The sequence below is a fragment of the Vitis vinifera genome, chromosome 9, assembly GCF_030704535.1.
Source record: "Vitis vinifera cultivar Pinot Noir 40024 chromosome 9, ASM3070453v1".
In the NCBI taxonomy this organism is placed as follows: domain Eukaryota; kingdom Viridiplantae; phylum Streptophyta; class Magnoliopsida; order Vitales; family Vitaceae; genus Vitis; species Vitis vinifera.
Window position 1 is genome coordinate 3,550,338 of NC_081813.1, and position 106,458 is coordinate 3,656,795.

Here is a 106,458-nt window from a genome sequence, read left to right on the forward strand (position 1 = left end):
AACATAAATATATAAATTAATAAAGAATGAGTTGATATTAATAATGCATCAAGTTTGTAGCCGGATTAAATGTTCTTCCTTAATCTATTTACAAACATAAAATTTAGGATAGGAGAATAGAAAATATGAGGATCACGAAAAAAGGGTTATTTTGTTTTTTTTTATTTTTCGAATGAGAAGACGAGGGAAGTTTTATGGATCCTTTCCTTCTAAACTATGATTAAATTTATTGAGATGAGTAACGTTTGAGATAAGAAAAGAATTAAAAACAAAAGGGGAAAGAAAAGAAAAGAAAAAGGAAACCATATCATATGAATTCCGAAATGAAGTAAACATTCTTATCCACTTATAGCATAAAAACATGATCATGAACAAACATGAGACATTAGAAAATTTGTCTAAATATGTAAAAAAAAAAAAAAAAAAAAAAAGGAAAAAAGTAGAATAACTGAGAGAACATGAGAGAAGAAGGTAGTGGGGGGTGGGAGAAGAAAAATGAGCAATTTCTCTACCATCCTCTCATTTCTTCCACCATATATATAATGAAGTAGGGAGTGAACATATGTTGAATGTTTTCATCACCCCACAACAACCCCTCCCACCACTCTGATTCCCCTTTAATTATCTTTAAACTATTTCTTGCACGGTTTGAATCTAGTGACAGCTTCCTTAGGAGTACCTTATTAGCTATAGAGGGTTGTTTTGCTGCAAAGGGTCGTTTGTACATACTAGTTAAGGCAATCATGAGGGACGTCTATATATATATATACACACACATTGAAAGCAACCGGTTCTGATAAGGTTAACCTAATTGCATCAAGGGCTTTGGGATCCATCAAATTCCATTTTGTTTCATCCATTGAATCTTGCTTCTCTCCTAACAACAAATACAAATCTTTTTGGTATAGATAATCCTTCATGTGCATCTTCCATAAATCAAAATTTGTATCATCAAATTTCTTGATTTTGTATGATCCCATTATTTCTACTAAAATTGTAATTGGTCAAACACATCAAGCTTAGGGTTTGTGAACCTTGCTTTGATACCCGTTGTCAACCAAACAATGCATACACACAAGCGGAAATAAAACAAAAAAATGAGATTTTTAATGTGGTTCAACAATCAATGCGATCTCTACATCCATGGGGTGCATCACATTAAAAAATCCACTAATCAAAGGAAAGAGGAGTATAATGATGAAACTCTAAAAAAACTCTTTTCATTTGCAATCATGCTCTCTAAAAAAACCTTAAAAATATAACATGGTTAAATATACAATGGGGGCAAATTCGTCATTCATCACATGCAATGGGAGCTCAACCCCCAACATCTTGAGTAAAGCACAATAAAATTGATTTAGACTTCACAATTCAATAACAATAGCTTACTTGATGATGCTATCTCATCTTGTTTTTTATATCTTTCAATATTCCAAGAGGATTTTCAAATTTTGAATGATACACTTATAGACCTTTGGATTGGAGAAGGTTTTCTGGATGAATTTGCAGCTTACATGAAGCCCATGAGCAGGGATATTGAATCATTGGAAGTCTAAAGTTTGCATGTCTATTTGAGGAAGGTCAACTTGAATATCATATCAAGATGCATGATGTGATTCATGACAAGCGTTATGGATAGCTTCTGAATATGGTGGAAAGAAGAATGAAATCTTGGTACAAGAAGGCATCATTTTGAGTGCTGCTGAAGTCACAAAATCGAAGGAGGCACATAGAATGTTGATATGGGATAACAGTTTTGAACTCACTGCACGCACCCCATTTTCCCAATCTCCTTACTCTAATCGTGAAATCCGATGTACAAGAGATAATATTTCCCACTGGATTCTTTCCGTTCATGCCAATTATGAAAGTTTTGGACTTATCCCATTCTTATCTAACTAAGCTACCTGTGGGAATAGGTAAATTAGTTAGTTTACACTACCTTAATTTGTCAAAGACATGTATAATTGAATTGCCGATGGACCTCAAAGATTTGACAAATCTAAGGTGTTTGATACTGGATTCTACTTACTCAGAATAATTCCTTCCCAGCTGATATCAAAGCTTTCGTCATTGCAATTATTTAGTATGTGCATTGACGACAGTTTTTCTTATATTGGGGGTGAACACCTAGTAGGCGAGTTGGATTGCTAGGAACACAGATGAGATTTCCATCACCACACCTAGTCTTCTATCCATTCAAAAGTTAATCAATGAGCTCTTGGAAGTTGCAGATGGGGATAAGATTATGGTAAATTGTAATGGAACCCTTTATGAGAGGGACTATAACCCAAGAAAATGCAAGGAATGCTGCGGGGAGAAAGTTTGTTAGGCATATAATCACGCAAGCAAGGATAAACACGACAACCAAAAGGATGAAAATTCTCATAATGTGGAGAGTAGCCGTATAAAAGTTCAAAGGGTGACTTACCACCAAGAAGTGGAGTGGGCAACCGGTTGATGATATAAGTTGCAGTGCTGAAAGCGTCAACCCAGAAACGAGGAGAAAGGTGGGAGTGGAAGAGGAGGGTCAAGCCAGTCTCAGTCACATGACGATGTTTTCTCTCAGCACGACCATTTTGAGCAGGTGTATATGGACAAGAGAGTTGATGATGTATGCCAGAAGTACGTAAGTGAGCTTTGAAGCAAGTATTAGTAAATTCAGCACCTCCATCACTTTGAAAAACCTTGATACGAGCGAAATGTTGGTTTTCCACAAATTTTTTAAATTGAAGAAAAATATCAAAGAAATCAGATTTAAATTTCAAAGGATAAAGCCAAGTAAATCGGGAATAATCATCAATAAAAATAACATAGTAAAGAAAACCGGAATTTGATTTGATGGGGGAAGGACCCGGAAGATCACAATGAATAAGATCTAACACATGAGACGACCTATGTTCATTTCGGGAATAAGGTAATCGATGATTTTTCGCAAGTTGACAAGTACTACATAGTGAGGGAGAAGGCAATAAAGACATAAGAGAAAGATGTCCTTTTTTATGTAAAAAAGAAATTACAAAATAATTCACATGACCTAGGCGAGCATGCCATAAATCATATGAAGCACGTAGAGATTTATTTTTAAGGACAGAAATAAAGGCAGAGTTGCCGCGCTCCAACACATATAACCCTCCATCTCTTTTACCGGTCGCCACCACCCTTCCTGTTTGACGATTCTGGACAGTAAAAAGATTATTAGTAAATGTAACGGAGAGAGGAAAATCAGACGTTAATTTACTAATGGAAAGAAGATTTTTTATGAGATGAGGGACAACCAATACATCTAATAAGTGAATATTTGGAACAGAAGAAAGAGTACCAGTGTGGGTAATGGGTAGAGAGGCACCGTTTCCTACGATCACAGAGTCCTTACCCATGTAATTTTTGGACTGATCCAAAATAGATGGATCGGTGGTCATATGAGCCGAAGCTCCGGTGTCCAAAAACCAGTCAGCAGCCTCGGGTCCAGAAAGAGAACAAGATGTGTTGAAGGCCTCGGCAAGATGAGCAGAGGAATCAGTCCGAGCATACCGTTGGTTGCAACGGTCAGCATAATGGCCCTCTATGCGAGAAATTTGGCAGCGAGGTGGTCGACGACCATGACCAGAGTAGGTTCGTCCTCGGTTGGAAGAGTTGTTGTTGTGGGAATGAGAACGACCTCGCTGGTTGTTACGGAAAGCAAATGGAGTTCCATGGGAAGTGGTGCGACTGCGATTAGTGGCTGTGAATGCCGCAGTGGTGGGTTCAGAAGACTCAAGGGATCGCTGGAACAACTCAAAACTTTCAGCTTTAGAAACTAGATCTGCAAAATAGGGGAGAGGGGTGAGAGACATTTGAGCTGTAGAAAAATTGGAAAAATCGGGGCCGAGTCCACGAAGGAACTAGTGCACTTTGTCAGTGTCCTCGACGGGTCTTCCAATGGCATGAAGCTGGTCACAAAGTGTTTTGAAGGTACGGGCATACTCAGCAACGGGTTTGGTGCCGCGTTTCATCAGCTGCAAGTCATCCTTGAGTTGTAGTTAACGGGCTTTCGAATGATGGCTGAATGTATTCTCCAATGCGAGCCAAACTTCACGGGCAATGGAGAGACCAACAACGACAGCAATGGCTTCCTCGGTGAGAGAGGAGAGCAAGAGACAGAGCAGCCGTTGATCAGCTGCTTTCCATGCCAGATATTTGGTGCTGAGTGTGGTAGAAGTTTCTGGTTCAAAACGGGGTGGTGGAACAAGAGTTCCATCAACGTAGGCCAACAGGTCTTGACTCTCAAGGAGAGGAAGAAGTTGGCTTTTCCAGAGAAGATAATTGGAGGAAGAAAGCTTGATGGTGATCATGTGGATTAGAGTGTTGAAAGGAAGAAGATGAGAGGATTCAGAAGCCATGGAGAAAAATGGATTGGGGTTGCTAAACCAGATTGGCTCTGATACCATAAGAATATTTGTCAAACCACCACACTTGAGAAGGTGGTGAGAGTTTTTTATTTATAATTATTTACAGAATATTACAAATCAAATAATATCAAACTGATTACAAAAGAAATGGAAAGTAGGAAATAATATCAAACTAATTACAAAGGAATAGCATGTAATCAAGGATCAAATATGATACATATGGTAAATTGTAATGGAAAGGCTAAGTATCCTTAACAAAGATGGCTATTAATCGGATGCTGTGAAGGTTTGACCACACTCAAACTGTCATCTTCACTACAAAGAATGGAGAATTTAAGTACGGTGTTTTGTAGTACTTTGGAAAAGATAAAAGTAGATCTGGGAAATGAAGGGAGGGAGGGGCCCGTACCAGATAATATCAGATACTCGAAGTTCCACAACCTTCTCAGGTAACCATTGAATTTTCCCAGAGTTGTTGGACTTGACATGGCTTATTTATGCCCCAAGCCTACAGGAGCTTTATGTGCAAGAGTGCTCATCAATGGAGCGAGTTATGCATGATGACCATGAAGTTTCAGATAAGAAAAGCATATTCTCTAGACTCACAGCTTTATGTTTGAGGAATCTACCAAATCTAAAGAGAATCTAAGGGTGGGCCTTGGCATTTCCTTCCCCGAAAGAGGTTCATGTGACAGGCTGCCCAAATCTGAGGAAGCTGCCATTGGATTCCAACAGCTCAACCAGTACCTTAAAGCAAATTACAGGGGAATCAAGCTGGTGGGAGGGATTGCGGTGGGAGGATGAATCCTTAAACCAAACTTTCACTCTGTCTATTGTATTTGACGTTTGATCTGGCCTAACGGCATGGTGATTGAAGAAGGAAGATGGCGGAGAAGCGGCACCTAGAGTCATATATATATCACGGAGTGATCATGGTCCCTGACGCCCAGTTACTCTCTTCGGAAATGCTCTTCCTAGATGGATGTTATTATGCATGTGTGTTTCATCATCTTTGTTTACGAATTAAGACAAATGTTATTACTGTCTTCTTTGAACAGTTCTTTCACTAGCACGGGTTAACCTTCTAACTCACTCAACCTGCACAAGTCAGTGTCCTACTCCATAACATAACATTATTTTCAACATTTGTCATAAATCGATACCAAATCTTTACATTTTTAGGGAGGCAAACAGGTTGCACCTTTCATCATAAAAAACAGGACGAGCATAAGGAGAAATTACAGAGAAAATACAAAACTCAATTAATATCCATGATACAACAAGTGTATAGAAGAACGTATTTAAGTCTTTCTTTAGCAACCTCAATCTCTAAGCTGGACAACTTCTTATGTATTTGTAATTTTGTAACACTACTCGTCTTCCATGGAAGCATAGTTTCGGATCACACCATCCAAAGAAGCCACATGAAAAGCTAGTCTTCCATTTAGGACAACCACATGATCTTCTTCGATTATTAGCAAACGTCCAAGATGTCTTAAATTGAGCTGTCAAACCACAGTTGCAGATTATGTTCCAATATCAATCACACAAATTTCCAGTTATTTTAAACGTGATATCTATTAATTGCAAAATACGATAACCTTTGAAATCAACATATGGCAAACATCCTAAAACCCACCGCACTAAAATCCATGAAACCTACAAAATCCATAAAAAAATTGAAACGTAAGAACTTACCTTCACAGTTTGAGGTCACAGCATGAGAAAGAGGGGACGAAATTCCATAGTGAGGTCCCATTATCACAAGAGGAATTATTTAGTGCCATAAGCATATAAAAGAATCTCGTCTTTCATTGCTTAAGAATATTGATAGACTAAAAATAAGAATGAAGATGTATATAATGCTGGAGAAAGCAACCTTTTAGTATAGTAGTATTCTATATATAAGTGAAATATCAGAGTGATTATTCTCCTTTAAAAAGAATCTTATCCCAATCAAACCACCTTTTTTTTACCTTATCGGATACTCATTAAGAAGGAGAGTACTTCCGGTTCAAGGCTTTGACTTCATACTCGCTTACACCCACGCCCTTAGACCCCTAAAAAGGCACTTAAGACTGCTTAGAAGGAATTAGCATTCGGTATAAAGGAAAGGGATAAAAATATACTTCTTACCTTTCAACTCCTGGCACTAGGGGGAACTACAGGTAGTGGTATGAAGATTAAGACTAGTTAGTATACTGGTACACTCTGATAATTGATCCCTGGATTCCTGCAATGAGAATGATTATAATGATTATGTGACCAAGTTTTTAGGCTGATATCAATCTAAGACTCTTCTTTGTCATATGTATTCTACTGGTTGTAATTTTTTTACTTTCATATATGAGTTTTTTTTTTCCTTTTGATCCAAAATCATAACTTCTTTCTTTCTCCATAACTCAGAAGCAAAGAAAGAAACTATCCATGTGAGGCTTTATAGAGGTGAGTGGCACGCGACTTTGTTCCATTAGCATTTGACAAAAAGAATTATAAAATTCTTATCCACTTCGTTGAGAAAAGCATCAACGATGACCAAATTTCAGAAATTTGAAATTGGTCGCTCCCACACAAAAAAGAGAAGGAGAGAGAGAGAGAGAGAGGAAAGGAAAGGAAAGTACCTATAAGATCATGGAAGAGAAAGGTTAATCTTGGAAGTAGTGATTGAAAGTGTTCTTAATGGTTTCATTCTCCCACTGCAGCCTATCCCACCACCATCTTCTTCCTTTAATTGTCTTCAAGCTGTAGGTGTCACTGTTGGAATCCAACGGCAGCTTCCTTAGGAATGGGCAATGTTCCACCGAGAGGTCTGTCAGGGAAGTGAATGGCAAGGCCCGTCCACAGATGCTCTTTAGATTAGGTAGATAATCCAATTTGAGTACCCTGAGTCTTGAGAATATGCTCAGATTTTGTGAAACTCCAGTCTCATCTCGGATCACTTCTTTCATGGAATAACAGTCAGTTACTTCAAGAACTTCAACGCTTGGGATGTAAATAAGCCATGTCAAGTTTAACAAGTTTGGGAGTTGATAAATAATTATATTACAAAGGCTGTGGAAGTTTGAGCCTGGGATATAATCTACCACAAATCCCCGTCTCCTCTCTTGTGTTGGATCTACTTTTATCTCTTCCAAATCTCGACATATCCGTATTTCAAGCGTCTGTAGATGTTTCATTCTTGGCAAGTGGAGTAAGGCCACACACTCCAGGTTCCCAAGGGTTAACCACTTCATGGCATTCTGTAGCTTTTGGGAGCTCAATAATATTTGGAAAGATGGAGCACCTTCTATGGGAAAAGAGACCTCATTTATGTGTACCAAGGATTCCATCTCCTCTAATAATGCTCTGTTTTCATCCTCCCATAAATACCTAGGTTTATAATCATAATCCTTGGCTTCCAACTCCTCGAATAAAGCATGACAATCCTTTGATAAATAATAAGCTTTCAACTCCTCAAAGAATGCTTTATTATCAAAATCAACTTTATTATTCTCCCATGAATCATTAGCATCCTCCAGGTTGAATGAATAATGGGCTTCCTCTTCCTTCCATTCATGAACTCTTCTTAAGCTAAATAATTTCAATGATGAGAGATTTAATACTACTTCCTTGGGAATTATCTTAAGACATGCCATCCAATCCAATAGTAGACACCTTAGACTTGTCAAAGACTTGAGCTCCATGGATAATTGGCTTAGGTTTGTTTTTGACAAATTGAGATATTGTAAGGTAACTAATTTGCCAAACCCATCAGGTAACCGACTTATGGAAGTGTGTGACAAATCCAAAACTTTTATTGCCGGCAGCATGAGATGAAAGAATCCACTTGGATCTACTTTCACATTCTTAACAACGAAGGTTAAGAGATTGGGATAAGTTGTTGGCACCATGAGGTATTTCATGCTATTACTCCACAATGATATCTGTTGCGTCTCTTGCCAATTTGAAACTTGATGGGCTTCCAAGGTATCATCTTCTACTACCAAAATTTTGTTCTTGTTGCCACTATATTCTGAAGCTAACCATAAAGCCATATCACGAATAACATCATGCATCTTGACTTGATTGTCTTTAACACTCTCAAATAGACACACTACCTTTAGATGCTCAATGATGTTGCGCCCCTGGTTCTGTGCTTCATGTATGTTGTCAAATTCATCGAAAAACCCCTCTCCAATCCAAAGGTTTATAAGATCATCATTCATGATTTCATAATCCTCTTGAAATATAGCAAGATATAGAAAACAAGACTTGATGGTGTCATTTTTCAAGTTATCATAACTGAATTTTAGAATCGGAAATACATGATCTCCCAAACCTGAAAACTTTGATGGATAAGTCTTCAACATTTGTATGGCTCGCTCCCATTCTTGTGGTGTGCTCTTGCCGACCATAGCTCTCCCAATAGTGATGAGTGCAAGTGGTAAACCTTTGCACTCTTTAGCAGCAATTTCGGCAAACTGGGGTATATCTGGATGTGAATTTAGAGTGGTCTCTCCAACCTTCTCCTTGAACAAATTGATGGCCTCCTCTTCTGTCAAACACTCAACCTTAATGCTTTTTTGAGCTTCCATATCGCGACAAACATCCAGAGAACGGGTTGTTAATATTACTTTGGACTTGTTTTGGGAATTAGGATAAGGAACCCCCACTTTTTGGAGATCAAGCCGCTCCCATACATCATCTAGCAGCATCACAAACCTTTTTGCCTTCAAGACATTGAAAATTGCTATTGCTTTTTCATCCTCAGTTCTGTTTCTCCATCTATTATCCGGGATGTCTAACTTGTTGCGAATGACTTCTTGTACTTTTTCCACACTTGCTGGCCTGGATACTACGACCCAAATGGCCACTTCAAAGTCATTGCATGTTTTGAAGTACTCATTATTGATTTTGGTCATGATGGTAGTTTTCCCGGCACCCCCCATTCCGTACAACCCAATAATTCCCAGCTCCTCATCTTGGATGCATCTGCAAACCTCTGTAAACATCAGATCTAAGCCCACAGTCTTCTCCATCGGCCTCTCATCCACCGGAGCTTGAGGTAACCCATCAGCCACAACATCAAAGCGTCCCTTGCTCCTTAATTCAGTCACAGCACCCAGCTTTTTACTCGCTTTCTTCCCGAGCTTGTAGCTGGACCGGCAGTTTCGGGGGCAACAAGTTTCAGGGCATTTCTTCTGGATTTCATGATCGCCTTTCTCCAGGATCTCGTTGACTTCTAGTTCCATGGCTAGGACGCTATGGAACCAGCCGTCCACTTCATTTGTGCGCTTCATTTGCCGTTGCTCTTCAAGTTCAACTCTTCCCTTCACATCTTCATATACATTCTTCAGCTCCTGCATTGCGTTTCTTAAAGACTCCATATTTTCCTGCAGATCCCTGATGTAGACTGCATGCTTGGCTGTGCAGTTCCATACGCGAGTTACAACATCCAAGATTGGGCTCACACAATCCATTCCTTGCCTTGAGAGATGAAAGAAACAAGAGGTGAGATTCAAGAAAAGAAGAGAAAGTGGGAGAGCAGAGAAGACTTGTGGTTGTCGAAAACAGTTCAATCTCTCCGATTAAGGAATTCCAATATGGGTGATCGCATTATTGCTAGTTACACTGTTGGAGGACACCCCTGACCCCACCTCCGACATAACTTCAATAATTTTATTCAAAGGCTGCTTTTCCACGCAATATCATTTTCTTTTCAGAGTGTCGACTTTACTTTCTGAAAAGACAAGGAAGTTTCATATCAAGATCCCATAGTGTTTCCTGTTATGAGTCCCTGGTCACATTCTGGGTGTGATTAATTAGTCAGAGTTTTAGCTCTTCACTTGTGGTTGTCAAAAACAGATCAATCTCCCTGATGAAGGAATTCCAATTCGCAGTGTGGACTTTACTTTCCAAAACGAAAAAAAAGTTTGATGTCAAGATTCCAGAGTGTTTCTTATTTTGAGTCCCTGATCACATTATGGATCTGATTCGTCTGGGCTTTAGCATTTCAATATATCAGACTGCTCCTCATCCCTTTGAAGTGATTGATCAAGGGAGGCTATTGGTTATTAATGGAGCTGAATATGCAATCCTTTGGAAGGCGTTGTGCTGTGCAATGACATCTGATAATGGTGATTAGTGGCCCACAATCTTGATTAATGGTGGCGAAAGAGATAAGGCCACTACCATTCTCCTGTCCCACATTACTTCAATAATGCAAAGTAACGAGTACTCCACTACTCACCAGTTTCATTAAGCTTCTATTCCAAATCTATTATTTCCCCTTACCTACTCTGCTTCAACTATCATATTTAATCAAGTATTTAATAATTTAAAATCAAATTATTAATTATTTGTTTCATTTATGATCTCCATATCATATTATGATGGATCAGGTCACCCACAAAAACGAAGAAATATGATTGAAAACTGAAATTACTAAGAGATTTCTACAATGAAATGTGAACAAATTAAGTGAAATTTGAATTGATCTTCAAAAATAGGTTCCCATGAACAAAAACTAACCCAAATTTATTGGAGCAAATGTCCGAGCTAAAAGAATGTAAACAAAGTTGAAAATGGATTCACCATTACCATCTTCAAGGCTTCAAGAATAAAAATTAAAATTTTCATAATAATGCTTTAAAGCAAGCATTTTTTCATAGTTATGTGAAATAATTTTTAAAATAAACATGCATGGGACCATATAGTTGTAATTCAGTTTAATTGGAAAAAAAAATCAGGAGACATAAATATTAAGTCTTTTTGCTTAAGATGTTTTCTATTTTATTTTCAAAGAAAAAAGAAAATAAATTGGAGAATATTGTTAGGGATCCATCTACATTATTAAAGTGTATTTTTTTCTATAGGTATCGAAAGACATCATTGATAAGGTGGTGACACATATACATCTTCAAATCGGTTTTTTTATTTAATTATTCTAATCATATTTATTTATATTTTTATACATTAATCTCATTTATTTGTACTCTTATTTGATGACCTTGATTTTACCATACACATTCAATAGTTTAGATTTAGAGTTCAATAGGTATATATATTATATGTTTGGATACTTAGTTTCTGTTTCTATTTTTTAGGAAATTGAGTTATAAGTGAAAATAATATTTTGATGTTTTTGAAAATTTTTAAATAAAATGAAAACAGTCTTCTCATAAGTAAAAGGATAAAAATAAATAAAATAATTTAAAGTTTGAGATACTTCCCAACATTGATTGTTGGGTGCTTCAAATTCCTTTTGCGTTTGAATTGCTTTATTTTATGTTTTTTTTTCATTAATACGTTTACTTTGATACCTTTGTTGACACAACAATTGGTCCCCAAGCCCAGGTTAAAATTTGTGAAAAGCTCAAAAGGAACACAAAAACACAATACAGAAGAAATTTTAGTTGAATGTGTAGTCAATTGTCCTCTTGTAAAGAAGTGATAGAAAGATTCAATTATGTTTTTCATCTTCGCATTTTTTAAAGATTTAAGGATATTTTGTAGATTAAAGATAGAAACTGCTTGTTTGAGTTTTATTCTGATTCACCTATATTTATTTAATAAAATAAAAAAGTAAATAAAATTTCTATCGTCTATGTATGAAGTCAATTTTTTTATAAAAAAAAATCATATCATGACCGGTTTTAACAAGATCATTAATCTATATCTAAAATCATCAAATTTTCTAAATTATATATCATTATATAACCTTAATTTCTATTAAAAAGATAATAAATTAGTATGAGTGAAATAAAATTCTAACATTCCATCAACGATAAATACAGCTAAAAATAGTTAAAAGAAGCTAAAAATTTAAATTGTTCCATCATTTTATCTTTAATAATATAATAGTGAACAAATGATAAAATACAAATGTATCAATATTTTGTATTTTATAAAGTAAAAAGTGATTAATATTTTATTATTAAAAAAGATCAATCATATATTAAAGAGAGAAATATAATTTTATTATTTATTTATTTATTCTTTCTTTATTAACTTTATATTTTACAATTTTTATTCACATTTTATTAAATTTACAGCTTTATGATTTTGTTGTTTGGTGATGATATAAATATGTGTATATATAAGCATAATCAAAGTCAACATGGCATAAATGGTTATGGTCTTAATCCTCTGCTTGTTTGAATTATTTAATAGCAAATTGAACTAATGAGGCCCAATTTCAAATTTCCATTTTCTATGGCACATAATATATTTGGATTACTTATTAGAAATGAAAATAAAAATAAAATATTCATTTTCATTGAAATCAAAACACATTCATATACGATTCTCTTTTTCACAAGGTATCTAGCTTCACCTCTATTTTCATTTCAATCCTCACACATCAAACATTCCCAAACAGTTTCAAGGGCAAGGGTATTGAGGCATGCTCATTTCCTATGGTGTTATAATATGAACTAAAATTCTCTAAATATGTCATGAGATGGAAGGACATACGCTCGAACCCCTTTAATGTATGTGCTTTCAAAAACTAGATTGGTGAAGTATTAACTAAAATTTATTTCAAATCCCAAGTTGAGAAATTGTCATTCTAAATACAAACACTCCAATCCATTAAAGCGAATAAAAATTATAGTAGCTTCATGGTATACAATCCAAATATACAAGAGTTCTTTTCACTCATCTTTACACACAATATAAGCACAAAGGAATTTTTATTTTATTTTTTGTCTCTTTGGATGATTATTTCTGCAATCCACCATGTGCACACTTAGCATCCAGAAATTCAAACATTTGCAAGAAGTTTCAGTTGAGTCCGACCATTCTTCAAAATCTTATCCTACAAAAACAAAAACATAAATCAGTTGGATCATTGGCCTATAATCTAAATAAAAAAAAATTAAGTGAATCTAAATATTTAACTTACATGCAAACAACAATTCATGAACGTTATCAATCATAACAAATTCTAATAAGTAGTTGTAAAGGATACGTGTAAACTAGAGTTATTTACAATTTATATAATGGAAATGTAAACAAATGAATTCAAATTTAAAGTAATATTCAGAAATATGTACCCATAAACAAACAACTAATCCAAATTCTTTAGAATTGTATGCCCAAATTAAGATGATGTAGACAAAGTGTAAAATAAGTTCATTTTTAACATTTTCATAATAATTCACCAAAGTAGGTATTTTCATAGTCTAAATTCCTCAAGAGTAAAATAATTTTGAAAATAAACATGCATGTAAGAGATGGTTTTAATTAAGTTTCAGTGTAAAAAAAATAAAAATAAATAAATTCAAGAGACATAAATATTAAGTCCTTGTCTCTAGAAAAAATAATAAATAAAAAGATCGAGATTATATTAATGATGCATCAAGTATGTTATTGGATCCAAAAGTTATGTCTTAATCTGTTTTACAAACATGTATTTTAGGATATGAAAGAGAAAATAGGATCAACATTAAGAAAAGTTATTTTGTTTGGAGTTTTATTAATAGTTTCTTTTTTAAACTATAACTAAATTCATTGGGGTGAGTTATGCGTGAGGTAAGGAAAAAAACTAAAACAAAAGTGGAAATAAAAATAAATTTTATCCACTTATAACAGAAAAACATGAACATGAAGACACATGAGACATTTGAAACTTTGTCCCAAAAAAGAAGGCAGTACCTGCGAGAGGATGGGAGAAGAAGGTCATCTTCTCATTTCTCCTCCGGATCGCATTTAAGTAGGGAGTGAAAGTGAGTTGAATGGTTTCATCCTCCCACTGCAACCCTCGCCACCACTCTGATGTCCCTTCAATTATCTTTAAACTGTTTCTTGCACTGTTTGAATCCAATGGCAGCTTCCTTAGGTTTGGGCATTTCGTCACACGGAGGGTTTTCAAGGAAGGAAATGGCAAAGCTCGTCTGCTGATGCTCCTTAGATTTGGTAGGTAATGCAAGGTCAAACCTTCAAGTCTTGAGAATATGCCAAGATTTTCAGGGACCTCACTCGCATCACCTATCACTTCTTTCATGGATTCACATCTATGTACAGAAAGTAGTTCAAGACTTGGGATGTAAATAAGCCATGTCAAGTCCAACAACTTTGGAAGTTGATCAACAAATACACTTCGGAGGTTGTAGAAAATTGAGTTTGGGATATAATTTGCTACAAATCCCCATCTACCGCTCTCATTTTCTAGATTGACTTTTATGTCTTGTAGCTCCCCACATCTACATATTGCAAGGGTACATAAATGTTTGATTCTTGGCAATTGGAGCATCCTCATACCTTCCAAGTTCCAAAGGTGTAAATACCTCATAGCATTCAGTAATTTTTGGGAGTTCAATAACTTTTGGAAAGACAGAGCACCTACAATGGGCAAAGAGACCCAATTTATGTGCTCCAACCCTTCTAACTCCTCTAATAATGCTTTATTATCCTCATGTAAATAAATAGCCTTATCATCCTTCCTTGAATAATCGGCTTCCTCCTCGTCTGTGGGTGACGAAATATCTGACATGATATATTTAATTCTTATGCTAAAAACTCTCAACATTGAGAGATGTGATATTACTTCCTTAAAAATTATTTCAAGACTACCATCTAACAGCAGACATCTTAGTCTTTTCAAAGTTGCAAGCTCCGCAGACAATTCTTTTAGATTTGTCTTTGACAAATTGAGATATTGCAGTGTAACTAATTTACCAATTCCAGTAGGTAATTTAGTTATTCCAGCATTTGACAAGTCCAGAACTTTTATAACCGGCATGAAATGGAAGAATCTACTCTCTAATGTTTTCAAGCCTCTACTCTCAAATTTTTTCAAGCCTCTACTCCGAGCAATTAAAGTCAAGAGATTGGGAAAAGATGGTGGTATAGTGAGTTCTTCCAAACTACTTGTCGACAGGTATAGCCGATGTGCCTCTTTCCACTTTGAAACTTGGTAAATTTCCATAGCATCAACTTCTTCAACCAAGATTATGTTCTTATTGCCCCTATATTCTGAATCTAACCATAAAGCCATATCACGAATGACATCATGCATTTTAACCCTATTAAATCCACCATTCTCGAATAGACATACTGTCTTTAGATGCTCAATGATGTGGTGCCCTTGGTTAAATGCTTCATCTATGCTAGCAAATCCATCCAAAAACCCTTCTCCAATCCAAAGGAATATAAGATCCTTATCCTTAATTTGATGGTCCTCTGGGAATATAGCAAGATATAAAAAACAAGTCTTGATGGTGTCATCTGACAAGTTATCGTAACTGAATTTGAGGACCGAAAATACATGATCGGGAATACCTGAAAACTTCGATGGATAAGCCTTCAACATTTGGATTGCTCGCTCCCATTCTTGTGGAGTGTTCTTGCCAGCCATAGCTCGCCCAATAGTGATGAGTGCAAGTGGTAAGCCTTGGCATTCTTTAGCAGCAATTTCAGCAAGTTGGGGTATATCCGAATGTGAATTTAGAGTAGTCTCTCCAACCTTCTTCTTGAACAAATTAATAGCCTCATCTTCTCTCAAACACTTCACCTTAAGGCTTTTTTGAGCTTCCATATCCCGACAAACATCCAGAGAACGGGTTGTTAATATTACTTTGGACTTGTTTTGGGAATTAGGAGAAGGAACCCCCACTTTTTGGAGATCAAGCCGCTCCCATACATCATCTAGCAGCATCACAAACCTTTTTGCCTTCAAGACATTAAAAATTTCTACTGCCTTTTCATCCTCGGTTCTGTTTCTCCATCTGTCTTCAGGAATGTTTAATTTGTTGCGAATGACTTCTTGTACTTTTTCCACGCTTGCAGGCCTGGATACTACAACCCAGATGGCGATTTCAAAGATCTTGCTCGCTCTGATGAACTCATTATTCACTTTGGTCATGAGGGTAGTTTTCCCGGCACCCCCCATGCCGTACAACCCAATAATTCCGAGTTTCTCATGTTGGATGCATCTGCAAACCTCTGTAAACATCAGATCTAAGCCCACAGTCTTCTCCATCGGTCTCTCATCCACCGGAGCTTGAGATAACCTATCAGCCACAACATCAAAGCGTCCCTTGCTCCTTAATTCAGTCACATCACCCAGCTTTTTACTCGCTTTCTTCCCGAGCTTGTAGCTGGACCGGCAGTTTCTGGGGCAACAAGTTCCAGGGCATTTCTTCTGGATTTCCTGATCGCCTTTCTCCAGGATCTCGTTGACTTTTATTTCCATGTCTAGTACACTATGGAGCCAGCCGTCCACTTCATTCATGCGCTTCATTTGCCGTTGCTCTTCAAGATCAACTCTTGCCTTCACATCTTCATATACAGTCTTCAGCTCCTGCATTGCGTTTCTTAAAGAGTCCATATTTTCCTGCAGATCCCTGATGTAGACTGCATGCTTGGCTGTGCAGTCCCATACGCGAGTTACAACATCCAAGATTGGGCTCACACAATCCATTCCTTGCCTTGAGAGATGAAAGAAACAAGAAGTGAGATTCAAGAAAAGAAGAGAAAGTGGGAGAGCAGAAAAGACTTGTGGTTGTCGAAAACAGATCAATCTCTCTGATTAATGAGTTCCAATATGGAAGACAGCCCATCAAAGGCTGCTATCCCCTTTTTCTTTTGTTTTCTCTTTCCCACGCATTACTTTATTGTATAATTTGTTTGCACACATCCCTTTCTTCTCGAAGTGTGGACCTTACTTTCTAAAAAGAAGAGAAAGTTTCATGTCAAGATTCCAGAGTGTTTCTTATTTTGAGTCCCTGATCACATTATGGATCTGATTAGTCTGGGCTTTAGCATTTCAATATATCAGACTGCTCCTCATCCCTTTAAAGTGATGGATCAAGGGAGGCTATTGGTTATTAATGGAGCTGAATATGCAATCCTTTGGAAGGCGTTGTGCTGTGCAATAACATCTGATTAATGGTGGCGAAAGAGATAAGGCCACTACCATTCTCCTGTCCCACATTACTTCAATAATGAAAAGTAACGAGTACTCCATTATTCACCAGTTTCATTAAGCTTCTATTCCAAATCTATTATTTCCCCCTACCAACTCTGCTTCAACTATCTATTTAATAAAGTATTTAATAACTTAAAATCAAATTATTATATATTTGTTTCATTTATTGTCTCAATATCATATCATGATGGATCAGGTTACCCACAAAAAAGAAGAAATATGATTGAAAACTGAAATTACTAAGAGATTTCTACAATGAAATGTGAACAAATTAAGTGAAATTTGAATTGATCTTCAAAATAGGTACCCATGAACAAAAACTAATCCAAATTTATTGGAGCAAATGTCCGAGCTAAAAGAATGTAAACAAAGTTGAAAATGGATTCACCATTACCATGTTCAAGGCTTCAAGAACAAAAATTAAAATTTTCATAATGATACTTTAAAGCAAGCAATTTTTCATAGTTATATGAAATAATTTTGAAAATAAACATGCATGGGCCATATAGTTGTAATTCAGTTTAATTGGAAAAAAAAAATCATGAGACATAAATATTAAGTCTTTTTGTTTAAGATGTTTTCTATTTTTATTTTCAAAGAAAAAAGAAAATAAGTTGGAGAATATTTTTAGGGATCCATCAACCACATTAAATTGTTTTTTTTTTTTTTTTTTTTGAGGTATTGAAAGACTTCATTAATTAGGTGGTGACATATATACATCTTCAAATTGTTTTTTTTTTTTTAATTCTAATCACATTTATTTTTATTTTTATACTTTGATATCATTTGTGTACTTTGATTTGATGACCTTGATTTTACCATATACATTCAATAGTCTAGATTTAGAGTTCAGGAGGGATATATATATATATATATATATATACTTATTTTTTTTTCCTACTTTTTAAGGAAAGTGAGTTAAAATTGAAAATAATAATTTGATGTTTCGAAATTTTTAAAAATAAAATGAAAACAATCTTCTCAAAAGTAAAAGGATAAAAATGAATAAAATAATTTAAAATTTGAGATACTTCCGGACATTGATTATTGGGGAGTGCTTCAAATTCCTTTTGCATTTAGATTGCTTTATTTTATGTTTTTTTCATTAATATGTTTACTTTGATACCTTTGTTGACACAACAATTGGTCCTGAGCCCAAGTTAAAATTTGTGAAAAGGTTGAAAGGAACTCAAAAACACAATACGATAATAAATGAAATTTTAGTTGAATGTGTAGTTAATTGTCCTCTTATAAAGAAGTAATAGAAAGATTCAATTATGTTTTTCATCTTCTCCATGATTTTTTATAGATTAAAGATATAAATTGCTGGGCTTTATTCTGATTCACCTATATTTATTTAATAAAATTAAAAGGTAAATAAGATTTTTATGGTCTATGTATAAAGTCAATTTAAAAAAAAAAATCATATTATGATCGGTATTAACAAGATCAATAATCTATATCTAAAATCATCAAATTTTCTAAATTATATATCATCATATAACCTTAATTTCTATTAAAAGGATAATAAATTAGTATGAGTGAAATAAAATGCTAACATTCCATCATCAATAAATACAACTAAAAACAGTTAAAATAAGTTAAAAATGATATATAAATAATTAAAAAACTTAAAATGTTTCATCGTTTTATCTTTAATAATATCATAGTGAAAAAATGATAAAATACAAATGTATCAATATTTTGTATTTTATCAAGTAAAAAGTTATTAATAATTGATTTTAATTTCTATTTCTTATAATGAAACTAAATATATATGATTAAACTTTTCTCTTTTTTTTTTTGCCAATTTTTTTTCCTTGGTGCTTTATAGAACCAAACATAATCTAAGTAAATTTGTTCAAATATTTTTATACAATTCACTTTGCATATAAATGTTTCAAAAAATAAAAAGTTTTAACATTTCAATCGGAGATTCTTCATATTATTCTCCTTTTGGTGGAAGTAGTTAACCTTTTTATGACTTTAAATTAAAATTTGCAAATATATAGAACATATTGAGATTTTTAACAGAATCTAAGTAGAAAGAAAACTTCAACTTTGGAAGAGAAAATCTATGAAAACTCTTATCCGAAATTACCCCTTGCTTTTGCTATCTAATAGAAGAATCTTGCCTGTAACCCAAATGAAGAGGAGATAATGTTGCAAATCACTTTGGAATCTTTTACGAGTGTACCAAGACTGGTTATATTTTGTATGAATGCTCAAAAACAGCACCCACTATTAGGACAGTCTAGGTATCTGGGGCCACAATCTGTCATGGGCTCTAAAAAATATCATTAGTTTTATGCATGTTTCCATTTCTTTTTCTTTGATCCTTATTTTTTAGTCCACTAAGAAAATAACAAGAAATCATTGTAAAAATAAGGCCTCAAAATTCAACACAGAAAGATGATCAGAGAATAGAATAGAATAGAATAGTAGGTGATGAGTTGTAAAGGGGGGTTTGCTCAAATCTCTATCTCCTAAAGGTTATTTTATATGGCCATTTGCACTTTCATTAAGCCTTGATTTCAATATATTATTTCCCATTACCGCTTCAACTATCATATTTAATTAATTATTTAATCATTTAATGTGATATCCCACATTGGATAGGAGAGAAAGTTACTGACACTATATATGTAGAGACTCATCTTAACCAAGTAGGCGCATTTTAAAGCCGTGAGGACCCCCTATAGAATAAGTAAGCAATATCTACACAGTGGAGAATAGGTCATTACAAATGGTATCAAAGCCGATCCCGAGGGTTTGTTTAACCCTATAAGGGATGTTTGTTTGTTTGACTCTGTTATCCCATGGGACACAACGAGGACGTTGTGTCTGTATGGGAGGGTGTTTGTGATGTCTCACATTGGATAGGAGAGAAAGTTCCTGGTGCTATATATGTAGAGATTCCTCTTAATCAAGTAGACACGTTTTAAAACCATGAAGGCCCCTTTGGGTTCAAAACAAACAATATCTACATGGTGGAAAATGGGTCGTTACATTTAAAATTTAATTATTAATTATTTGTTGGACTTTTTGTTTCATTAACATGATGGATAAGGATGCTAACCTAAAAGAAATATAATATACAACCGAAATTACTTAGAAAACATTGTACCAAGACTACAACATGTAGCATCCCGTAATTCAATATTTGTGACAAGCTTCATTTGAGGCTACTATTCATCAAAATATTGTCTCGCAAAAACGAGAGAGCAAATCAATTGGATCGTCATTTGCCTACAATATCAATCAAAGAAAAAATTTACTTCTATGAATATGAGAAAGAACTTCATTTCTTTCTTAAATTTATACAATAATGAAGTGAATCTAATTATTTAGCGATTCTATAATGGAAATGTAAACAATTTCAATTGAATTTGAATCTTATTTAGAATTAGGTCATAAACGAAGAACTAATCCAAATTTATTGACATTGAATGTTGGAACTAAGATAATGTAAACAAAATTTAAAATAAAGAGTTAAATTCATTCACCTATCTCGTAATTGTTTTAAAAATTAATTATAAAAATATATAGAATGATTGAAAATAAAGTATCATATATAAAAATTATTTTTAAAACATATTCAAACTCCTAAAACATGTTAAAAATATTTCAGATTTTAAAACAAATTTTTGTTTTATAAAACATTATAAAATAATTTTGAAAAATTATTTTGTTTTAAAAAACAGTTACAAACAAACTATAATTTTTTCTTATTAGTTAATGTGTTTGAACTAATTAGAAATGAGAATAAGAACATAATATTTATTTTCATGGAAACCAAAATGCATTTTTGTTAGGATTTTGACTTCTTCTTCCATAAGGTATTGTACTTCACCTATATTTCCATTTCAAATTATTACACATTTCAAGGGCATAGGTTTTGAGGTATGCTCATGTCCTAAATCTTTTGACCTACTATGCTATATGTCACACCCTCGAAAATCACCCTAAATTTTTCGCCTGGTGCGCGGTGCTAAGGACCCTTCCTTAGCCAACCTTCCTTCCCAGCCTTCTCAACACACACACAACAACAACAAATCAAAGGAAACAGGGACACAACGAGGTAACAGGAAATCCTTCCCAATTTGTATTAATCTCAACTACAAGATACAAAATTGCTTCCCTAAGTCAGAGAACAATGCTTACATCCCAAGTATTTAGAGATTACTTTCTCTCTTCTCTCTCTCTGTCATCTCAAGGTTGCAGGAGTCCTATTTAAAAGACTTGCCCTGTAGTTTTCCCCTAGTGGTTATGCAACCGCCCAGAACCGCTTGCACAACCACCCACCACCCAGATGGTGGTCTACTTAGAAACCACCCACTTGCATCAGCATCAACAATGCCTTAGCCCACTACCAGTCCAGGTAGCTGACTGACCTGATCACTAGCTGTCCCAGCTAGTGTTCTGACTAGCTGCCATCTCCTCGAACCTGCCTTATCAAGTTGCCGGAGAGCCCTCCCCTAACAAGATGCCTCCTTCCTCGCAAGGTGCCTTTTGTGACCGGGTGCCCACCAACGTGTCTTTGATCAAGGCTCTTAGAACCAAGCAGCATGCACCACTAGCTAACCAGGTCTAGTGCATCAGTGTGCCTTCCTCCACACTGATGTGTGAGCCTAAACCATGTCAAGGTGCCCATGGCCTAGGCCTGTTGCTCCCACTCGTCAGGTTCAGCTTCATAGCGACGAGCCATGGCATTGCGCCCATGGCTGTTCCCTCTTGGTGCACAAGGCATTGTGCCCCTGTGCTGAGCGTAGGTGTCATAGTGTGAGCCAGCTACTTGTCTGATGCCTCATCAGGCCATGGCATTGCGCCCATGGTCTTCTTGGCTGCTCGCTTGCACAAGGTTTAGGCGCCCCCGTGCCTGCACGAGGAGGGGGTAGGCCGCACCAGGTCTCATGCTGTTGCAGCCACGGGGTGCATGCCGCACATGTTGTGGAGCCCATGTGTGCATGCTCAAGTGCCATCTGTGTCCTAGGCACGCCCAAGGCCATGCCAGGGTACCCTCTTAGTGCAGTCAAGGCTTGCCCTTGGTGCTCACCCCCTTTGAGTCACCTACCCTCTCCTCCTTAAAGAACAATACAGGTTGTTTTCAAAGTTTTTGGAGGAGACATCAATATGTCTGAGGAGACATAATGGAATATTTAAATAAATACAAAATAAATTAAATTCCCAAAATATCCCTCTGCACCAACTCCATAGCTCAAGTGCTTTCACGGTGCACACACGGTGCCTGTCTAGCTCGCCCGTGGTGCGCACACGGTGCGTGCCTAGCTTGCCCGCGGTGCGCGTCTGACTCATCCGTGGTGCGCGTCTGGCTCGCACGCGGTGCACGCCTGGCTCGCTCGCGGTGCGCGCGCGGTGCACGCCTGGCTCGCCCGCGGTGCGCGCCTAGCTCGCTCGCGATCCCCTCACTTAGCTCCTGGGGTTTGAACCACCAAACCTCCAGGCTTTCCTTGTTTTCAGCCTAGGCTCTCATGGGTGCAAGGCCTACCCATGAGGCCTATTTCTCCGGGTCTAAGTCAATTGGCTAAGGGGCTGACAAACCCACCCCCGCCTACTGAAGTCGACGCTCTCGTCGACTTAGACTGCTAGTATGCATGGACCTTCTTCTCAAATTGCCATAAAGTAACATCTCTTTCCCATGAAGCTTCAGTTTCTGAAATCCCCTTCCATTGAACCAAGAAATCAGTTCGCCGGTTCTTTCTGCTGTGTCCCATGGTCCTATGATCCAAGATCTTCTCTATCTCTCGATCAAATTGTTTCATGACCAAGGGAGAGGCTCGCTTTGTCTGCACCCTCTCTGCATCCAGATCCTCATGGTAAGGTTTTAGAAAGCTTACAGGGAAGGTCGGGTGAAGCTTGAGCCTCTCAGGCAGCTTCAACATGTAAGCCACCTGCCCAACCCGCTTTATCACCTTAAAGGGTCCATCATACTTGGGAATAAGTCATCTTTGCCTTGTCTTGCTGCTGATCTTCTTCCATATTTGAGGAGTCAATTTCAAGAGGACCCTATCCCCAACCTGAAATTCTAAGGGTCTTCTATCTCGGTCTGCATACTTCTTCATGCGTTTAGCTGCCTTCTCCAGACTGTCCTGGGCTTCATCAAGCATGTCTTGTCGAGACTGTGTCATCTTATAAGCTGCAGGATTGTTACCTCATGCCTTTTGCTTTGCCACCTCCAGAGGCATTCGAGGTTGTACCCCAATGGCTAACTCAAAGGGACTCATCCCTATTGCTGAGCTTCTCTGCAAGTTGTAGCACAACTGTGCAGTGTCCATCAAGTCAACCCAATTCTTCTGTGTTGCTGTCACATAGTGCCTGAGGTATTCCTCCAGCAAGGCATTGATCCTCTTTGTCTGCCCATCAGTCTAAGGGTGGTTGGTTGTGGAGAATTTCAACTCTGAACCTAAGAGTTTGAACAGCTCAACCTAAAACTTACCTATGAATCTTGCATCCCGATCACTGACTATGTCCCGCGGCAACCCAAAGTGCTTGACAACATTGCTAAAGAACAACTTAGCCGCTTTCTCCGCAGGGCAAGCATCAGGGGCAGGTATAAAAACAGCATATTTTGAAAATCTATCCACAACAACAAAGACAAATTTAATGTCACGAACCTTTGGAAATCCAGTGATGAAGTCCATGGAAATGCTTTCCCAAGGTTTCTCTAGAATGGGGAGGGGTTGCAGCAACCCTGCAGCCTTTTTCCTTTCAGTCTTGTCCATTTGACAAACCAAGTAGGACTTCACGTAGGCCTGCACATTCTCACCCATCTTAGGCCAATAATAGGATCTGGCTAAGGGTCAGAGTCCTTTCTTCTTCAGAATGGCCAACCTACTTTGCATCGTGAGTTTCCTGCAATAGTTCCTTTCTTAGGCCGCCTGCAGGAACATACCATCTTCCTCCTTTTGCCACAAGGAGGTCACCCTCTAGCCAATACCTCCTGATCACACCCTCTTTCACTTGCTGCTTCGGCCTGCCATATGCAGCATCGTGCTCCGCAGTTTGCTTGATTTTCTCATTGAAGTCAGAGATGACTTCTGAGAGGGCTGTGATGTAAGCAATCACTTCTCTCCTACTCAAGGCATCAGCCACAGTGTTATGTCTCCCTGGTCGATGCAGCCATTCAAATCTGAAGTCAGCCAGGAACTCCTGCCACCGTGCTTGTCTAGGGCTCAGCTTCTTCTGGGATTTGAAGAAGGTGTTGGCCACATTGTCAATGACCACGGTAAAGATACTCCCCAGCAAGTAGTGCCTCCACTGCTACAGGTAGTGAACCACAACAGTCATCTCCTTCTCGTGAGTGGAGTACCTCTGATCAGCATTGTTCAACTTCCTACTCTCAAACGCCACAGGGTGCCCTTCCTGCACCAAGACTCCACCCACAGCTCTATCAGAAGCATCAATTTGGACTTCAAAGGGTAAGTCCAAATCTGGCAACCGCAGCACAGGCTTAATGGAGATGGCTTCCTTCAAGCTTTCAAAAGCCATCTGACACTGCATGCTCCAATCCCACTGATTGTCCTTCTTCAATAGGTTAGTAAAGGGAGACACCATCTTTGAATACTCCTTAATGAACCTTCTGTAGTAGTTGGCCAAGCCAAGGAAGGACCGCAACTCAGTCACTTTGGTAGGGACTGACCACTCCATAATAGCTTACACCTTGCCCTTGTCCATCCTGATCAGGCCTGCACTGATCTTATGTCCTAGAAATGTGATCTCCTCCTGAGCAAACTCACATTTCTCTGGCTTCACATAAAGCCTATTCTCCCTCAATCTCTAGAACACCAATCTCAAGTATTTCTCATGTTATGTTAGTGTCTTGCTATAAACAACAATGTCATCTAGATACACTACCACAAATGCATCCATATAGTTAAATAAAACATCATTCATTAAATTGCAGAAAGTAGCAGGGGCATTGGTCAATCCAAAAGGCATTACCAGAAACTCGTATGAGCCATACCGAGTTACACAAGTTGTTTTCCCTTCATCTCCTGCTGCAATCCGCACTTGCCAATAACCCAATCTCAAGTCCAACTTGGTGAAGTAAGAAGCTTTTGACAGTCTATCAAACAGCTCAGCAGCCAATGGGATCAGATACTTGTTTTTTATGGTCACCTTGTTGAGTGCTCTGTAGTCCACACACATGCGGAGAGAGCCATCATACTTCTTTTGGAAGAGCACTGGTGCACCATATAGGGTCCTTGAGGGCTGGATCAAGCCTGCATCCAACAACTCCTTCAATTGCTTACGTAGCTCCAACAACTCTATAGGGGACATTCTGTAAGGGGCCTGAGCCCCACTCCAAACCCCTTACCTTATTATCAACACAATTAACCTCAACCAAATCCCAGCAGCCATCACCATCCTCAACAGACCCATCTACAGTTAATATACGTAGCGAATTTTCTTCCTAGATTTCCTCCCTTAGAACCCCAGAATGGTCGGAAAACTCCCCCTTCGGAGTCCAACCAAAAGAAAGAGAAAGAAGAGAAGATGACCTTGAGACCCTTAAACCCCATGAATTCAGAATAGACCCATACCTCGAAGCTTCTTCAACTAACGCACGGTCTATCGCTGATTGATGAATTTCTATTTGTTGCTTCCTCAAGTCTTCCATCTCCCGGAGTTTAAAAAACTCAGCCTCTAAATTGCAGGAGACAGGGCAAGCCAAGGAATATGCATTCACCGAAAGGCTACTGTCAAGTAACTGAGTCTGGGACGGGCTTGGACTGTCCCCTACCAAACTAGTAACCCCAACAAGCGATGGGCTCACCTCAACGGCAGCCCACCATTTAGCCTTAGAAGACGACGACCCAGCCACAAGCCCAACACCATCAGCCACAACACCTTTTAATTTTAAACCCACTAATGGGCCTTGCGAAGAACGCCCACCAGCCCGCTTTGAACCTAATAAGCCCACAGTAGGGCCTGACAAGGAAGGCCCAATCTCTGATGGGTCAAGAGAAAGTCGAGCAACCGACCCAACTTGAACCCGATTAACTATCACTTCACCACCCGACCCACTCGCCTGCCCATCGGTCCCATCTGCAGACAGAAATAGCGCCTCGAGCCTCACGTTTTCCAGCTCTTCCATACGCGAGCCAGCGCGTGCAGCGTTTTCACCCCTAACCTCTCCTCTTGTTCGACCAATTGATTCTCGACTGTCCATTGAGACCTTTCTCATCGCCGCCCTGATCTCCCACTAGAGAGAGAGAGAATAACACGCTTCCTCAACCCCGATCTCTAACATGCTCAGCAAATCTTCGCCGTTCGTCTTAACTAAAATACGTGCCCATTGAAGCTCCTCTATTTTCTCTGTTTGTAGGTCAATGGCTAGAAAACCGCTACACTTTTCTCCCACTCTTCTCAAAATGTTCAAGTCCCACAGCGAAATTGGAAATCCTAGAATTTTTACCTAAGCTTCGCTTCTTATCTCACCTTCTTCCAAACAACCGGTCCTAGGGCTCCAACGCTCTAAACCCAACTGAATCCCTCTTATCGACCTTTTCCCAGAGGTAAGGACACGTTTGGCTTCACCCACAAATTCAAACTCCAAAAAACCCTGCCATTTTCCAACCTTGCCAACCCTAGCTTTCTTTTTCAGCCCCCAAGAATTTGCCATTAACCACCCCAATCTCTCTAGATCATCTCCTCTTACTAAATTAGGGTTCCAACTTCCGACAAGACAATGCTCCAATTTGCACAAGTTTCTACTGATTTCCTTCCTTCTTACCTCCACTCTGACTTTTTTACTATCCCTACTCCTTAACTTCTTCACCATTTCCGCATAGGACCTTTCCATACTAGGTTTCACCATGGCCCTCTCTTCTTGCTTGTTCTCCTTTCTGCCGAAATTTGCTCCCAATTTACGTAACATCTCTGCCATAGAGATCCATCCTCCCCTTTCGCCTCTGCCTTTTGGGATGAAGATATTGAACCTCTTCATCTCCAGGTCGACAACCCCTAACAGGAGAAAACACCCCGCTCTATTCACATCCCGCACTAGGGAATAAGTTCTCCTATTTTTCTTCCATCCCATTTCCCATTTTCCTTCTTCCTTGTCCTTGATGCACTGATTCAAACTTTCCAGAAAAAACCCTACACTCACCGGCCTCAGTCGAACCCAAGACGAAACCTCTCTCTTGCTCTCTATGATAATAACTTGGGGTTTGCCCTTTCTCTCCTCGGCTCCGATCTTGAACACCTTCGACTCCACCCTGAAACTACTCCCTTTCCATCTTCTCCGCTCTATTTTCTCTCTCATCAGCTTTGCTCTCCCGCTCTATCATTCAGTACACTTTATAGTCTAGGTTCCTACTTTAATCATATCATAACTCTTTTATTAGTTGACATTTTATAAGACTAGTAATTTCATGGAGGATATTAGCATAAAGGACCTCATTTTTAATTTATTTTAGCACAATGTTTTTTTTTCCTTTTTTAAAATCTTTTTAAGAAGGATTTTTTCATAATAAGTAAAAATAAAAGCTGACATAAAAATGATACAAAAACAAGTTCAATATCATGTTGCTAAAAAAAGCATATCTTGGAATTTGATTATTTATTTTTTAAAATTTAAAATATTATTTTTCACATTTTAAAAAACTCAAACACCTGGTTGAAAATAAAAGCATTTGACTTCATTGCTTCTATTTATAAAAAAAAAGAAGCATATTTTTATTATTATTATTTTTTTAAACTATGTTTGATTGTTGATAGATTGGAGGGAAAATAAAAAAAATCTAAAAATTAAATTCAAAATCAATAAATTATTTTATATATTTTTTAAATTCAATTTTTTTCTTTTTCTGATTTAAATAATTTAAAGATATTTTAAAATTTTAATTATATTTAATTTTCTTATATTTTTTTGGGTGAAATAAAAAAAAAGTTTTTTTTTTTTTTCTCAATACTTTCTTCCGTATTTTTTCCAAGTCCTTCTTCCATAATCCTACGGAGGGCGCCTGCAACTTGTTAATTTACAGTGTAAAATCCAGATGAAAGGAAAAAGAAAACGGTGTCGTTTTGATTGAATGACTTCCGGCTCTGATCCTTTCTCACTGATTTCTCAGCCCTCTCCACTCCATCTGTGATAAAACCCTTTGGAATTTCAAAGCCCTAATTCTCAAATCCACATCCCACCGAAGCTTTCTGCTACTCCAATGGCGCTTCCACCAATTCTTCATCACTCTCACTTTCATTAAACTTCTCCACAGCGGTCCCATGGCCAGTCACTGTATTCTCAATTCTCCGCATTTTCCCTGTCTCCCATTTCTCTCCCGCCCCAAAATCAGAACCAAAACAAAAAATTTAGCTATTCGTCCACCAATTATCTCATACCACTTCTCCACTTCTCAACCCCAAGAATATGAAGATAACGACAAGGAAAGCAAAAAGGCGAAGCAAAACCCTTGCAATTTCCTCAACCTCTCCATAACTCTCACCATCATTTCCGCCTCTCTCCCCCAACCCTCCCTCGCAGCCGCTGCCGCCGGAAAATCAGCAGGGAAAAAGCGTTCCTCGAGAAAACCAGAAGCGCTGACACCCCAAGAACTGAAATCGTGGACAGAAGGACTTCCCGTTGTGACGGACCGTGTTCCGTATACGGACATTTTGGATTTGAAACGAGAGGGAAAGCTTAAGCATGTAATTAAGCCGCCCGGTGGACCTGGGGTCGGGCTGAGGCAGAGGGCGGAGGCCGTTTTGGTGGTTTTAGAAGATTCTAGGGTTTTGAGGACGGTGGTGCCCTCTGTAGAGAAGGATAGGAGGTTTTGGGAAATGTGGGATGAGTTGAAGATTGATAGCGTTTGTGTGAATGCGTATAGTCCGCCAGTGAAGGGGCCGGAGCTCCCAGTCCCTTATTTAGGGTTCTTGTCCAGGATACCGGCATATATGTTTTCATTTGTGAAACCGAAGCCTGTGTCTAAGAGGGCAATGGAGATAAAGAGGGAGAGAGAGGAGTTGAAGAGGAACAGGAAAAAGGAGTTGGTGGGGATGAGGGAGGAGAGGGAGATGATGGAGAAGGCCATTAGAGTGCAAAAGAGGATGGAAGAGAAGAGAATAAGGAGGGAGTTGAAGAAGAAAAAGTACGAGGAATCAACGCGTGATGCAAGGAGGAAATATGAACGTATGGCAAATTTTTGGGCCAATTTGGCGGCGGACTCAAATGTGGCAACTGCACTTGGGTTTGTGTTCTTTTACATATTTTATAGGACGGTTGTCTTAAGCTATAGGAAGCAGAAGAAAGATTATGAGGATAGATTGAAAATTGAGAAAGCAGAGGCAGAGGAGAAGAAGAAAATGAGGGAACTAGAGAGACAGTTGGAGGGAATTGAGGGTGGGGAAGATGAGAGTGAGATTGTGGGAGGTGAGCAGAATCCTTACATGAAGATGGCTATGCAGTTCATGAAGTCCGGAGCTCGTGTTCGCAGGGCACATAATAAGAGACTCCCTCAATATTTAGAGAGAGGTGTGGATGTGAAGTTTACTGATGTTGCTGGACTTGGGAAGATAAGGCTTGAGCTTGAGGAGATTGTGAAATTTTTTACACATGGTGAAATGTATCGTAGGCGAGGAGTGAAAATACCAGGTTAGATTGTCCAATAAATTAATTTCATATTCTTAGTGTATTTTGGAGTAGAATGTGAAAATTTCAGCTCATATACTTTAGATAGTCATCAAATGTGTTTTGGTGTTAAAATTCTGACTATGAGAGATTTGAATTAAATCACATAATTTGTTTGGCATTTTACTTGAATGAATCATTGCATTCATATTATCCTTGGTAGGATCATTTACTCAAATGAATTCTTTCCTAATCAGATTTGAGAAGAGGTTCATGGGAAAACTGCTAGTTCGGTAGTTCTATTTCAAATGTTTTAGACTTTAACAAGATAGATCCTGTTTGCCTGTTGATGCCTAAAGATGGAGGGTAGCTAAGGTACACTCAAGAATTTCTCATAGAAGTGGATGATGGATGTAAAGCAAATATCACACTGTATAATCCCTCACACCTTTGAGTAATTACAGATATATATTCTTATGTCCTGCTTGAAATAGATGTTGGATAATCTACTTTGGTATTTTGTGATTTAGATTTATTTTACAAAACTCAATAAAGCTTTCTGTAAACTACTTGTTCAGCTACTTGTATACTTTTCTTCCCTTAACACCATTTAGGGTCATACCTTAAGTTAAATCATCATACCATCATGTCTTATCAGTCATGGCTGCTTTTCTTTTACCTTCCTACTGTGCTTGTAGCATCTTCAATCGCTTGGAGTAAACAAATTTCTTTGGTAGACATGACCAAACTATCCATTATGACTTCCTTTATATTGCCCTCAATTGATGCTACAGCTTCCTTTGATCTTGTCCTTCAAAGGTGGTGCATCACCTTCAAAGGAATGCATCCATATCTTAGTATGTTTCTTTCTTACTTATCAAAAAAAAAAAAAATCTTAGTATGCTTCTTTCTTGTCTTACCTGGTAACCTCACTCGTTCATCTCCAAATCTTAATGTTGGCTATCATCATTTTATCGCAATTACAACTTGACATTCTGTTTCAGAAAGTATGGTGTCCTATACACTTCATAGAATCTTTTTCCTTTTGTTTTTTATTTTATTTTTTTAACCACACAACACCTAAATAGTGTTGCCCCTCTTCATTCATCTTCCTGTAATCTTGTGGTTGATGCCAAGCTTACCATTGTAATGGATGCCTGATATATAGAGAACCAACAAAAAGTTTGCTTTATCTTTTTGCCCACTAGTTTTCACCTGTATTCCTACTTCTTACTTTATTGAAGTTATAATCCCTATATCCTGTTCCCATTCATGCTTAATTTTACAACTTTTTTATTTGAAGTATCTTGATATAATTAAAACTTGGAACTTATCCTTTTTCTAGTTATAATCTGTATATTTTTAATTGTTATTTTCTAAACCTCAACAACAACCAGCCTCTTTAAAACTTTCGTCTTTAAAGTTCCTATTTGCCTCAGTTGTACTTTGTATCTCCGATCTTCTGAGTTTTTTCTTTTGTCCTTTTATTTTCTTGTGGGTCTATATTTCCTTTCGCTAATAGGCATTAGTTTTAAATAGGCATTATGTACTGTTGTCTTTCTAATCATCATGGGATGTTGGCATGTGAGAGCGTTTATGTGAGAAAATTAAATTTGTTGGGCTGATTTTGGACAAATAATGAGTGTAAACAAAAACAGGGTGAGATTAATATATTTGTATGTGCATGTACTTATATCACTTTTTTTTATAATTTTAATTTAATTTTTAATTAATTTTTTATTTTTTTTGGGTTTGCAGTGAACCTTTATTTGTCACCACTGGAATTTGAACTTAGAATGCCCACATCTTCACCCCAACCCCTTACCTGTTAAGCCAGGCCTCAAGTTCCTTTAATTCTCAGTTTATTTGTGTTACATGGCCATTCATTCTGGCAACGCTCCATACATGGCTTATTTTTGGTTGAAATTTGTGTCTTATTTTATTTTGCTTTATCAGGGGGCATACTTCTTTGTGGCCCTCCAGGGGTGGGGAAGACTTTGCTCGCAAAAGCTGTGGCAGGTGAAGCAGGTGTGAACTTCTTCTCCATCTCTGCTTCTCAGTTTGTGGAAATATATGTTGGGGTTGGTGCTTCTCGTGTACGGGCACTTTACCAAGAAGCAAAGGAAAATGTAATTGTTCTTTTCAGCTGCTTCTTTGATTTCTCCTTTCTATTCTCAATTTCTCACGCATTCTGAAATAAACATCCATAACATAAGATTAGTTCTATTTGGTTGATGTTCAATTCCACTTAGTGATATGATTTCCAATGTCACCATCCTATGTTACCTTATTGCAGCACTCAGTACAGACTGTTGAATAAGCTTTTTCTTCTTGTAGGTTTCCTGCTTTTCAATCGAGAATAGTTTTTTGTTTTGCAAAATTAATGTTCTACCTCTTTTCCTATTTTTCCCATTTCTCATTTAACTTGGCTGCTTTCTTCAAGTTCTCAGATGTTTTTTCTGGAGGACAAATTTTGACATAAAAATTATCATGTTGATTTGCTAGGCTCCATCTGTTGTCTTCATTGATGAGCTGGATGCTGTTGGCAGGGAGCGTGGTTTGATCAAGGGATCTGGCGGACAAGAACGTGATGCTACTCTTAATCAGGTTGGCTTGGTCAAATTCAACTTCTATGATTTTTGTACTACCAGTATTTCTTTCATTTAAAGAAGTTTCAAGTTGAGCATTTATGTTCAATGTTGTGATGTTCTTCAGCTTCTTGTTTGTTTGGATGGATTTGAAGGGAGAGGAAACGTGATTACTATTGCCTCCACAAATAGACCGGATATTTTGGATCCAGCACTTGTGAGACCAGGACGGTTTGATCGAAAAATTTATATTCCTAAGCCTGGCATAATAGGACGCATTGAAATTCTGAAGGTCATCTTTTGTCATTAATAAGTCTGTGTAATGCATCTTGCCATGGTTTATATGGGTATTGCAAGACTTCCATTTTGTAATTTCTCCTTATGTAGTTTCAAGCCCTTGTATGATATATTTTGTTATGTTGCTTCTTTTTCCTGGTTATAGGTTCATGCTAGAAAGAAGCCAATGGCTGAGGATGTGGACTATATGGCAGTTGGTAGTATGACTGATGGAATGGTCGGTGCAGAGCTAGCCAACATTATTGAGATTGCTGCCATTAACATGATGCGTGATGGAAGGAGTGAGGTAATACTTTTATTTTATTTTATCAATAAGTAATATATGTATTGTAAAAGAGGTGCTAAAGAAGCGACTCAAAGAGTTACAGCAAAGAAACACTCACCCCCTTTACAAAAGGACCCAAGATACTAGGAAAGCACAAAAAACCCTCTCCCTTAACGCATACACACCCATTCTATAAAATCTATTAAGATCGAAGGACCATCTTTTATCCACAATTTGGTTTTCGACCATAGTAAATATACAAAAGAAATTTTCAGCTTTTGAATGGATAGCACACCGTCCTCAAAAGCAATAGAATTCCTAGCCTACCAAATAACCCAAAATAAGCATAATGGTCCCATGAGCCACGCCACCTTCCTCTTCTTGCCCACAAAAGAGCCTCTCCAACCTGTTAGAGTTTCCTTAACCAACTGTTGAAAAACCCAAGAAACTCCAAAAAAAGAGAGGAACAACGTCCACACCTCCCTTGTTCTTTCACAATGAAGGAGGAGGTGGTCAATCGACTTCCCGCACTTTTGGCATAGAGAACACCTATTTGCCAAAGCCCAACCCCTCTTTTCCAAATGGTCCAAGGTTAAAACTCTACCCCACGAAGCCTCCCACGCAAAGAAGCTTATCTTGGGCTGAGCACAAGACATCCAAATAAACTTTGAAGGGAAAAAAGCAGAAGACATCGGCTGCAACGCCCTATACAAGGATTTTACCGAAAAAATCCCATCCTTTGATTCCACTCATCTCACCCTATCCTCCTCGTCCACCCTCACCATCTTCCCTTCCAAGTAACAAAGTAACCTTCCCACTTCTTCCATCTCCCAATCATTAAATAGCCTATTGAAAGTAGGAGTCCAACTTCCCCTCCTTTCCCCCTCGGTTGTCTGAACTTCATTTACCCAAGCCTCTTTTGACATTGCTAAGGCAAATAATGAAGGGAAAGTCTCGCTTAAAGGGATGGTTCCACACCACTTATCTTTCCAAAAACTCACATTCTTACCATCCCCCACCTCAAAGCCAAAAAAAGGGGTTACAAGCTTTCCCACCTTATTTATAGCTTTCCACAAACCAACACCATAGGCCTCCCTAGTCTCACAAGATCTCCATCCTCCTCTTTCCTCCCCGTACTTCCTTCTAATCACCTGATTCCAAAGGGCCTTTTTTTTGTTTGCAAAGCATCATGCCCACTTGCCAAGGAGAGCCTTATTGAACGAACCAAGGCTTTTAACCCCCAAGCCACCTTTACTTTTGTCTTCGCACACAATCGGCCACCTTACTAAGTGAGGTTTTTGCTCAAGAGCACCACCTCCCCACAGAAAATCCCTTTGAATCTTTTCCAATCTCATCCTAACTGCCCTAGGTAATTAGAAGATGGACATGAAGTATATCGGTAGGTTGGATAGAGTACTCCGAATTAAGGTAATCCTCCCCCCTTTTGATATGTACTACCACTTCCACATAGCCAATTTCTTTCAAAATCTTTCCTCTATTCCATCCCATACACCAATAGATTTAAAAGGAGCACCCAAATTTATTCCTAGATAGATGGAGGGCAAAATTCCCACTTTATATCCAAATTCATCAGCTAACTCTCCTATATTTTCAGCAGTTTGGGGTAAAATTTCCACTATAGATATGCTAATGAGGAGGGGTTGGTCTATGGCTAATAGATGCAACCTGTGCAAAGAAAATGAGGAAACGGCGAACCACATCCTAATTCATTGTGGTAAGACAAGGGATCTTTGGAACTTGTTGTTTTCTTCTTTTGGGGTGGTGTGGGTGCTCCCGGATTCCGTGAGAAATTTGCTTCTTGAGTGGAAAATGAAAGGCATGGGGAAGAAAAGGAGTGTAGTTTATAAAATGGCGCCTATTTGTCTGTTTTGGTGTATTTGGGGAGAGCGAAATCGAAGAACCTTCCTAGAGGAAGAGATGTCAAATACGAGCTTGAGGAAACTTTTTCTTCGGTCCCTGCTTGAATGGTCTCAACAATTTGTGGACTTGGACTTGGACTATCTCTCTTTTCGGAATTTGTTGGGTGATAGGGTTATTGTTTAGCTAATCCTTATTAGACTTTATCTTGCTCTTGTTGCCTTGTTTTGGGCCTTCTTTGTATACAGCCTGTGTACATAGGGAGCGTCCCCTGTTTTCTAGCGTTTTTTAATCTATTGGTTCTCTTTGTCTATCAAAAAAAAAAAAAATATTTTCAACTCTACCAACTGGGATCAACTCACTTTTTTCCAGATTCGCTTTTAACCCTGACAAAGCCTCAAACCACACTAACAACCAACACAAGTGTGTCAACTGATCCTCTTTAGCTTCACAAAAAATCAACGTGTCATCAACAAACAATAAATGTGAGATCTGGACCCCTTCACCTCTTTTTCTCCGAACCATATAAGGCGTCAAAAAACCTCCACCAATTGCCCTTTTCATCAAACAGCTAAAAGCCTTCATCACTATTACAAATAAATAAGGCGAGAGTGGGTCTCCTTGCCTTAAGCCCCTTGAGCTTTGGGAAAAACCTGTTGGGCTACCATTCACCAAGACTAAAAATTTGACAGTGGATAAACACCACTTTATCCAACTACACCACCTTCCTCCAAATCCCATTTTCCCCAAAACCGCTAACAGAAACGACCAATCCACATGGTCATAAGCTTTCTCAAAGTCTAATTTGCACAAAATTGCCCCTTTATTACTTTTCAAAATGGAATCTATTGCCTCATTAGCGATCAACATTGCGTCCATAATCTGCCGCCCTTCCATAAAAGTATTTTCAGACAATGATATCACTTTGGCTAACACTTCTTTTAATCTGTTAGCCAATACCTTAGCTAACCATTTGTAAAGCCCTCCCACCAAGCTTATTGGCCTAAAGTCCTTCAAGTCCTCAGCCCCCCCTTTCTTAGGAATCAAAACTAAGAAGGTTGCATTTAGGCTTCTAACAAATCTCCCCGTCTCATGAAACTGTCTGAACAAATTCATAACCTTTTCCTTTACAAACTCCCAAGCAAACTGCCAAAAGGCCATTGAGATACCATTTAGGCCTGGCGCTTTCTCTCCGCAACAGCCTTCCAACGCTTCAAAAACCTCCTCCTCTGAGAAGGGCTTCTCCAGCCTCTCCACATCCAACTTTTCCAGCCTCTCAAATTTAACCCATCTATACTAAGCTTCCATTCACTAGGATCTGTCAACAGTCCTTGGAAAGTTCTGCTCACCTCCTCTTTGATTTCACTTTCCTTAGTTAAACACCTCCCATGCACCTTTATTCTATTAAGCTGATTCCTCCTTCTGTGAGCATTTGCCATTTGATGAAAAAATTTGGTGTTTCTATCCCCCTCTTTCAGCCAGATTTCCCTAGACTTTTGCCTCCAAGATGCTTCTTCTAATAAGGCCCACTTCTTATATAACTCCCTTGCCTCCTTCCTAGCCTCTTTTTCTTCCATTGACAAGGAACAAACCGTCTCTTCCTTATCCCAATAATCTATTAAATTCCACGCATTCTGCTTCTTGGAATCAATCTACCCAAAAACCTCTTTATTCCAACTTCTCAATAACGGTTTTAAAGCCTTCAATTTTTCAGTCAAAATAAAGCTAGTTGATCTGCTCACTTGAATCCCCTCCCACCACTGTCTTAGCACCTCTTTAAAGCCATCCTCCTTTAGCCACATATTCTCAAATCTAAAGGGTGTTGGCCTTCTTCTCATTCCTCCCCCATCCAGAAGAATCGGAGAGTGATCAGAAACCGACTTAGCCAATACGACTTGGATGGCCTCCTGAAAATGAACTTTCCAATCCTCAGAAATAAGGAATCTATCAATTCTTGACTTAGATCGATTATTGAGACCTACACACCACGTGAACATCCCCCACCCCCCTGAAGAGGCAAGTCCCTTAGATCTAACTCCTCAACCACCTTTGAGAATCTCTTCATCGCCTGGGACATACGGCCTCCTTTGCTCCTCAGAAGGGAATCTAATCATGTTGAAATCTCCTACTACACATCATGGTTCATTCCATAACCCTCTAATTGCCCCCATCTCACTCCAAAAACCTTCTCTCTCCACTTTCATTGTAGGCCCATAAACTCCTGAAAAACACCAACAGAACCCATCCTCGCAGTTCTTAAATCGACAAGAAATTGTAAATTTGCCCACCTCCATCTCCATTAATTGCATCACCCTATTATCCCAAAACACCAAATCCCCCGCTGCCCCCCTGGAGTTTAAAGCCCCCCACTCCAAGCATCTTCCAACCCCGAGGCTTTTTACAAATCCATTAGACATCTCCTGGATTTTTGTTTCTTGGAGACACACTAAGTCCACTTTCTGTGATTTAATCACATCCTTTATCAATTTTCTCTTGCCTCTGTCATTTGATCCCCTTACATTCCACGATAGAATTCTAAGCTTCATCTAATAGACTCTTGATGGCCCCGATCCCCTTCTATTCCTCCATAATTCACCGACCACTCAAGCTTCTTCAACTCATGGTCAAATCTCGAAAGTCTCTGACCTTTCCTCTTTTTTCCGATGACCCTCTCATAACAATCCCTTCTTTCCCTCATTCTGTTGAGGAGTTTCAAGATCTCACTTTCAAAGGCCTCCGAAGGAGTGAGGTAATACTTAAATCTTGCAGATGAATGAACTTTATTTATTTCTCATAATGTTCCTAGTGTCTTCATAAAGACAAGAAGGCAAATCTTACTATGGAAAAAAAAAAAAAAACTGAAAAGAAAAGAAAAAAGACAACAGTCCTATAAATAGGAACTTAAATGATGAATATTCTACAATATGCTGGAAGGAGTTAAACTTGCAATAAATCTTAATGTGGAGGCAATTTGTAAGAGTTCCTGAACAAAAACCTTAGTTGAGCTATTGGTTTCACCATCTTATGTCTCTTGTAGAAAAAAATTTAATCTTCAAAACATGCTTCTTTGTCTAGTGTATTTCTAAGACATCTGTGTACAAGGTATTAATTAATCAATTTATTCATTTTTATTTATTTATTTACGTTGAAAATATATTTCTTAGCAAGTATAATTTGTATCAACCTTTTTTTTCAACATTATTCTTGTTGTGTCTTTTGGCACGGTTAGAACAGGCCTCTGCTTTGCTGTGTCTTGTTTTAGAGCCAGGAGCTAATATCTACCTTAAAGATTTTTAACTATGATTCTCATGTAAGTTAAACAGATTATTGAAATTTGCATACCATTCATTTATGATCATCTAATTTTGGGAAACATTTTCTATCTTAGCCCTAGTTTTGAAATACAAGACCTTAAGACTATGATTAGATGCATACCAGTCACTGATTGGCTGCAACTCAGAGGATTGCCTATGTCAAAATCAGAATGATCAGATGGCTTTTAACCATCTGGTTTCCAGTCTTCACTTTCTTTCTCATCTATCACAAATGAACATGATTTAATCAGATGACTGATAGTTGCTTTATACCCTAATTTCTAACTGGAATCTTTTAGGTAAAAACTCTTAATTGTTGGGTTCCATGTTCCATGTCTAGTTATGAGATGCTATGGGGTTCTGGTTGTTAGGTTCAGAACTTTTCTTCTTGTTATTAATTGCATTGTTAATTAACTGTCTCTGGCTTGCCCCTTTTTTTTCCTTTTTGTGCGCTTGTGCAGATTACAACCGATGACTTATTACAAGCGGCACAAATAGAAGAAAGAGGAATGCTGGATAGAAAGGAGAGAAGCCCTGAGATGTGGAAGCGAGTAGCTATTAATGAAGCAGCAATGGCTGTAGTAGCTGTGAACTTTCCTGATCTAAAAAATATTGAGTTTGTATGGTTCTCACATTAACTATATGCTTTAATTCATTTACTTGCATATTTTGTCTCAATTTTGGCCACAGGCACACTATCATTTTATTTTGTTGAAGTGGTTTTTGGTATTTAAAAATTGTTGTATATTTGAAGAATATTTAACACTTAGACTGAATTATACCCATGTTAAAGTCTTATCTTAGTATTAGACCTGCAAAGGAATATAGTTGACTCATTCTTTTCTCTTAATGCTTCTTATTCTCTTAAATGCCTTTCTACATCACATTGCTCAGTGAAGATGTCTAGACTCTTTGGCCAGTTAGTTTAGAACTTCTGCATGCTGGAATGGATATTGCTGTTATATATTCCTTGATTATTTAGGCATATTTTCCATGGTTATAATCATTATAATACTGTTTAGTTGGATATTTGGACTGCGAGATTAGGTAGACAACTATCAATGAACTCCATGAAGATCTGAGAGATGATTAGGAAAATCTTTTAAACATATGGAACCTTGTCATTTCTGCCAGTCTCTGCCTTTACTTCTTAAAATAGTTTTATTGATGCATTTCTCTTGGTACAAAGCCTTGCACTTTTCTTTTTGTATTCCATGCTTGTCACAAGGGTCTTATATATTGATATTATTGGATGTGCTGCCCCCAGCAATGAAATAAATTGCACATAAATGTTGACAAAACATTCAAATTTCAGGGATGCTAACAAAAAGGAAGTATATATGTAGAAGTCTGACAAATTACTTAAGGAGGCTATGTGCTATATTTGAGAGGGAACTTTAAGTTGTGAAGTTTTCACCATTCTAGTTCCTTTTTATAACTTGATGAATTATTAAAGAATAAAGGTGAGTTACAAGTACATAAGATCTATGAAAGGTGGGAGAATTAGAAGCCAAAGGAAACATACTTATCTAGCAAAACCTTAGGGCCTTGGTTGGCATAAATGGTTCACAACATGCAGCAGAAAGCATTCCTTGTGTCTTGTACTTTATACCATGAAGTTTTAACCCTAACCCTCAACATAAGCCTTGTCACCTTAACCATGATTGAAAGACTGCAATCAATATTGTACAACCCCAAGTGATATGATCTGGCTCTCTACCCTACACCACTTAAATATGACCTTTTTGTTCATATATACTGATAGGCATATATTAAATATAACTTCATTACCCATGACCAGTTGCTGCAAAAGTAGTGAGGGATATGTTTCTAGTTGACAGCTTTGCAAAGACATGGTTCAAGTTGACAGCTTTGCTAAAGAACAATAGTGAGGTAGTGAAAAGACATTTTGACCTAGTTTTAAATTGAAAATATGGTCCTAGATGTAGAAGATTTGTAAAGCAGGTTTCATGTACTCACCTCTAAATCGTTAGTATAAGACTATAAAAGGTGAATCAAGTTCAATTGTGTCTCCTTGATTCAAAGTCTCAAAGTAGAAGTAGAAACAGCAAATAAAATGATTTAACATAAAGAAAATTATTTGGATCTGGTTTGAAAAACTACATTATTTTTTATCTGTATTTTTTAAATAAAATCTCAATTTAGTGTATGAAGGGCATACTGAAGATGAGTATCATGGTGTCTTTGGCACCTTGTCTGTATCTTATGTATTAAGGTATCTTAAAAGATTAACACTTTCTGATTGTCCTTTTGGTCCATTTCCCTCGACCTTGGTCCTCCAGGTATAAACTTCCTAATGCATTTAATTACACTAACAGGGATCAATTATTCTTGAGAAACTGCATTGCAAGTAACACTTTGTTTGAAATATTGGCTTTTATTTGGTTAGGTGCTCCAAAATTTACCTCATTAGCTTTGGCTTTATGGTTCCTAGAAATCATTTTTACCTGACATTACATTGTGCATCCTAAATCATTTTATGGTAACAACACATCTTACTAGAATTACTTTCATTAGGTCACAATTTCTCCCAGAGCTGGCAGGGAATTGGGTTACGTTCGGATGAAAATGGATCACATCAAGTTTAAGGAAGGAATGCTTAGGTATGGCCTTTTCACATCCATAATTCTTTGTTCATTCTTTTGGACATGTTATAAGATTATGCTTACCAAGAAAGTCAAGATTGTCAAAAGTAATTATTAATAATAACCGGTTATGGTCATACAATACTGTACTGACCTTAGAAGGAAATGTTTCTAAAATTAGTGCTTTTGCATTTAGTACTTCAATTATTTGTGATGCATTAGTGGCTATTTTGAAATTTCAACCTCTGTTTTTTTCCTTCATTTTCCTGGTCTTATGCAGTCGGCAATCCCTCCTGGATCATATCACTGTTCAACTAGCACCGCGTGCTGCTGATGAGATTTGGTATGGTGAAGATCAGGTGAGGAGACAATTTTTATACAAATGTATAATGTCTTTCATATTCCTCAAAGGGAGATTATTGTGCAGAAAATAGTAATTGTTTGGCAAGAATCAGGCTTTCCATTTTTTTGGACCCCTCCTATGTTGAATAATTGGACCATTTTCTCAAGTAAAGCTAGAAACTTGGTAGCAAATATTTTGAAGAAATTAAAAAATCTGTCGATTGTTGGGAGGGATTATTTCAAATACTCTTGTTTTGATTTTGACATGTGATCATTCTTGCTCTGAAGAACTAGTGCTTTATTATTCTCTTTGTTCATTCTAACATCATTAGTTGGATTCTGCTTGTTTTTGAGATATGATCAATATGTGGTTTGTCATGGGTGTTGAACATTGTTGTTTCTCAGAAGACATAACATAGGTGTTTGGAGTTGTAGCATCTTGTTCTGTTCTGGTTATGTTAGTCTAAGCTGGTGCACTTGAAATGTCCCTAATATGTGTTGAAATATTCCAGTTGAGTACCATATGGGCTGAAACAGCAGATAATGCTAGATCAGCAGCAAGGACCTTTGTTCTTGGTGGCCTTTCTGAGAAACATCAAGGGTTATCTAGCTTCTGGGTCGCAGATCGAATTAATGTATGTCACTTCCAACTTTGACCTGCAATTTTTTTAGTTCTATTGCTGAAATTTTGAAGTTGATAAATGGCAGCACTATTTCCTCTCCATTCTTTACTTAAACTCCACTCTGTATGTTTGTATAATTCTCTGTAATTCACAAACTGGAGAGCTAGAAGCAAAAGTGGGAAAAATATGGAAATTCCCTTGAACTTTTGAATTTTCTGATGCTGTTGAAAAATCCAGGAAAAAAAAAAAATTCTTGTTTCTTTTTTGATAAGCAAAAAAGAAAAAACGAGTCTTGTTTCTTCTATCAAAAAATCTTGTTTCTTTTCTGATGAGCCAAAAAGAAAAAAGAATCTTGTTTCTACTATCAATTACCAATTGTGGCCATGGTTACATATGCTGCACTTTATGATGTACATTTCTGTCATCAGGATATTGATTTGGAGGCATTGCGGATCTTAGAAGTTTGTTATGAACGTGCAAAAGAGGTATATTATATTACGCAGAAGAAACATGTAATTGCAACTTTTTGTATTCTTCCTCCATACAAATCAATATTTCCCTTTTCAGATCCTGAAGCAGAATCGAAAACTCATGGATGCTGTGGTTGATGAACTTGTCCAGAAGAAAAGTCTGACCAAGCAAGAATTTTTTCGCCTAGTTGAGGTGCATGGCTCTCTTAAACCTATGCCACCTAATATTCTTGATATCAGGGCTGCCAAGCGTATACAATTCCAAGAAAGGATGATGAGCCAGAGAGAGGCAGCAGTAGGGAAGAACATTTGAGCACAGTACCAAGAGAACTATCTGACAGGTGCTTAAACTTTTGGTCTTTGTATTTTCTTATCTTCTGTTTAAGGTTTACCAAGTTTTGATATTGTTTAGCTAATTCAATCTGTAGGGATACTGACCTAGAATCTTGTGCATGGGTCAAAACATTTGTTTTCGTGCTTGGTAATGTGCAAACCTCATTTCAGGTCTTTCATTGTCTATTTTATTCAGGGTTCATATCCATCTTGGCAAAACTTTATCATGTGGACTTCAAGTCATGTTTCCCTGCCCCATTCATTGGGCATTGCAGATAGTATTCATAATTTCACCTTTGTGGGATCAGCTCATCACTGGGAGAGGAAACACTATTTTCTTCCTCTCCTGGCATGTATTGTAAAAGATAGAAAACAGAACCAGGTGTAAGGGAAATCTGAAATACAGATTTCCAGTTTATTCTTGCCAACCCTTGCAAGTTTTACCTGTTAACCTAATCATTGCGACTTACCTCTCTGTCGCTTCTTTTTTATTTGATCATGGCAGCCTAAAATCTCTCTATGTTAGTATGTATTTTGTCACGTTGAAGGTGTAATGGATGTTTTCGTTTCTCACAAGGATTTATGTATGCTTTTGGCTGATATGTTTGCAGCATGGTTAGCACCATAAACTGAGACCTGGTGTTTTTCGCACAAAGCAGAGTCAACATGTTAAACAAGACCTGGCAAATTAATTTAGTTCTGAAGGAAGAATACAGCTTGATACTGAGGAAGCCGGGCCATCGCTGCCAAATAAAACTCATTCACAGTGTGGGCATAAGTTGGTGGTCATCTAAATGCGATTTGATTCAGAATTCAATTCTGCTCTGCCCTAATCATAACAATTGGGCACTGAGGTTTTGTTGTTATATTACACAGTTTCAATTGATTTCATATGAGGAACACGGGTTATATGTGGTATGTTGTTTCAATCTTCACATGATATGCCAATTTTGAACTGATTGGGTTTCCTTAGCTTCTTGAATGGAATGGTGAAAACAAATTAGGTCATTATGATATGTTTATGCTTCAATTAAACCCTCGGAGATGAGAGGAGCTGTATCTTTGTGATGTTTGGGTGATAAAAAAGGGTTAGGTGGTAGATGTATTATGGAAATTAATTATGTTTCTACAAGGGAAAGAGCCAAAAATTATATGCCATGGTACAAGTTTCACTGATGCAATTTCAAAGACTTTTTCCCGTTATCTTTTGAGTAATCTTGAGTCGTGGGAAGATTAGTCATCTTTTGAGTCACTTGTTATTTCCCTAATTGCATGAGCCTGGCGCCATATCAGAAGTTCACCTCCTAAAATCAAATCCAAAACTGCATGTCCTTGGACGACATCCACACTTTAACGGTCCATTTAACTACCAAAATAACTGCCACGTCGATCCACATCCACTTCTGTAACCACCCACGTTCCAAATTTTCAAAAACCCATATTCCTATATACTCCCATTTGCTTGGATCACACATCACTTGTGGCACACTTCCACTGCACAGACTTGCTTCAACCTTTCTTCCAAGAGAAAAAAAGAAAATGAAGAACACCAACATGGTTTCTTCCTTAGGTGTTCTGTTCACCGCTTTGATCGTCCTCGTTGCCATGAACTCTTCGGCCGGAGCTGCGACGGAGTTCCGGGTCGGAGACGCTGATGGCTGGCGAAAGCCCGGTGTGAACGAGACTGCAATGTATGAGCAGTGGGCTAAAAGGAACAGATTTCAAGTCGGAGATTCTCTCTGTGAGTTTGTGAAAATATGGGTTGCCTTCTCTTTCTTTTTGTTATAGCTAGGGTAACCAGTGGTAGTTCTCTGATGCTTGGTGATCCTTTCCTGATTCTTTGTACAGCTTTTGAATACAAGAATGATTCAGTTCTTGTAGTGGATAAATGGGACTTCTACCACTGCAACAGCTCCAGCCCCATCTCTTCATTCAAGAACGGGAAGAGTGTTATCAAACTAGAAAGGCCAGGTTCCTTCTACTTCATAAGCGGAGATCCTGAGCATTGCAAGAGCGGCCAGCGATTGGTCATAAGCGTCATGGCTCTGCACCCAATCTCACAGTCTCCTCCGGCCATTGCCTTACCGCCCGGAAATTATTTTCCAATTTCTCCTTCACCATCTCCGCTCTCAAGCTCTGGAGTGCTAGTTTCTGCAACACTGGTCCCTTTGTTAATGGCTTTTATTGCCAACCTTGTGGGTTTGGTATAAGCGTACTTAGTTTTTCTGTGCTAATTGTATTGCATTTCGAGTTCTGGGATGATCTTCTGCATTTGAGTTGCTGATTATATTTGAAAACATTGTTTGTTTAATAGATCATTTATATATATTATAGTTATGATTTGGAGTTGTTAATTAAGTTTGATGATCATGTAGGCCTTGGCCTGTTAATTTTTATGGTTAACAAGCACTCAGTTTGTTCTACAATAGCTGTATATGATTTTGGTTGTTTCCCGAGAAAATAATTGAAAGATTTCTCTCTCCTATTAAAGGTCTCTGGACAACTTTGTTTCTTTTTCTTTTTTTTTTCCCAGACTTTTTTCTGTGAGTTAATCGACTCTTATTTATTTCTTCAACCTCATACCAATCAATGTAACACTCAAGGAAACAATTTGTACCTAGGAATTCTTACTTTCATTGGGACCCCATTTGTATCCATGAAGGATCGACCCAATTCCTCAACAATTTCTGTGACTTTTCTCAAAATGTTTACATCATATAGAGCATTAAAAAAAGGAAAAAAAAAATATATACAGTACCTGTATTTGGATATTGAAAAAACTAGAGAGAAAATAGAGGGAAAGAAAAAAAAAATAAAAATGTAAAATAAATTTAGAATTAATAAATTATATTTTCATGTTTTTTTTCAATAATTTTTTTAATGATTCTAATTCTATTTGATTTTCTTACTTATTTTTCACTCGAAGAAAACCTAATATATTGCTAAAAAGAAATTTAAAATCTCTTTTTTCATTGTCTAATTTAATGTGAAAAATATATATCTAAAACAAATATAATGAAAGATAAACATACATTTTATTCAAAAACAAAGTTTTCAACGCATCTCATATATATATATATATATATATAGGAACTCCTTGAATTCGTTGAGCATTTCCTATGAAAGCCATGAGCACCATCACCAACATTAGCTTCATCTCTGATGCATTCACACAAACAGAAGATAAAGAAATTAAGAATGAAAGGAAATTTGTTAAAATTTTGAAGGGTTAGCTTCTCTCAACACAACTCTCAAGTTGGTAACAAAAGGGCTTAAATAAGTAAGGAGATAAATTCCGTATTGGTATTTTCTTTATCGACCTAAATAACTTGAAATCAATTCTTATCAACCTAAACAACTTGAAAGCAATTCTTATCATCCTCCACGGAATAGTTAGAAACTAGCAAGGAGATGGAGTCCTTATTGGTCTCTTCCTCATCAACCTAAATAATTTGGAAGGAATTCCTATAAACCTAAACAACTTGAAAGCAATTCTTATCAACCTCCACAACTTGAAACTAATCATTATCAACCTAAACAATTCCAAGAAAAATGGAAATTGAAGTAAAGCAAATAAAAGACCGAACCATGCATGCAATATTTCCCTCCCCCTTAAAGTAGTCACCTTTTCCCTAAGGTGAAATTTTGGGAACCTTTCTCTAAGAGTATCTTGTGCTACCCATGTCACCTTGTCCCTAAGGTGAAATTTTGGGAACTTTTCTCCTAAGAATATCTTGTGCTTCCCACATAGCTTCTATTGGTGATAACCCTTGCTAATGAAGTACTAGAATTGCTTGTCTTCCTTTGTGACAACATTGACCCAAAATAGCTTGAGGGGGTAGGTGCTAGAGAATCATTTGAGTTGATCTTTGGAAGATTTGGCAACATAGAGTGGCACTCTCCAATCTTTTTCTTTAATTGTGAGACATGAAAAATAGGATGGGGGCCTAAAATAGAAGTTAGTTTTAAACGATAAGTGACCTTACAAATATTTTCATGTACCTCAAATGGGCCATAGTAACGAGCTAAGAGGATAACATTTTTTCTCATGGAAATTGATGTTTGATGATATAGTTGCAGCCTAAGATAAGCATAATCCCCTACCTAAAACTCTCTTTGTGTGCTTGGACTCATACAATCTTTTCATCCAAGCTTGAGCTTATGCAATGCATTCATAGAGTTCTTTAAGGACTCAATCTCGAGAAATCAACTTATGTTCAATAGCTTCCAACTTTGCATTCCCTAGAATATAATTAATTAGTCATGGAATTTATGCATTAAAGCAAGCATCCCATCCATGGAACAAACATTTCTATTAGGTAAAGACTTTTGACTTTGATCAAAATAAGAATGAACCTTGTGTGCATAAGGTGTAGGGAAACATGGTGCTCTTCATGATCTTATAAGTTGATGACATTTTACTCATTGGTAATCATCTATGGTTATTGCCATTAATCAAAATCTGGTTGTCTACTTAGTTCTAGATGAAATATCTAAGAGAAACATATTCCTAGGAATAAGGTCCTAAGAGACCACAAGAATAGGAAATCGACGTTGTCTCAAGCCACCTATATTAGCAAACTTTTATTTAAATATGTGATGCAAGATTCCAAGAAGGGCTTGCCGTCTTTCAAACATGGAATTCCTCTTTCCTAGGATCAGTGTCCTAAAACACTTGAGGAGAAAGAGTGCATGCAAACGGTACCTTATGCATCTATCGTGGGTGGCCTTTTGTATGCGATGTTATGTATTAGATCGGATATTTGCTTTATAGTAGGCATGGTGAGTAAATATTAATCAAATCATTAGAAAGTTGTTAAGCATAAACTTAAGTATCTTATGAGAATGAGGGATTATATACTTGTGTTCCAAAGTGACGAGCTAGTACCCAAAGGGTACATATATATAGACTTTTAGTCTGATAAGGATTCTCATAAGTCTATTTTTGGTTTTGTATTTACTTTTGGTGGTACGACTCTTAATTGGAAAAGTGTGAAGCAATCTTGCATTATTGACTCCACTATGGAGATGAATATGTTGCAGCTTTTGAAGCAGTAAAAGAAGTCATTTGGCTTAGAAAGTTCCTCATGGGACTTAAGAGGGAAATACCTTTAGCTCTACAATGTATGATATTGTTTTGTGAAAACATAAGAGTTGTGACATAGTCTAAAGAACCAAGAAACCATCAGAAGGGTAAGTATATTGTGAGAAAGTACCACTTCATTTATGAGATAGTTCAAATGGGTGATATAATGGTTGAGAAGATACCTTCTGCAAAAAAACTCGACGGATCCCTTCTATAGTAAACTTAACGAATCCCTACACCAAGACATTCATAGGGTGAGTCTTTGATGGTCATAAGGATAACATAGGTGTCAAATGTGTAGCTAGTTTACTTTAGTGGTATGATGCTTTGATGGCTAGTAGGAGATTATTAGGATGGAGCCCTTAAAATCATGTCACGAGGTAACAAATTTAAATTTTATTAATTATTCATTAAATAAAATTCTAGTACACTTTAATCTATCCTTATTTCATGCATTGTACTATATGAGCATTTGGGCTTGTATCTCTTGCATTGTTTATGAATTAGGTGCATTAGAAATTGCATGAAAGATCTAAATTATAGGTTCCTTGCAAGAAGGTGACTCATTCATAGCCACTTCGTGGGCTTAGGCAACCTATTTGAAGCTATGGTGCACTACCTCCTAATTGGAGAGATGACTAATCTTGGCCATTGGGAAGGGTTTCCCATAGTAAGTACACAGTGTGTTTTTTCTTATGTTTCTAGTATCTAGATGCCCTAGGAAGTGGTCCATGCACCTAACCTGATCTTAGGATAGAGAACAAAGTGATCCAGAATTCCCTACAACTATTTTAATGTTTTTGTTAAGAAATAGCTATGTTCATAATATGGGTAGATACAAGTTTGATTTGGATATCTTTATTATGTCTTCTATTCTCAAAATCATGTGCTATGCTCATGAATTATTCTAAATAGATAAACATTTATTTATGATTAAATAGTTCTTTTAACTAGAAAATTGTGATATGCAATCTATGAAAGATAGTTATTTATTGTTCTTTTTTAGTATTGTCAAACCTCATTTGGGAAGAGAATATTGTTGCCCAAACCATCACCTCTCATATCCAAATATCCTTACTCCCATGGAATCTTTAAGTCTAGAGGAATTATTTTTGTGCACTTGTTTGTTATATGTGATTGAGTTGTTTGGTTAGTTTGTATATACAATGCATTGATACCTTTACATCGTTTAAATGAGTTTTGTATGTTTAAGGACTTTCTTTTTTCATCGTAGGTGCAATTTGAAGAAGCTAACCTATGAGAAAAGGAAAGTTAAATTGATAGAAAGATAAATTAAATGCTCTTAACTTAGTAGCCATTGAAAGATATTCTTTTATTAGTCTCTTTGTATTTGTTCTCTTTCACTCTAAAATAGCTATGTGATGCAATGTGCACAATTAATTGGTCTAGTGACCAAGGAAAATGATTGTACACATCCTAATGTTGTACTTTATCAACAAATTCAGTACTATAAAATTTGTAGAAATATCTTTGGCTTTTGATGTATCCTTATATTTTTTAAACTAAATTAAGCATTTCTTATCATTTATAATAGCATTGATCCATAAATATTTACTATTTGTCTACAATGATTGGCTCACGGGCATCACATTTTAGACATGTACTAGTAGATTTAAAAACACAAACATTTTTCTTTGTTTTGGAAGAATAACATAATTGAGTGATTTGACCAAATATGTTTAGGCACCTAGTAAGACCAACTTTCCTACGTTTGACAGTCCTTACAGAGAATGGTTTTCTTGACCATTTGTATCCTTGGATTGAGAAGAAGCCAATTCCTTGACAATTTTCTTATGACTTTCTCAACATGCTTAGATAATTTTAAGTATTTAAAGAAAAAACAACAATAATTGGTTTTTGAAAGAACATGAGAGAAAATTGAGGGAAAGGAAAATAAAATAAAAAATAAATTTAGAATTAATAAATTATTATTATTTTTTATATTTTATCAATCAATTTTTTTTAATGATTTTAATTATATTTGATATTTTTCACATTAAATAACTTAACATATATAAGTAAAGAAATTTAAAATCTCTTTTTCAAATTTGCTAATTTAATGTTAAATGTGTTTAGAAAATTTAATTTCAAATATATATTTAAAAGATATAATGAAAAATATACATATATTTCATTTAAAATCAAAGCTTTCAACATATCTCATTCGATGTTGATTTTAATTATACGAGTTTCTCACATATTTCCTATGCTATAGAAATCTTCTTTTTAATTTACTAATTTAATGTGAAAAATATATTTAAATAATATAACAAAAAATATACATATATTTTATTCAAAAATAAAACTTTCAACAATCTCATTAAATGGTTTGTATGTGCTGCCTATGATGCTACCAATTCACTATTTGGCATCAAGTCCATTATAATCATTCTTATATTAACTTGATCCAACATTTATCAACCATAATATATATATATATATATATATAAGAGAATAAAATCATAATATATTTTAATCTTTAGATGGGTAAATCATACATATCATATTAGCCAAAAGCAACAAATCTCCTCCACTTATTTATAATTCATTAATTAAAACAAATTGTGGTGGATGAAAAAAAAAACAGCCCTAATGAACTCAGGGTTTTGTAGCGAGTCCTTTAAGGGGCTTTGGGCAACATTCACGATCTAAACGACAACAAGGGGAAATATAAACTCCTTGAACTAGTTGATCATTTCCCATGAATCCCATGATGAGCACCATCATCACCATTATCAGCAACATTAGCTTCATCACCATTCTCCTTAAATCTTCCATTGCTTTCCACTCAAAATTTTGAGTTAGAAGTTGTATTAGTTGAAGGATTTTATAGTAGAAAATGGAAAACCTAAATAGGAAAAGAAATTAGTGTGAGGTGTTATGATAAAAATGAACAGTTGAATTAATTTCTAACAAATTAAGAAAAAAAAAAACAAATAAAGAAATGCCCCAGTGTTGAAACCTTGGGATGGGGTTAATTTTCATAAATAAACATAAATTTTATCTTCATACTCTAGTGGTAGAAGTCATTGTAAGAAAGTATTCAATGTCTTTAGTCGGTATAGTGATAAGATGTGGCTCCACTGGTACAATTAAGTTGAATGTGATAAATAAAAGATGAGGATGATTATTTATGTGGCTCCTCCGGAACAATTAAGTTGAATGTTATAGATAAAAGGTAAGGATGACTATTTATTGAATGAAATTTTAAGGGAAAATCATTTAAAAAGGTGGGTCAGGAATGATAAAGAGTCACAAATTTTTGAATTCTTACAAAGGACTCATAAATCAATTTATGAGAAAACACTTTTTTGGAATAACTTTTTTTCACTATAAAAAATTGTATTTTTTCCAATTGATATGCATTGTCAAAATGAGCATTTACCGAAAAATCATTTTAACGCATGGCAGTCGGGAAAAGATGTGTTCGAAAAAGTCTATCAATAGGAAGTTTCTTAGAATCCATGACCTCAAGTATAAAAGGAAACAACTATCCTGTTAAGACAACTTTGTTATTTGCAATATAAAGGATATATATTATATTATATTAATTAAAATAAAATTATTACTAATTAATTAATTTTAATTCTCATGTATTTTGTGTAATAAATATAAATTTATAAATAAAATTATCAATATTTTAAAATAAAAAAATATTTATACATGTATCATAATTTCTTTTATATTATTGAATACATTCAAATTAGATAAATCTCTATAAAATATAAATATTATTATTAGATGTCACAAATTATATTATATATATATATATATATTTTTTTTTTTTAAATAAAACAACCACAAAATTTCTATTGTTACTTTTTATATCATTTATTTAGAATTTTTCTCAACATTTTCATGAGTTTTTATTCATTTTTGTCTCATCGATATTTTGTATCATAACATCTGTTGATATTTCCCAATATTCTCACAAATATCCACCAATATATATTATAATTTCTTTCTAGAATGGACAATTAAAAAAATAATCATAAAATTATTTTTTTCACTACCTAGATCATGTTTATCATACAATTATGGTGAAAAGATTTCAAATTCATAAGACAACAATTATTTTTTGAACAAATTATGTGTGGTATTATTATCCACAAAATTATTTATGAAATATGACTTATTTTTTGTAGGTAAATTGATTTTGTGATAAAGTTTATTACATGAGCATTTGTAATGGTTTAAATCCATCACAATAATATTTTTGTCGATACGTATTTATTGTTATAATTATCATCAACAAATGGTTACATATAAGCGATGAACAATTCAATTTGCAACAGAGTGTGTTAGATATTTGTGGCAGTTTAAATCTATTGCAAAAGTAAACATAAGTAGACCAACAATACTTTATTTTATTTTTAATTTTTTTGTAGTGTTCCTATTACTCCTTACAAATATGATAAAAATAAAACAAAATAAAAAATAATTAAATTGTTTTCTTACATGGACTATGAGAAAAGATCAGAGAAAGAAACTAAAACCAAGACACCACAAAAAAACCTTAAGTTCTTACTTTTTGGTCTCCTCTATTGTAGAGATCTAATTATTCATTTTGTTTGTAAGAGAAACTTCAAGAAACTCTTTTTAAAAAGTTACATTAATTTCTTTATATTTTTTTTGGTAAAGGACCTTTTCATTCTTGTTTGAGAAATCTCCTTTCCGGTTATTTCAATTTCTAAGATTTCATTTTAGATATTTGAGAAATCTCATTTTCTTTTAAGGTTTTTGTTATTATATGATTATTATTGTTATTATCATTTGTATCTTTTACATTCGCTTCTTACTTGAGAAAAAAAAAATTCCTATATTCTTGAAGATTTCTTTGCATTTTTTGTGATTTATTACCCTTACCTTATTTCGGAATTTGTAGTATATGTATTTGGAATTGGCACACTTGTAATTTAAGTATATTGAGCTCGCAACTAAAAGGGAAAATTTTTGTCAACTAGGGTTGTTTCTTAAACTTCTCAAGGCTCTTTTAGTTATATTGACATAAAATAGTTCCTTGAAAATTTTGAGGATTTTTTTCTTCAATGCTCCATTTATGAAAATGTCTTACTGCTATGGAAACTAGGGAAAATAAAATTTTCATGCTACATCCTAAGAGTAAAATTACTGTCAATTGCATTGAGTTGACCTTTGTTTGGAACTAGTTGGGTGAAAACCCACTTGTTATTGGTTGCAATTGCCTTGAAAATGGAGGATTCCATTTTGTTAGCTTTTGCTTCTTATCCTCGATGAATTTTCAGAGGAGTTTTAGCAAGGATGAGAGCTAATGCTCCACATATATTCTAGAAACTAGGAATAAATAGACAAATTGAGTGTTAGAATTTTCAACTAATTCATCCATCAACTATTCAACATCTTTTCATGAAATGTTAGAGCAACACTATGTTTAGAGCTAGAGTGCCAAAATTGGAAATGTCCTTAGGTATTAAAAGGATTAAAATTTTGGCCATGGAAAAGAGGCGCATTAGTCCACGGGGATATGAAGTGCAAAAATTCAGTCTTGGATATATTTTTAGAAAAAATAGGTAGAAAATCATTAATTAGTCAATAAAATATCAATAAAAGAGAAGCATTGACAACTTGCTTGGTGCAAACCAAAACATCGACAGTTTGCATATAATTGATCATTTAAATAAAATCAAACTGACCTTAACCAAGCTTGGTTTTGGTTAGGGTTTTTTGTCACTAAAAAATGGGCTCATCATTAATTCAAGCATCATCTGACCATGTTGGCTCAACTAATTTTTTGAGAAAAAAATTGACCGAATAACACATTTTTACTCCATTAACAATTATAAACAGTTCCTAACAACTATTTTGATGATACAATGGTCATATTTCAATCCAAATATGATCCAACGGTCATTAATGATTTCTAATGATTATTCGGCATTCCAATGACTAATTTGGCCCAAAACCTTCCAATAAATACCTCATTTTCATTTCATTCTTCCATAATTCACTAGAAATCCTCCTTGCTTTCATATTGTTCCATTTTATTTTGTTTTGTGATTTCTTTCAAAATTTTACAATTTTGGGATTTTTGTTGAAGTTATGAATTAACTACAAATTAAGTGATTACTACTAAAAAAGAAGAGCATATTTTAGATAATAATTCTCATGAGTTTCACATCTTTTGAGTAGTAATTATACCTAAAATACTCAATTAACATGTTGCCCTTACAAGAGTTACTAATAAGTTTTATGAAGTTTTTGAGTCATTTCAAGGTATGATTTTGATAAACTGTTGACAAAAGAGATGAATCAAATTGAAGAAAACAAATAATGTTGATAATGATTCAAATGCATAATGAAAGAAGTAATGCAATTGATTTGGACCGGGATTTGGAGGTAGTTGAAGTGGAATCAAGAGAAGGAAATGAAATAAATGACAAAAGAAGCTTAAAATCAAATATTTCCATTTTGCATGATCATGCGAAAATTTTGCATGACTATGCGAAATGGACCAGAAGGTGGAATTATGTTGCAAGCTAAAGGAGAATTGTCAAGCTAATTTTGCATGATCATGCGAAATGTTTTAGAAAGTTGTAACTATTGTTATTGAATTTTTTTTTTTTTTTCGCACAACCATGCGAAATTGGCTGAGTTCGTGCAAACTGGTCATTTTGTTGTTAAACTACAAGTTGCTTAATGAAGAAGTTTCCGGAAGACCTTTTAGATGATGCCAAGTGTCCACTTGACCTTGGCCTATAAATAGAAACTTGATTTTCTTATAAAAAAAAGCTTTTTGGACATTTTTAATTGTAGAATTTTTCAGATTTTTTATCTCAATAGAATTCTCTATTTTCCTTTATTTTCTCTCATTTTCTCAGTAGCCAAACATGCCTTGTGAGACCAAATCTCCAAGCATGAGTGGCTAAATCTCATTTTTCTCGAAGAAATGAGGATTTAGAGGCAAGATAAATGGTGAATTAGAGAAATGAGCTTTAATTGCAAAGGTAATTTGATCCAATTGATTGATTAATTAAATTTGTGGGATTTTTCTCTTCAAATTGTCTTGGATGACTACTACAATGCAAATTAGGTAGATTCATTAAATTCTTAAAAGCTATATTTGATGAGATTGAATGTTGCATTATGTGAATCATTGGAAGATAATTTAAGATGAATTGAATATATGATTTGAATTGATCTCTTGGATTAAATAACCTAATTTGAAGATAAATTAGATCTATACCTAAAGCTAAATCAAAAATTGGTTTAGATGAAAATTTAAGTTTTCAATTTAACTTGATGAAAATTAGATCTCAATATCTATTCACCAAGAAATTTGTTTTCTAGAAAATTCTAGCTCTGAGAATTTCATTTCCTATTAGTTTTCTTCTATTTCACATTTCATTGTTCTTCTCAATTAGAAACCATTGTTAAATTAATTTTTTACCATAAATTTTCAAGTCAATTTCACTTGATCACAATCATCTCTTTTCCTCCCATTTAAGTCTTAATTACCAAGAATAATCCATCCTAGTAGATGACACCTAAGACCACTATATTACCGTAGCTTTGGCTAAAAAACCTTTTTGATTGGGCAAGAGTTACCTTATGCTTGAATTATATTATAAATTTTGTTTTGATCCGATAAATCAATAATTACTCAAGGTATGCTACTAAATTACTAATATTGTAAATTGCAATTGCAGTTACTAAATTACTAATTATCTAAACATCTCAAAAATTTTAGATTATATTAAATATTTAAAAAGGAAAAAAAAACAAAAATTGGTACATGAAATAACAAAAGAAAGATAAAATAAATAAATTTAGAATTAATAAATTATTTTTTCCAAATAAAACTTTTTAATGATTTTAATTATATTCGATTTTATTATATATTTTGCATATTAAATAACCTAATATATATATATATATATATATATATATATATATATATATATATATATATATATATAACTAAAGAAATTTAAAATATCTATTTAATTTACTAATTTAATGTTTAATATATATAATGAAAAATATACATATATTTTATTTAAAAACAAAGCTCTCAACAAATCTCATTTGATAATTATATTGAGTTTCTTACATATTTCCAATGCTACTGATTTCTCTTTTTTTAATTTACTAATTTTAATGTGAAAAATATATTTTATAAATATAATAAAAAAAATATACATGTACTTTATTCAAAAACAAAACTTTCAACAAATCCCCTTAGATGGTTTGTATATGCTGCCTATGAGAAAGAAAGAAAAGGGTAGAGAGGGGAAGAGGGGAGCAACAAATCTCCTCCACACATTTTCTAATTCATAATTAAAGCAAATTGTGATGGATGAAGAGAAAGAGTTGATGAACTCAAGGTTTTACAACGAGATCTTTAAGGAAGCTTGGTTAACATTTAGAAACTCCTTGAACTCATTGAGCACTTTCCATGAAATCCATGATGAGCACCATCTTCATCATTATCACCAACATTAGCTTCATTGCCATTCTCCTTAACTCTTCCATTGCTTTCAAACAAAAATTTTGAGTAAAAAGTTGGATCAGTTTGAGCATTTTATAGGATAAAATAGAAAAAACTTAAATAGCAAAAGAAATTAGGATGATGTGTTGTGATAAAAATGGAAGGTTAAATTCATTTCTAACAACTTAAGAAAAAAGAAAACAAATAAAGAAGTGCGTCAATGTTGAAATTAGCCATGCGATGGAGTTGATTTTCATAAATAAACAAAATTTTATTTTCATACTCCAGTGTGAGAAAGTATTCATAATCTTTTGTAAGTCTAGTGACAAGCTGTGGCTCCACAGAAACAATTAAATTGAATGTGATATATAAAAGACGGACGATTATTTATAGTAGGAAATTTTAAGGGAAAATTATTTTAAAATGTGGGTTAGGATTGATAAGGAGTCACCTATTGTTTGAATTCCTTCTAGGGACTAGACTTATGAGAAGACACTTTCTTTGAATAACATTTTTCCTATATATTACTCCCTATAGATATGAGAAGAATAAAATGAAAAGTGATCAAATCGTTTGCTTATGTGGACTTTGAGAAAAGGTTGGGAGAGGGAAATTAAGATAAGAAAACCACAACAAAACTTTTGGTTCTAACTTTTTTTTCTCCTTATTATCATGATCTTTTTTTCTCTCATAAATGAACGTTTTATTTTTGTTTGAGAAATTTCCTTTGCAGTGATTTCAATTTGTAGAATTTCATTTTAGGTATCTAAGGAATTTCATTTTCTTAAAATCAATTGCAAAACCAAAGTAATGTGGTATATATGAAAATTTTGAACTTTCATTCTCATATTTATAGAGATGACAGTTATATATATATAATTCAAACCTTAAATTTTTACATAAACATTTGTATTCTCTTTTGTTTTGTGGTTTATGTTATATTATATTATTATTGTTATCATCATTTTCATCTTTTGTTTTCACTTCTTGCTTCAACATGCAATTCAATGTTAGTTTGATTTGATCTAAATCATGATCAATTATATGCAAATTGTCAATGTTTTGATTTGCACCTTGCAAGTTGTCGATGTTTCTCCTTCGTTGATATGTTATTGATTAATTAATGATTTTCTACCTATTTTTTCTAAAAATATCCAAGACCAAATTTTTGCACTTTGTATCCATGTGGACCTATGCACCTTTTTTCCAAGGCTAAAATTTTAATCCCTTTAATATCTAAGGACATCTCCAACATAATATCTAGTAGGTACATTTTGAATCAACTATTTTATGCTTGTTTTAGGAAATGATCATTGCATTAAAAAAGAAAAGAAATAGAAAAAGGAAAAGGAAATAAAGCCTTGAAGAAAATGTTACTCCTAGGGGTAGCATGACAAATTTCCTATTCCCCCAGTTCTATAGTAGTAAAACATTCTTGGAACCTTGAAGAAAAAAAAAAATCTGAAAATCCAAAATTAGTTTTGGTTAGGTTTTTTATAACTAAAACGTGGGTTTGGTTTTAATTCAAGCTTGAATTGACCATGTCACTAATTTTTTTCTCAAAAAACTAACCAAATCACACATTTGTACTCCCTTAACAATTATAAATGGCCACTAACAACTATTTCCATGATATAACAGTCATATTTCAATCCAAATATGATCCAATAGTCATTAATGACTTCTAACGATTATTTAACCTTCCAATGACTAATTTGGCCCAAAACTTTTTAATAAATACCTCATTTTCATTTCATTCTTCCATAATTCACTAGAAATCCTCCTTACTTTCATATTGTTCCATTTTATTTTTTATTTTTTGTGATTTCTTTCAAAATTTTATAATTTTGGGTTTTTTGTTGAAGTTATGAATTAATTACAAATTAAGCCTCAATAATTACTTAAGGTATGTTACTAAATTACTAATTATCTAAACATCTCAAAATGTTTAGATAATGCTAAATATTTAAAAAAGGGAAAAAAAACATAAATTGATGTATGAAAGAAAGAAAGAAAAATAAATAAATTTAGAATTAATAAATTATTTTTTCAAACAAAACTTTTTAATGATTTTAATTATATTTGATTTCTTACATATTTTCATATTAAATAACCTAATATATATAACTAACGAAATTTAAAATCTCTATTTAATTTACTAATTTAATAATGTTAAATATATATATATATATATATATATATATATATATATATATATATATATATAATGAAAAATATGTTAGCTGAATACACGTTCACCACTCGTTAAATACACGTCGTCCAGCACTTCAGATGTGGTCCAACACTTTGACCACGTCTTCCACCATCTCTCTTCCACTACGGTTAAGGAGCACGTTCCAACAACTACTCTACATGGTGGCAATAGCAACGTGGTATGATGGAAGCCACTCTTATAAAGATTTGAAAAATGATCCCGAACTCATCAGCTATTATTATCTTTAGAAACACCATCTAAAAAAAGGGAGATCAGTTTGGAAATCTAGGTTTTTGAAACCGATTACAGTATCACATACAATGGCTAGAGGTAAGTAGACTATTCTTAGTATTTTCATTTTGATTCATGCTGTAAATTCATTGGCATATATATATATAGCATGTAAACAACTTACATTTGGTATCAGAGCACGTTAAATCTTACGTCTGCTTTGTATTGATTCTGAATGAAAATTCTTGATTCTTGTTTTATGATCTCTTGTTAATTATTTAAATGATTGTTGCTGGAGATCCATATATAGTTGGCGTCATTCATTCATAAAATGCCATTACAGGCGTTCAAAAGACGTCATTTTCAGGCGCTCCAGCGGCGCTATTAAGGCGCCAATCCAGGCGCCCTTCAGAGGCTATTCCAGGCACGTTCCAAGCGCCCTTCAAAGGTTGTTCCAAATGGTGTTGCATGCGCTGTTCTCAGGCGTCATTTCGACGCTGTTAAAGCGCTAATTTTCAAGCGCCATTCAAGGCGCGCTGCAAGCGTCATTTCAGGCGCCATACCAGCGCCGTTTCAGGCACCATACCAGCGTCGTTTTAGCCGTCTTTTCACGCCGGCAAGAGGCGCCCTTGGGAGCGCTGTTCGCAGCACCGTTTCAGGTGTCTTTTCGCGCTGGCAAGAGGCACCCTTGGAAGCACCGTTCAGGCGCCGTTCAGGCGTCGTTCGCAGCGGCGGGAAGTCACCAATGAGGCCTTACTTGCCGATGATGCTGGTAGCCGAAGAGCACCCGTGAGGCTCTTCCTACCCATTGATGCAGGCAGCTCCAAAGCTTGGAGTGCTGCAAGTGTTGGAAGGCTGCCACCCTGGAGTCTCGGTGTGGTGCAGCCAGTGTCAATGCAGAACATGCAAGTCGTGGAGTGCATGGCGCTGTCAGTGTTGGTGCAGTCCATGCGGATGGCATCAAAATAGGAGATTGGAGGTTTCAGTTGCAAGTGATATTTAAATATTAAAATAATAATAATAATAGGATATTGGGTTTTGGCTAATGGTGATATTAAAAATAATGAAAGAAACTAGAAAGAGATTGGGTTCTACTAAGGAATTGGGCCTTGGTATAAGAGGTTATTAGGCCGTTTGGGCTTAATGCATAAACAATGGCCCATTTTGAATACTAAGGGTTGGGTTTCTTATGAAGCCCACTAAAGTTTAGGTTTAAATATGGATTAACCGGTAATGGCTTAGAAATAAAATTTGTTGGGCCATGGGGCTCAATGTGGGCATGTGGACCAATTTAGGCATTTTTTGGCCCGATTTGACTTTTTTTTTTTAAATTTTATTGGGCATGGAATTGATTGTGTTTTATTTGGATTTAGGAACTCATTCATAATCTGAAACCTTTAAATTATTTTAAAAATTATTATGTAAATTTTATACATGCAAAATAAATAATTATATAATGTTTTATATGTTTGTAGCCTAAATTAAAGTTGTAACTCTTAATGCATGCAATTATTGCCTAAATTTGAGTTAGATATATTAAATTTATATCATATAGTTTTAATGTCTAGTGAACCATATAATTTTAAATAATTAAGGAATAGCCACAACATCCTTAATTATATAAAATTATATATTAAGTAAATAAAGGATCACATTATAGACATTAATTGTAATTAATTATATAAATATGATGATTTTACCCCAGGGTTTTCATTATGTTTATATAATTAATTAGGATAAAATATTAAAATTAATTTTTCCTGATTTACCCACAGGAGTTAGGAAGAATTAATTTAATAGGTTTGTCATAAAAATTATAGACAGAAAATATCAAACTATATTCATAATAAATTTCATAATTCAATAAAATAGTTTGATAAAGTCTATCATAAAGATAGTGAATTTGATTGAATTAAAGATTTAGCTCACAGACAATTTTTAATAAAATTAGATTCAATTTTAAGCATGTTCTACATTGGTAAAGCATGAATTTATATTATAGCCTCAAATTTTTTAATAAGCTTGTAATCTTTTTGTGCAGTTTTACCTAGCATATCTGATATTCGTTGTGAGGTTCCCGAACTTAGGGGAGATAACTTTAAGATATGGAAGGAGAGAATTCTTCTTCAATTAGGGTGCATGGACATAGACTATGTCATAAGGAAAGATGAACCACATAAGATCACTGATACCAGCACACTTGAAGAAATACTATTGTACGAACGCTGAGAGAAATCTAATTGCCTCAGCATGATGTACATTAAGACAAAAATTAGTGTTGGTATACGTGGTTCAATTGAGCAACATGAGAATGTTCCCGAATTGCTCAAGGCTATTGACGAGCAATCGTCACTTCAGATAAAGCCTTAGCAAGCACCCTGATTATGAAGTTCACATCCCTAAAGCTCATCGGTATAAGAGGTGTACGCGAACACATCATGGAGATGAGGGACATAGTGGCTCAATTGAAAAAGCTCGAGGTAGAAATGTCTGAATCCTTCTTGGTACACTTTATCCTTAACACTCTTCCGCCTTAGTATGGACCTTTCAAAATCTCTTACAACACACATAAAGATAAGTGGTCTATCAATGAATTGATGACCATGTGTGTTCAAGAGGAAGGAAGGTTATTAATGGAACAATGAGAAAGTGCCATGCTGGTGACGCAAATGAAAGGAAATAAAGGAAAATCTCAAGCCAGTCAGAAAAGGAAGCAACAAATTCCTTTCAAATCTGACATTAAGAAAGACGAAAAGTGTTTTTTCTATAAAAAGAAAGGACATGTGAAGAAGAAATGTCTGAAATTTCAGAAATGGCTTGAGAAGAAAAGTAACCCTACCTCATTTGTTTGTTATGAATCTAATATGGTTAATGTAAATACAAACACATGGTGGATTGATTCTGGATCTACAATCCACATTTCAAATTCCTTGTAGAGTATGCAAAACCTAAGGAAGCCAGTGACAAGTGAGCAATTCATCTTATCTGAAAACAAGATGGGCTCGCATGTGGAAGCAATAGGGACATGTTATTTAACTTTAAATGGTGGTTTTGTTTTAGAATTGCAAAAGACCTTTTATGTACCAAGTTTCTCACGAAACTTGATTTCAATTTCTAGACTTGTACCATTTGGATATTCCTTTCATTTTTTAGAAACATCTTTCAGTTTGATTTATAAATCCGATTGTGTTGGGGATGATATTTTGTCTGATGGTCTTTATTGCATATTCTTACAAAATGATACCACTCATCATTCATTACATGTTCAAACTGGCATTAAAAGATGTGTTGTTAATGAGGATTCCTCTACATTGTGGCACCGGAGATTAGGTCATATCTCCATAGATAGAATCAAAAGGTTGGTGAATGATGGGGTACTTAGTACTCTAGATTTTACTGACTTTGAGACTTGTGTGGACTACATTAAGGGAAAACAACCCAACAAGTCAAAGAGAGGTGCTACTAGGAGTTCTGTCATACTAGATATCATACATACTGATATATGTAGTCTTGACATGGACTCTCATGGTCAGAAATACTTCATCTCTTTCATAGATGATTTCTCACGATACATGTATCTCTACATACTTCATAACAAAAATGAAGCTTTAGAAGCCTTTAAAGTTTTCAAGGCAGAAGTAGAGAAACAATGTGGTAAACAAATTAAGATCATGAGATCAGATAGAGGTGGAGAATATTATGGTAGATACTTGGAAGATGGACAATCACCTGGGCCATTTGCGAAGTTTCTTCAAGAACATGGGATTATTGCCCAATACATCATGTTTGGTTCTCCATACCAAAATGGTGTAGCAGAAAGAAGAAACCGAACTTTATTGGACATGGTGAGGAGTATGCTTAGCAGCTTAAAACTTCCTAAATTCTTGTGGACTGAAGCACTTGAGACAGCAGTGTATATATTAAACCGAGTTCCAACCAAGGTTGTCCCAAAGACGCCATTTGAGTTATTGAAATGTTGGAAACCGAGTTTGTGACATATGCACGTTTGGAGATGCTCGTCTGAAGTGAGAATTTATAATCCACAAGAGAAGAAACTGGACCCAAGGACTATTAGTGGGTATTTCATTGGATATGCTGAAAAGCCTAAGGGGTACAGATTTTATTGCCCTTCTCACAGCACTAGGATTGTGGAATTGAGAAATGCTAAATTTCTTGAATATGACTTGGTTAGTGGGAGCGATCAATTCAGAAACATAGTTTCTGATATTGATCATACAAAGTCTCAACCTTCCACTTCAAGTGATAGATTGTTTATTGTTCATAACACCCCTCAAGTACAAACGGGTGAAGAATGAACAATCGCTAAAGTTCAACCAGTCATTGAAGTTCCACAAGCTGTTGACAACATTCTAGTAAATAAAGTTGATCAGGAGTTGCCTGACACTTCTGAACAACAAGTTGAACCTCATACTTCCTTCGAAGATATTGGTGCGACCTTAAGAAGGTCTACTCGAACTAAGAGATCAACAATTCCTAATGATTATGTAGTGTATCTACAGGAATGTGACTACAACATAGGAGCCGAAAATGATCCCGAATCTTTTTCACAAGCCATGAGTTGTAAAGAATCAGAATTGTGGTACAATGCCATGAAGGATGAGATGAGTTCCATGAAGTGCAACGATGTTTGGGACCTTGTTGAGTTGCCTAATGGTGCAAAAGCCATAGAATGTAAATGGGTTTTTAAGACAAAGAAAGACTCATTAGGCAACATTGAGAGACACAATGCCAGACTTGTTGCAAAGGGGTTCACTCAAAAAGAAGGAATCGATTACACGGGAACCTTTTCTCCTATATCTAAGAAAGATTCCTTGCGCATTATATTGGTATTAGTAGCCCATTTTGATTTGGAATTGCAACAAATGGATGTGAAAACGACATTTCTTAATGGGGAGCTAGAGGAGGAGGTTTACATGAAACAACCTAAAGGATTCCCCTCTAGTGATGGTAAGCAATTGGTTTGTAAGCTTAAGAAATCCATATACGGTTTAAAACAAGCATCCCACCAATGGTATTTAAAATTCCATAACATAATTTCTTCATTTGGTTTTGAAGAAAATGTTATGGATCAATGCATATACCTTAAGGTCAGTGGGAGTGAAGTTTGTTTTCTTGTTTTATACGTGGATGACATCTTACTTGCAACCAATGATAAGAGTTTACTTTATGAGGTGAAACAATTCCTCTCTAAAAATTTCGACATGAAGGATATGGGTGAAGCATCTTATGTCATTGGCATTAAGATCCATAGAGACAGATTTCAAGGTATCTTAGGTTTGTCTCAAGAAACCTATATCAATAAAGTTTTTGAGAGATTTCGGATGAAGAATTGTTCACCTAGTGTTTCCCCTATAGTGAAGGGTGATGGGTTCAATCTAGACCAATGCCTGAAAAACGGTCTTGAGATGGAACAAATGAAGAACATTCCATATGCTTCTACAGTCGGAAGTCTGATGTATCAGGTCTGCACAAGGCCCGACATTGCATTTGTTGTTGGAATGCTAAGACGATATCAGAGTAACCCAGGTAAGGACCATTGGAAAGCTGCAAAGAAAGTGATGAGATATCTTCAAGGAACCAAATATTACAAGCTTATGTACAAACGGACAAACAATTTAGAGGTTGTTGGCTACTCAGATTCAGACTTTGCTGGCTGTGTTGATTCACGTAAATCAACATCTGGATACATTTTTATATTGGCCGGTGGAGCTATATCTTGGAAGAGCATTAAGTAGACCATGATTGCTACTTCTACTATGGAAGCTGAGTTCATATCTTGTTTTGAGACAACTTCACATGGTGTATGGCTTAAGAGTTTCGTTTCTGGGCTTAGAGTTATGGATTCAATATCTAGGTCATTGAGTATATATTGTGACAATTCAGCTGCAGTCTTTATGGAGAAGAACAATAATAGTGGAAGTCGAAGCAAACACGTCGACATTAAGTATCTAGCCATAAGAGAACGTGTTAAAGAAAAGAAAGTGGTTATTAAGCACATTAGCACTAAATTGATGATCGTTGATCCTTTGACTAAGGGCATGCCACCATTGAAATTCAAGGATCATGTAGTGAACATGGGACTTAGTTCCCTTATGTAGTTTTTATTGTACAAACTCTTATTATGATGTTTTCTCATATTGATGTGCACTTTTATTTAATTTTGAGAAAATTCAACTTCATTGGACCAAGAATGAACATAGGGTTTATTCATTAAGTAATATTGTCACATAAAGTATAATGTTAAGAAATGAGTACATTGTAATACATGGAAGGTAACATTCGTTAAATAGAGGACTTATCTCCATGATTCATGTATTTGTTACTTAATGGGATAATTGATGGACTGAAATAGGACATTAGGTTAAAGGTGTGGACCAAGTAGGAGAATGTTAGTTGAATGCACGTTCACCACTCGCTTAATACCAAGGTATTAAGTCTTATTTCATTTTATTTTTTCTAGTGAAAACAGTGGGAAAATAATGATTTTATATATATAAAAAAAAAGAAATAATAAAGCCTTTGTACACCAATTTTTTGTCCATAAATTTTAAGTATTAATTAGATCACTATTTAAGTATTGAGTTATTTTTTAAAATTACTAGACTCATTAATGAATCCAACATATTTTTTTGCTTAATTTAAAACTTATTTACCAAGTGAAAAAACCTTTAAAAAATCATGATATATCTAAAGAAGAAAGTAACAAAGTAATTTAAAATAAATTTTGGTTTTTGACTTTCTAATGTTATTGAGTTTTATGACTATTATTCTACTAATTAAATTGGTTTTTGAGTTTCAAATTATTTTTGAAAATTAATAATTTTTATATACCAAGTATCGTTTGATTAGAAATTTATTTGCTTAATAAATTTTTTTAGAGAAATTAAAAGAAATTGAGAAAAATATGTGTAATTTAAAGAAAGATCATATTTTGAAGATTTTTGGTATTAATACTAGATTGTGGAGAGAGAAAAAGAATTATGTCATGTTCAACAAAAGGACAATGTCATGTTCAATTTTACTTGTCTTTTACGATTTTTTTTTTATTTTTCTAGGTTTTCCTTTTGTTTTTAAAAACTTATGAAAACAACTTATATATACTTATTATCTAAAAATTGTTTCTTATTTCACTTTGTTTTTAAAAACCGAAAGTATAGAATAATGGCCAAAACAGGGTTATAAACTTTTAAAAACAAGTTTTTGTTTTTAAAAAATAAAAAACTATTTTTTAATCACATGTCAAACATACTCTAAATAACTTGTTTTCTGCATTGTTGTTGTTTTCTGCATTGTTATTATTTTCTACATTGTCTTGAATTCAAGTTTGTATTTTCTTTGATGTGCATAGTTGGCATAGGGAATACGCAAAATGATTACACACATCCCACCTTAGTACCTTATCAACAAATTCAGTACTATAAAACTTGTCAAAATAATGTTATCTTCTTTATCTTTTGATGCATCTTTATATATTGTAGACTAAATTAAGCATTTTTTTTTATCATTTATAATAATATTCATTTGCAGTTATTTATTATTTATCCAAAGTGATTGGCTCAAGTCCATCGCATGTGGACGCTTACTAGTGAATCTAATCCGAGTGATCTTGCCCACTGCTAAAAACCATAAACAGATGAGAGGTGCAAATATACCATACCAAAATAAACATAGAAGAAATCGATCCTATTAATTTTGATTTTAGGTGGAGTTATGGTAAAAACTGGTTGGTTGTGGATATGTTAGAGCAATTGCGGGAGTGGAGATTTTGTCAGTATTAAAAATCAAGACATCGACCACATTGTAATATATATATATATATATGCCGTATAGATGAGGTTGTGGATATGGACGAATGAAAACCTAAAACAGTAGAAAGATGATGAATGGAGCACTTAGAAAAGTTGTCTATTACATTCTGCTTGAAATTGTTAAACAACATGATATACCTATTGAGCTTAAATTCTACAAGTTAAAGTTTTCAAGAAAATTGGTGGTTCAATATGGTATAATTTAGTTTGGCGTGCGAGAGGTAATGGGTTCAAGTCGCCTCTCCGCAATTTGCATGTTTATTTCCTCCATTTGTGTTTCCTCTCCCATTTTCCAATTCTTTAGTATCTTTCCCTCTAATTTGTAATCCTTATAGGTGTTAAGGAATATAATATACATATTGAGCTCAAATACTACAAGTTTAAACTTAAAAAAAAAAAAAAAAAAAATGGCAGTTCAACATGTTAAGGAACATAATAAGAATATTGAGCCTAAATCCTATAAACTTAAACTTTTAGAAAAATTTGTGGTTTAACATTGTATCAGAACTTGGTTTGGCGGGAGGTCATGCTTCAGAGCCACACCTCTTCATGATTTGCATGCTTGCTTCCCCATTTGTTTCTCATCTCCTTTAATTTGCACTTCTTTACCTATGTATCTCTCACCTCAATTGTAGTTCTTTGTCTGTGTTTGCTCTTCACGTGTCCATGTGTGGGTATGAAGCCGCATGTGAAGGAGGTTGTTAAAGAGCATGATATGCATATTGAGTTCAAATCCTATAAGCTTAAGCTTTTAGTAAAATTGGTAGTTAAACATAAATGACCGCTCACTTGAGCTTTTATAAGAGAGCAAGAAACTCCTACAAAAATCTGTAGACATCCACACATCTCCACACATGAACAAGAGATATTGAAAAAGCATGATATGCATATTGAACGTAAATCCTTCAAGTTTAAACTTTTAGAAAAATTAGTAGTTCAACATGTTAAGGAAATATATGCATATTGAATCCAAATCCTACAAGCTTAAACATTTAAGAAAATTGGTAGTTCAATATGATGTCAAAGTTTGGTTTGGCAGGAGGTCATGCATCATAGTCACCTCTCTGTAATTTGCATGTTTGATTCTCCATTTGTTCTCCTCTCCTCCAATTTGCACTTCTTTACCTATGTATCTCTCACCTCAATTTGTAGTTCTTTGTTTGTGTTTTCTCCACGTGTCCAAGTGCAGGTATGGGGCCGCATGTGATGGAGGTTGTTAAAGAGCACGATATGCATACTGAGTCCAAATCCTGCCAACTTAAACTTTTAGGAAATTTGGTAGTTAAACATAAATGACCCCTCACTTGAGCTTTTATAAGAGAGCAAAAATCCCTTAGACCGTAGACATCCACACATCTTCACACATGAACAAGAAATAGTGGAAAAGTACGAAAGATTTTACGATGAGAACTCCTGTTCATAACATGTACATAGCACTTATGTAGGAATTTATAGTAAATTCTAGAGATGTAATAAACCTTTGAGGGTTACAAAGAATTCTCTTAGAGCCCTATAAATAGGTGGTGACCTTATTTGGTCGAGGCACCAAGCCCTTGAGCTTCCAAAAGTATTATAAGGCTTTTGAGCAATAAAAGCTTTCATTCTTTAAGGGTGCTTCCTTTGTTCTTCTCAAGTTTTTGAATCATGTAGCTTAGTGAGATCAGAACGAGAGGAAGGCTAGCTGACTTAAAAACTTCAAGCAAGTTGAGTGTCTAAGTGCCATTCGTAAGATTGCTTATGAAACACAAGTCTGTGGCATGCCACTGCCCTTTGTAGCAGGTAGAAGTGTTAAGGACATATTTATTCACCCAGCAAAAGTAATGGAACAGTGATTTGGATGAAAAAATAGAGACCTTGAGAAGATGTTAAAATTAAAAGGTAGTCACTCGAAGTCTTGGACAATTTTTTAACTCTTACAAGAAGCAAGCATAAGGGATTTCCTTGAACTAGCAACATGTTTATGATCCCACAAATTAGGCACCAAATCAACTTCTTTTGGACCATCTGTTTTTGACGCATATTTTTTAGTACACATGATATCCTAGTCCTAGGCGCCTGGCACTATCAACATCAGAGTAACTGGATAATGTGACATCTTCAGATTTGTCATCAGCAGCCGCCCCTGCCTCTTCTATTTCTTTCATTGCTTTCCACTTGGTATGCTTTTCTCTCCAGTGACCGGATGATGTGATAACTTCAAATTTGTCAGCAGCAGCCTCTGCCTCTTCTATTTCTTTCTTCCCTTTTGACTTTGTATGTTTTTCTCTCCTCGTCTTCAACTTCATTAACCAGTGTCTTACCAACACTAGGCCTAGATAAACAAAAATAGTTCCCACTGTTCCAACAGAGAAACAGAATACAACTTCAAGTGTCCATGTGGTTCCCCTATCATGTGGTATAATCACCCATGTCGCTGCAACATAAGCTGTAGCCATGGATGATACTGCCACCCACATGATTTTGTGAGCAACCACCAGAAGCCTTACCAGTGGTTTTCTCTGGAAGGGGATGATACTGACTAGGACTATGACAATGCAGAGGGATGAGAACAATGCAATGTTGTTGCTTATCATGAAGACCTTAAAAGATGTTGTTCTGCCTACCGTGGACTTCCCTTTCATTGGTCCTTCCTGGTAGACACCGCCAGGAGGGCTTATGCCTGCTGTGAAAGTAACCGTGGCGATCAAAACTGCGACTAGTATAATTGTGTTCCTGGCATTTTGAAGCGCTTCTTTGTATATTTCATTTTGCCTATTCTGGCGAACTTTGTGAAGCTCAAGTAGATCTCTCCTGTGTCTTTGACTGAGATGCTTGTGTCTACACAAACAGCTTGAGGAATACCTTGTTCTATTCGACAAGGCTGGCCGCAGTTCAGACTGATTATCATCCTGAATTTCAGATTTCTCTTCAACTTGATGGTTGAGAAAATCAACACCAGAATTCATTTCAATGTATAATGCAGGCAAGTGCCCTGTTGTGTGATTGTCAAGTTTGTCATCTGTAGACAATTCGAACCGGCTTTGTGAGTGTGTCCCAGATTCCAAAGGAATTTTGAGTTCTTCATCACGTACATCTTCAGGTCTTTCCTCATGTGCCAGAGGCTGGGGACTTGTTCGCTCAATCACTGGCACTGGCATAAGAGACGATAATTCAATGCTCCTTTTACCATTGGCTTTCTCTATGATCATGTCTTTAAGATGTTTGTTTTTTGAACTGCTTCCAGCCTGGTCGAGGATGTCAAGAACGGTATGCCCTCCAGAGTTCCTGAAATTGATCTCCACCCTTGTTTTATTGATGATGTAGTCTGCTAGCTGGAATAAATTGAGACAAAAGAGTTCTTAGAATATGCTCACGCATAATGAAATGGTCCAAGATGTATTCCAGCAGTTAATCAAATAGGCAGCATCGAATATTTTGTTATTATATGATTTGTAATTCTTGAGACTTGATAACACAGAAATCTGAAATAGTCATGGAAATCACTTGTCTTTGATCAGTCTGCAGTAAAACAATTGTGTATATGTGCATATGTTTGGCTATATGAAAGATCTTTACCCGATGGCGCCCTGCAGAGGCTGCGAGATGTAAGATGGTGTTACCACTTTTGTCAGGTTGGTGAAAGAGATCCGTGTCACCAAAATTCTGTGCCAACCATACAAAGGCATTGAATCGGTTGAATCTTACTGCAAGGTGAAAGACGGTCTCTCCCTCTCTTGTGAGAAGTTGAAAAGAAGCGGGAACCATCGCTAGGAATTCCTCAAGGATTGCATCTTTGGCATTCATGGCCGCCAAGTGCAGTGGTGTATAACCATTGTTATCAAATTTCACTGCAAGACCCGGGTCAAGCCCTAGAAGCATTTTTGTTATCTCCAGATTGTCCCCACTACAAGCGTAGTGCAATGCTGAAAGTCCCATGTCGTCAGTCTTTGGAGCAAAATTCGGGCATACCTCCAATATTCTTCTAGCAACATCTGCAATATAGCTTCTGAATTTAATACTATATATATATATATATACATGTAGATTTTGGTTGAGCAATAGAAACTATTCACTGAAATGAGCTCTTCAAATGATTTAAACAGAAATCTCAGCAAACAAATTAAGATCTTGATGTAATGAAAGTTTGGAACCTACATGTGTGCCCTCTTGATACAGCGACATGAAGACAATTCATATCCGGATTGTCTTCCTCGAATTCCACCATCCAGGGTTGTTTCAAAATGAGCTCCACTACGTGAGGATGCCCGTTGTGGCAAGCTAAGAAAAGTGGGCTCTGGTCTTCATTGTTGAGCGCGCAACCAAGCCAGGGATTGGCGTCTAATAGCAGCATGACCACCTTGGCGTTTCCATTCCGGCAAGCTTCATGCAATGGAGTCTCTCCCTTTTTATTACGGGCCTCAACCATTCTGGGATGCAGCCTGATAATTTCCAGCACTAATTCGCCATGTCCAAACCTTGAAGCCAGGTGTAACACGGTGCTCTTAGATTTAGCCGTTGTCTCAAAGGCATATCCTTCATTAATTAGCTGAATGAAGGCGGGCTTGTCGTTGGTTGCAATAGCCTTGAAAAGCGAGGTTCTCATTTTCTTGATTAGCGCTCTTGCTTCCTGGTGGATTCTCAGAGGAACGTCAGGAAGGAATATGAGAGCTGATGATACTCTCTGCACCTTCACTAGTCCTCCAAAACTGGAAGTAAATAGGGAAACTGCCTGTGAAGTGGGAATAACAAGTCAAAAGTCTTCTTCCTAGTGTCTTCTCGGATTGCATCTATCGACTGCTTATCATCTTCAAGGAAATCATCCATCGACTTCTCAGCATCCTCTTGGAAGATCATTGCTCTCGCTTCAGGATGAAGTTTACATTTATACAAGAAGGGTTACATTTTATGCCTAGGAAAAAAAATGTCCGGTTCTAAGAAGTACCACCCAAATAAAAAAAAATGTTGAGAAAAATTATTTTCTCGTAGTTGGTTTTACTATAAAAATCAAAATTAATTAAAAACTTATACATTTTAAAATTATTTAATTTTTATATAGATAATTTTAAATAAGTGAAGAATTTTTAGCATTGTATAAAACTAATTTATCGGTTTTAAATTTATTTTTATTTTTATTTTTATATTTTATAATTTTCCTTTCTTTTACTTCTAGGTTATCTTTCTATCTCCTTTCCTTTCATTTTCTTTAAATTTTATAGAATCAAATATAGTCAAGATTTGACTTTAACGTAATAGATGATGATCCCCTCGAAGATACAGGGAAGTTAAAAGATGCGTTCATAATAGATATAAGGAAATTGAGTGGAACTAACATCTTAAATTCGAAATTGAGTAGAACCTACCATATTAAATTCTTTATACTAAAAACAAGGAAGAATTTGCTTGTGAAGAACAGTCAAAGAAGAGAGGGAGAGCAAGGTAATGGATTGTTGGTCCCATGGAATATCAATAATCTTCTTTGAATATGCAAAGGATTTGACTAGTCTAAAAATGATCCATTTGGGTCCCCTACGTAGCATCTTTTGTTACTTTTTCTTAGTGATTGTCCTTATTTTTATAGGTTGTTAACGCTATGTTTTGTTCTAAAAAAGTACTAATAAAAAAAATTAAAATATATATTTTTTTCTTGTCTAGTTTTATCATAAAAAGTAAAAATAAAAGAGAATAAAATATAGTTAAAATTAGTTAAAAATGTGTACATTTTCAAATGATTTTCCTTTGAATAAGATAATCCCTAATTTGAAAAAATAACACCATTTTGATATGATTGCCAAATACTTTTTTTGTAAAAATGTGTGGACATAGAACTGAGAAAAAAATATTGATAAATTCTATTTTGTATAAAAAGGATATATTTCATGTTTTAAAAATAGAGATTTTTGTAACAATATTGAGATTATTTTATCTCATTTAATCAAATAACCCTTAGGTCATGTTTGGGACCTAGAATCGAGAATCAAAACAAGAAATTCATTCCATTTCTATTAATTCATTAATGTCTTTGGATCATTTTTTATAATAAGAATAAGATTAAAAAATTCATTGTTATGAAACCAAATTTCAATCTCATTAAGAATTTGTGTATAACATTATATACTTTTGTGCTATTAGGACAAACTTGAATGTGATGAACGTATAAATTGTATGTTTGTATGCATATACAAAAGGAAATGCACGGGTACATGAAAACAAGCAAAAAAAAAAATGTTAATTTAACAAGAAAAACTAATTTTGGAAATCATAGATCAAGACAAATTATTATATCAAAGAAAATCTTTATAGAAATTAAATACAAAAGTAAAAGTTCAAAGCATTACACCATATTTGATTTCAAGAAAGTATTATAGAAAGAAAAAAAATACGAAGAAAAATGACTTTTTTATATTTTGTTTTACTATGAAAAATAGTTTAAAAAAAAATGAAGATAATTAAAATTAATTAAAAATTTACACATTTTCAAATTATTTAATCTTCATATAAAAGGGCTAAAATATAAAAAATAAGTTTAAAGTAGGGCTAAAACTTGAGAGGGTTGATCCGGTTTATGGCTAACCTAAACATAACCCAAATTAAGAAAAAATAAACCCAAGCTCAACTCAACTCAATCTTTAACCTAAAGTATTCAACCTTATTTTTCTAAACTCGAGTTGAACTCCGATTGGTTGAACTAAATTTAGGTGGTATGACTTAAAATCCATACATAGTGATTTTTAAAAAACTTGTTTTTATATTTATACCAAAATTTAAATGTTAAATAACATAAAATTGCAAAATAATAATAAAAATAAACTTAAAAATAAATTTATAGATCTTTTTTAAAAAAAAATGAAAAAGTGTATGATATAAAAGTAAAAGTACACTTGTATATCTTTTTAAAAAAATGATAAAAAAAAAATATGATATAATTATAATTTAGTATTTTTTTTCTTTAAAATATAAAAAGAAAATGAATATTATCATACAGGATAATAAACATTATAAATATTATAAAAATATTAAATCAAGTTCAAGTTAGACTCAAGTTGTTTAAACCTTAATCCGAATCCAATCCAAATTAAGTTCAAATTGAGAAAACTTAAACCCAAACTCAACTTAAGTAATAAAAATGTTTATTGAAACTCACTCAAATATCGAATTGAGTTTGGATTGGGTCAAACCAACTTGTTCAAATTGCACTCCCAGTTTAAAGTATTATATAAAAATAATTTTTTTTTCTAAAATATGTTAAATGGGTTTAAAGTATCATATAAAAATAATTTGTTGATTTTATCTTTCTATTTTCTTTTCTTCATATTTCCTTTCAAATTTTCTGAAAGGAAACATAGTCGGAGCTTAACATTATAGACAACAATGCTGCATGAAGATATTGGGAAGTTGAAATATGTATTCATAAGAGATACATGAAAATTCATGGGAACCTACTCTGAAGTTCTTTGTATTAAAGATAGAAAAGAGATGAAAAAAAGTTGACTAATCTACATGGGAATTTTAACGTGGCATCTTCTCATTCTGACATTAGTTTTCTGTAAATTAAATCATGTCAGTCACCACTTGTCACTTTTTCTTGGCAATCTCCCTTACTTTTATTTGATGCTATATTTGATTCTAAGAAAATATTAAAAAATAATTAAGGACAATGATTTTTTTTATTTTATTATAAAAAATATCAAAGAAAATAATATAAATTTATAGATTTTCAAATTATTTAATTTTTATATAGAAAAAAATAAAATAAGTCAAATGCATTTGAAGTAGCATAAAAAAATAAAAATAAAAATAATTGTTGAAGTATATTTTTGTAATTTCATATTTTCAAAAGAGGAGGTCAGTTGAATTTTATGTTTTCAATAACTTTTTTAATCAAATAATCCTTCAAAAAAAGATATAAAATTTCACCAATATTAACCTGTATTATTTTATCATGCGTTATAGTTTCATCCATTATTTTAATTTTTCTTTTTTTTTTATGTTTATCAAAATTTTCATCGATAATAATATTCTTTCAATGTTTCATGAAATTAAATCATCCATATTTCCATCGCTACCAATATTAGTATTAATTGACCAGTCTGTGCCCATTGTACAACCCTTTCGCCACAATTTACAGCGTAAGATATGCATGTGGCTGGCCCAACTAAAAGAACAACAGCCCAGGACTACCAAGCTGAAGCCCACATTTTCAATGGCCCAACCCAAAATTCAAGATGCTGAGGCTAATTTGTTTTAAATATAGGCACCTGTCATGTGATTTTGTGCTTGGATTGCGTTTCGTTTAATTCATTTCGAGTTGGGTTTGCTGCGAATATTACCTAAAATTTTCCATCTACCCTCTGTTTGGTTGCTGAGAGAGTTCAGGGAAATAAAGGAAATTTTGAAAATTGAATACATATTTCAACTTCCCAATATCTTCATGTGAAACATGGTTGAATGAAGCTGTTTCTTAATAAATGCACTTCAGAGATTCTTGTTTGGAAGACTTGGTGGACATGTTGTCCATGTTTTGGACAAAGAGGTATAAATTATCATTGAGTAATGAATACTTCTACTTCTGGTATTGGACCTATTGGAGCATTAAAGAAAATATGGGTTATGATAATTTATTTACTACATATTTTCTATTCTCTTTTCATTTCATCATTTTGCTTTTATTCATGTAAGTTGAAAATTTAATATATCATATGTTTAATGTGTTTTGTCAATTTCTTTTACAAAAATTTCAAACATGTTTTGCTTTTAAAGCCTTTGGTATCTTGGTTTATTTAAGTGGGCATTTATTTTACTTGAGATGCATGCATTCATATTGCTAATGTGGTGCTTTGGTATCTTGGTTTATTTAAGTGGGCATTTATTTTACTTGAGATGCATGCATTCATATTGCTAATGTGGTGAAGTATTCATTCATTGTCGTTATTATGTCGGTGGAGCTTTAATATAAACAATGTTAGTTCAAGAACATAAAGATACACAAGGCTTTAATATGGTTCAACCAAACATACGAACATCCATATATAAAAGAAAATCATTTCACTATATCATAGAGAATAGTGTAAATGAGATAAATCGGATGCAACTATTGAGTTTTCGAACAATCCTATGTTTCCTCACTCATTGTATCCATACCTTGAAATATGAGTTTCTTAGTCTGTTGAGTATCTCCCATTCTTCCTCATTGTTCCATTCACCACCTATAATCTTTATAATCTCATCTCCATTTCATAACCTAAAATATTTATACAGATATTTCTAATAATTTTCTTTATTCTATAAAGAAATCTAATACTACAATAACATATCAACTTAGAAAATATTCTATATAATATTATTTTATCTTTTTTAACTTTTGATTATATTTATTATTTTTGTATCCCGTGAATATGCCTCTCTTATTGTTACCATTAATAATAAAACTATTATCATCCCATTATACAATTGAATCAAAATTTTGACAACTTTGATACCTTCATCTTGGAAAGGGTGGTTCATCTTTTGGTTGATGAGTAGATTAAGGATGTGCATGAATGAATATTTGTATGTATAATGAATTTAAAGTCGACAATTATGTATTGTTCCTTTTTAGTGTTGTCAAACCTCATTTGGGAAGAGAATATTGCTGCCTAAACCACCACCTCCCATATCCAAACATCCTTACTCCCTTCTAATCTTTAAGTCTATAGGAATTATTTTTTGTGCGCTTTTTGGTTATACACGATTGCATTGTTTAGTTAGCTTGTATATGCAATGTCTTGATACCTTTACATATTTGAAATTAGTTTTGTATGTTCAAGGACTTTCTTTGGCATCATAGGTACAATTCGAAGAAGTAAACCTACGAGGAAAGGAAAGCTAAATTGATCGAAAGATAAATTAAATGCTTAACATAGCGGTCATTGATAATATGTATATATGTATGTATGTATGTCATATATGAGGATTGAAATTCAAATTTTCATTAGATATTCTTTTATTGGTCTCTTTGGATTTGCACTCCCTCAATCTAATAGCTATGTGATGCAATGTGCATGATTAATTGGCATAATGACTATGAAATGATTATACACATCCAATAGTTGTACTCTGTCAACAAATTCAGTACTAATAAAACTTGTAGAGAAAACGATTTTATCGGTGCAAATGTTTAGTATACATGAAATCCTTGTCCTAGAAACAGAGCACTATCAACATCAGAGTAGCTGGATTGTGTGATATTGTTACGTTTGTCAGCAGCAGGCACTGCCTCTTCTATTTGTTTCATCCCTTTCGACTTCGTATGTTTTTCTCTCCTCGTCTTCAACTTCGTTAGTCGGTGTCTTACCAACTTCACACCTAGATAAACAAAAACACTTCCTACTGTTCCAATAGACAAAGAAAGTAGAAGCTCAAGTGTCCATTTGGTTCCCCTGTCATGTGGTATAATCACCCATGTTGCTGCAACATAAGCTGTAGCCATGAACGATACTGCCACCCACATGACCTTGTGAGCAACCACCAGTAGCCTTACCAGTGATTTTCTCTGGAAGGGGATGATGCTGACTAGGACTATGACGATGCAGAGAGATGAAAACAATGCGATGTTGTTGCTTATCATGAAGATCTTGAAAGCTATTGTTCTGCCTACTGTGGATTTGCCTTTCAGTGGTCCATCTTGGTAGACACCACCAGGAGGGCTTATGCCTGCTGTGAAAGTAACCGTGGCGATCAAAATTGCGACTAGTATAATTGTGTTCCTGGCATTTTGAAGGGCTTCTTTGTATATTTCATTTTGCCTATTCTGACGAATTTGGTGAAGCTCAAGTAGGTCTCTCCTGTGTCTTTGACTGAGATGCTTGTGTCTTCGCAAACTGCTTGAGGAACTCTTGGTTCTATTTGTCAAGTGTTGGGGATAAATGTATGCCCAAGATCCAATCTATCATGTAATCAACTTTAGTTTTAATAAGATATTAATTCTTTATTTCATTATCATATCTGTTTAAAATAGTTTATATGATAAGGTCCTTGATTAAAATTTGAAATTGTTATCATGATAGAGATTATGATAATGAGAAGCAATTCTTTTAATAATTTTAATCTAAACTGTTCTTGATCATAGGATTATTGTCAACAGGACATCAATAATCCAGATAGATCAATATATATGTGATGGTCTTTATTGGATAAAGATTGATATATCTCATTTGTTAAATTACATATATAGATGATGCACATGTAGATGTGATCATTGAACTGACTCAACTGAGAATTTCTAATGGTTATCTTTACCTTAAATTGTCAATAGGAATTTCTCAAGAAGAAATATAATAGTTTTCTTTGACCTGAGATTATCAAAGTAATTAACAAGTTATTTATTATATTTTAATCCCGGACACCTAATGCCTTAGGGCACTAGTTGAATGGATATTGGATATAATTAAATACTTGTAGAATTAATGATTAATCAAGAAGGAATCCATCAACTCCTGGTAATGAGTTTGAGCTCTATGATAAAAAAATAAGACCTTGGCCAAGGGTAATTGAATGAATGAAGAAATGAGTTTCTTAAGTCATTCACTAAATAAATAATGTGTTGACTTATTAGAGTTTGACAGTAATACCATACTCTAGAGTTAGCCCAGAGCTGTAAATGATGGAAGGAAATATTACATTATTCTTCTACCGGTTCTTGAAAGTAAAAGATATTACTTCATACTATCTGGACGTTAAGGAGTGTTGCTAGACGCCTACCTTAATTAGTAAATTGATTTGATTAATTTACTACCAGCTTAGTAATGAACCTACGGGGTCACACACAAACGAGTGTTTTAATCTTTGCAAAGAGCTATTTATTATTATTTGATAATTAAATTAGAGAATTTAATTTTAATCAAATAAATAAATATGTTCTATGTGGAATATTATTATATTCTTTGCTAGCACCAAGAATATAATTAATATATAGATAAAAAATAAAATAAAATAGTTTTCTTTGGACGTGGAAGTTAGTCCACGAGAATGTTTGCTAAACATATGGGTACATGCAGCAACTTACCGGAGGGATGTGGGTTTTGTTTTTTAACTTACAAGACTTGGTCAAAGTGTTTTTTCAAATGCTATTGAAAATAGCAAAAAGAAAAACAAATGGACCAATAGAATCTCTTAGTAGCCCAAAAAAGAAGGAGGACACGATAGAGATAGATTAAGTGATAAAATCAAAAAATCAAATTAGTTGAGTTATCTTATCACTTAAAACAGAAGTTGTATTGGATATGCTATATAGCATATATACACAATCTGAATAAGGATCGATCTATCTTTATCCTTCTTGTTTTTACGCCAAAGAAATACAAAGTGTTGTTCTATTTTATATTTTTTAAGTTCCGCGTATCAAAGGGTTGATAGCAAAGATTAATTTCGGTGTGGATACACGTAGAGTCTTCATACAATTGGAGAAAATTTTATGCTTGAAGAACTGATATCCAGGTTATTATTTTAAATTTTTGATAGCTGCAGTATATATTTTGAATGCAAAATAGATCAATTTTCCGCTGTATGTGTTATAAATTTATTTTATAACCTTTCATCAAGGCCGTCCTTGGTTCAGACTGATTATCATCCTGAATTTCAGATTTCTCTTCAACTTGATGGTTGAGTAAATCAACCCCAAAATTCTTTTCAATGTCTAATGCAGGCAGGTGCTCTGTTGTGTGATTGCCTAGTTTGTCTTCTGTGGGCAATTCGAACCGGCTTTCAGAGTGTGTCCCAAAGTCCAGAGGAATTTTGAGTTCTTCACCATGTACATCTTCGGGTCTTTCATCATGTGCCAGAGGCTGGGGACTTGTTCCCTCAATCAATGGCATAAGGGACGACAATTCAATGCTCCTTTTACCACCAGCTTTCTTTATCATGTCTTCAAGATGCATGTTTTTGGAAGTGCTTCCAGCCTGATTGAGGATGTCAAGCACTGTTTGGCCTCTAGAGTTCCTGAAATTGATCTCCACCCCTGTTTTATTGATGATGTAATCTGCTAACTGGAATAAAATTGAGATAAAAGAGTTGGTTGTTAGAATAGCCATGAAAATGACTCGTCTTTGTTCAATCTGCAATAAAATGTGTATATGAGCGTGTTTGGCTATATGAGAGATCCCTACCCGATGGCGCCATGCAGAAACTGCAAGATGTAAGATGGTGTTACCATTTCTGTCTGGTCGCTGGAAGAGAAGTGTATCACCAAAAACCTGTGCCAAGCATACAAAGGCACTGTATTGGTTGAATCTTACGATGAGATGAAATACTGTCTCTCCCTCAGATGTGAGAAACTGAAAAGAAGTGGGAACTATGGCCAGGAATTCCTCCAAGACTGCACCTTTCCCTTTCATGGCTGCCAAGTGCAATGGAGTACAACGGCTGTTATCAAATTTCATAGCAAGACCTGGGTCAAGCCGAAGAAGCATTTTTACTATCTCCAAATTGTCCCCACAACAAGCATAGTGCAATGCTGAAAATCCCTTTTTGTCAGTCTTTGGAGCAAAGTCGGGGCATACCTCTAATATCTTCCTAACCACATCTGCAATATGGTATCTGAATTTGGTTAAGCAGCAGAACATTTTCACTTTACTGATTTCATCAAATGATTTAAATGCGGGAATATCAGGAGATCCCCATAAAATCAAAGAAAAACAGCAGCTGATCGAAGTTTGCAACTTACCTGTGTGCCCTCTTGATACAGCGACATGAAGACAAGTCAGATCAGACCCATCTTCCTCAAATTCCATTAACCAAGGCTGGTTCAAAATGAGCTTCACCACCTCCAGGTGCCCGTTGCTGCAAGCCAAGAACATTGCACTCTGGTCTTCATGGTTAAGCACGCAACCAACCCAGGGATTGGTCTCTAATAGCATCATTACAACATTGGCATGCCCATGCCGACAGGCCTCATGCAATGGGGTCTCCCCCTTCTTATTACAATCTTCAGTCGTTCTAGGATCCAACTTTATAATTTTGGAGACCATTTCATGGTGTCCGAACCTCGAAGCCAGGTGTAATACCGTGTTCCTAGATCTGGCCGTCCTGGCACTGAGATGATCTTTGTCTTGAACTAGTTGGAAGAAAGTGAACATGTCATTGGTTGCAATCGCCTTGAAAAGGGATGATTCCATTTTCTTAGCTTTTGCTCCCTGTCCCTGATGAATTTTCAGAGGAGTTTCTGCAAGGATGAGAGCCGATGCTTCACAACTCTTCCAGAAACTGGGAATAAATAGAGAAATTGAGTGTTAAAAGGTGGGGATGACAAGACCAAGTTTTCTTCCCGGAGGGAAAGCATCTAACAGCTTCTCAGCATTTTCTAGGAAATCATCCATCAACTATTCAGCATCTTCTTAGCCATTGACCAAACTTCTACTTCATTAGCCCTTGTAGATACAATGACATACATGTTGACTTGGTAAATTGTTCAAGCTTAACCTATGACTTTGGTTTTAATTTATTATTCAAGAGATTTTGATTTTAGATAAATTAAATTGGTTGGTGGAATGATGATATGTTAGAGCTAGAGTGCCAAAATTGGAGATGTCCTGTGCCAAAATTAGAGCAACTTCTCCAATGTCCTAGTCAAGACATTAGAGAAGTTGTCTACAGGAAAGAGACAACAAAGGATGACTAGCAGACAAGGACTCCTTCTCCACCAACTACAACTCCGTGTGAACATTGAGCATAGTGACTTTTCAAGTGAGTTTCAACCTTTATCCTCTTTATATTCAATTTCAACTCCTTATTTTTCACTTGTGTTAGTTGTGTGTGGGGTTTGATTAACACAACTTGAACTATTGCATGGACCAACAATTCCCCTTCAACATTTTTTTTTGTCTTCCTTTTGTGTCCATGACAACCTCCTCTTAAAAAATAGATTTTGAAAAACAATTATGTTATGTTTTCTTTAAAAGAAAATTTTATTTGAGAATTTGTATTAATTTTTTAGAATAAATGTTTACTTGTGTTTTTAATCTTTATGTTTTCAAATATTTTTTAACAATAACTTTCAGATTTAGCGTTTTATTTCTAATCATATTTTATGTTTATATAATTATCTTTTAAAATTATTCTTAAAAATATTTAAAATATGTTTTCAAAATTATTTTATCTTCCAAATAAGTTTTTAAACAATCATTTTTATTAGAAAATTTATTAAACAAATTTTTTTGAAATTTCGATTTATTTTTAAGAACAATTGAAAAAAATAGTCACAAACATTATCTTTTTTCATTTTTTAAGAAAGATCCTTTAGTTATGTTTGGTTCTCGAAAAATTTGAGGGAAAATGTAAAAGAAAGAAAATAGAGAGGAAAAGTAAAAGGAAAAAAAAGTGAAGGAAAATAAAAAATAGAGTTAAAGATGATAAATTATTTTTATTTGTTACTTCAAACTCATTTTATTTATTTTAACTCATCAATATAAAGATTAAATAATTTTAAAATACATAAATTTCTAAGTAATTTTAATTATATTTAATTTTCTTTGAAATATTTTATAGTACAACCAAACATGAGAAATTTATTTTCCTTAACATTTTTTTTTCTTTTCTTTGTATTTTCCAGAACCAAACATAACTTTAAATCAATTTTAGTTTGATTTTCTTTCAAGTCTTCATTATTTCAAAAGTTCTTTTAAGTTAATTTCAATTCAATTTTGTATTAAATCTTTATTATTTATTTTTAAGGATCGATAATTCCAATATTGATTTTAGTTTTAAATATTTCTTGATAACTATTTTAAAATTTAATTTATATATAAGTAATGATATTATCATGCTTAAAAAGTAATAATATTAAAGAAAATAAAAAGTGGTCAATATATTTATTAATTTCCACAAATTTTCAACATTTACAATAATATATTATACACAATACTTTCTAATATTGCTAAAAAAAATAATATATTATTATGACAAGAATATTTCTATAATTTCATTTGCATCTCCCCTCAAATTACAAATTTCAAAAAGTAATAATATTAAAGAAAATAAAAAGTGGTCAATATATTTATTAATTTCCACAAATTTTCAACATTTACAATAATATATTATACACAATACTTTCTAATATTGCTAAAAAAAAATAGTATATTATTATGACAAGAATATTTCTATAATTTCATTTGCATCTCCCCTCAAATTACAAATTTCATAAATAATAAAATTTTCACATTTTTTAAAATTAATTTTAAAAAATTATTATATATTTAATGTAACTCATTAAAGTTTGTATATTTTATGTAGAATTTCCTGCTATCCAAACAGAGGGTTGGTTAACACCAAATCAATTAGTTGCTATGAGTTTGATTAGTTGGATTTCTCTACCCCTTTTTAATCATCACCGCAAATCAAAATTACTCCTTTGCGAGTCAACAACATAGTCATACTTTGAACGGCTCACATCGTTCCAAGATATTAGTAGGAGCAGGTCCACCAAAACAACCCTATGCCATGAATCCAGGCAACATTTTCCCGCCCACTATATATACAAGATCCAGCATTTCTCTCCCTTCACTCGCCGGAGTTCCCAACGTTGATAGGGCCACACGACTCACACCCTTATCCTCCCAAACCCTAAAATTAGAGCGCCGTTTTCAGGTAATTTTCCGGTAACTGGGTTTTTCTTGTCTTCTGTTTTTTTCTGTTTGGTTCCCTAGAAAATGTAGGGGGAAAAGTTGTTGAAAGTTTCAGCCTTTCATGTTTCATTGTGTGGTTTGCCTAACAGAGCTCTAAATTCTGGCTTTCTAGAAGCTCCGCTACATTTGCCCGTAGTTTCTTCTGTAACCAGACAGAGGGTTTGAGTTTCCTTTAGGTTTCTTATTCATTGAGTGAGGTTTTGAGATTTTCAATGTTGACATATTCTCTGGCATTTTTTATATTTGTGATTTTGTGTTTGCATTGCGTTTCGTTTAATTCATTTCTAGTTGGGTTTGCTGCGAATATTACTTAAAATTTTTCATTTACTCTGTGTTCGGTTGCTGAGAGAGTTAAAGGGAAATAAAGGAAATTTTGAAAATTGAACTACAAGTTGGGTTGGTGCATTTTATATGTTGAACACTTGTTTTACTTTTGGAATTTCAATAAGAAGCTTGATTTCTGTTTCATCATTATCATTTGGATGATTCCAGTGATGGCTCCATTTTACATGACTGACTTGTGGGTTCAAATGAATATGTAAAACATAGTTGAATGAAGCTGTTTCCTTTAGCTTTTTCACATCCCCTAATAAATGTCCTTTAGAGATTCTTGTTTGGAAGACTAGGCGGTCATGTTGTCCATGTTTTGGACAAAGGGCTTGAAGTCCTTGACTGGTGTATGTGTGTTTTGTGATTTCTTTTGTCTTGTTTCTTGTGTGCAAGATAGTTTACATGTATTTGCTGGTTAGTTGTTTCTGTTCTTTGATGAAACCCTTAGAGTTGTACTGTCCAATTAGGGCTTCTAATCGACTAAGAGAGGATTTGAAATCTGGGTAACATCCCAATGGCATAATGCCTATAGATTTTAGGACTTGGGTTTTGAGATGGAAAATGACTAAATGGCATGTTTGAGTGTGATTGACTGTAGGTGAGGATGTTACATCATGTTATTGAGGAATCAAGGTCATTGTTGCTAAATAACATTGCTTATCTGCTCTTCCCTGTTCTTTTCTCTTTTAAATTATGTCGGTTATTCTTTTGGTTGGGATTTGAAGAGAAAATGATGTTTGAAGTTTCAGGTTCTTGAAAGAAAATGGCATCATCTTTTGCCACCATGTCTTCTATTGGGTATTTCACATCGTCCAGCAGTCATACAATGGATAAGAAGTTTCTGGGTTCTTCCAGAAGATTGTCTTCATTTGCTTCCATATCTGCGAATTCTTTTGAAGGCAGGAAACAGAGTATGGTTTTGCAGAAGAGATGTTCTCCAAAGGTTAGGGCAATGGCCAAGGAGTTGTATTTCAACAAGGATGGCTCTGCTATTAAGAAGCTTCAAGTGAGTTTGCAACTGATAACATGTCAATTTGATTTCTCTTTGAAGTGATGTATTGGTGTGATTTATTGGTAGCTTATGTTTCCTTCCATTTCAGACGGGTGTTAATAAGCTTGCTGATCTAGTGGGGGTTACTCTTGGTCCAAAAGGGAGGAATGTTGTTCTGGAGAGCAAGTATGGGTCCCCGAAAATTGTTAATGATGGTGTTACTGTGGCAAGAGAGGTATAAATTATCATTGAATAATGAATATTTATACTTCTGGTGGTGGGCCGACTAGAGCATTAAAGAAAATATGGGTTATGATAATTTATTTACGTATATATTTTCCATTCTCTTAACATTTCATTATTTTGCTCTTATTCATGTAAGTTGAAAATTTAATATCTCATATGCCTTATGTTTTCCTTTTGTAAAAATTTCAACATGTTTTACTTTTAGAGCCTTCAATATCTTGGTTTATTTAAGTGGGCATTTATTTTACTTGAGATGCACAAATTCATATTGCTAAGGCAGTGAAGAGTTCATTCATTGTTGTTATCGTTTCATAGTAACAAGGTTCCTGAACTCTTCATAGGTAGAGTTGGAGGACCCTGTTGAGAACATAGGTGCTAGGTTGGTGAGACAAGCTGCTTCAAAAACCAATGATTTGGCTGGTGATGGGACAACTACTTCTGTTGTTCTGGCTCAAGGCTTGATTACTGAAGGTGTTAAGGTTTGTAAAGGTTTTGTCACTTGCTTTTCTTTAGGAACACAAATTAGCGTGAATGCTTGGGCCGATGCTTGTAATACTTACATGGCACTGATTCGTTCAGGTGGTAGCAGCTGGTGCCAACCCTGTTCAAATCACTAGGGGTATTGAGAACACCACTAAAGCTCTGGTGGCTGAGCTGAAGTTGATGTCAAAGGAGGTAAGCTAGGATCTTGTTGAGCCTGGTGGTACTGGCTTTTGAGTTCAGGTTCTTTTTTTTTTCTATTTATAGATTTATTTATTTACATACTTGTTCCTACTCCCTAGTTATTATTTTGACTTTCATTACAAGCCTAGAACTGATTTTAGCTTCTAAGCTGAGTATTGAAAATTTTGCGTTTGGGCTTTCCATGTGGATTTTGGAATGTATTTTTTGTCATAAATATAACTTTGCAGGTTGAAGACAGTGAACTAGCAGATGTGGCTGCAGTTAGTGCAGGAAACAACTATGAAGTAGGATATATGATAGCTGAAGCTATGGGTCAAGTTGGCAGAAAGGGTGTTGTGACTCTCGAAGAAGGAAAAAGTGCTGAGAACAACTTGTATGTTGTGGAAGGAATGCAGTTTGATCGTGGTTATATCTCTCCTTACTTCGTCACAGACAGTGAGAAAATGGCTGTTGAATATGAAAATTGCAAGGTAAGAGGCCAAGACTTCAGCATTTTTTTTCCATATAGTCTCCAAGGAAATATGACCCTAAGTGTTACTTGTTACTGACTCTGGTTTTATCTCCCTTCGTTTTATTATATTGATTTTTTTGGGACATCTGTTTATGCAGCTGCTTTTGGTTGACAAAAAGATCACAAATGCAAGGGATCTCATTAATGTTTTGGAAGATGCCATCAAAGGGGGATATCCAATCTTGATAATTGCGGAAGATATTGAGCAGGAAGCTCTTGCAACTCTTGTTGTGAATAAGCTCAGGGGGGCATTAAAGATTGCTGCACTGAAAGCTCCTGGATTTGGAGAGCGCAAAAGCCAATATCTTGATGATATTGCTATCCTCACTGGAGGTTAGTCTATTTAGTGATGATTGTTTTGCATCTGCTATTGAGTGTTTCTTGTTAAAACTCATGTATAATACATTATTTTTACTTGGGTATTCAGGAACCGTGATTAGAGAGGAGGTTGGGTTATCATTGGACAAAGCTGAAAAGGAGGTCTTGGGGCATGCTGCTAAAGTGGTGCTCACCAAGGATACAACTACAATTGTTGGTGATGGCAGTACACAGGAAGCAGTAAATAAGCGAGTTGCGCAGATCAGAAACCTTGTTGAGGTGCATATCTATATAGTCACTTTTTTCGACTGTCTATTGTGTTGCTAGTCTCTTGTGATGGATGTATGAATATGCAGGCAGCAGATCAGGACTATGAAAAAGAGAAGCTTAATGAAAGAATTGCAAAACTTTCAGGTGGTGTTGCTGTCATTCAGGTAATTTTTTTTTTTCTTAAATACAATGTAGCTGTTGGTTGATAGATGGAATTCTGAAAGTATTGTTCTTTTCTACCCACTATTTTAATTTTTGTGTTGCACATTCAGGTCGGAGCACAAACTGAAACAGAACTTAAAGAAAAGAAATTGAGAGTGGAGGATGCCCTTAATGCAACAAAGGTACTGTTTAATTAAACATGACCATCAATTTAGAAATACTCTGCTTTCTCCATTTGTTGCCTCACTGCCCTTTGCTCTTGCATTTAAGTTAAGGTGTAACTGGTTCAAAATTTTCAATATTGTTAGGCAGCCGTTGAGGAAGGTATTGTGGTTGGTGGCGGGTGCACATTGTTGCGTCTAGCAGCAAAAGTTGATGCTATCAAAGACACTCTTGATAGTGATGAGCAAAAGGTGATACATTTAAACTTATACATATGATTATATTGTTTTTATCTTTTGGAAGGGGTATAAAAGTGCTTACACTTTTGCTTCTAACCTGATGTCTTGATCTAATGCTTGGTTTACTGGGAATGATTGGCAGGTTGGAGCAGATATTGTTAAGAGGGCACTAAGCTACCCAATGAAGTTAATCGCCAAGAATGCAGGGGTCAACGGAAGTGTTGTGATCGAAAAGGTGTGCCGTCAGTTTAGATTACATTGTTTACAGAAGTTAAAAACTCATTATGTGCTGTCAGTTTATGGTTACATTTATTTCCTGAAGTTAAAAATTGTTTATCCATGAGCCTGGATCTTTAGCTGATGTTATATTCTTTATCTAGGTGTTGTCCAGTGACAATCCAAAATATGGTTACAATGCTGCAACTGGAAAATACGAGGATTTGATGGCTGCTGGTATAATTGATCCCACGAAAGTAAGTTTTTCTTGGATGGTGCTTTGACATGTAGCTGCAAATTATGTAACCTGTGGAATTCAAATTTCAAGCCTATATACTCAACTCCAGACCCATTGATTATAGGCTTTGTTTTTTTGGCTTTTTGCTTAAAACCATTTAGTTTTAGAATTTAGGTTGTTTGTTTTTTTACTTTTTCATGACTTATTATAAACTTTTTACTAAATAGAAAAAGCCAAAATATGTGGCTTTTTATAAATAGAAAAAATAACACAATGGTTTTTTTTACTTTTTAATACTTAACAGAAATAAAATACTACAAAAACAAACAACCTAATATTTAATACTATTAAGTATTAAGGTTCTATTTAGAATTAAGTAAAAAAACAAACACCACCTTAGTAGTGGGTTAACAATGTGCCTTTTTTACTTCATCCTGATGTGCATGTATCACTAAGCTTAAATCTTAACATATTCAATTTTAGTTCATTTTTTCCTGGTCATTCCATGTGGGGCCTGTTAGATCAAAGATGTATGTGTGGGTGCATGTATATGTTTTATTTTTATTTTTTTTTCATTTTTTTGTTTTTGGAAAATCAGGTGGTGAGATGTTGTTTGGAGCATGCAGCTTCGGTTGCAAGAACCTTCCTCACATCTGATGCTGTGGTGGTTGACATCAAGGAGCCTGAACCCATTCCTGCTGGAAATCCAATGGATAATTCAGGTTTTTGTAATTCTAATATCAGTTTTTCTGCTAGTCTTTTTAAATTTTTCTGTTTAATTGGTTCATTCAATGTATGCTGTTGTCTGTAATCAGGTTATGGATACTGAGCTGCTGCATCATGTTATGGCAAATGATGACTGCAGTTTGTTGCTGCATCATATTTGGTTTGTTGATGAATATGAAAGTTGAGTTCTCTTCGAGGTTTAACAACGAAATGTTTATTTTAGAAGCAGTCCAGTGAGAGATCTCGGATCAATTTTATTTGTAATAAATTGAGCATTATTGGAGTTGATAGGGTTAATATTTATTCCACCAGAAGCAGTCTGGTGGAATTTGGACTTGTATTGTGTACACCTTTGAGTGTCAACTTATAGATTTTGTGACATTGTATATGCGATTTTGTTACACTAGTCTCATGAGTAGTTGATACTTCATGCTGTTGTATGTTTTACTTGTCCGTTAAATATTCTGCCCAACTGTTGGAACTTTAACATCTAGCAGTTGTTAAGACTAAACAGCGGCTGCTGAAGCTAGCCTGCAAAACCTAAGTCTCTATTTGAAATTATGCACTTTTGAAATCTAATGCTTAATACCACAGCCTTAGAAAGGCCTTGTGTTTCCAGGCAAACATTAGGCATGTTACCCTTAGAATCTTCCTAGGTAGCTACAAGGAAGAGAAAAGCCATAACTTGGTAGAATGAAATCAGAACCCATTGCCTACATCAAAGGACATGGTCAGTCGGACTGGACATTTGAAACCAGCTAGAAATAACACTTCCAACAGTTATTAAGATGATCTCAATAAACCATTGAAGCAAATAACTTTTTTGTAGTTGTTTACTGTAGGCAATATGCAGTTTGCCCGTTCTTTGTACATAAACCTTTGTGATGATTTCGTGCAGTTTCAGTAGTTCTTCCGCTTCCATGACAAATTCTCCTGCTTGTGCCTGCCGGTTGATGGATCATTACCCTGATGATATAACATAATAAATGATTTCTCTATTTCGTATGATGACTCGAAGAGAAGAGATAAAGAATAACAAGAAAAAAAGATAGAATAGAACAACCGTACAGGCATCTTTTGCGAATTGCATACAGCTCTACAATGGAATTGATTTTTACCTGCCATCGAAAAATGTAGGATCTGTTAGATCCAGATCGGTAAACATGCTTGCGATCTCAACAGGCCATGCATTATATTACAGTCAACTTTTGTTAATACCCTTCTTGTGCTGCTGGTTTCTGGGTCTTACAAGCTCTTGCCTTTTTCATCCCCGTGTGCCAATCTGGGCCTTGGTTGGCTAAATTTCTAGCTTGGTTTTGTGGTAACCCTTTATCATATTTGTTTTACTCATTGAACATTGTAAAGATGTCATTTCCCTTATTTCATTTTCTAACAACACTTGGCTCATACTAGAAGTTACTTTCCATGTGAAAGTAACTTCTTACTTGCTGAAGCTTATACAATATCATCTAACAACACCTGGCTCATACTAGAAGTTACTTTCCATGTGAAAGTAACTTGTTACTTGCTGAATCTTATACATTATGAAAGTGACCGCTAGTTAGTCTACTAACTTGTGCAATTTGTTTTCACTGCTTCCATGTTGTAGTTTCTAGTTGTAAATTCTGGAGTTTAAGTCTAAATTGCCTGAGTTTCTATTGTTCACTCTTACCTGCAGCAGATAGTAATTTTCTTTTTCCAAAAGACTCATTTTGGTGGATGAATAAAACTTAGATTCATGTGGTCTTTAGTGATGAACATGACTTATCAAATACTCTTGTTTATTGATTCCTCCACATCAAATTTTTGTCCCCCAAGCAGGTTTTGGCACTGCCATTTTTGTCTATACAACATGAGAACTTTTCATGGCCATGGATTGAATGCTTTCTTATTTTAGATAAACAGACAATGATATCATGAAAATAACCCTCCCCTGTGAAAATTTGAATCATGTTGCATCTATCACATTGTTGGATTTAGATTTGATTGGTTGCTTCCCCTAGTTAAAATCGAAAAACTAGTGAGGATTTTTTAAGCAATAATTGTGATGGTGGGTCAACAATATAGACAATTAAAAGCCCCTGCTTAATATGAATAGACTCTAGAACTAACCCATTGATGTTGCCCTTTGACAATTGTATTTCAAATTTTCTCTACTCTATGTGCTATACTATGCTATTGCAATCCTTACAATGATGTGAATATCCTGTGGCTGAAAATCTTACACAAGTGCTTCTCATTAATATCCTTAGAAATTTAGTTTTCTTTGTTTTTATACACCTCTTATGTATTTCAGCATGACATCACTCCAAAAAAATATACTCTAAGATATCACATGTTTTTCTACTAAAATCATATTTAGTTAAATAATGAGAAGAAACCACTACTTTAGGTCACTATCTCCCTATATTACAAACAACCCCCTCTATATAGATGAACTTGGAAAAAAAAAAAAAGGTTGAATTGACTCCATGCATTGCCATCATCCATTATGGCATTATTTAGTGGAGAATCATGAGATAATGAAAAGGGGACACCCAAAATTGTCTTGTAATGGCACGTACACCTCTGCAAATTTTGTTTTGGTTCCTTTCCTTGGATAGTGGCCATAGGCTGCTACAGATTTCTGTTATTTGTGAGCAAAACAATATAATGATTCCTCATGTTTGTTTGCCTTTCTTTTCTTTGCTCCCTCAGAAATTTAGAAGAAAAAGGTCATGATCATGAAACCACTTATGTTATGGAATCTATGGAAGTGTGTCTTCTTGTGCAAGTGGTTTAGAGGGAAATGAGTATTAAACACAATTAATTGTTGCAAAAGACTACCTTATCATGATGGCTTGCAGCACAAAATGGGGTCATCTTCTTCGAATCATTTCTAGAAAAGTATCTTCATGACTGTCACATTTTTCTAAGCCGGACCCACTTTCACAAAGTCACATACTTGTCCACAAGAAAATATCTCTCCCCCTCTCTTCCTCTCCACACACATACATGATCTTAACACCTTACCAACTGCTTAATAGTAGGCTATGCTTGCTTTTGCTTTGAAGCAAACGTGCTTAAGAATTTTTGGACAATGCTTCTCATTTGTACCGTTGTTTATTGCTCAAAAGAATGCCTTGATAGGAAATGTGTGATTGGATTAAAGATAGATGTAATGATTATTCTGTTTGTTTAATGAATTTTATCCACTTAATCATGATAGTTGTTCATTTTGGATTGGTGAGTCAATGCCTACTCTAAAGTTTTAAAGTTTAAATCTTGTTTGCCTCAAGGATGTGTCTTTCTTGACAAGGGGAATGCATGGAAAAAAAGAAGTGGTATACTGTTTGGAGGGGGAAAGTTGTTAAAAATGATTTTCCATGGTTGTCTTGGCAGATGTTGGAAAATATAGATGTTTAATGCACAGGTAGAAACTTACGTTTGGTGAATGGGTTTTCTGAATTTTCATTAATATTCTAAGTTAAGTAAAGAACAGTACAATATGAAGAAATAATGATACTTGTTCTGATGGAAGTTTTTCAATTATTGTTTTCTGAGCACTGGTTTTTCTTTCTGAAGTATTCTGATATGACTTACTGGTTCTGGACCCATGTGTGTTCTAACTTTTTGCTACAAGATATGGATCCACAGGATGATTCTAGGGATACCCACTTCCCAATTCTTGTTTATAATCCCTTTTTCATCTTCCAAAAATCAATAGAAGACCTCGACTGTATGAAACTTGTGTGTTCAGTACAGAACATGAATGGGCACTGCACTAGACTTATTGCCATCTCTTTGGACATTAATTCATCCAAACAAGGCCTTATGTAGATGGCCTCTCTGGACTCCATTATCATCTTAGGATCACTTTGATTAATCATCTTAACCACCAAATCACCTACATTCTATTTGGATTTTAGTAGGACAATAGAAACTGGCCATAGCAGATGGGGAAGTGTCCCATTTGCTGAAACACCTAATTGATTGACTATACATATGTGGTTCTGATCCCAAATGCCTAATTATTTGAATTAAAAGACTTGCTGAGTCTTAATCTTTAAGTTAAAAAGGGAAAACGTTTCTTTCATCTTCCATCTTGAAAACGTCCCAATTACCTAGCAAGTTGACCCTTAAACACCATCATCTTTCACTCGCTTAAGAAATCTAATTTTCAATTAGGGTTGCAAAGCTCGTGATCTTTAAAATATGATTAGTCTTATTTACTTTAATTGCTTTCGGTGATTCCAAGTAAAAAAGATTACTTTCTCGAATATGCTTCCTAAAGATAATGTAAATAGTTTAAGGTTTTCTCTGTTTGTTTGTTTTTTTTTTAATTCGATGTCTTAACCCGGTTTCGAATATTCTCGTGTTCTTTGTTTTTTAATTATTTTAAATATAAAGTTTGAGTAATACCTTTTTATTGAATTTTTTTTAGAATTTGGACAAATTAGATCTAAAATTACAGATTAAAAAGGATAAAAAAAAACCAAAAGGTGGTGTGGGCCAAGATGGTCAATCCTGTTAAACTCATTCCCACAAGATTGGGGCAACTCACATCAAATAAGGCCATTAATGAAAGGGCATCCACTTCATTATTAACCTAAACAAAGACCCACCACAAAGGGTCCATGGGACCAATTCAACCGGCCAATTAAAGCTCATGACCTTGAAAGAAAAAGAATTAATGGTGGCACTTTCATATCGACAACGCCCCCAAGGCCTAGGGTTCTCACGCCTCCACCTCTTCATTGGTTCCCATCAATTCCTCACCCAAAAGAAAAATGGGAAATAAAACCCAACTAATCATATGTCCATTATAATTACACTCCAAAAACAAATAATTAATTTGGTAGAACAATTAAATTCAACGGTTCTAACAAATCATACACGATTAATATAAAAAATCAATTTAAAAAAGTATACAAAATCATAATTCAACTGTGTTACGATATTGACACGAACTAACTTGAAAAATGTTAAAAACTTTTTTATAGGTTGAGCATTTGCATCAACTGATTTAATTTATGAACCAAATATTTTTTATATATATAATGAGCATTTTATAATATCAATATTACCCTTTAAAAATTATAACTTAAATTTGATTATAATTTCACTTTAGTTTTTACCTAAAACTAAAAATAAAAAATAAGGGTTCATTTGGTCATATTTTTTAAAAATAATTTTTACTTTTTAACTTAAAAACAAGTTTCGTAAAACATAATCAAAGAGGTCTATATTTTCTTTTTATTTTTTAAAAACTAGTGAAAACAACTCCTATTTTTCTCTAAAAATTATTCTCTATTTAATTTAATTTTTAAAAATTGTTTCCTAAGAACAACGGTTAAACAATATTAAAAAAATTTTAAAATGATTTTTTATTTTTAAAAACAAAAACCTATTTTTAATTCATATGCTCTAACAGACTCTAAATCTTTAATTAGTAATTAAGAATACATTTTCAATTAATAGAATATATGTCCTTAGTCTAAATAGTTGGAATTACATGGATACACACATACTAATAGAGAATTAATATTCTTAGTCATTCGATTAATTAAATCAATTTCAATATGTTTTTTGTATCACTATCAATAAATAAATGTAAGTTGTTATGCACATTGCTATTTTTAATGGGTCAAAAAAAAATTATTGGACCACTTGCATGGATTATTAGTAAATGGTAACGTCCAATTGGTCCGATGTCCTGGTCAAGAAATATTGTTTTTAAGATTTTATAGTTATGATTTTTGTTCTCATTTTTAATACAAAGATATTGGAATTTGTTGAGATATTATGATATATTCTAGGAAAGTATATTAGGAAAGTAGTTGCTATTGTTTAGGATTGTTTCCTAAACTCACGATTGAGATATTATGATATATTCTAGGAAAGTATTCTAGGAAAGTAGTTGCTATTGTTTAGGATTGTTTCCTAAACTCACGGTTTTCCCTTAATTAGGTTTGCTTGATGTACTATATATTTACGTGGATGAATATCAATTAGGGTCAAGCTTTGACCCTTTAATCACACTTTACATGGTATCAGAGCGCTGACATGCACACACAATAAAACAATGGCCGGCGACGATGAACAACCACCATTGTCGCCACCTAAAAGGGAGATGAATTCACCTTTTTTGCCCAAACAATGGAAAGCTCTTGCGGGCTTAATTGGTAATGCTCAAGTTCTGGATGACAGGTTGAATGGTAAGTTTGACACGAAGTCATGGATCATTGACACCGGGGCAACTCATCACGTGACCGGTGATTTATCTTGGTTATTTGATACTATAGCGTTGTTTGAGTGTCCGGTTAGCCTTCCTAATGGTGAATCTGTTGTTACGACCCAATCTGGTTCCGTTCGTTTGTCGAATAACATCACTCTTCAAAACGTTCTTTATGTGCCGAAACTCAATTGCAATTTACTTTCGGTTTCACAATTGACTGATGACTTACATTGTATTGTCCAATTTAACTCTTATATGTGTGCTATACAGGACCACACCAGGGAGCTGATTGGAACGGGAGTTAGGCGAGATGGACTTTACTACTTCGGTGGAGCTGAAGGTGATTCGGTACAACATGTTTCTGTCCACAACGCAGCATCCACTTTGGAGTTGTGGCACAAAAGGATGGGACATCCTTCAGAGAAAGTAGTGAAGTTACTTCCTCCAGTTAGCAATCTTAAGGGTAGTTTAAACAAAGCTTGTGAAATATGTTTTCGTGCTAAGCATCCTAGAGACAAATTTCCTTTAAGTGACAATAAGGCAACTAGAATTTTTGAGAAAATACATTGTGATTTGTGGGGCTCTTATAAACATGTCTCTTCTTGTGGAGCTCGTTATTTTTTAACTATTGTTGATGATTTCTCAAGAGCTGTGTGGATTTATTTGTTGGTCGACAAAACAGAAGTTTTTCGGATGTTTATGTCTTTTATTGCAATAGTAGATCGACAATTTTCTCAAACAGTGAAAGTTGTTCAAAGTGATAATGGTACGGAATTTAAATGCCTACTTGACTATTTTTCTGCAACTGGTATTTTATTCCAAACTTCTTGTGTGGGAACTCCGCAACAAAATGGGAGGGTTGAGAGAAAACACAAGCATATTTTAAATGTGGGGAGGGCATTACGCTTTCAAGCAAATTTGCCTATTTATTTTTGGGGCGAAAGTGTTCTTGCCGCTGCTCACTTAATAAACCGCACTCCCTCTCCTTTGTTACACAATAAAACACCATTTGAAATCCTATTTGGCACCCCTCCTTCATATGCGGCAATTCACACCTTTGGTTGTCTTAGTTTTGCTCATGATAAAAAATCCAACGGTGACAAATTTGCAAGTAGAAGTAGAAAATGTGTGTTTTTGGGTTACCCGTTTGGAAAGAAGGGGTGGAAGTTGTTTGATTTGGACACCAAGGAATTATTTGTTTCTCGTGATGTCAAGTTCTTTGAGGATGTTTTTCCGTTTGGTAACCCGGGTGCTGTGAATATTATTCCGGAAAACATTGTGCCTACGGTAAATGTTGAAATTGATAGTGATTTTGCTGATTTTGTCGATGATGATGCTGATTTGCCTAACCCACAAGCCCAAACACAAAATCCCGAGGCTTCTTCAGCGCCTCTTTCACCTGGGCCGGAAGTTGTTCCCACTGTTGGGCTTGATTCACTTGGACTTGACAATTCAAGCAATGGGCAGTCTGCTCCTATGGGAAAGGGAATGAGGGATAAATTTCCTTCGGTTCTATTACGAGATTTTGTTACTCATACGGTGGTTGCTGAAAGTCCATCTCCCGCCACTCCGTCTCCACAGCATCCCTCAGGTACTCCTTATCCCATAGCACATTATATAAATTGTGACAATTTTTCTATACATTATCGAAAGTTTCTTGCCACTATTATTTCGAGCAATGATCCTAAGTCATTTAAAGAGGCTATGAAAGATGTCGGTTGGCAAAAGTCAATGCATGAGGAGATTCGGGCTTTGGAGGAAAATGGTACGTGGACTCTTGAACCTCTTCCAAAGGGTAAGCGTGCTTTGGGAAGTCAGTGGGTTTACAGAACCAAGTACTTCTCAAACGGTGATATTGAAAGGCTCAAATCCAGATTAGTAGTTTTGGGGAATCATCAAGAAGCTAGTATTGATTATCATGAGACATTTTCTCCAGTTGCCAAAATGACTACGGTGCGTGCTTTCTTGGCTATTGCGGCTTCGAAAAATTGGGAACTTCATCAGATGGATGTTCACAATGCCTTTTTACATGGAGATCTTGAGGAGGAAGTGTATATGAAGCTACCCCCAGGATTTGAGCGTTCCGATCCGAACTTGGTTTGCAGGTTACGGAAATCACTTTATGGGTTGAAACAGGCTCCGAGATGTTGGTTTTCCAAGTTGGTCACGGCTCTTAAAGGATATGGTTTCTTACAATCCTACTCTGATTATTCTCTTTTTACTTATACTACGGGCAATGTTCAAATAAATGTGCTAGTGTATGTCGACGATCTTATTATCTCTGGGAATGATTCCGCTGCTCTTAAGACCTTTAAAGCCTATCTCAGTGATTGTTTTAAGATGAAAGATCTTGGTGTTTTAAAGTATTTCCTCGGAATCGAGGTGGCCAGGAGTTCGGCTGGTTTGTTCTTGTGTCAACGCAAGTACACACTTGACATTGTATCGGAGGCCAGATTACTGGGAGCCAAGCCGTGTGGCTTCCCGATCGAGCAAAATCACAGATTAGGACTCGCAAATGGGGAGCTCTTGTCGAACCCTGAGTCCTATCGCAGATTAGTAGGTCGACTCATTTATCTGGCAGTGACCCGTCCAGATTTGGCCTACTCGGTTCATATATTATCTCAATTTATGCATGAGCCTAGAATTGAGCATTGGGAGGCAGCTTTGAGAGTCGTTCGTTATTTGAAAGGTACTCCGGGTCAGGGTATCTTGTTACGTGCAGATAGTGATCTGTCCCTACAGGGTTGGTGTGATTCTGATTGGGCAGCATGTCCAGTCACTAGACGCTCTTTGTCCGGATGGCTTGTGTTTCTTGGGCAATCTCCTATTTCTTGGAAGACAAAGAAGCAACACACAGTTTCCCGCTCGTCTGCAGAAGCGGAATACCGAGCTATGGCAGCAGTTACTTGTGAGCTCAAATGGTTGAAGGGGTTGCTTCTGAGCCTGGGTGTGCACCACCCAAAGGCAATCAAGCTCTTTTGTGATAGTCAGTCAGCCCTTCATATGGCCAAAAATCCAGTATTTCATGAACGCACCAAACACATTGAGGTTGATTGTCACTTTGTCCGGGATGCGATAACAGATGGTTTGATTGCTCCATCATATGTTCCTACTGTTACACAATTGGCAGATATTTTTACAAAGGCTCTTGGAAAGAAACAATTTGATTATCTTCTTGCCAAGTTGGGCATTTTTGAACCTCATGCTCCAACTTGAGGGAGGGTGTTGAGATATTATGATATATTCTAGGAAAGTATATTAGGAAAGTAGTTGCTATTGTTTAGGATTGTTTCCTAAACTCACGATTGAGATATTATGATATATTCTAGGAAAGTATTCTAGGAAAGTAGTTGCTATTGTTTAGGATTGTTTCCTAAACTCACGGTTTTCCCTTAATTAGGTTTGCTTGATGTACTATATATTTACGTGGATGAATATCAATTAGGGTCAAGCTTTGACCCTTTAATCACACTTTACAGAATTCATCAATTGGAGTACGTGTCACCGATCACCATAGAATAACATGGCCTATGGAATCCAATATATTCACAATCGTATATACAGGCCTTTGCTTTCGTGACAAAGACTTGTATAATACAATCATAAATGTTAATGCAATTAAAGACTTAGTTTTTGACTTTGGGATGCTAATCCTGAGGTTACTTGCTTTAATCCACAAAGGGGAGTGGTTTGTTTGGAAGGGAGGAAAATTTCAACTTGGTGTAAGAATGAAATCATCTGACGTAGATGGCTTTAAATTGATAATTTTGTAGTTTGGATTTATAAAAAAAAAAAAAAAAGATCTTAAAGTGTGAAAATATTATGAAAATTCAAATGCATAAAAATTATTTGACAACTTAAACATTCTAAAATTATTTAAATTTATATAAGAGAATAAAATAGAAAATAAATTTAACAAATTTGGGATAAAATTAATTGAGTTTCATTTATATTTTATTTCCCTTTTTTTTTCCTTCCAAATTTTTCCACTAATTTTTTGCTCTCCTTCTTTTCATTAATATTAAAGTCATGTTTGGTCCTTGAATATGCTGATAAAAGGGGGAAAAAAGTATAAAAAATGATTTTGTTACGTTTTTATACTATAAAAATTGTAAAGAAGAAAAGCAAGAAAATATTAAAAAAAAAAAAAAATCACTGTTTTTCTTAGAAAACCCATGGAAAATATGTGATAATATAGTATTCCTTCGTGACTAAGGTTTTGTTTAGGAAGTGTTTTTTAAAACAATTCAAAAAGTATGTAGATTTTGTTTGGTGACTATTTTTAAAAATAATTTTAAAAAATAATTTTTATAATAGTTTTTAAAAACTGTTATTTGATTTTTATAAAAAAAAAAAAAGTTTATTCGAAAATTTAAAATATTTTTAACATGTTTTAAAAATAATTTTTATATCAAATATTTTATTTTTAATCATTTTACATGTTTGTATAATTATTTTATAAAAACAATCCTTAAAAAATAAAATAAAAAAGTTTTTAATTACTAAATATGTTTTTTGTTCTGAAGAACCAAAAACTATTTTAGAAAACTGTTCCTAAACATGCCTATAGTTTTTTTAGAAAAGTTTTTAAAATTATTCTAAAAAATAGTTCTTAAACATACCCATAGTTATTAAAAACTATTCTACTATGCTTCATCAAATAAAAGTTTCTTTTGAAAATCTAAAATATTTTTTATGTTTTTACATATATTTTAAAAATAGATTTTATACACAATGATTTACTTTTAATTATTCTCCATATTTACATATTTTAAACCGAGTATAAGAAGACAAAAAAAAATAACTAAAAGATATTTCCTAAAAATACCATGATTTGTGTTTTATACATGTTATAATGTTAATTTAAAATAAAAACAATCCTTCTTGTGTATGAAAATTAATAAAACAATAAAAAAATTTCAAAACTTTAAATTTAAAGTTATTTTATTTTATTTGTCTCCCATCTACCATTTTATTAACATTTTCTCATTGTCATGAGTTCATAGTTTGACTTCATCGGTTCAAGATAACTATGATTATGGGGGAGAAAAATCCTTTGGAGAAATTGATGAAAGAGACAAGAAAAAAAACCATTATTAAGTAAATATCAATTTTTAATCTGGAAAGGAAGAAGATGAAGATGAAGATGAAGAAGAAAAATGTAAATGTCATTGTCAAGTGCTTGCTGTCTCCCAGAAACATACATAAATCGAAGGTATATGATTTTTTTAATAAACAGTTAGTTAATATGACAAATTCAAACTCATGTAAGCATTGAAATAAAATCATTGACAATGTATATTTTAAGCTTATAGCCATGGGCATATCTTCGTCATCCTATGATCCTACCTTTCCTAGTAAGTGCTACACAGTGAACTACAAATTGAAGGCCAAGAACAAAAAAAATTGATTTAGATGGTGTTCTTGTTTTTGGCCGATATTCAATGAAAAGTACGTGTTTACATCAACTAATATAATTAAAGTTAACTTATTATCAATAAGTTAGAATTTGGTTACGTTGATGGATATAACAGATTACTTTTAATTGAATAGAAAAAAATTAAATATTTTAATTTTTTTTATTTAGTCAAGAAACAAATACCATCTTAGTCTCATTTAATATAACTTTATTTTTCTATAAATTCATTTAGAGTGGTTTTACAATATATCATGTTCAAAGTGATCAATAAAAACATTTCAAGAAGCACTATAAATGATTTACTTTTTAATTTTTTAAGAGGTTTTTTTTTTTATAAAAAAAAAATATATGAAATTAAGAGTTAAATACTTTGTAAAAGATTTCTATGCTAAAGATTCCAATTTAAACTTTTTATAATATATTAAATAAGATTTTTGTCTTTACAGAATTTTTTTTCAAAATTTTACCTTCACAATATCTTATAACTATATCAAATAGGCTTTTTTGTAAATGAATTTTTGGATATTTGAATCCATTATTAGATTTAATTTGATTTTGAAAATATCATTTGACCTTGCAATGAAACAATTAAGTGGTTTTGAGAAATTATAATATCATTTGACCTTGAAAATATTGGATGGTGGTTTTGGCATTGGTGACTTAGATTTCCATTATAAATTATAAAAGTACTTCTCAAAGTGTCTTTGGCATTCTTTTATAATAAAAAATTGATGTTTTGAAGGGGTAATTATCAGATACTAATTTAAGAAAAATCTTATCTAATTTTTTAAATGTCTAGAAAAAAGTTAAATTTTGTTAAACAAAATTTTTTTTAACACTTTCAAGCATTAAGAAGTACTTATATAAAGTATAAACTTATTCTCTTTCAAATAGGTTTTTAAGATGGAAATTTTAACTTATATAGATATAGTGACCTTGAGGTTGAATGAAGAGTTTTCGTGTCGTGTTTGAATTAACTTCTAAGAAGTTATAAATTCTTATTTAAATTTAATAAGAACTTCTATATTTGTTTATGTTAGCACATTGAGTTTTTATTTTGTTTGTTGACAATTTTGTTCCTATTCATCCTAACTTATGAAACTTTTTAGATAGTGACTTATTCTCCATTAAAGATTCAAGGTTGTTGATTACTCAACCGAAAAGTTACAAGTAAGTTTAAAAAAGTTTGTTTAGTGGCAAGTTAGGTGGTTGAAGAGTTAGAGTGGATTGATTACTCTTTTCTAATTAAAATGCTTGAACTTATGTTTTGAAAAAACAAGGGATACTTGAGTGGTGAAACCAAGGCTCAAGTGTTGAAATCACTCAAGCATTTATCTAATGCTCAAGCAGTGGTTAAGTGTACTCAAACAATCTTTTTAAATTTTCTAGAATATAACAACTTTTGTTTTTAAAAATTCACAAGTATTCCTTTTAGTAAATTCTAAATATAAATCCTCTAGGTTTGTGGACCTATATAAACCTTCTCTCTTAACTCTGTTTAGGGTTGGATATTTTAAGATCGAGAACCAACCTAATTACTTACCCTATTATTCCCAAACTCTCAACAAAGAATTCATAAGTTGAATTCTAGGTTGTGAAGAATCTAATGGAGCATTGGAGGTGTTGCATCGTGGACATGAATCAATGTATAGGTATTGGAGAATAAGTCTTTAAGATAAAGTGACCATGTAAATCTATATACTTTGATCACGTATAGTAGATTAGTAGATTAGAAGTTTTAAATCATATGATTTTTTTATCTTCACAGTTATTATAGGGGTTTTCCATATAAAATTTCAATGTCCCTTGCATGATTGTGATTGCTTTGATTATTCTTATTCTCACATAATTTAATTTTGGTTAATTTATTCAACTCTTATAGTGTAATATTTAAAAACAGTCATTCATCCCCCTAAGTGTTATCCTACTTGACAAATGGTTTTTTAGTTTAGTTAATTTTTACAAAGTCACTTATAATTTATTTTTATTTTTTTGAAAAAAAAAGTCTAATTTGAAATATAAGAAAATATTATCTTTTATAAAAGTTATATTTTGACATATGCAAAAAACTACTTCTTATTAAATAAAAAAATTTAAAATATTAATATTACTTTAAAAATTATAATTTTAACTTCAACTTCAATTTTAGGTAAGTCCAAAAATACAAAATTATGAAATCTCTCCCTCTTTCTAATATCCATATTTTACTATCTAATACAACCCTCAAATTGAAAGTTTATCATAAATATTAAATGTTATGGACATATCCTTATGGAATAAAAAACAATAACTCTTCATTTTTAATTTAGTAGATAAAAAATATAAATAATCCTTTCGTGGTCTTTCTTTCAAATGATACAATTATCATTATATATCACCATTTGTGTTTGGATATTAATAAGAAAACATTTTCATTTTCTAATTATTCTTGATTTATTTTTCTTAATGACTTGGTGTTGAAATTTGTTTCAAATTCATAATAGGTATATATTTACTTTGTATGGAGAATGTTATACATAATATCATTAATATGTCATATTAGATATTTTTATGGAAAAAATATATTTATTAATAATGTTCTTGTTATATAATTACCAAACATTATTTTATTTTGTGTTTTTTGAAGCAAAAATAAGATTAGAATCCTAAGCATAGTTAATATTTATAAAATTTTAAAGTATAGTTGTAAATTTATTTATGTTTTCTAAGTTAAGTGTATATTAAATCTTAAGGTAAATACTCAAGAACGAGAGAGACGGGTGAATCGGGGGGAAATCTCTTACCCTCAAATTGAAATTCCTATCTCCTCAACCATTTTGACAATGATTGTGTTGTCCAAATGCAAACCTATACATGCTCTAAAATCATTTTCTCCTCCTTCTAGAAAGTGGGTGGTTATTTGTCCGTAAAGAGCTAGTATGAATTGGCTAAAAGAAAGATAAGATGGTTACGCATCACAAGTCCAAAAAATTTTATATCATTGCATTAAGTTATGAGCAAATTGGAAAACTTTGTCTTATTCTAAAATTGACTTTTTGATTGCGACGGCTATGAGCAAATTGAAAAACTTGATCTTGGTCCGAAATTGATCTTTTTTACTACAACAAGATTGTCACTTATTTTTTAAGTCTCTTAAATATCTTTAAGATACCATTACATTTTTTTTTTTTTAGAATCATCAACATATTTTTTAGATTTCTTTCTTTCTTGATTGTAAGGAAAAACAATTTAGCAATTGTTCTTTACTAAATATGTGCACTTAATAAAAAAACTTGACTTATTTATACCTTAACAAAATCAAATTTTATTTGTTTTAAATTCATTTGAAATAAAATAATATTAGCAATTATTAATTTTAAATTATTATTATTTATTTTTAACAAAATAAATCAGTTATGATTTTACGAGGTTGTTAATATCCATATTTTTATAATATTTATAAAAAAATATACTTTATGATTTTATTATGATATTATTATTCATATTTTATTTAAAACTATTTATTTGTAATTAAAAAATTATTTTTATTTTTAATAAGACTTTAATTGAATTTAGTTTATATTATATAAATTGTAAATAAATTGAATTTATAATTTTTTAGAAAATTAAAATAAATAAAAAATTAAAAAACACTTCATCCAAACAAGTTTTTGGTTTTTTTTTTTTTTTTTGAAAAGTGCTTTTAAAAATTACTTGCATTAAGAGAATCAAAATACCTTCTTTTAGAGATCAATTGAAATCTCACTTTTAAGTGAGATTTTATTTCTATTAGAATCATTTTTTATTTCATTCTCATTATCACTTGAATTACCCAAACACGAGAATGGATAATAAAAGAAATAAGATGTCCATTTTTACACGTCCATTCTTACCCTCTCATTCCCATGTATGAAACATTCCCTAATAGTATGAGATGCAATACCTAATCATTGGAAAAAAAAAAAACCAACAACCTAGATTAGTTAAGGTAGTGGTGGATGTACCTTCTCAACCAATGGTTACCGCTTGTAAGTATCGATAGTTGGATGTGAGTTAATAGGCCTAATCCACCTATAAGCTAGAGCCTAAACACCTTTGTAATGGGTCCACAATGAGTTGAACGATTCTTGGGATAGTTGGAAAGGTAGCAATCGAACAAGACATATGAGCAATGGTAGAGCGTATGATGAATTCCCATACGAAGCATCCCAAAGGACAGTTTATTAAGGAACATCCGACGGAACCACCTAAGCCATAAGCCCACAAATCACAAATACCAAGGACCAACCTACCCATAAGCACATACGAGGAACTAATTCCAAAGCATAGAAATAAGAAAGTACCTTTACAAATCTACCATGTGTCGCTTGAAGTAAGTCAGACCAACTAACAACAAATCAGTAAAAAGGGTACTTCCTAAAAGAAAGGTTGATCTGTGCCTCCACCAATCAAAGCTCGCAATTAAGGAAAACTATAAAAACAAACATCGAATTAGAGAATGAGGCAAGTAAAAAAAAGGAAGAAGACGAGGAGAATTTAGGTGAAGTCCCCCACCCTTTGTCTTTGAAGCTACAAACACCCGAAGACACGTGATATTCATCAACCATTGATGTGAGACCTAGAGGTTATGTCGTTATAGTACTTGCATGGCAATAAAGGATTTGTAAGGAAAGCAACTCGAATACCTTAGGGGTCAATAATCAACATTGTCAATGCATGGTTTAAATCATTTCTAAGCCACCTTGATCGGTAAAACTAAACAATCGATCGATACCCCTTGAGTCATTTACGATTTTGTAAATTTTTCAAATTTTAATCAAAATAGAGGAGATAAATCAACTATATAAACTCATTATTTTGAAGGGAAAAAAAAACCTTTTTAAATATTAACTTAATCAATTTGAGCTTAGGTTTTTTTGCAAAATAATTTTCATCTCATTTATAAAATTATAAAACCAATTTAAGTTCATTTTTGGATGAATTAAGGTGCATAAATAAAGCTATAATGCAATATGATTTCAATGCATCAATCAATCTTACGAAATTATATCATATGGTTTTTAAATGCAAATGTCAGCAAGATTGCAAAAATAAAATAAAAATTAAAAAAATAAAAGAAAAAAAGTACAAGTGCAATCAAAGATACACTTTATAAAAATAAATAAATAAATAAAATAATTCCAAAGAAAAATAACCTCTTTGAAAAATCTTTATCTCACACCAACTTTCAAACTCTGTAAATTAATTGGAACAACGCCGGTCCAACTGTGCCATCAAAAGTAAAGACAGACACTGACCTCATGACCAAATTCTGAATAAATTTCAGCTTTCTACTCACTCAAACGTTTGATAAATTGATGAGAAAGTTGACGGGAATTTGAAAGCTTTTAAAACACAAACGCAGAGATGTACAAATTTGAGGTGGGAATTCAAAACTTCAAAGAAAAAGAAGGAAAAAAGACAGCATCTGCAACGGTACAATTGGAGTCGGTCACGTCAGTGGATATTCCGTAGCTTCCATTGTCCAACAGTACGTTACAATTTACAAAATCTATCCGTTAACGGATTTCATCATCCCGTAGCCAATCGGAGATGAGAGACAAATGAAAGTGTCACGCCGCCCAATCACTAATTGGACTCTTCATCCATTTAAACGTTGAAAATTGGCTTTAGCAACTTTTTGAATGTGAAAAGTCATTTTCCCTTTTAAATTCCTTTTCAAAATATTTAGCTTATGTTTGGGAAAAAATAAATGTTAAGAAAAATATTTTTTTCATGTTTAATTGTATTATGAAAATTATTTGAAAAATTAAAATTAATAAAAAATTATGTATTTTCAAATTATTCAATCTTTATATGAAAGAATAAAAATAAATTAAGTGAGTTTGAAATGATACAAAAATAATTTATTGATTTTAAATTTTTTTTTTGTTTTTTTTTATATTTTCTTTTAAATTTTTTAAGAACCAAACATAATCTTAGACTTTATTGAATTTTTTTTTAAATGTATAAGAAAAGAAAATAGAGAAAAAAAATATTATGAAATAAAACGTAAAATAAAATAAAAAATAGACTCGGGATATGTTTGGTTCTCAAAAAGTATTAAGAAAATAAGAAAAGTGTTAAAGAAAATTATTTTTCTCATATTTGGTTTATGTTGGTGCAGTGCCAACCAGATTAAGTCCGTTTAGCTTTTCTAGAGTTAAACGGGATTCTTCCTTGCATAAAAAGATGTCCGAACAAATGGTCTGGCACAAAAAAAGTTCTGAAGCTTAAGTAAAAAAAGAATAAAAATGGGTGTAATTCTTTCAAATGGCCCTGTAAAAATACAAATGAAAATCAAATATCGTTAACTTTGTCAAAATTTATATATTTTTAAATCACTTAATCTTTACATAAAAAAAGCAAATAAATAAAATGAGTTTGAAGAACCATGTAAAAATAATTTATCAAGTTTAAACCTATTTTTTATTTTCCTTCACTTTTTTTTCTTTCAAATTTTATAGAAACCAAACATGACCTTAAAGTCAATAAATTATTTTTATAATATTTTAAAATTATTTCACATATTTTAATTCTTCTACATTAAGATTAAATAGTTAGAAAAATATATTAAAAAAATAACTAATCTTAATTATATTTAATTTTTTGTGCATTAGTAAAA

General features: G+C 34.3%; 8 protein-coding genes across 17 annotated transcripts; 4 read left to right on the plus strand and 4 right to left on the minus strand.

The window, feature by feature from the left end:
- Positions 1 to 5,510: 5,510 nt before the first annotated feature.
- Positions 5,511 to 10,622, minus strand: LOC100260007 (probable disease resistance protein At1g61310). Of its 6 annotated transcripts, XR_009466538.1 has the most exons (4): positions 7,013 to 10,622; positions 6,528 to 6,624; positions 6,368 to 6,451; positions 5,511 to 6,050 (listed from the first exon to the last, which is right to left on the minus strand). XR_009466538.1 is itself a non-coding variant. In XM_002278623.5 (2 exons), exon 1 carries the CDS (start codon positions 9,848 to 9,850, stop codon positions 7,037 to 7,039), a length of 2,814 nt encoding a protein of 937 aa, XP_002278659.1. In that variant the 5' UTR covers positions 9,851 to 10,622; the 3' UTR covers positions 5,511 to 5,896; positions 7,013 to 7,036. The 6 variants fall into 6 exon arrangements, 2 of the variants coding, with proteins under 2 accessions (XP_002278659.1, XP_059595474.1); XR_009466540.1 differs by lacking the exon at positions 6,368 to 6,451 and having other exon boundaries at positions 5,511 to 5,896; XR_009466539.1 differs by lacking the exon at positions 6,368 to 6,451.
- Positions 10,623 to 12,884: 2,262 nt separating this feature from the next.
- On the minus strand, positions 12,885 to 17,147 carry LOC100254908 (probable disease resistance protein At5g63020). Its single transcript, XM_010656330.3, has 2 exons — positions 14,028 to 17,147; positions 12,885 to 13,188 (listed from the first exon to the last, which is right to left on the minus strand). Exons 1-2 carry the CDS (start codon positions 16,792 to 16,794, stop codon positions 13,184 to 13,186), a joined length of 2,772 nt encoding a protein of 923 aa, XP_010654632.1. The 5' UTR covers positions 16,795 to 17,147; the 3' UTR covers positions 12,885 to 13,183.
- Positions 17,148 to 28,202: 11,055 nt separating this feature from the next.
- LOC100251534 (probable inactive ATP-dependent zinc metalloprotease FTSHI 2, chloroplastic) lies at positions 28,203 to 43,574 on the plus strand. Of its 2 annotated transcripts, none has more exons than XM_002278750.5 (12): positions 28,203 to 29,914; positions 31,847 to 32,019; positions 32,396 to 32,497; positions 32,606 to 32,770; positions 32,921 to 33,061; positions 38,694 to 38,852; positions 40,771 to 40,856; positions 41,119 to 41,197; positions 41,693 to 41,815; positions 42,232 to 42,288; positions 42,371 to 42,614; positions 43,218 to 43,574. In XM_002278750.5, the coding sequence occupies exons 1-11, from the start codon at positions 28,549 to 28,551 to the stop codon at positions 42,584 to 42,586; spliced, it is 2,667 nt and encodes an 888-aa protein (XP_002278786.1). In that variant the 5' UTR covers positions 28,203 to 28,548; the 3' UTR covers positions 42,587 to 42,614; positions 43,218 to 43,574. The 2 variants fall into 2 exon arrangements, with proteins under 2 accessions (XP_002278786.1, XP_010654635.1); XM_010656333.3 differs by having other exon boundaries at positions 28,239 to 29,914; positions 42,803 to 43,574.
- Positions 43,575 to 43,686: 112 nt separating this feature from the next.
- Positions 43,687 to 44,943, plus strand: LOC100246390 (early nodulin-like). Its single transcript, XM_002284086.4, has 2 exons — positions 43,687 to 44,347; positions 44,455 to 44,943. Exons 1-2 carry the CDS (start codon positions 43,933 to 43,935, stop codon positions 44,814 to 44,816), a joined length of 777 nt encoding a protein of 258 aa, XP_002284122.2. The 5' UTR covers positions 43,687 to 43,932; the 3' UTR covers positions 44,817 to 44,943.
- A 19,025-nt stretch (positions 44,944 to 63,968) lies between these two features.
- LOC132254356 (secreted RxLR effector protein 161-like) lies at positions 63,969 to 64,382 on the plus strand. The gene has a single exon (XM_059739830.1). The coding sequence runs from the start codon at positions 63,969 to 63,971 to the stop codon at positions 64,380 to 64,382; it is 414 nt and encodes a 137-aa protein (XP_059595813.1).
- A 4,001-nt stretch (positions 64,383 to 68,383) lies between these two features.
- On the minus strand, positions 68,384 to 71,320 carry LOC100258390 (ankyrin repeat-containing protein ITN1-like). The gene is made up of 3 exons (XM_059739831.1): positions 70,590 to 71,320; positions 69,897 to 70,426; positions 68,384 to 69,766 (listed from the first exon to the last, which is right to left on the minus strand). Exons 1-3 carry the CDS (start codon positions 71,035 to 71,037, stop codon positions 68,480 to 68,482), a joined length of 2,265 nt encoding a protein of 754 aa, XP_059595814.1. The 5' UTR covers positions 71,038 to 71,320; the 3' UTR covers positions 68,384 to 68,479.
- Positions 71,321 to 76,519: 5,199 nt separating this feature from the next.
- On the minus strand, positions 76,520 to 80,945 carry LOC100253256 (ankyrin repeat-containing protein ITN1). The gene is made up of 4 exons (XM_059739832.1): positions 80,131 to 80,945; positions 79,574 to 79,989; positions 79,013 to 79,453; positions 76,520 to 77,355 (listed from the first exon to the last, which is right to left on the minus strand). Exons 1-4 carry the CDS (start codon positions 80,579 to 80,581, stop codon positions 76,588 to 76,590), a joined length of 2,076 nt encoding a protein of 691 aa, XP_059595815.1. The 5' UTR covers positions 80,582 to 80,945; the 3' UTR covers positions 76,520 to 76,587.
- Positions 80,946 to 82,931: 1,986 nt separating this feature from the next.
- LOC100261815 (ruBisCO large subunit-binding protein subunit beta, chloroplastic) lies at positions 82,932 to 88,609 on the plus strand. 4 transcript variants are annotated; one of them, XM_010656337.3, is made up of 15 exons: positions 82,932 to 83,048; positions 84,160 to 84,422; positions 84,517 to 84,642; positions 84,995 to 85,132; positions 85,233 to 85,328; positions 85,565 to 85,807; positions 85,947 to 86,181; positions 86,276 to 86,445; positions 86,523 to 86,600; positions 86,709 to 86,780; positions 86,907 to 87,011; positions 87,142 to 87,234; positions 87,380 to 87,472; positions 88,052 to 88,175; positions 88,269 to 88,609. In XM_010656337.3, exons 2-15 carry the CDS (start codon positions 84,180 to 84,182, stop codon positions 88,280 to 88,282), a joined length of 1,830 nt encoding a protein of 609 aa, XP_010654639.1. In that variant the 5' UTR covers positions 82,932 to 83,048; positions 84,160 to 84,179; the 3' UTR covers positions 88,283 to 88,609. The 4 variants fall into 4 exon arrangements, with proteins under 4 accessions (XP_010654639.1, XP_059595475.1, XP_002284134.1 ...); XM_002284098.4 differs by having other exon boundaries at positions 82,937 to 83,048; positions 84,166 to 84,422; XM_059739492.1 differs by having other exon boundaries at positions 88,052 to 88,609.
- The last annotated feature ends 17,849 nt before the right edge of the window (positions 88,610 to 106,458 follow it).

What these genes read in the sequence shown, in the direction of transcription:
- LOC100260007 (XM_002278623.5), bottom strand. Translation starts at nt 9,850, where the DNA reads ATGGATTGTGTGAGCCCAATCTTGGATGTTGTAACTCGCGTATGGAAC.
- LOC100254908 (XM_010656330.3), bottom strand. Translation starts at nt 16,794, where the DNA reads ATGGATTGTGTGAGCCCAATCTTGGATGTTGTAACTCGCGTATGGGAC.
- LOC100251534 (XM_002278750.5), top strand. Translation starts at nt 28,549, where the DNA reads ATGGCCAGTCACTGTATTCTCAATTCTCCGCATTTTCCCTGTCTCCCA. An exon ending in TTTGGTATGGTGAAGATCAG is followed by an intron (nt 41,198 to 41,692) that starts GTGAGGAGACAA and finishes GAAATATTCCAG; the next exon opens with TTGAGTACCATATGGGCTGA. An exon ending in GGGTCGCAGATCGAATTAAT is followed by an intron (nt 41,816 to 42,231) that starts GTATGTCACTTC and finishes TTCTGTCATCAG; the next exon opens with GATATTGATTTGGAGGCATT.
- LOC100246390 (XM_002284086.4), top strand. Translation starts at nt 43,933, where the DNA reads ATGTCCTTGGACGACATCCACACTTTAACGGTCCATTTAACTACCAAA. An exon ending in TCAAGTCGGAGATTCTCTCT is followed by an intron (nt 44,348 to 44,454) that starts GTGAGTTTGTGA and finishes TTCTTTGTACAG; the next exon opens with CTTTTGAATACAAGAATGAT.
- LOC132254356 (XM_059739830.1), top strand. Translation starts at nt 63,969, where the DNA reads ATGAAGAATTGTTCACCTAGTGTTTCCCCTATAGTGAAGGGTGATGGG.
- LOC100258390 (XM_059739831.1), bottom strand. Translation starts at nt 71,037, where the DNA reads ATGAGAACCTCGCTTTTCAAGGCTATTGCAACCAACGACAAGCCCGCC. An exon ending in TGTATCAAGAGGGCACACAT is followed by an intron (nt 70,427 to 70,589) that starts GTAGGTTCCAAA and finishes GCTATATTGCAG; the next exon opens with ATGTTGCTAGAAGAATATTG. An exon ending in ATTTCTGTGTTATCAAGTCT is followed by an intron (nt 69,767 to 69,896) that starts CAAGAATTACAA and finishes AATTTATTCCAG; the next exon opens with CTAGCAGACTACATCATCAA.
- LOC100253256 (XM_059739832.1), bottom strand. Translation starts at nt 80,581, where the DNA reads ATGGAATCATCCCTTTTCAAGGCGATTGCAACCAATGACATGTTCACT. An exon ending in TGTATCAAGAGGGCACACAG is followed by an intron (nt 79,990 to 80,130) that starts GTAAGTTGCAAA and finishes ACCATATTGCAG; the next exon opens with ATGTGGTTAGGAAGATATTA. An exon ending in TTTCTGCATGGCGCCATCGG is followed by an intron (nt 79,454 to 79,573) that starts GTAGGGATCTCT and finishes ATTTTATTCCAG; the next exon opens with TTAGCAGATTACATCATCAA.
- LOC100261815 (XM_059739492.1), top strand. Translation starts at nt 84,180, where the DNA reads ATGGCATCATCTTTTGCCACCATGTCTTCTATTGGGTATTTCACATCG. An exon ending in AGATCAGAAACCTTGTTGAG is followed by an intron (nt 86,446 to 86,522) that starts GTGCATATCTAT and finishes ATGAATATGCAG; the next exon opens with GCAGCAGATCAGGACTATGA. An exon ending in ATGCCCTTAATGCAACAAAG is followed by an intron (nt 86,781 to 86,906) that starts GTACTGTTTAAT and finishes CAATATTGTTAG; the next exon opens with GCAGCCGTTGAGGAAGGTAT.